General features: G+C 36.9%; 2 protein-coding genes across 6 annotated transcripts; both read left to right on the top strand.

Moving 5' to 3' along the window:
- Nucleotides 1-34,311: 34,311 nt before the first annotated feature.
- HBS1L (HBS1 like translational GTPase) lies at nt 34,312-115,342 on the top strand. 3 transcript variants are annotated; one of them, XM_059083804.2, is made up of 20 exons: nt 34,347-34,541; nt 37,129-37,194; nt 45,204-45,332; nt 48,236-48,430; nt 49,648-49,870; nt 75,655-75,770; nt 84,518-84,626; nt 89,003-89,265; nt 89,737-89,902; nt 92,618-92,735; nt 96,526-96,672; nt 98,144-98,218; nt 98,926-99,043; nt 99,447-99,515; nt 102,256-102,360; nt 105,211-105,301; nt 105,722-105,830; nt 109,933-110,033; nt 112,537-112,681; nt 114,672-115,339. In XM_059083804.2, exons 1-20 carry the CDS (start codon nt 34,499-34,501, stop codon nt 114,681-114,683), a joined length of 2,400 nt encoding a protein of 799 aa, XP_058939787.1. In that variant the 5' UTR covers nt 34,347-34,498; the 3' UTR covers nt 114,684-115,339. The 3 variants fall into 3 exon arrangements, with proteins under 3 accessions (XP_058939782.1, XP_058939783.1, XP_058939787.1); XM_059083799.2 differs by lacking the exons at nt 49,648-49,870; nt 75,655-75,770 and having other exon boundaries at nt 34,312-34,541; nt 114,672-115,342; XM_059083800.2 differs by lacking the exons at nt 49,648-49,870; nt 75,655-75,770 and having other exon boundaries at nt 34,321-34,541; nt 84,530-84,626; nt 114,672-115,342.
- A 6,807-nt stretch (nt 115,343-122,149) lies between these two features.
- ALDH8A1 (aldehyde dehydrogenase 8 family member A1) lies at nt 122,150-143,069 on the top strand. Of its 3 annotated transcripts, XM_059083808.2 has the most exons (7): nt 122,150-122,299; nt 125,455-125,602; nt 127,992-128,147; nt 129,759-129,908; nt 133,972-134,228; nt 136,062-136,223; nt 142,494-143,069. In XM_059083808.2, the coding sequence occupies exons 1-7, from the start codon at nt 122,150-122,152 to the stop codon at nt 142,944-142,946; spliced, it is 1,476 nt and encodes a 491-aa protein (XP_058939791.1). In that variant the 3' UTR covers nt 142,947-143,069. The 3 variants fall into 3 exon arrangements, with proteins under 3 accessions (XP_058939791.1, XP_058939792.1, XP_058939793.1); XM_059083809.2 differs by lacking the exon at nt 129,759-129,908 and having other exon boundaries at nt 122,162-122,299; XM_059083810.2 differs by lacking the exon at nt 136,062-136,223 and having other exon boundaries at nt 122,162-122,299.
- Nucleotides 143,070-144,179: the final 1,110 nt, after the last annotated feature.

The following is a 144,179-nucleotide window of genomic DNA, read 5'->3' as shown; positions in this document are numbered from 1 at the left end:
GACGTTTTTAGAGATTGAGTGACTTTCACAAGGCCACACGGTAAATACATGGCAGGGGTAGAATTTTAACATCCAGAAAGAGTGATAAAGGTTTCTGTCTTAGAGAGTTTGAAATTTGGTTGGAGGAAAAACCATGAGTTACACGCAGCAACTGAATAAGTAGAGATACAGCACAGAACAAACTCAGTTGTTCAAATAGTGCATATGGCATGAGCCAGAAGGATGAAGTTCTTAGGAGAAGTGGAAAACTTGAGTTGACCCTTGACAGGTGGGCAGGATTTAGTTACCTGTAAGGGAAAGGTGTTTCAGACAAAGTGAAATGCATCTAAATTGTCAATACAGGGATGAACATAACAGAGACAAGGGACAATAAAAAATCTGGGAGGAGTTTCGTGACCATTAACAGCTATCATCTTACATGATTTAGGGCATGATGCTGGATATGTCAGAAAATTCAGAGGCATCTGACATGTGATATGAGGCATCAGAGAGGGCAGTCAAGGCCTGGGTTAGTTGAGAAAGGCTCATGGCAGAGCTGGATCTTCAGCTCAGTTCTCGTAAAATCTTAGAATTTAGTTATGCATAGAGGAGGAAAGAGAGACCAGGAGAATGCTCTCAATAAAGACATGCTGGGTTTATGGTATGTTTTGGTGGCGAGCAACATTGCTATAGGCCTTGGAGTCCATGCTAAAGGGTTTGTGCTTTTTCAGTCACAATTTCAAACCATTGAAAGTTTACAATTGCCTGTCAAGAAAGACAGACAGAGATAAGCGTTTGTTTTTGTAAAACCGACTAAAGGAAAAAAGAAACAGCAGTTCGAGTTAGAACTATTAGGAGGCCATTAAAATAATTAAGCATTAACATGTGAAATGGGCAGTGGAAAAGGAAAAAAATAGATGGAAAGACCTCAGGACCTATTGGACATGAATTGAGGAGAGGGCAAAGAGAACAATGAAGGAGTCTGCTCTGGTGACAAGAAGACTGAGAGCATCTTGGTCATCTGCATGATATTCGGTAATATCCACCGTTCTCCACATTTATGATATTATTTCACCCTTAACCCTTATGATGAACCTATGGAGTGGATATCAGTTTTCCTGTCTACAAAAGAGGAAACTGAGAGGTTAAACCAGTGTCCCTAGGCCCCAGGCAAGTAATGCCTCTGAGCATAGGGGGTTGGCGGTGGGGAGCGGTGGGGATGTGAAGAACTCGAAAGCGTGATCTCTATCTTCCATACTGTAGCGATTCTATTTGTTTACCTTGCAACATTTTTGAAATTGGGATGCATCTTACAATGATGTAGTTTCTGTCAATGGGGTGGCAGTTGTATGTAATGTAGTTGTCCTTGCCTCAGCATGCATGAACTTGTCATAGCTGTTTACGTTCTGGTCGATTCGATTTAATTACATGCATGTTGATACTACATGTATTGAGTTTAATCGTCGTATAAGATGTCTTTTAAAAGTGTGTACTATTACTTGGCCTTGAAATTAAAAGTGACTGTTTACAAAAAAAGGCATTTAAACAAGGCAGTGGGGCCTACATTTGATATTTGCTGTATTAGTTTTCTACTACTTTCGTAACAAGTTTACACAAATTTAGTGGCCTAAAACAACAAATGTGTATTATCTTACGGTTCTGTAGATCATAAGTCTGACACAGGTTTCACCAGGCTGAAATTCAGATGTTGGTTGGGCTGCATTCCTTTCTGGAGACTCTAGGGGAGAAGCTGTTTCCAGGTTCTTGGGGCCGCTCCCATTCCTTGGTTCCTGGGCCTCTTCCTCCATCTTCAATGCCAGCAACAGCGGGTTGATTCCTCAAATCACATCTCTCTAACCTTCTATATTCACATCTCCCTCTGAGCCTGACCTTAGCTGGGAAATGTTCTCTGCTTTTAAAGACTCATGTGAGTAGGTTGGGTCTTCCTACATAGGCTGGGATAATCTCCTCATCTCAAGGTCCTTAACCTTAATCTTTTCACTTTTACTTCTTAATCTTTACATCTGTAAAGTCCCCTTTGTTTCCATGTAATCTAACATAGTCATAGCTTCCAGGAATTAGGATTTGGATGTCCATGAAAATTATTATTCTGCTTACCACACTGCGTAAAGCAAAAATTTGCCTTTTGAGAAATGACCACAGCTCCATATTTCTTGCAAAGCAACAACAAATACTTCATAGCACCCCCAAAAGGAAGTTGTCACAAAGCATGTGCAACTATATTACATTTTATTATTGAGATGTATGCAGGAGATTTTATCACAAGCCAAGCAATGCAACTAGGTGAAGGGGAACTTGTCCAGTCGGCCAGAATGGATATAAGATATTTCAATGCCGAGAGGCTTTCCTGATAGAGATTTGGAATATCAGAAGGATAATGATTTTCTAGACTGTAAAACCTGAGCCACGTGGGACTTCCCTGGTGGTCCAGTGGTAAAGAATTCATCTTACAATGCAGGGGACGTGATTCGATCCCTGGTCAGGGAACTAAGATCCCACATGCCGTGGGGCAATTAAGCCCAAGCACCACACCACTGAACTCGCGTGCCTCAACTAGAGAGCCTGAGGGCCACACACTACAGAGCCCATGTGCTCTGGAAGTCACGTGCCACAACTACAGAGCCCGCGCGCCCTGGAGCCTGAGCGCCACAACTAGAGAGAGAAAACCCGCACGCCACAATAAGAGAGAAGCCCACATACTGCAACGGAGAGCCCGTGTGCCACAATGAAAGATCTTGCATGCCTCAGCGAAGATCCGGGGTGCCACAACAAAGGCCTGATGCAGCCAAAAATAAATAAATAAATAAAAAATAAATCTTTAAAAAAATATTCAGCATTAAAAAAAAAAATCTGAGCCACATAACTTCCCACTTCTTTAGTGTCTAAATTAACTCAGCATTTTTTTTGCCCAGTTAAGTTCCAAATGTATATAAAACTGGCTTTGTTAGAACTATAAATTGTCCTCTCTTTGTTTCTTGACCTCTTTCTATATAAGAGTAAAAGATCAAGACTAGCTTTATAAGTCGGAGTATGTGTTATTCCTGGGCAAGAGTACGTTAGTGACAATTTCCAGTGTGGGTGGATTTGAGCTTCTGAAAGATGAATATTTTCCAGTTTGACTTTCTATCAACATCAAAGACTCTATTGTCATATCTGCCCCCATTTACGGCTTCAATCTTGTGCCTCTTATAAAATATGTTCTCAACCTTAAGATCTTCTACAGAGGTCTTGTTTCACATATTTGTTTATAGTTAATTAAATGGAGGCTTTCCGAGTACCTACCTGGGCCAAAACTGTGCTAGAGGCTTCAACATGTGTCAGCACATCACATTTAATCCTCAGAGTGGGTCCAGGAGGCATACAGCCCATTACTGGGAGCTGGGCCTTGTTTGTTCCCAAGAGTGTGCCGTATGTTACCACTCATCAACATATAACCTGGACTTGGCTCTACATGTTATTGACTATAGTAATCATTCCTCCTCCAATATCAAAGATTTGCTAAGGTGGAGGCTATTGAAAGCTCCAGAGGCTCTGGTAGATTTTAGAAATATTACAATACATAGGCGAGACAGCTGCTTTGAAGAAAATAATAGTTATTTAGATAATTGGTTTCTTTTACTTCTATTTAGCAAAAATCAGTGTTAATTTTCAGTCATATACGTGTGAGGGTTGCAGGTGGTTAAAACTAACAACGTTTTGGATCTAAAGCCCTAGCTCCTATAGATTTTCTCAACACATGTGATCGCTCAATAAATGCTAGCTTAAATATGTGACTTAAAAGTAAAATATTAAGCACTACCAAAAACCTAAAGAGAAGTAGCTGGCTAGATTGTGCATAAATAAATAAGAAATGTGAAACAGATAGCCTGTTTATGTAAATTTTCAATTCCCCTTTCAGTACTTCCAGCTATTGCTTCCATCTACTGAGGCCCACAGAGCCTGTTTATAGAGTAAACATTATTTCCCTAGTATCAAATGAGCAACATTCTAAAATGAGAATCCGTGTTCCCAAGTCACTGTTTCCCCAGAGTGCAAATGTGAATCTATGTTCCATCACACAGCATCCTAACTATATTTTCAATCCTACGCAGATTAAAAAATTAACATGCCATTCCTAATGGCGTTGGCTTTTCCTGATGAATCATTTGCATGTGACTGTATTTCATGAGCTCTCTAATTACATGCTACCAGAGGACAAAAGTTATTGTAGGTTGCTCTTTTGTCTATAGATATGATAAACCATAGCAACAATGCAATAGTTAAGAATATCAAGGGTATCCCTGGGTGTGAGGCAGCAGTAGGCTAGTGCTGGTTCAGACTGGCTCGTGAGAACTGATTGTGTACATTTCTTCCCAGCTTAGCTACAATGACTTCCTGATGGTAACCTGAAATTCGATATGGTAGGAGTCATTATACCATGCAAAATGGCAAACAATGCAAATCAGGTTCGTTTGTTTGTTTATTTATTTGTTTGTTTATTTATTGGGAGCTGACCTACCGGCTCACCACTGGTGTGGGTGATGTCTGTCTCCCAAAGAAAGAAATACACACTGTCTCTCAATATTTACTTACTTTATCCCAGCTGACCCCGCGCCAGGTCAGCTGAGCTATTACCTTAAGAGTATGTAAGACTGCAGGCAACAAAAAGATCCGCAATTGTTAACAAATTTATATCGAATGCCTGTTACACACTGGGGATATTCATGGAGGTGACCAAAGTCAGGGATGGTCCCTTGCTCCCAAGGTGCTTACAACTGGTGGAGGAGACTGATGTTAATCCAAGAAGAATATAAGTGTAAAACTCAGCTGTAGTAAGAGCTGTGAGGGAGAGATAAATAGTATTTCCAGCGTGTATAAAAGGAGGATTTGAACTCTTCAGGGAAGGAAGGAAAGTCCGTACTAAATGATGATTCCTTGAGATTTAAAGAAACAGCGGAATTTAAATAGTCGAAGATGGGGAGGTGCACAGTACAAAGAAGGTGCTCGACAAAGATAAATGGTAGGTAAATTGCCTGCTTGTGTACTGGAATCTCTGTTCAACCTTGATAGCAATTCCTCGGGAAACCTGGGTTTCTTTTGATTTCAAAAACGTATCACTCTGAGACAACAGCTGGAGGTATCTTTCTGACCCCTCTTTGGTCTCTTAAAAACTGGCTTTCAGGGACCGTTGGCACCTGCTGACTGGAAGCACTCCAGCTCTGTGTGAGATCAGATGATAGGAAAGCCATGGCCTTTAGGTACACACCAACCACACAGGTAGCTGTGGTTTGCCTAGTTAAAAAAAAAATTATTCTACTTTAGAAGCCCAGAAACTGCCAGCTTCTTGAGTTGTTGTGACGCCGTCTGTCTTCATGTCTGGCTGTTTGTTCCCATGTGCACTGTGACTCATGTTCTGTCTTGTCCCTTTGCCATATGGTTTATAGAGGTAAAATTCCCTCAAGGAAACACACACACACACACACACACACACACACACACACACTATCATGATTAAAGTAGCAGAACTTAGGTTTGGAATGCAATTGTATGTGGAATGTCAGAATATTTTGCTGAAAGAAAGAAAACATAATCATAATATATATTTTTTGGTGGTGAAAGGGCTAGGAGGTGTGGAAGGTAGGCAGGACACAAGTATTATTTGGTGAGAGTCATTGGTAGATATGCCAACTGGGAGCCTGTGGTGGGAGATCTTAGTTGCCTCATGTGGGAAGGTACAAAGCTCACACAGTAGTCTAAGATTTGTGGGCTGGGAAGGGGAAGAAGATAGGTGTGCTCAACCATCAGGCACTGCATTAATTTAACCATTGCTGTCCTGACACTTAGCCCTCAACACTCCTAGCTCTTTCTTTTTCATTGAGTCTCATAAATGGTTTAGAAAGTTCTGTCTTAGTTCCTATATCCATGACATCGCCACAGAACACGGTCTTCCCACATAATCATTATAAATACCCTGATCCAGCTTTTACCACTGTCTATACCATGAGCAGAAAGAACCCCTCCTAATACTAACAGCATCCATATATTGAGTGTATACTGAGAGCCAGTTATTAGAGTCACCTATCATGCTGTAATCCTCACAGCAATGCCATGGAGGAGGTATCATCTCCAGTCCATAGATAAGGAAACTGAAGCGTAATGATATTAAATAGCTTCACAAAAGGTACTTATGCAGGGATTTGTGTCTATATGTGGCTCTAAAGCCTACACTTTTCTACTATGTTAAAACAGTATTTTTGTTTCTCCCTTTTTTTTCCCCCATACTCTAGTCATTATGGGTAAGAATTTGGAATAAATCATTTAGTTGCTCTTTCTAAATCTCAGACTAATTTTTCCTAGTTTTAACAATGAAGTAACTATACTATTCAAGTGATGGGGTCTAGAGTAAATTTCCTTATCTTCTTTCAAATGCTGCTGAAGTTAAGTAAAAATAGGTGGTTTTTTTAAACACATCTTTTAAATATAAAGATCTTTAAGGGTTTCTGAGAGCCTGGGGTGTTCAAGGGAAGGTTATCTGTGCTGAATTCCTGCTGAAGGAATATTTTAAACAGAACCACTGATGTTGACTTACCGTGATTATCTCTGAGACTTTAAAGTCCAGAGTGTAGAACCACAACAATAGTAACAGACACAAGGTGTGTAATATAGAAACACAAAGTTCAGAAACTTTGCCAAAATCATAATAAATTTAGAACTCAGCCAACCCAGAGGAAATTATTACATAAACAAAAAGAGAAAATGCATTAAGAGAACTACCTCTGTGAAAGCAAAGTGAAAGCAGGTGAATCTGTCTCTCTACCGTATAACTGAATATGCAAAACACATTAAAACATCAGCCTGAATTAGGTGATCTTGATCAGGCCATTCTTAGAGTCAATCCGCAGCAGCATTTTTTGTCTGTCTGTAGACGTGGATGTGCCAGAGATGTCAAATCAGCATGCTGCACCCCAGACACCCCTCTGCTGAGGGGCTCCCCTACAGGCCCCAAGGTAGTGTAAAGCAAATCTTCTGAAATTAAGCCCCAGGCCTAAGCCGAGAGCTTAACTAGAGGTAATTTTACAGCCTACCTTATCTGTTTGCAGGGGAAGAGGAGTCCCAGGTTTGACTCAAAGATGTATACCAATGTCACTGTTTAAAAAAAATGGGTTGTGGGCTTCCCTGGTAGCGCAGTGGTTAATAATCCACCTGCCAATGCAGGGGACACGGGTTCGAGCCCTGGTCCAGGTACATCCCACATGCCACGGAGCAGCTAAGCCTGTGTGCCACAATTACTGAGCCTGCGCTCTAGAGCCCACGAGCCACAACTACTGAACCCGCGAGCCACAGCTACTGAAGCCTGCGCGCCTAGAGCCCGTGCTCCACAAGAGAAGCCACCGCAATGAGAAGCCCGCACACCGCAACGAAGAGTAGCCCCTGCTCGCCGCAACTAGAGAAAGGCCGCACAGCAACAAAGACCCAACACAGCCAAAAATAAATTTAATAAAATAAATAAATTTATTTAAAAAAATGGATTGTAATCATCCTCCTCCACCTCTTATTTATCATGGATAATTTTTTTTTTTTTTTTTTTTTTTTTTTTGTGATATGCGGGCCTCTCACTGTTGTGGCCTCTCCCGTTGCGAAGCACAGGCTCCGGACGCGCAGGCTCAGCGGCCATGGCTCACGGGCCCAGCCGCTCCGCGGCATGTGGGATCTTCCCAGACCGGGGCACGAACCCGTGTCCCCTGCATCGGCAGGCAGATTCTCAACCACTGCGCCACCAGGGAAGCCCTATCATGGATAATTTTTGCTTTGACAACCCAAAGTCTATCACATAGATTCTTTTTCTTTCTTAGTATTTTCTTGATGAAATATTTCCTACATATAATTTTTAGTAAAAGGCAAGTTTACAAGATTTTTCATTAATTTTGATTTTTTTTTGTCCATGCTTTAAATTTGCAGCATGAATTCAATTCTCAGCAGGTTGGTTAGAGTGAAGATTGAATTTCAGAAACTACTATCTGTCTATCTGTCTATCTATCTATCCATCCATTTATTTATCCATTCATTTATTTTTGCCACTCTTCATAAAATTATGGTTTCCTATATTTGACTAATACTATAAACACTACTTCTAATTAGGACATTTTCATGACTATTACATCACAATTAAAATGTGTTGATTTTCAGTAAATATTTATTTGGCATCTTCCCTCTGGATAGATGAAGGGTTGAGCAACTGTAAATAAAACCTGCAAAAGATTGAAGGAAATATTCATTCTAAGCCATTATACTTATTGAAATTAGCTGGCTATGCTAATCAAATGAATGAAAATACTCAATAAAATTATTACTGTATACTTCCTTCAGAGCAGGAACCAAGCTAGTATTTTTGTTGATTAGACCGGAGGGTTTCCTTAACTATTAGACCAATAGTTAGTTCCAAGAATTCTGAGCTCTTATAAGACTATGCTGTAGTCTGGGATTGCTGACGAGGTTATTTATCTCTAAAGAATGTACTTAGCATTAATTTTCAGTCTATTCTTATATGAACTCTTTGGTTCATGGCAAACGACGAGGAAATATAATATTTCTGAGAACTGAGTTTCACTGTAGAAATGCAGGGCACTACAGCAGAATAAGGACATTTTAGGCAGGGGGATGTTAGGTAAAGAAAAAGTAAAAGGAGATTTTTGTTGTAATTATTGTTCTTTAAGACACAGAAAAAGAAATAAATAATCAGCCTGTTTTCCCCAGTCCGTTCTGTGTGACCCTCTGTAAGCCCCCATTTGAAACATTTGTCACTGCTTCTGGCTTCCTCTCTTCATCAGATGTTTCAAATAATTTCTTCATAAGAGCACAAACCATATTCTCTGCAGTTAATGACTATGCAAAAGTGGCTTATTTTTGAGTTTCTTTATGTCTTTGTATTTCACTTTCTCTGCTATGTCGTCCAGATAGTAGTGGTTCCAAGAATCTGCTATAAATCAGTCCTCTCGTATGTCAAGCCTTGGGAAGATAACCATGGTCTGCTGTTGATGCTCTTGCATAAGATCTGACCATAACACCTCTTTACTTTACTTCTTTACTTTTACTTTTATTAGAAAAGTATTTGTGTTTTTCTTCAAAGAGCAATAAAATCTATAGAGCAATAAAAATCAGCACTTAATATGATACATGGTGATATAATGAATGATTTCAGATGGCATATGAGCACAAAGTGTGCATGAAGGAGGTATGTGGAAATTATGGTCATCTCATCATTTGTCAGAATAAAGTTTTCTTTGGTTTGTTTGTTTTTCTTTTTAAGTAATTAATGACGGAGGAGTGATAAATACCAGAGTTTAAAAAAGAATTAGTCGTAGAGTAAATAAACATATTTCTGTATTTGAGTAAGTTCTATTGAATAAGTTGTGAATATTCACTGCCAATTGAATAAAAAATTGCAAGTTCAGTATGCAAATTCAAAAGGAATAAACACTTGTGGGTACCTCTTCTCACAGCAAGGCAATGCTTTATAAAGAATAAAAAAGATTTCACTGAACAGTAATAGATCTTTAAAATAGTTTTCAGCAAATACATAATGGGATGTGGAAATGAAATATTATTGGTGTACTACTATACAGTCCTTTGCTGAAACAGGTTTTTCCCATTAGTCTGAGAAACCCATTTAAGCTAGCTTAAAAAAAAGGGTGGATATACCACTACATAACCACTCACCTATTGGTTACATCCACTTAATTTCCTGTCATTACAAATGAGAGCTGCAATCAACATTTTTGTACATATATCCTTATACACGTTATGAAAACGATTCCCGGCAGTGAGATTGCTGAGCTAAAAATATATGTATATTTTAATTTAAAATTTAATAGATGCTATCAAAATGCTTTCCAAAAAGCTGTTAATATCTGCTTTTTCAAATACCATTTTCCGGTATCCCTACCAGTAGCAAGCATTTATATCAATAATTTAAAATTTTAGCCTTATGACAGGGTAAAATGAATCTATAAAAAATTACTAGAACTAATAAGTGAATTTATCAAGGTTGCAGAATACAAGGTCAATATACAAAAATCAATTCTACAATAGCAATAAACAAGTTGAAAACATACAGATTACAATAGCATAAAAAGCACTAAATACTTAGGGGTAAGTTTAACAATATATATTGCAAGACCTGTACAATGAAAACTTACAAAACAATTTTCCTCAGATTGATCTATGGAACCAACACAATCCCAAGCAAAATATTTACTTGGTGGTAGCAGCATATTTAAATCATTAAAAGTAATTTTGCATAACCAGATTACCAGAATGTTAAAACATAGTGCCCAATTTGCCCTAGGAGTCAGTAGCCAAAACAATTTTTGATACAGTATAATTAAACTGATTGTTCAAAATACCTAAACATTTCTCTTACAAGTAGGGAAGTAGGGTGATCTTACATACTGGCTAACCAGAGACATTTCCTATTTATGCCTTTTGTCCTGACATAATTATTAATAATGTCCTGTGTTACTCTCAAAACCACTTTGATTTCCATGATAAATTTTATGGTCATCTTGACAAATAAGAACTCAGTGGTTTAATTTTACCACATTAAGCCAAAGAGTTGAATGAAATTTGACAATAATCACCTGCCTTTATGTTAAATTGGTATAGTCTTATGTTAAGCTTTTAATTCCCTTGTTGTGTATATATACATACGTATATATAAATATTTGTTATTTCTTTAGTGGTTTCCTTGGCGTTATTGTTAACATGTAAGTTTTAAGACCATCTATTTGTATTGAGTGACAATTTCAATAGTATGCAAACATTTTGCTCCAATATTGCTCTGCTTCCTCCCTCTCCATTGTGTTAGTGTTGTCATACTAATTACATCTTTATAGATTATAAGCCCATCGATACAGTCATATGATTGTTGTTTATACAATTGTCTTTTTTTTTTTTTTTTTTTTTTTTGCGGTATGCGGGCCTCTCACTGCTGTGGCCTCTCCCGTTGTGGAGCACAGGCTCCGGACGCGCAGGCTCAGTGACCATGGCTCACGGGCCAAGCCGCTCCGCGGCATGTGGGATCCTCCCAGACCGGGGCACAAACCCGCGTCCCCTGCATCGGCAGGCGGACTCTCAACCACTGCGCCACCAGGGAAGCCCTATACAATTGTCTTTTAAATCAAATAGGAGAAGAAAAGAATTACCAAAAAAATGCATGTATGTAGTCTTTTATATTGACCTGTATATTTTTCATTACTGGTGTTTTTACTGCTTCACGTGGATTCAGATTATTATCTAGTGTTCTTTCATTTCAGCTTGAAGGCCTACGTTTAATATTTTTTGTATTTTGTTTACTTTTTAATGTCTTAATTTCCTCTTCATTAAAAAATTTTTTTGTTTATTTATTTATTTATTTTGGCTGCGCTGGGTCTTAGTTGCAGCACATGGGATCTTTGTTGCGGCATGCAGGATCTTTTAGTTTTGGCATGCAGGATCTTTTAGTGGTGGCATGCAGGCTCTTATTTGTGGCATGTGAACTCTTAGTTGCCGCATGCATGCCAGATCTAGTTTCCTGACCAGGGATTGAACCAGGCCCCCTGTATTGGGATCATGGACTCATAACCACTGGACCACCCGGGAAGTTCCCCCTCTTCATTTCTGGCTGGACATAAAATTCTTGATTGACTGTCTTTTTCTTTCAGTGTTTGAATATGTTATCACACTGCCTTCTGGCCTTATTAGATTCTGATTAGAGGTCAGAATGTTATAGTTACTGAGGATCCTTTGTACATGTTGAGTCACATTTTTCTTGGTTTTCCAAGATTCTTTATCTTTGTTTTTCTACAGTTTGGCAATGATTTGTCTAGGTCTTGATCTCTTTGAGTTTATCACATTTGGGATCTACTGAGTTTTCAAATGTGCAGATTAATGTTTTTCATCAAATTTGGAAAGTTTTTAACAATTATTTGTTCAAATATTCCTCCTGCTCCTTTCTCTGTCCCCTTTCCTTCTGGGACTTCCACTATATTTATCTTGGTACAATTGATGTTGTCACACAGGTCTCTAAGTTTCTGTTTATTTTGTTTTCAACTTCTCTGCTCTTTAGTCTGGATAATCTCAATCTGTTTATCTTCAAGTTCATTGATTCTTTCTTCTGTCAGTTCTAATTTGATATTGAGCCCTTCTGGTGAAATTTTTATTTCAGTTATTGTAATTATCAACTCCAGAACTTTTATTTGGTTTATATTTTATAATTTCTACTTCTTTGTTGATATTCTTTATTTGATGAAACATTATTCTCATACTCTTCTGTAATTCTTTAGTATAGGTTCCTTTAGTTCTTTAAACATATATGTAATAGCTCATCTAAGTCTTTGTCTAGGCAATCCGAAGTCTGTGTTTCTTCAGGACAGTTTTTATGTACTACCTTTTTCCTGTAATAGCCATACTTTCCTGTTTCTTTGTGTGTATTGTAATTTTTATGTTGAAAATTGGACATTTAAAGTAATATAACAAGGCCACTCTGGAAATCTAGAAATACAAGGATTTGTTGTTTTTGCTATTGCTGTCTGTTTATTTAGTGACTTTCCAAACTAATTCTATAAGGTCTATATGTTTTGTTGGGTATGGCCACTAAAGTCTCTGCTCAGGTAGTTTAGTGATCAGTTAGGAATTAGTCAGAGATTTCCTTAAATGCCTTTAACTAGTAAATCTGTTGACCTTTGCTGAGGGGCTGTGTGTGTGTGTGTGTGTGTGTGTGTGTGTGTGTGCGTGCATGTGTGTATGCCTATGGGTTGAGGTACACTTTCAACCTCAGGCAGAAAGTTTTTATTATGTAAAAAATGAATTACTTTTTATGCTATACATCTTCTGTGTCTTAAGTAAAAAGCAATGTAAAAATTCCTAAAACATTTTTAAACAGCAAAAATCAACACTGCTTCCTTCTAGTCTATACATTGCCTTTGTTTTCTAATTTAAAAAAATGACTTTCTTCCTGTACTCAGACATCCCTAGAACCATGTGGCAATGCTTACAAACACCTTCTTTCTATAGCAAAATACTTGCTGTTCACAGAAATAAATGTGTCAGGCTTACATTAGACTTAGAGTGTAAATAATTGGGCAAGCAGAAGTCTTGAACAGATTGTCTGCTTAAATACCATTGTTAGTATTAAAAGTGTTACAGTGAAATCATGATCCCAGGAATTAACTGTAATTCTGCAATATTCCCTCCAGCATACGGAATGGTGATGTTTCAGGATGTTTTAAAATGTTCTCTTGCATTTGGTATCTTTTTGTGTATACCCCAAAGCATGATTAGACATTTAATGTTCTTTAAATTAATAAAAATTCTGAAGAAGACACTATGAAAATCATCTGTAAAGGCTTGCTTCATCTAACTTAAGATTAAAGGGTTCTAAAGGAAATTCATGGTTAGAATTTGGTGGCATAGCTGCCATGTTCCTTTTCAAACATTTTAGCACACTACTTTTCATAGTAAAACATATGCTTAATGCACAGAAGCTGCTGACTTGGGGTTCTTTATATGAGAAACTAAGTGAGAGAAAGGCCCCCCAAAATAAAGCATATCATAAATACATGCATGATATTAAATTAGCCTAAATATTTGTGATTTGTGTTTCCCATGTTTCCCATAATTAGTAATGTCTAATTTAATTGGCACATTTTAACTGCATCAAAATTTCACACCAGGGATATGTATTATCAATGGGAACCTACAAAGGTTTCTGAATCTCATACAGGAGTTTGTGCTTTAAACTGAAAATATCAATAGCTATTTAATGAATGCCTCGCTGAGATATCAAAATGTTACTTCAAAAGCTGTTTGTACAGTAGAGAATAATGAGGGAAGAATCTAAGATTTGTGGAAGAACTTCTCTTCTGAGTTACATCTTTAACTCTGTTCCCTATTAGACACAAGCATTTTCTGATTTTCAGCATTGCAGTGGTACCACTGTGTGCTGAACACCACCATATGTAATTTAGCTCTTATCACCCCAGTGTGTTTTTGCCAGAAACTGGGGTGCAGAGCACTCATTCCTTGCAGTTTGTGATACACTTTGTCATGTGGAAATCTAAGAGGTATCCCTAGTGCCTTGTGTTTTATGAAGACTTCATGGATATGATCTCTTAAGCCTGTTTACATTTTCTCTCTCTCTCCTTATAGGATTCCAAATTTGTCAAAGAGACCAAGCTGGGACTTGAGGGCCATGCATACTCTTTATTCTCCAATCTCTCTCCACAGGCACTTGGTCATTAAAATCTATTTCCTCCTCCTGAGCCAAAACAAAGAAATAGACAAATAAGCAAATTAACAAATATATCAACTGATATAAATTAACTTCTCTTAGGCAAATCTCAAAAGCTCAGTAAAGATACTTAGATATCCCTGAATCACAATAGTGGACATAGTCTAGGCTCAAACTGAATTTTTTTTTCTTCTACATGTTGTACCAGCCAGGCAGCACCTCCAACCTCTTCCTCTGAGTTCCTGGGGTTTCAGTACCAACAAGCCATGGCTCCTCCTCAGAGGCTCTGCTGAGTCCTTCCTCTAGGCTTCCAGGTTCTTTTTTTTTCTTTTAAATCTTTTGGCAGCGCCACATGACATGTGGGATCTTAGTTCCCAGAGCAGGGATTGAACCTGCGCCCCCTGCGTTGGAAGCACGGAGTCTTAACCACTGGACCGCCAGGGATGTCTGAGGCTTCCAGGTTCTGATAACTCCTCCTTCTTTCTTTTAGCCTTTGGGTAGCAGCTGCTCCCTGGGATTGCTTATCTGTTTTACCTCAGTGTCCCCCTTTCGCCTTTTCAGTTTTCTAATACGTATTTGATCTTTCATTTCATGAACTTGGTGTTGCTTTTGTTTTCCTGACTGGGCCCTGGTTGTACCAGTGTGGGACACCACGAGGTTGACAGGAGATGAATCATTGCCTCTGCCAGGATGAGAGACCTTTGCTGAGACAACACCAATGAAACAGGAAGCCAACAGGAAGAAGCAAGCCCGTTTCTCAGCCCCAGCCTTCCTGCCTTCCTGCCTTCCTCTGACATCTTCTGTTGGTTGAGCCCAGCAGGGAGCCAGATGGCAAAGGAGGAATGTGCTTTGCAGAGTCTCAGCCCCAGTAACACAAACCCAAGTATAAAGGGTGGGTTTGGGGCTGAAACCCTTTATAATCAGCACACACAGTTTTGATCATTGCTCTTGAATATTAGTGACCTCAGCTGGACTTCTGACAGCGTTAGAAGTCAATGTATTATGTTAGGCACCGGGAAAAGAGGCATTCCACAGCATTAAAAAAAACACTAATTTTTTTTTTGTCTTGAGTACAGAGATGTACATTTTTATTTCATTACTAAGAATTTTCATTTAGCAAAAAAAAAGTGAATATGTGCGCATACTTTCCAAGATAATTTGATGGTTCTATAGTCTAGAACTAGAAATCAGAAGGTAATAAAGATGGAGTTGTAGAGCTTAGTGTAACATTCTGTTGAAAGACTTGAAAGTGCATATGGACTCTGAACAGCAGAAAGTTATAGTGCTGAAGTCACAGTACTATCATGTTTTAATCTTCTTTTTTTTTTAAACAGAAGGATTTTTATTTCTTTTTTATTTTTGGCTGTCTTGGGTCTTTGTTGCTGTGTGCTGGCTTTCTCTAGTTGCGGCGAGTGGGAGCTACTCTTCGTTTTGGTGCGCAGGCTTCTCATTGTGGTGGCTTCTTCTGCTGAGGAGCATGGGCTCTAGGCATGTGGGCTTCTGTAGTTGTGGCACTCGGGCTCAGTAGTTGTGGTGCATGGGCTTAGTTGCTCCACGGCACGTGGGATCTTCGTGGACCAGGGCTTGAACCCGTGTCCCCTGCATTGGCAGCTGGATTCTTAAACACTGAGCCACAGCAGAAGCCCCTATCATGTTTTAATCTTTGCTTTAAACAATATTTTTTTATTTTACTCAACTTATTTGTTAAATTAATACTCTTTTTCTTTATAAATGTTGAACTGCATCTTTTTATTCATTTGTTCATTTAAAAGTATTTATTGAGCACTTACCATGAGCCTGGAAATGTGCAGGGTATTAAGGATATAGTAGCAAAAAAAAAAAAAATCAGGATGTTTCCTGCTTTAAATGTCCAAAGATAGACATTAAGCAGTGGTATAATAAAATTGTTGGGTTTTATTATAAGGAAAAATTGTTAGTTTATAACCCATGTATCTATGTCTATGGAGTTGGAGAAGGTCTTCCTTGGGTCCAAGGAGCAAGTTTTAAGTTGAAACCCTGAAGGAGGAATAGGAATTGAACAAGGGATGTAAAGTGGGATGGAATGAAGGAGGAATGTGGAGGAAGTGAGAAGGAGTCAAGAGAAAGGGGAATGGAGAAAGAGGATTCCAGGTCAAGAATAGTTCATATTCAATGACAATATTACTTTCTCTAGATTGGACTCTCCTACAGTTTTATATTATCTTTTCTTTTTCAGTTTGTATCTCTGGTTTCTAATGAAAGGCTTATCATATAGTGGGTGTTCACTAAATGCATGAAAAATGTCTGAGTGAATGTGTTTTCCCTCTTCCCAATATTGAACCTCACTGATTTTTCTGGTGACCAAGATTCCAACGACTAGGCACTTACAGTTTCAGGTTTAGGCATGCTGGTTTTAGGAAGCCCAGTTTAAAGTACAAAGTTCTCAACCCCTAAAAAGAAATAATACATAGACTCATATTCAGTCAATAGTGGAAAAATTTGAGACAATGCTAGCATTTGAGGGTTCACGAAAGCACTAGAGGTTCAGGACCTCAAAGAGGAAATCAGATGTTGTCATGCTTTGGCTTTACCTAAAACACTCAAATGTAAAATATCATCATTATTTGCTCAGTTCTCTAAAATGAAATTTAAAAATCCTTGCATCTAATTCACTTAATAATTTTTATGTTTGCACTTTAAATGGACAAAGGAATAGAAAGCTATTTGTATGTGAATTTTTCTAATAAAATTCTTAAAGATGTGAGAGGTGAGATGCTATTCTATAAAGATAAAAATAAAAATAACATGAGTTTTTCCACAGGTCTATATAATCAAATTTCTAATTAGACAAAAGAAATCAGGACTTCCCTGGTGGTCCAGTGGTAAAGAATCCACCTTCCAGTGCAGGGGATGTGGGCTTGATTCCTGGTTGGAGAACTAAGATCCCACATGCCACAACTGAGCCCGTGTGCCACAATTGCTGAGCTCGTGTGCTTCAACTAGAGAGCCTGTGTGCCACAAACTACAGAGCTCACGTGCTCTGGAGCCTGTGTGCCACAACTAGAGAAGAGCAAAACCCGCACGCCACAACTAGAGAGAAGCCTGTATGCTGCAACAAAAGATTCCACATGCTGCAACAAAGATCCTGTGTGCTGCAGCTAAGACCTGACACAGGCAAAAAAAAAAAAAAAAAAAAAAAAGACTCAGTCAAAAAAGAAAAAAAAAAGATAAAAGAAATAAGCGCAAACACATGCTAACCAACCAAACAAAAAATATTAAAAAGTAAAAAAAGTGCTTTAGTTAAATCCCTAAGTTCTTAACTAGAGGAAGGAAGAAATGAAGGAAGGAAGGAAAGAAGGAAGGGAGGGAGGGAGGAGGTAAGGAAGAGGGGCAAGGAAAGAAGGATAATTTTTATTCCTGCTACCTCATATCATAGTAAAATGGTAAAATGAAGTCAAGTAGATGTGAAAAAGTCAGGTGAAGAGCAATTAATTATCCATTCACGAAGTAAGTATAGAGATCCTAATTTACTATAATTAAAAAAAAAATTGTAGGGACTTCCCTAGCGGTCCAGTGGTTAAGATTCTGTGCTTCCAAAGCAGTGGGCACAGGTTCAATCCCTGGTAGGGCAGCTAAGATTCCACATGCCCTGTGGTGCAGCCAAAAAAAAAAGTTTTTTAAAAAAATCCCTGAGAATAGTACAGAAACCTGACCAAAATGTCAAATAATAATACTCTTGTTTGACTATGTATGCATAGCTCTTGTTTCTGAGGTAGGGAGGGGCTGGCTGAAATAATTAGGAAAATGTGACTTTTTAGGGCTGGACTTTGTGAACTTTAAAAAATCTTCCTATCTTAGATTTGTTTAATTAGATTTTAGAGGAGCAGTTTTGAGACCGTGTACCACAGATTGGGACTTGAACCCACGGTCTTTTAATTAGAATCACTCACCTGGTGACTACACGTACTGAGGCTCAGGTTCTTTGTGTCTCAGCGCAGAAGGAATTCATCGAGAGTCAAAGTGATAAGCGAGTAGATTTATTAATACAGGATGCTTGTGAGAGATGTAAGCGGGCAGGCGAGGAGGCTCTGCCCCGAGGATTAAGTGGGCTAAAATTTTATAATCAAAGGAAAGTGGGGGAGGGGAAAAGACCGCCTTCTCTGAGTAGACGTCAGGCTTACATCACTAGCTCCTCCTTCATGTTGGGCAGGAGAGTGTCTGACCCTATGAGGTCAGACTGTCATGGCGCTTATTCAAATCAGTAGAAGAGTGGTAACATTTTTCTTTCACCTCATGACCCGGAGCATATATCATGCTTTTATTTGTGTCTTCATAGTTAAGCAAGCCTGCTTTGTTCCACAACGCTCCGATAGCTTTCCTGAGCCATCATCATCTTACATTGGTCTCCCAAAGTTTTCTAGGTTTCCCTATCTATAATCACCTACTGGGATTTCTACAACTACCTGCATAACTATCCTATTCTATCCCTATCAGTTTCTCATTTGAAATTTGACATAGGTAAAGTGCCCTATTAAAGTATGAATGAATATATAGACAACAACCCTCATTTTCAGTTATTGGCTATTGGACTTGGCCAACGGTAGCTACAAATAAAATTAATTATAGTATATTTACAGCTAACTAAATAAAACTCTGGGGCAAGAAAATAGGGGAAACTGGGAAATGGAGGGGAGATAGAGCACATTTTCTACAAGAGAGCTCTCCCGGACTTCCCTGGCGGTGCTGTGGTTAAGAATATGCCTGCCAATGCAGGGGACACGCGTTCGAGCCCTGGTCCGGGAAGATCTCACATGCCGCGGAGCAGCTAAGCCCTGCGCCACAACTCCTGAGCCTATACTCTAAAGCCTGCGAGCCACAACTACTGAGCCTGTGTGCGTGCCTAGAGCCCATGCTCTGCAACAAGAGAAGCCACTGCAATGAGAAACCCGCGTACTGCAACGAAGAGCAGCCCCCGCTCGCCACAACTAGAGAAAGCCTGCGCACAGCAATGAAGACCCAACGCAGCCAAAATAATTAATTAATTTTTAAAAAAGAGAGCTCTCCCTCCTTACTAGTATGCAAAATGGACTATAATGTTTGAAGCAAAGAAGAATTATAGTCCCAATTTCAAGCATATCATTTGAGAATGAGTCAGGGCAATATGTTTAATCTCAAATTTAAAATAAAGATAATGGCCAAAGTAAATAAAACCTTTCTAAAGATTTTCTAATTTTTCAGGCAAAATGACAGTTTGTCTCTTTGTACTCATGTAATAAAGTCTGAAAAAACTTATTAGACAATTTTTTGCCTGGAACTTAAATAAATGTTTCTTCTTTTCATCTTGCGGCTAATGTTTTCCTATTATCAAGACTTTGCATGCTTCTAACACCCACCCAGCCCCATCACATAATTTTTTTTGGGGGGTGAGTTCTGAGTGACAAGTACATGGATACAACTGAATCATCCTTCTGCAGGCATGCTTTTGTTATCAGATTGGTTTTCAAGTAGATTTATACATTTTAAAAGTGCATCCGTTGAACAAGATTAGTCTTTGCAAGATATGACATTTATCCTAGCAATGGGTGATAGAATTTTACACTTTAGACATGTGAAGCAAACTAGATAGGAAGCTGACATATTGTTAAGTAGTTCCTTTATTTCTGGTTATCAGATTAATCTTTCATTAACCAAAATGAAGCTGAAAGAGTGTTACCATGAAAGTTTATTGGATTAGGGCCAAGTTTCCACCCTCCTATGATGCTAGGATTTTCCAATAACCAAGCCAAGTTAGGTCTTGCCTTAATGTAAAAGAGAATTCAGAAAGGCTAATAACTGAGAGGTGGAGTGAAGAAGCAAGCAGAAGTTGATATTTTCTTGGATTTCTATGGTGAGCCTTCCAAAGAGAAAAATGCAAAATGTAAGAAAAGTTGGAAGTTGCTTCCTATCATGCAATTTTAGGAAAGATGCCACCTTGCTATATAAAAATAATCATATTAAATTATATTCCTAACCATGATGTTCTGTAAACATATATTGCTAACATAATAAAGACATATATTACTAAATAAAGATCCAAAATGTTATTGTTGGGAAAAATATTAACAACCTAAATTTAAAGCATCTTTTTTGAAGGATATAAAGAATCTGTGAACTTTTAGAAATCTGAGAATCACATTCTACCACATAGTATAATGGTGTGAACAACTCCAGACATGTTTTATTAGCTTTTAAGGAAGTGAAGCAAGACTTCCCTCAAATAAGCAGCAGAGGGTTTAGGTAGAGAAAATGAAATTATTTGACTTGGAATTTGACCAGGATGTGGAGATATTAGCACACCTTCCTCTTGAAGTAGTGTGTAATCTTTAACAGATACAAGTGTGTAAATGGCTTAGATTTTACTTATTTTCCAGAAAATAATTCCCTTTGCTTGACGGATAAATAAAACCATTATGTGTAAGTTCTGCTGGCCTTTTGGAAAGTTCTCTCCCTCACCTTCACACAAATTCCTCACATCTCCTTTTCCATCGTTTCTCCCAACTTCTCACCTTCCTCCCTCCTTCCCCCCACGTAACCCTTTGGTATGTATTATGCAAAAATATATGGTCAAGGGTTTAGCCCACATCCTGGGCTTTTCCCACCTAAACTGCTATATTTTCAAAGTCACTGAGTGCCTGACCTATCTTTGGCACTGGGTCTTAACAGTCATCAACTCCTCTAAAGCATCACATTGACTTTCTGATTTGTTCCCATTCTATTCTGGTTAATCTGTCAACTTCTGGTTGCATTTTTGTTCAGGGTCCCAACCATCATCCTGAAGTTAAAAGGCTTTATTATGTCTATCTAAATTTCTTTACTGGTCTTGTCTTTTCCTATTCCATTCTCTTTTTTTCTGCTAATTCCCCATTTATACCTCTGTTACTTCCCCAATGCTTTTCTTTCAGTCTATTATTTGCTTAAAATAATTTCTTGCCTTAGCTTACTATTTGATCAAAAATTGAATCATAGACCAGAGTTGCATGAGCTTTTTTGAAAGGACAACTAGTGCAATCTCTAACCAAATGAAGAAATAATCCTAGAATTTTCTCAGTAGGATGTTCTCCATAATGGGAAATTAACTATCTCTTAAGACATTCCATTCCATTGCTGAAAAACTTTGTTTAAATTGTCCTCATAGTCAACTGAAATTTTGTCCTTGTAAAGCCCATGCTTCTAGGGCAACACAAAATCAATTGATTCCATTACCCATAGGGAAGTTCTCAATGTATTTCATAATAGCAGTTATAGCTTCCTTTGGTCTTCTCTTCTTTAGACTAATTAGTTCCAAGCTATTCAATCATTTTTTTTTTTCTAGAGTGTGGTATTCATTTTCTTACATCAGCCCTGAGTCCAGGGCTGAGAAGAAGAAGGAGGGGCCAATATAAAGGCCAGTCTGTTTGGCTCTTCCTGTTGGACTTGTTGGCCAAATTGTGATTTAAAAAAAAAAATCCTAATTTCCAATATCATTTTCCTCTTAAACTTTTTATTGTTTTCTCTTTTTTTTCTCATTGACTGTCAGTGGTTATGACTTACCTATACTTACCAGCACATTAAAACAAATGTATGTACATTAATATGTTCTGAGTGTGGGAAAAGCATTGTCTCACCTTTTGCCAGGTCTAAAATGTCTGACTGGACTTCCCTGGTGGCACAGTGGTTGGGAATCTGCCTGCCAATGCAGGGGACATGGGTTCAAGCCGTGGTCCAGGAGGATCCCACATGCCATGGAGCAACTAAGCCCATGTGCCACAACTACTGAGCCTGCACTCTGGAGCCCGCGAGCCACAACTGCTGAGCCCGTGTGCTACAACCACTGAAGCCCACGCGCCTAGAGCCCATGCTCTGCAACAAGAGAAGCCACTGCAGTGAGAAGCCTGTGCACCGCAACAAAGAGTAGCCTCTGCTCGCCGCAACTAGAGAAAGCCCACACAGCAACGAAGACTCAACACAGCCAAAAATAAATAAATAAATAAATAAATAAAATAAATTTAAAATAAAATAAAATGCCTACTAGGGAACAATTAACTCTTAAGCATTTTACTAAAGTTTTAAAAACATTCTTATAGAGAATATTGTGTACTTATTGAAATTGATTAAAACTATTTTAGGGCTTCCCTGGTGGCGCAGTGGTTGAGAGTCCGCCTGCTGATGCAGGGGACACGGGTTCGTGCCTCGGTTCGGGAGGATCCCACATGCCGTGGAGCGGCTGGGCCCGTGAGCCATGGCCTCTCGGCCTGCACGTCAGATAGTGGTAACTTGCTTAACTTCTTGCTCTCTTTCTCTTTCACTACTCAAAAAATGACTTAAGGAATAAAAAGTCCTTGAGATAAGTTTGAATCAATTATCAGCACAATTAAAATGTAATAACATTGTAATAGTTTTTTAAAAAATCATAAATGACCCATATTAAATTACTTGGGAAGGGGGCATTTTATCAAACGTTTCTTTGTTGAGTTGTGGTTTTTAAAAAAAGCATAAACCTTTGAATAAAATATTTGTTCCTTAATACTTTTCAGGAAATTAATGTGTTGGGTAACATGTTAAAGAGTAGAGACTACAGAATTTCATAACAAATTTTTAAATTAGAAAATCAAGTCCTTGTTACACTAGCCTTCCTGAGTTATTTTAGTATAAAATATCAATGGAATGGAATAAAAAGATCTTTTGTGATTATTCCTGGAATACCTAGGAGGCAGTTTTCAGAATTGTGGCTAGTAACCAAAAAAAAAAACCCACCACAATACCAAAGCCTCACTTAAAACAGACTGTTTAAACTTTTATTCTTTGTCATACAAATGATCATTAATCAATAGTGTTGAACATTAACTTTAACTATCGTTAATATTTTTATGAATTCTCAGTCTGTAGGTATGTGAAGTCTTTATTAAAACCTGGCAGTATTTATTGCTATCTCCCCTTGAAATATTTTTGGATTGATTAATTATTCTGGTTATCTGTTACTACATATCAAATTACCCCAAAACTTACTGGTTTAAAACAAAGACAACATTTATTTTTGCTCATATATCTGCAATATGTGTAGGATTGGTGAGGACAGGTTTTCTCTATTCCACTCAGCATCAGCTGAGGCTTCTGGAAGGCTGGGGACTGGGATCAAATGAAGCCTCATGGTTGTAGATGCTGGCTGTCATCTGGGACCTCAGCTAAGGCTGATGCTGAAACACTTGACACATGGTCTTCCCATAAGGCTATTTGGTGTCTTTACAATACTAAGTGGCTAAGTTCCAAGAATGAGCATCCCAAGAGGATTAGGTGGAAGCTGTATCATCTCTTATGGCAGCGTAGAAGATGCATAACGTTGCTTCCACTGTAGGTACTGGTCTACCAAGTTGTAAGTGGGGATATATAGCCCCCTATCTCTCAATGGAAGAGTGCCAGCATTACACGGTAAGGAAAATATGTTGGATGGAATATACTGGTGCAAACATTTTAGGAAAGTATAATCTACCACAATTGTGATGGGAAACCATTAGGAGTAATTGCTCAGTGCTCTACTTGAAAAGGATTAATGTCTATTCAATTATTTATCTAAATGCAAACATGGCTATAAACCTTCTAGTCATATCAATGTGATTATGTACATTTCAACCATAGTCAAAGAAACTCTTGCTTATTTAAATCATACCCCTAGAATCACAAATCAGTATAAGAAAACTAAGGAGAAAATGACTAATCACATTGAAAATTTTCCTGGTTCAAGTAGAAATTAGGAGCCAAGCTCCTAAATTAACTTTGGTCAAATTACATAAAAAGTTAATCAGTATCAAGTGGCCTCTTTTCAGTGTGGTTTTTTCAAAACTGCTAACAGATTTTATGCGATAGTGTGCAAAATCAGTGGTCTAATATATAGGCAACATTGTTGTGTGACTGTCCCATACCCCAATTTGCCAAGATGACCAACACCTCCAGACTTATACACATATTGAGATGAGAGAGAAAAAAAATGCTTCCCTTCTGCTTTTCCCATTTTCCAACTTGCCCCTCTTAAGAAATTCTAAGAACTATCCCAAGTGGCTTAAATGGTTTTGATTTAAATTATTTTACTCTTGTCTTCTTAGAGTTTTTCCAGATTTAGGTTCCTAGACAACCCATTGACACCATACCTCATCTTCTGCCTTTTCAAAGAAAACAGAGCATGACAAGGCCAGGAAGGGAAATTCCTTAAACAGATCACTGTTCTAAATGACTTCTAATGAGACCCTATTTTACCTTTGCAAACCCTACCTTTTATGTTTATGGTTTTTTTCTCCTTTACATTTAATTTACAAATTTTCTTTGCTTTGAATTTTCCCTTGGGATTTAAAAGTGCTTTGCCCTTTGATTTGTTATTAATATTCTGCTGGTGCCTTGCAGCATTTTGTACCGTGGATACACCTCTTTCCCACGGCTAAGGAGCCGTATACATCCCTAAACTAAACATAACACAGGTAGCATTCAAGAGGACACAAAGAAACGGACAGGCTGTAGATCCAAGAAGAAGTTATGTGTGCACTAACAACGTATTTCCAGCAAGCCTGAATTGAGACCAGAATGGACAAATAAGGATTTCATCTTCTCACTGAAGTATTTCCACCCAACTATCTTTCTTATCCAATGTTCTTCACATTTCCAGTCAGAACTAATACATTTCCCTTGCTCATGCTTTTTCAGACAATGCAACAATCAGACCACATGATCCTTCTTTTCTTATTTGGTATCTTCCCCACTGCTCTACATTATTCCTTGTCTAAGAAACTGTAGACTTTTAAGGTGCAACTGCTGATCGATGCTTGAAGGAGAGGAGTAAAATGGAGGAAGTTAGCCCGTTAATTCAGCTTATTTATCCTTGACTTTGCTTATCAAAGTAGATTCAGGTTTGGTGGGGTTTGTAGCTTATTCAGTTTTGGAGTTCTTCTTTAGGAAGAAAACTGTGAAATAATTATAAAATTATTTTGAAAAGTAGGTACGTTTTTAGATTGAAAAAAAGAATCTCAAAAGATTATAAATTTATTTAAAAAGCTGACAAATACCACCAACATCATAAAATCCTTAAAAATAACAATACATCTATGAATTGCCTATCACACTTCTATAATACTTTTTCCTACATCTTTGTTTGCATATAATTTGATTACCTCTTCCCATGACAATAATTTTGTAATATTTTCTGTAGAGAGAATAGAAAGATAATTCAATCTTTCTATTTGTATAAAATTTTCAATAAATATTTTAAAAAATCTATTGTGTGCTTGGCATCATGAAATACAACTATGAGTTTATAGTTTGGTGAGTTCAGATTTCTTGATGACTTAGTTTAAATTATGATTTGTTGGCATTTTCAACATTCTTTCAACATGCATCTTTCAAATGCATTTATGTTTCATGGTAGAATTCTACAGGTATAATTCAAAGCATCATTCTGTCATAAAGGCAACAAAGTACACATATTAACCATCAAATATAAGTACAAAATAATTTCATATAAATATGTTTTAGTACTAAGGGAATGATCATTGTGGAATAAACTTATATTTTATATTTTATTTTTTTTGTGATACGAGGGCCTCTCACTGTTTTGGCCTCTCCCGTTGTGGAGCACAGGCTCTGGATGCACAGACTCCATGGCCATGGCTCACGGGCCCAGCCGCTCCGTGGCACGTGGGATCTTCCCGTACCGGGGCACGAACGCGTGTGCCCTGCATCGGCAGGTGGATTCTCAACCACTGCGCCACCAGGGAAGCCCCTAAACTTATATTTTAAAAAAGTTTTGAAGTTGTGTTACTACAGCACAGAGCTGAGAAAACATTTGAGAATGATCAGCCCTGCCAAGGGGCAAGGAAGTACTAAACATTCGGATGGACCAAGAGGCCTGAAGTAAAGTTGTGAAGGCCTCATGGGGGCATTACCACTGGAGGTAGTGGTAAAGTTCAAGGGTGTCAGTGTGATGGATGTCAGCACCAAGGTACAAAACCAGACCAATCCCATCTCAGTGGGGACTGACATAACATTCAAAGACAAGATGGGCTTCGTCCACTGCAATGGAAGTCAATGGGGCCTAAGGAGAATTGTTGGAATGCTTTCTATATAACAGGAGATGTTTCAGGTACTTTCTTGGATTAGGACATTTAAATCCTCACTGTCCTTTAAGGCTGTTCAGTTTTTATCCACCGTCTTACAGCATGGTAAATAAGGCATCAGAGGACAAGCAATTGACCCAAGATTGCATAGTTGGTAAATGGAAGAACAAGGCTTTTCACTCAGGTAGCTCTTAACCACTGTAGTAAGTTGCCACTGTGCTAGATATTTCTCCTTCTGTGCTGAGAATTTGCAGAAGCTTCTCACTGCACCCATGTTTCTCAATTTCAAGGATGAAATTTTGATCTTCAAACTGACTAAATATTTACCTGAAAGAGATTGACTCTTCAAAAAAACCCAGCTTTATTGATATATAATAAACATATCATACATTTCACCCATTTAAAGTGTACAATTTTTAAAGTGTGTTTTATGTATATTTTCAGAGATGTGTAGCCATCACCACAATCAATTTTAGAACAAGTCCATTACTCCCAAAAGAAACACCCTGCCAATTAGCAGTCACTCCCCATTTGCCCCTAACTTCCCTAGTCCTATGTAGTCATTAACCTATTTTCTGTCTCTACAAATTTGCCTTTGCTGGACATTTCTTATAAATGGAATCATGCGATATATGTTTTCTTACTGACTTCTCTCACTTAATGTAATGTTTTCAAGATTCATCCATGTTGTAGCATATTATCAGTATTTCATTCCTTTTATTGTCAAATAATATTCTACTGTGTGGAATTACCACTTCAAAAAATAATCCATTCATCAGTTAATGGATATTTCAGTTGATCCTGCCTTTTGACTATCATGGATAATGTTGCAGTGAACATTTGTCTGCAACATTTTGTGTGAACATGTGTTTTGTTTCTTTTGGGTATATATAAAAGAGACTTGTAATCTAGAAATTTCTACTCAGCCTATATTTCCATATTGTCCACTCTTTCTATCTCATTCCTTGCAAAAAGTTTCTTTTTCCAGAATCCTATTGATATTGATGTCTCCAAAGTTATGAAATTCTTCTATCTTACAAATATATTTATTTTATAAGTTATAAATTTGCTCAACAATCCTTCAACAAAATGTATTTTATTTATTCCAGCTTTGTACTAGTCACTATATTGAATGCTGGAGATACAAAATGAGCTAAAGGATGTCCTGCTTTTAAGGGATTTATATCTAGCTGGGGAGATGGAGAAGGATAGATACAAACATAGACAATTAGAATATTATTAATATGTGTTATAAGAGAGACAACCAGCGGATACTTTGAGCATCCAGAGTAGGGGTGCTTATTCTGTGAGAGTCAAGGAAGGCATCACAGAATGTGTGATGCTACTGGGGTTCTCCTGAGTAATATAAGAGGGCACGAAGATTGAAGGGCATTCTAGGCAGAAAGGGTAGCATCTGCAAATGTCCTGGGGCAGGAAGAGCATGAAACACTAAAAGCAAGAACTGTGGTGTAGATTGACTCAGGTAGGGTGGAGGAGTGATGGCAGGTGATGTGCGAAACCAGTCAGCAGTGACATTACAAAGGATGCCAATGCCTTTCTAAGGATTTAAACTTATTTTGTAAGTAATGTGGCTCCATTGAAAGATTTTAAACTGGAGGAGTAGTTATTTTTAGAACACTTAGAACAACATGAACTTGAAAAAGTGAATCTTATAAAGAATTCCTGAACCATATTTACGATCATATTTTATGACAGAGTGCTTGACAGTTAGACAGCCCAGGATTTGTGGTTGAAAGAACTTACCTGCGTAGGAAGGTTTTGCCCAGGCATTATTGTTTTGCTGGTATTCCCCAATGAGTGTAGTTCACATCTAAATGTAGAACACTTTGACTTCTAGTTTGTTCTTGTAGGGAATCATTCTGCCTTATGAAGTTCAGGACCCCACCATTGCCTTTTCAAAGTTTTGATATGTTCTGCATTAGGCTCTATAATACCACACAGAAATTTAAAAATCACCCACTGAATTTCTTTGAAGATCTGTTTCAGCTTCCCTGAACACCTTCTTGTTTGTTTAGTTATGCTGTCAATGCTTCTGTCAAACAAGGAATCCCTGGATGGTCTCAAGCCCTTTGGGGGCAAAGCTTTATCTTGATGTAGCACCTATTCACTGGATCTTGCCAGTTTTCACTTATCCATGTGCATGTTTTAAAAAGAGAGAGAGGAAGAAAGTAAGAAAGAAAAAAAAGGAAAGAAAAAAGGAAAGAAAAGAAAAATGAATAATACACGAAGATAGGGGAAGTTCCATAGAGGAGGGTAAGAATATCATTAGTCAGACAGAGGGTTATGTAACTAATTTAGAAGGTCAGTAGGAAAATTAAGTCACCTGTTTATAGTTTTACAGATATTTGGTAATAATGAAGATGAATAGATGTACACTATTAATGTATAATCATAATCACAGAACTGCAAAGGACCCCCAAAGGATCCTCTACCTACATAGGTCATTTTACATTTTGGACTATAGGCCATACTTTCCTAGGCATTTAATTAGAAAACTCTAGACTTTTCCCATATGCTGTGCCTACTGTCACAATTACAATGACTCTCCCTCTCTTCCAGCTCTTCATTTCTTAATGAGTAAGAGCAATTCCTTTATTTCTTCTTAAGAAGTATGGAGTACAGAAGTCACCATAATGTATTTTCCAAAATTCCTATGAGTATTTAAGTAGCTGCCAAAGTAGTGTTGTTTCAGCAACAACAGAAAATTCTAAATTTCAGTCTAGATTGATTGGTTTAGAATAGAAAACAGAAAACAAACTGCACTCCGGAAAATATTGATATATTACCAAGTGAATTCTAACCCAGATATATCAAAGTTCTTAGTTTTTATATATATATATCTTTAAAATTGGACACTAAGAGGGTATAAAGGAAACATTTGAAAACTGTATGGTATATATAGTCCCTTATTCTATATCAAAGATAGGCTTGAAAATAACAAGGATTTTTTCCCCCATTTTTCTTTTTATTTAGTTTTTTATAGAGGTATAACTTATGTACTGTAAGGTGCAGATATCTTAAATATACAGCACAATAAAATGTTACATATATATAAAACCTCCCTTGCTGTTTTTCAATGCTGTGTATTTTCCTACTAAATGGATATGCCACATTTCATTAATCTAGTCTACTGTTGAAAAACATTTGGTTTGTTTACATTTTGGGGCTATTAGGAATAAAGTTGTTATAAACATTCTTGTACACAAGCACTGATTTTTGTTGAGTCTGTACTTAGATGTGGCATTTCTGGGTCACAAGGCATACAAATGTTTAGTATTTGGCAATGCTGCTGAAAGTTTTCAATGTGATTATACCAATTTGCACATGCACTAGCTACGAGACTTGCAACTGATCCACATCCTCGCCAATCCTTACTATTGTCAGTGCTTTTAATTGTAGTCATTCTGGTAGGGGTACACCCATTATGATTTTATTTGCATTTTTTGATGATGGATGACATTGAGGATGCTCAATGCCCATTACAGATATTATTTTTTTGTGAAGTGCCTCTTTGGGACTTCTACTCATTTTTAAATTGTTGGGGTTTTGGGGGGTGCATAGGCTTCTTTGTTTATTCTAGATATAAGTTCTTTGTGAGATATATTTGCTGCAAGTATTTTCTCCTAGGCTGCAACTTGCCTTTTTACTTTCTGAATGTTGTCTTTTGATGAACAGAAGTTCTTAATTTTAATAAAGTTCACTTTGTGAATCTTTTCTTTTATGGTTAGTGCTTTGTGCCCTGATTAAAAATCTTTGCCCCCCTTCATGCTCTAAAGATATTCTCTTATGTTTTTTTTTCCTACAGTTTTGATGAAACAACTTATTGACAAGACTATCCCCTTCCTTTCTAAACTGCAGTGGTATCTCAGTTGTAAATTGGGTGATCACATGTGACGATTTCTTTCTTCACAGTGTTTCAATAGTATATTTGTCTATCCTTTTGTCAGTATCACGCTGTTGTACTTACTATGGCATTAAAGCAAGTCTTAGTGATAGTGTAAGTCCTCCAACTTGATTCTTTTCTGAGATTGTCTTGGCTATTCTAGGATCTTTGCAGCTCCATTTTTATTACAGAATCTGTCAATTGCCACCAAAAAACTTGTAGGATTTGACTAGGATAATATCAAATATAGATTAACTTGGGAGGAATTGACATGTCTTCCATTTAACATAATAATAGTGACTCTTCCAATCCATGGACATTGTATATTTCTCCACTTAATGTTGTTTTCTTAATTTTTCTCAGCAATGTTTTCTAGTTTCAGTTTAGGGCTTACCCATTTTCCCTATATTCATCCTAGGTATTTGATATTTTTCATGCTAATATAGCTAATTAATTTTTAATTTTTATTTTCCTACTGTTTGTTCTTATTATATATAAGTGCAGTTTTGTGGGTATTGATGGTACTAAACAACTTATTAATTTAAATAGTTTAATTATATATATTTACCTTGATATTAAAAAATATATTATTCACAACAGAATAAAAATATTACAGAATAACTAGAATTAAATCCTCAAAAGTTGTGCAAACAAGTCATTGAAAACTAGAAAGCATTATTGAAAGAAATTAGACATATGATGTGCATGTGTTGAAAGACTGCATGTTTAAAATGTCAATTTCCCCCAAATTGATCTATAGATTCAACAAAATATTAGAGTCCCAGCCAGAATATTTGTAGTAATTGATAACCTCAGTTTAAAATTCATATGGAAATGCCAGGGACCTAAAATAGCTAAGAGAATTTTGAAAAAGAAGATGAAATTTGGAGAATTAACATTACCTGATTTTAAGAGTTTTGAAGCTACAACAATCAAGACAGCATGGTATTGGTGTCAAGCTAGATCAAAAGATCAGTAGATCAATGGAACATAATGGAGAGTCCAGAAATAGACCACACATATATGAACAACAGATTTTTGATAAATATGCAGATGTAATTCAGTGGAGAAAGGACCTTCTTCTCAACGATGGTGCTGGAACCATTGAAAATACATATAAGAAAACAATCTTTGATCCAAACTTTATATTATACACAAAAATCAACTGAAAACAGATCATAAATCTAAATGTAGAACCTAACACTATAACACTTGTTTAAAAATAGGAGAAATTGGGCTTCCCTGGTGGCGCAGTGGTTGAGAGTCCGCCTGCCGATGCAGGGGCTACGGGTTCGTGCCCCGGTCCGGGAAGGTCCCACATGCCGCGGAGCGGCTGGGCCCGTGGGCCATGGCCGCTGGGCCTGCGCGTCCGGAGCCTGTGCCCCGCAGCGGGAGAGGACACAGCAGTGAGAGGCCCGCATACCACAAAAAAAAAAAAAAAAGAAATTTTTTGTAACCTTGGGTTAAGCAAAGGTTTCTTATGTATGAAATCAATAGCGCAATCCATTATTTTAAAAAATTGATAAATTGAACTTCATCAAAACTAACTTCTCCTATTTGAAAGACACTATTAAGAGAATTAAAAGGCCAGTTACAAATTGAAAGAGGTATGTCCAAATTATATATCAGACAAAGAAACTGTATCCAGAATATAAAAAGAACTCTCCAAAGTAAAATTAAAATTGACATTTAAAATTGAAAAAAGATTCAAACAGACACTTTACCAAAGAGGATACAGAAATGTCAAACACACATAACATCTTTAGACCATACCAACTGCTGGCAAGGTTGTGAGGAAAATGGAACTATGTTGCTGGTAGGAATGTAAAATATTGCAACCACTTTGGAAAACAGTTTGGCAGTTTCTCAAAAAATTAAAGATAACATATTGATAATCCAACCATTCTGCTCCTAGGTATTGACCCAGGATAAATAAGTTTATGTCCATACAAAGAGTTGTACATGATTCAAGCACCTACATGGATGAATCTCAAAATTACTATGCTGAGTGAATGAAGCCAGAGAAGAAAATAATACATATTATATGACTTCCTCTATATAAAATTTTATAAAATACAAACTATATCTATAGCGACAGAAAGGTGATCAGTTTTTGCCTAAGGTCAGGATGAAGAGGCAGCGAGGTGCAGGAGGGAGAGATAATAAAGATACTTGAGGAAATTTTGCAAATCTGGATAAATTAATTATCTCGGTTGGGTTGATGGTTTCGCTGGTGAATATATATGTCAAAGCTCATCAAATTGTATACTTTAAATATGTGCAGTTTATTCCTTGTCAATGATTCTTCAATAAAGGTGTTAAAAACTTTATAAGGTAGTTATGCTACTTTCACTTATAATTTTTTAAAAAATTGATATTAAAACGAGTTAGTTGTAGAGTTGTTTGTGGTATTTGTTAAATATCTCATAGCAAGATATTATATCTATCTTTTCAAATTCATTAATTTATTTAGCAAACATTCAAAGTGCCAGACATTAGGGTGCTAGAGAAACAAACATAAAGCTTTCCAATTAGTGGGGTAGAGAACTAGAATTTACTGAGTACTGAAGGAGTTCAGAGCATGTCACCCTAAAATATGCTTTGGTATATTGATTATTTTGAAGTAACTAGAGAAACATCAAGAAGGGCTCTCAGGCCTTTTCCTTTCCACCTAAAAGCAGGTCATAAAATTTCCTATGAGAAAACTGTCCTTCCTATACCAGAAGACAGATAAGATACCATCCTTATCAACAGAAACTAGGAATTGATGCTGAAATGGGTTTGTACAAACTTACTGAAACATCCCTTATCTTCCACTAGTTTTGCTGCCCCTCTCTTGCCCCCAGAATACTTTTCCTAGTCACAATTTACAACCCATAGCCCAAACCTTTGTCTTGTCTGTGTGAAATCCTTCTACAAGGATAATTATTCACAACTCTGTACGTTAGATACTATTACTATCTCCATTTTACAGACGAAGAAACAGGCTACAACATAAAAATTACCTAAAAGTGTAAAATGAATACTTAAGCCATATAAAATTAGCCACTATCTTTGTGTAAAATTTTGTCTTGGAGTTACATTGAACAGCAATGATAGTTAAAAACAAACATTTGGTGGTTAGACACATTCAAACACGTGTAAGTTACCATTCAAGCCACTTACAAATATGAGTTGAATTTGTATCATTATTTCTTTCCATTATGGATAATAAAAAGCTAAGTAAGCTTTTATTTCTAGAATTTGATGTATCACCACTTCAAAAATATAAAACTAAAGTGTAGTTTCTTCAGTAAAATAAGGAGGTTGATTTTTTACATAGCATCATTCACTTTGTGACCTAAGAAATGACGCTTAATAATAGGTTATAGATTTATTCATTAACATTCATTACCATTTAAGGCCAGTATCTAAGAAGCTTTATTTAGTAAACTTAGCATGTTACTGTGTTGAGTGAATGTTCACTGAATCCTTTATGATCTGACGATAATCATTTACATGGCTAAGGGCAGACAGGTGTTTACTAGAGGTATTAATGAAGGATGGAGCACATACATGAAACCACGAATTTCATACACAAATGTATGGTGACCTATTGTAGCCAGGTTCTCAATGAAAATATACCCGTTTATGAAGTCTTTTTTTCGCCTTTAAAACTTGTACTAATTCTTTTTTTTTTTTTTTTTTTTTTTTTTTGTGGTACGCGGGCCTCTCACTGCTGTGGCCTCTCCCATTGCGGAGCGCAGGCCCTCCGGACGCGCAGGCTCAGCAGCCATGGCTCACGGGCCCAGCCGCTCCGCGGCATGTGGGATTTTCCCGGACCGGGGCACGAACCCGTGTCCCCTGCATCGGCAGGCGGATTCTCAACCACTGCGCCACCAGGGAAGCCCTGGACTAATTCTTATACCCAACGTATACAAGCTTGTCTCGACTCGAAATATTAAGTCCAAACTAACAAATTATAAGCGGTGCATTTTGTCTCCTTCGAAAGCCCCGTCAGTCAATTTATCTGTGGGCGCGGCCTCGCCGAAACGCACCCCTCCCTTGAGCATGAGTGCGCATGCGTCCTCAGAGAGGGGAATGACCCAGAGAGGCTTCCGTAGTCAGATAAGACGTCGTGCGTGCGCAGGCGCTTAGCGCTGAGGCCTGCTGGAAGCCAAGATGGCGTATCGGCGTTCGCCAGGCCACAGTTGGCGCCTTGTCAGTATCTGAGCTGGTAGTTTGTAAGCGGCTGTGGCGAACGCCCTCTCCGCCGTCATGGCCAGGCATCGGAATGTCCGAGGCTATAACTACGATGAAGGTAGGTGGCAGGGTTATGCCGGGACGTCATTTCCATCGTTCCAGCTGGGATTGTAGCCGGTTGGCACTCATTTCCATATGTTAGTTTCTCGTCAGTGGTGCCAGGCTGGCCTTCAGAGGAGGCTCATTTGGAGAAAATTACAGGACGCCTGAGCTCCACCGAATGGCGTTGTTTTAAGTCGTGAGTTTTTCCTTCTGGGATTGGTTTTATTTAGGGCAGGGGAGATGCTGTAGGGTCTCATGGGGAGGACTTTTGAAAAGGTTGGGATTCGGTGATAGTTACCCATGGGTATTGCCTGTGGACCACTGTTACCTGAGAAATGACTTTAGCCTGGGAGATATTTTGCAAATATGCTGTAAAAGACATGAATAAGTCTAATTACTACTTATGCATTTTTTAATAGATATTTATCATGTCCTCAATCAACATTGACTGCTTGGAGTACTGTTTGAGCTTTGGGGACCAACAGCAAGATGTTTGAGGGAGTTTAAAGAGGGAGATACCCAAGTAACAGATGATTATGAAGTGCTATGGGAGCTACTTAAGTGAGAACAGCTGTTCAGAATGAGTCGGAGGAGTTTAAGCAGAACTCGTATGTGAAGGAAGGCATCCTGAAGGAGAGGTGCTCGGCTTGAGGGAGTGAGTGCTAAGTATCTTCTCACCTTAGCCACCCCAGATCAGGTTTTCAGATTTCTTTGGAACAGTTGATGACATCATAACCAAGCTGTTCCTATAGCATTGGAGGTTCATCCCCTTTTCTTGCTTGTGAAAGTTCTACTTATTTTAAGTGTCCAGTTTTTTTTTGCTTCTCAGTTAAGCTTTCCCTTCTCTCAGATAATAATTTAAAAATTCTCAAAAGTAATATAACTTCATTACAGAGGTTTTTTTGTTTTTTTCATTACAGAGATTTTTGTGCTGCAAAATCTGTTGGTTCCTCGCCTTAACTCTCATTGTGTTCTTCTCTGTAATATGGGTAGTACTTTATAAGACTGCCTCACCTACTAATTAATAAAAGTCCCAGGAAGGCAAAGCCCATACTTTATTTTTATATTTACTCCATTAGCCAGTACAATGCTTTATGTGCAGTAAATACTCCAAAATATTGAGGAAAAGAACCACTTTACAAAAATCCCAGGAAAGAATTCTCTTTATCTTCTGATACTGTAACACTTTTCGGGTTCATTTCAGTACTGAAAAACTGACCCAGTATAAAAAGATTCTTGTTGTCTTTAATATCCAAATATACTTTTTTGTGAATGGCTTCTCATTTATTTGCTAATAATTTTTATTAAGTCGGGATTGTGATCTAATAATTTATTGAATGTGTAAAAATTTACACATTTTCATCCAATAGTAGCATTTATGTATTTTTTCTTTGCCATAAATATTTGGTCTCAGCCTTTGAACATGCTGTTCCTGATGCTGCTACATGAATACCCTCAGAAATTAGCTAACTATCCTTTAGAATTGGTTTAAAATATGATATTCCTGGGGATCTTTCCCTAGCCACCCCACTCCCAATTCTGTTTTTGTTGTTCCTATGTGTGTTCCCAGATCATTCTCTATTCTTATGTCTCAAACACTTGTAATATCGTTTTGTAATTGCTCGTTTTCTCGTCTGTCTTCCCTTGTTAGATTTTAGGTTTGTAGAGATCTGGGAATGTGCCTGCCACTCAGTCTTGTACCCCAAATGTCTCTGATAGCCCCTGGCATAGTGTTAGTATTTGTTGAATGAATAAATACACTTAATGTAAACATGTTTATGTTCTTTGTGGGTTTTTATAGATTGATTCATTAATTTATAATAAAACAAGTATTAGTTTATGCCAAGCATGTGTCAGGTAGTTGTCTAGACAGTCCATGGAGTGAACCAGGTATGGTGCTTTGAAGACATTCAGTTAGAGGAGTGTGCTAGAGAATAAAAGTGGCAGGCAGGGCTTGCTGCTTTACCCGGAGTGGTCGGGGAAGACTACTGAAATAGATGACATTTGAGCTGGAACCTTAACTAGGAGAAGGAAACAGCCGTAGGAAAATCTGGGCAAAGAGCATACTGTAGTCAGTTCGAAAAAAGGCCAATTAGCTAGAGCAGAGGGGAGTTTAGGATAAGCTGGGTTTTGTGCATTACCTAGCTTTACATGAAGAAAAACTGCCTTCATGGTCTGATTGTATACCCTGCGCTAGTCAGTTGTATGCAAAATAAATGTTTTGGTTAGAGCAGGCATCTGGTGAAAAAATGGATGGAAGGCTTATTTCAGATTTTTGTCAATACTGGAAGGACAATTCAAGTACCTGGTGTATGGGGTTATTCTTTGATCACACGAAGTGAAAACTTGGAAAAACTTCTTAAAACTCAATTAGCTTAAAAATCTAAAAACGTGTATGTCTTTATAAATATAGAAAGTCAGTAAATACCTACTTTGGGTAGAAGCTTTAGAATTTTTTTGAAAAGTGGACATTCTAAGTCCCTTTGATTTAGATGAACAATTTAATTTAATTTATTTTGGAGAGAATTCAGGTGTTTCCTCATTAATAACTGAGAATATAAAAAGAACTTGTAAGTGAATTAACTCTTGTATTTTTGTTTTAGATTTTGAAGATGATGATCTCTATGGCCAATCTGTAGAGGATGATTATTGTATTTCACCATCAACAGGTGAATTTTTAAGAATATTTGATTTTCATTATTTGGGTATTTAAAAATGTTAAATAAATGTTATTGTCATTCTAGGACAAGCATGTTCCAGGAGACTGTAATATTATGTACCATTTAGAAAGATAATTGTATGTGAACTTTAGAAGTATATAAAATAATTTCTTTACTTATAAATGGAATTTAAAATTTTGATTCCATCATTTGACTTTAAACAATTTGAAGAAAACTCTGAAAACTATGGTTTTCCAGTATTCTTTGCAGCATGAAGTTAATCTGAATTGACTAAAATGGTAATTTAGTCAATAATGAAAATCTAAAACTTCTGAAGGAAGACAGCAGTTAATTTTATATTCCCAGGAAAATCTTGAATATTAGAAACACTGAAGTGTTATGCATAGACTTCCCTTCATACAGTACTTTATCTACTGTAAATAAACCAAATACATGTAACTCAAACTTCTGGTGGAACTGCAAAGTGATTTAGAGTTTAAATTCCTGTAGGATTCCACATAAGAGCTGCATCTTCTGTCTCATTTGCTGAAAAATTTCTTCTTTGTGACCATATAACAAAAACATTTCCTATGTTCTTTACAGCAGAGACAGTGTCTTTATATATATCTATATATAAATTTTTTAAAGTCTTTATTGGAGTATAATTGCTTTACAGTGGTGTGTTAATTTCTGCTTTACAACATAGTGAATCAGCTATACATATACATATATCTCCATATTTCCTCCCTCTTGTGTGTCTCCCTCCCACCCTCCCTGTCCCATCCCTCTAGGTGGTCACAAAGCACTGAGCTGATCTCCCTGTGCTATGTGGCTGCTTCCCACTAGCTATCTATTTTACATTTGGTAGTGTATATATGTCCATGCCACTCTCTCACTTCGTCCCAGCTTACCCTTCTCCCTCACCGTGTCCTCAAGTCCATTCTCTACGTCTGCATCTTTATTCCTGTCCTGCCCCTAGGTTCTTCAGAACCATTTTTTTTAAGATGCCATATATATGTGTTAGCATACGGTATTTGTTTTTCTCTTTCTGACTTACTTCACTCTGTATGACAGACTCTAGGTCCATCCACCTCACTACAAATAACTCAATTTCGTTTCTTTTTATGGCTGAGTAATATTCCATTGTATATATGTGCCACATCTTCTTTATCCATTCGTCTGTTGATGGACAGTTAGGTTTCTTCCATGTCCTGACGATTGTAAATAGTGCCGCAATGAACATTGTGGTACATGAGAGACAGTATCTTTGATCCAGACCTTTTTCTCACTAATTTCCCTAACAATGCGTTTGTCTTCAAATTTTAGCCTACTCTGTAAACAGTTGGTTAAAATGCCTTGATAAATTTAACTATGCCATAAAAGCGGGTACAATTACATATAGTTATGTACAGCATAAATATAATTCATAAATCTCATTTTCCACAAGTTGAAAGGTTTATAATATAGTAATTAAAATTTCTATCAGTGTGCCTTGTCTTTAATAACTTATAGTCTCCTGAGGTGTTTTGTAAACCTGCTTTATGCCTCCTCTTAGTCTCTGAAGACCAAATATGTCCCTTCTGACTTTTTAGAATTTCTTTTTCTGTATAAAGGCATAGGTGCTCTAGAAGTTGTCATAGCACCTCTACTCTTCCTGTCATCTTTTTTCCTGTTACTTATTACTCTGTAATGCATCTAGCTCTTTATGTGTACTTTAATCATTTAGCCTAACTAATCAGAGCCTTTCTTCTCTTCCTTTAATGTTACACTGTTATCAGTCACTATTTTATTAGGAGATAGAAATTGCACCAGTTGTTTTGCCAGAGAGATTTTAATGTAAAAAGTTGTTAACTAGGTATTAGAGACAAAAAATGCAAACCAAAATATCAAGGAGGTAGTAACTTTAGGAAGCATTTATCATCTCTAGTTCCTAGGGGAACCAATGGACAAGGTTGAAGCCAACCTTTAGAACCTGGTGGGGGGCTCCTTTGAGCTGGGACCTAGATGCGTAACAAGAGGGTTCTGCTTTGTTGCTTTGCCATTGAAGTTCAGAGGAGGGACTGTAGAGCTGGGACTGAGACCTGAGGAGGGGATGCTCTGTGGCTGGTGTCTCTGAAGGGACACCTGAAGGCTGAAGCTGGGCTTCAGCCTTTTGAAGAGGGAATTCTAGTGGGCTGTCTGGTCATGGTTGAAGCTGGTTCTGGGAGTTTTGGAAAAACTGCAAAATGATATAAATTGCAGTTACTGGAACAAATGATTTCTGTAAGATGAAGTGTTGCTGGGGTGATGGTGACCAGATAAGAAACAAAAAGGAAAGGAGCATGTGTGTTCCTCTTCCAACCTTCCAGTCTCCCTTTAGCATCTCCCTGTTGGCTGATCCTAAAAGGGAGCCAGCTGTCATAGAAGAAATGTGCTTTGCAGACTTCAACCCCAGCGTCACAGAGCAGAGTAAAGAGACTGGGTTAGAAGCTGAGAGGAGGCTTAATCAGCATTCCTTTAAAGCTTCTTATTCAGTGATTCAAAAAGACCATATTTTGTAGGGATTAGGGATAAAAGAAATTTCAAATTTCAGTTTTTCCAAGGAACCTCCCAGGCACTTGTCATTTGCAGTGTGTTAAAAAAAACTCTATGGGTTAACCTTTTGGGGTGTCTACAGTTCATTATCATCAGTTGACTAGGTGACAAAGTAATGTCTGGTAGCACTAACTAGTATAGTATTACAAGTGAAGTAAAGATCATGGCATGTTCATGAAACTGAGAAGGTGATGTGGGTGTGATAATTAGATTTGAGTTTTTTTTAAAAAAAATCTCATATAATAGAGACTGGATTGAAGGTGGTACATAAATGGATGTAGATAGAGTAGTTAGGAGACTATTATACTAATCTAGAGGAGATGAGGATATTTCAGGACTATGTTCTCAAAATGTGGTCCATGTATCATTTGTATTACTTGAGGATTTGTTCGAAAAGTAATTCTGGGCCCCAACCCATAGTCAGAAACTCTGAGGGTGGGACACAGCTACTGCTTTGAGAACCATTTGTTTAGGACAGGGGTGATAGCAGGGGATTTGCAGATAGATTCAAGAGATAATTACAGGAGCTAAGGTTTACTTGGAAGTTGGTTGACTATGGCTTGCACAAGGAAACCTTCATAGGGAGAGGGACTACTGAAAGACATCTTAATACTGCAGATTAATGCATTCATTTATCTAGGCTTGTCTAAATAAATCATGCTTAATTTTGAGTAATGAGCTAACACTACACAAGGTCAGGCATTCTGAAGGTGTTTTTCTGAGATTTGCTTTTATGGCCTACCTTTCTTGAGGTCATAGTTTATCCCTTGTCTCTCACAGCCCTTGATATGTGTCTTGTCTCTGGTTCATATTCAGGACAGTCTGACTCATTGAGAGTTACCTTTGTGAACTCCAGGAAGTTAACCGACTTTATCAAAGCAGGAGATAGTTAAATGGTTTTGACTTTCTTCTGTGACAAACTGGTATTTTTAACAAAAACATGTAGTTTTGGATTTTAAATTTTTCCAAAACATGTATAAAGTAGTAGTAATATCAGATCAGACACTTTTCCTCTTTAGTGGTATATTTTTCCAAGCAATTTTCAATTAAAAAATGAATAGTTTTAGAAGGATACTTTCTGTTCTTAAAGAAGCAGCTAATGTCATCGAAGAGATGATTGAATTCATGGTCTGATGAATTCTGGTAATTGAATGACTTTATCAATTAATCAGATTTTCTCTAAATTTTATTATGTATTTTTTAAACTCTACTAAGCACAGTTTTCTTGATGGAAAGGTGATTTCTAAATGTTATAGCTTTTTTTTTCTTTAGAAAGATTGATGCTGAATATTGAACATACATTAGGGAGCTGGTGATAGCAAAAAGAGCCTATAAATAAAACTTTGAACAGTTATAAGTCTTGTTTCAACGAAGTGGTAAAAGATAAACTGAAGCATATTAACAGTTTTAAGAGTTTATTTGAGCAGATATCAGTTTGAATCAGGTAGTTCCAAACTGGAAGTGGTGAGGAGCACTCCACCAACAGGAGCTGGGGCAAGGTTTTTATAGAGAAGACATGAAGCAAAGCAAGGAAATTATTTGGTTGGTTACAACTTAACCCATTATATTATTTGGGGGAGAGTTGGCTTTCTGTGATTGGTTGTTCTTAATCCTGAGGCGTTTGTAGGAATTGACTGTGGATTGATTTTCCCTTTGCAACCAAGGCATTAGAGCCACTTCAGTCTCATGGCCTCCTTGTATGATTAATTTAACAGTAGTTAACCTTATTCAGTCCATCCCATGTTAATTTATTGAGCATCAGTTAACACGTAAGGAAGCTTGTTAAAAGTTCCCTTCAAATGACAGTATGGTGGGTAAAGAAGTAGTCCTGCCTGAAGGAGTCTGGAAAGGCTTCTGGAAGGAGGTGGGATTGGGACTGGTAAATTTGGGAGTAAGAATGGCATCCTAGAGAGGAAACAACAGTGCTTGTGCAGTGGCCTCTAAGTAAGGCATGTTTGGGAAGACTCACATGATTAATGCAGTTGCAGCACAAAGAGGGCTCAGAAAGGAAATAGCCAAATTGTGGAAGACGGTTTTTAATTTTTGGTGTGTAGTTTTAGCTTATTGAAGGTTTTTGAGTTAAGGGGGTCATGTTTTAGGAAAGTAACTGATGCCAGTATACAAAGTGGACTATATCTGGGACAGATGAAAGGGGAGACTTATAGGCTTTTTTCTACCTTCCCTGATGTTACCAATCAGCTGGGAGTAATTGTAAAAATAGAGATTCCCTGCCCCATTCCAACACCACTTAACCAGAATCTCCAGGGGAAGAAGCCTAGAAAGCTGTATTTTTAATGAGTGCCTCACATGATTTTTATTTTAAGATGTTTAGGAAGCAATATTATGCAATTTCAGGAGTCAGGTTTTGAATTCTCTGAATCTTTATGTTTATCAAAATGCTTTAAATTGTAAAAGTCACTATGGGTGTCCAATTTTCAGAAAGCATTTCTGTCAAAGTTTGTGATTAAATTTTTAGAAAAGAAGAGCATTTTATATTTATCCTTTTCTCTCCATTGCTTTTCTCTCACTCTTTTTTATGATATTTGTTGCCTTTTGGCTCTCATTTCAACTTCAGAGATCTGGATGCTTCTTTTTTCCCCAGCAGCTATTTTCCCTGGGGAATTTTCCTACCCACCGTCCCTCTGCACTCCCGGGCAAATCCAACCATCATTTACTTCTAAAACAATGGCCACAGTTTCTGAGTTGGATTTGTGTGTGGGAGGCAGTAGGAAAAGCCCCCAGGAAGAATAGCTCCTTGGGGGTAGAGCAGAAGCCTGAATTTTGATAACTTCCTTTTTCCCTGTCAATATTTCCTAAGTGAAAATTGTTCATGGACATATCTGATTTCTTCTCTCACTTAATTTTTGATTTGTCTTAGGTTTTTCCTCACAGTTCAGAGCTATGAGAGAAAGTTGAGGAAAGTATATTTGTTACTTTTAGGTTAAACTGAATAGTTAATTACAGCCAGGAAAGTAGTTTGAAAATCATCAGGCACAAAATGGCCTGGTTTACATTTTTTAATGCTACCACATTTTATTGTATCTAAAATGCCATGGATTGTAAGACATAGTTATTTTACGTACCACTTAAAATAAATCAGCTGTCAGTCTAAGTATTACATAATACTAAGATGCCATTTGATTGTAAGACATCCCTCATTCTGAGATTTTTAACGTATGAAAAAAGTGGTCATCTTAGAAAATCTGTAAAACAGGATATTTTTCCTGCTGTGTTGACTTTATAATGGCAGTATTGTATTTTACTTGCACAAGAGGGAGGGAAAATAGTGATTATATATATATATAGCATAATATGTACATTTTTGAAAAACCTTGTGGTCTTTAAAATTGTATGCTAAAAAATAACAAAACCTCTGGGAAAAAATAGGATCATGACAGACCACTTAGCCCATAAAGTATCAATACTAATAAAACCAATAATCATCTAATAAAAATGCTTGCACATTTGGAAAGTTACATTAACTTCCTAATAAAGATATATTCCAATATATATGGGACTTTACATTTAACAAAAAGGTGAAAGCTTGATAGAGGTGTAAGGAAGAGTTGAAACTAATGAGTAACGTTGCAAAGGCAAAATACTCACAGGTCTTAGAGAGCCAAGCGGTAAGCATGCACAAAACAGGGCACATGGCCAAATGGAGCCAAGAGGAAGAATGTGGGGCTATCTGGCATTAAGGTACAATTCCAATTACGGTATAATGTTCTATGGTTGGTGTTACTGAACTTTGTATTTGCATTACAAAGTGTTGGGGGGAAAATCTCATAAACCAAAACAACTTGAATGTTACCGTCATCATTCCCCTGTTGACCACTTGGTATAAACTAGTTTGTGTTAAGGAAACATGCATTATAGCAGAGTAGATTGAATTCTCTCAACTGCTCTTTATTTTTCTTATTCTGTTCTCCTTGTTCAGGATGTCTTCCACCTCTTCCTCAGTTTTTCTGATGTTCTTGCCTTCTTTATTATAACTGCTGTAGTTTTCAATGTTTACTTAATCTTCCGTGCTTCTGTAGCACTTGTCATCTGTACTGCTCATTAGGCTTTTAAAATATGTCATTACCTTTTCTTATTTTGCCTTTCCTGCTAATCTGTAAGACCATCATTGATTTATACTGTAAATAAATAGCACTTACACCATGACCTTCGGAGTATAGGTGTTACCCTTGAGTCATAGTATTTTCTATTGTCTATATATGTGTTATCTATACATTTTGAATGCAGTTAGAGATTCCCTTTCATGGATAGTGCCTTCCTGAAAACATGCACAAAAGTCAAATGTGGGAACTCTGAGCAATAGACATACATGTTATGTGCTCTTCCAGAAAGCTAAATAATATAAAATCCTTGATAACACCTTGCCTTTAGGATACTGTATTGATGTTTTTATCCTTCTTAAACTTATTCTTTAATTTTATTCCTTCGCAATTGAACACATTCTCCAGGACTTGAGTTCAGTGGGCATCCAGTTGACGTGGAAGAGTGAACACTTTGGGCATTCATGATGATTCTCTCCTTTGCTCACACGTATTTCGTGTATGATACTCAGGCATATGTTGGCACTTTGATACTTCGTCTTTCTACCTATCAATGAAAAATATAATGCCCAGTTATATATTGAGTAATGACACTGCCAGTACTGCAGAGTAGCACAGACTTCTGTCTGAAAGTCAAAGTTAGGTATATGACACTAATATACAGTCTCAGTGTATGATTGAAGTATAAACTGTTTAAAAGTTAAGGCTTATGGGGACTTCCTGGGCGGCCCAGTGGTTAAGACTTCGCCTTCCAATGCGGGGGGATGTGGGTTCGATTCCTGGTTGGGGAGCTAAGATCCCACATGCCCTGTGGCCAAAAAACCAAAACATAAAACAGAAGCAGTGTTGTAACAGATTCACTAAAGACTTTAAAAATGGTCCACATCAAAAAAAAATCTTAAAAAAAAAAAGTTAAGGCCTGTGATTTTGGTCAGCTCTTGGGTTCAGGCAAAATTAGTAATTCTTGGAAAGTGAAAATCTAGTCTGTTTTTGGTATTTTCTTAATTATGCAAATGAACAAATTTGATACGAAGTTTAAAGTATTTGTATCAAAGAAAAAATTTCAGGGAAGATGGAGTAGTAGGCAAGGATGAGATATTAGGAAAGATAATTTTTGAAAACTGTGGAGAAAGTAAGCTCAGTGTTTATGAGATAGAAGGAAAGAAGGGAGACAATTTTAAGAGGCTAGTGAATGGTTAGTAAGGACATTTGAGCAGAATTTGGGTATGATATGTTTTGTCTTTGTTTTCATCCATTATTATAAATGTAGGCAAATGACTGTAGGTGGTAGGTCAGAATCTTTGATTTTTATTTTAACTGTTGTTAAAGAAAAAGTTAATGGGAAATGGCTATAGTACAGCATTCTTTAATCATTGTATATTCTAGCTGCTCAGTTTATTTACTCACGACGTGACAAACCTTCAGTTGTTGAACCTGTAGAAGAATATGATTATGAAGATTTGAAAGAATCCTCCAATTCTCTTTTGAACCATCAGCTAAGCGGAATTGATCAAGGTATAGTAAAAAGAAGTCTATCTGTGTTTCTTATCTGAAAATGATTAATAATCAGTGTACCAGAAATTATCAATTTTATTGTTCATAATAATGATCGTGGGTAGTAATGGTATGAACTACCATTATATCTTATATCTTCAAGAAAAATTTACATTTTATTATATTTTGTGAGGACTAGATGATTAACTGTATGGTTGAAAAATTGTGTGGCTGTTATTTAATAACTGGAATTTTTGATTGAAATCTCCTTAGGAGAGAAACTTCAATGATTTGTTTTCTTTTAGCAATATTTATTGTTTCATAAGCTCTATGTAGAGCTTATGGTTAGATTACAGAAGCTCATTTCCTTGCAAAATGTTAGGTTCCAAAAGTCTGGTTTTTATAAAAGAAAAAAATTTTTAAGTCTTAAGTAATACTGTACAGTGTCCTGATTGGTCACAGTCATGTAAATTAAGTTTCAAGGTACAACTTGTAAATGGTAATGGCATTGGTTCTGAGTTTGCTTCTTTTTAGTTCTCTTAAACATTTTAACAAAGATATTTTATATTTTGGTTTTTGCCTTTTATAAATAAATTTCAAATATGACATTGTTTCAAACATACTACTCAAGCTATAGATTGATGAACAATGTAGTAGACCTAAAATCACCAGGAATAACGGTAATGCCATCTGTTGGTAGTGAGCAGGGCTGAGCTGATTTGCTCTTTCTGTGGAGTGTGGCTTTGTTTTATAAATGTTTTTAAATTGAAAATTTATAACAATTTAAAAACAGGAAGGGGGGAGTATATGAATCTGAGAGCTGATCTTTGAATAAATTGGTAAAATATATGTCAGCTGCTACCCAAATCAAGAAAAATGGAGAAAGCACAAATATACAAAATTAGAAAGTAGAAAGGGAAACAACAGAGAATAAAAAAATTCAACAACTTGGCAAATACAATCTGGATAAAAGCTTGTAGAGGAGCTGCTGAATAAATTCCTTGATAGTTTTGATTATATTTTTTAAAGAATGTGTTATAGTTGTCATTGTGGGGGAAGAGGGTAGGAATAAAGTAGAAGTCTTATACTTTCTCTGCTGTGCCTCAGAATGATTAAGGAGGTATGAAATTCAGAGTTATGTTTGAGAATGAAAGTTAATCATTCCCACCTGACATATGTGAGTAATTGCATGATAACGATAATAATGATTGTAGCTAACCTCTACTAACTGCTTTCCGGGTATTGTTCTAAGTGCTGTTCAAGTAATTACATAGTTAGTCTTCATAACAACCTTATGAGGTAGGCCAGGTATTGTCTTCGTTTTACAAGGGAAGAAAATGAGACACAAAGTTACTTGGCTGAAGTTGTACCAACTAGTGGCATTAGGATATGCCACTTAGGATATCCTAAGTGGCATTAGGATATGAACCAAGACAGCCTGACTCTGTATGTCTACTCTTTGTGTATGTGTAGACAACAGTTGCTATAATTAATTAGAAGAGGCCCTGATGCTAGCTATACACTAAGTATTCTGTTCCAGTTTTAGTAATCCATGTATTTATGAAATAAGTATAATTTTTCAAGTTTAGCTTATTAGCCTATAATTAATTTTGGACTCAAGCAAAGCAGAATTACCCAAATATTTGAGAATTTATTTTTAATAATTAAAAAAGGGAGCAATGGAAGAACTATTAAATACTTTTTTTTAAAAGAAAGGATATTGCGAGTAGATTCCTTGTTCAGTATGTAAGCATGTAAAAATGTAATGTACACTGCATTCTGTGAACTGGTTTCACTGGATTAGGGAGTCTGAAAACTTGAGTTATATTTTGATTACTGCTAAACTTAGTAGTGCCATGATTTTCAGTCCAAGATGACTTAGAATTTGATATATCTAAGTCATAGAGTTACTTACTGTGAGGATTACAAAGGGTATATATACATATGTGTATATGTATAATGAATATATATATTAATATTTTGAAAATTGTAAACTGCTATACAAATATAAATTAATATATTCATGCATTTTTATTTGGTGGCCCCTAGGTACCAGGTACTATTTTAGGATCTAGGGATATAAAGCCTTTGCTCTCATGGAATTTATGTTGTTATTGAATGTTACTAGTAATTACTTTTATAATAACGTAGTCATCAGAAAATAAAAATCCTTAAAGATTTTAGACATCCAGATTTAAATTTTTGTGTTTAAAATGAATGTCCAGGGACTTCCCTGGCAGTCCAGTGGCTGGAAATCCATGCTTCCACTGTAGGGGGCATGGGTTTGATAACCTGTTTGAGGAACTAAGATCCCACATGCTGTGTGGTGTGGCCAAAAAAAGAAATGTCCATTCTTTCCTTAATCTATTGGATTTCCTAATATTTATGGCATTTTTATGCCAAGTTATCTTGCTCATTTTTAAAGCATTGTTAAGGATGATTTTAGTTGGCTGAGTAGAACTGAAGTTAGCCTAAAATAGAACGTACTTAATAGTTAAGGTAGTAATGCAAGAAATTTAAGAAATATACTTAGTGATTAACTGGGTTCACTAACTAGTTAGAAATATTTTCACAATTAACCCTCCCTTTCTACACATGTAAAAAATCATCAGTATAGACCTCATCATCCTCATTGACTGAAATAGATTTTAGTGTATACAATTTATGCTTTTTTCAAGGATTAGTCAATATTACTTTGGAGACATTTATTGTAGTGATTTCTTAATTATTGAAATTGTTCCTGTGATAAGGGAAGCTAGGTATATTGTGGATAAAAATATAATCACTGTAATTTTTGCCAAGGGAAAATGAGTTGAACATCCTACTATAGTTTCAAATCCTTTTTTCAGTTTTGAAGATTGAAGGTTCTTTCATGAATTAGTATAGCACTTAGTATAGCTTTTAATTATTGTTGTCTGTTCTAGCTCGTCTTTTTTCATGCCTTGATCACATGAGAGAGGTACTTGGAGATGCTGTGCCAGATGACATATTAATTGAAGCAGTTCTGAAGAACAAGTTTGATGTGCAAAAGGCTTTGTCAGTGGTTCTGGAGCAAGATAAAATGCAGAATTTGAAGGTCAAGAGTGAGGGAGCAATATCTACAGGAAAGATAGCAAAAGGTATGCTTTTACTTGTTCTCTTTTAGTTTTACAGTTAATGCTTTGAAAGAGGCTTCGATTTGATTGAGCTGTTAAGAAAAATGGGCAGAAAATTTTGCATGCTATAATAATTCTTAATTATTATCAATTGACTTTCCAGTTTGTGAATTTTTAAGCTCAGTGGCTGTGTTCCCTTCACTCTGTTAAAGTCTGTTTTTTTATTTCCCTGCTTGTTCTTGTAACTAACAATATAAGGGAAATAAAATTAGATAACAGCAAGACAGAACACTTTTTGCTTTTAATTATTGGGTTTTTTTTTAACTTTAATGGGTCAGGAGATAGAAATTAATAGCCAATGTCAAAAAAATCCCTTTATGGTTTTAACATTTTATGAACATAATTTAGTTTTATTTAAATATCCTAAATATTATAATTCTACCACTCTTTCATTTCATAACCAGATCTTTAATTTTAAATTTTAGTATTTGGGGTTAAATTTAGAACTTAGTCCACAAGAGAAGGGAACCAATTATATTAATTGGTATGATGCCTGTCAGTAGGAGCATGGTGATTTGTTAACTGGGTTGTTATTTCTCATAACCTAAAGACTAGATTTTTGCCATAGCGAAATTGTATACAGTCTGTTACTATGAAATAAAGGTCATTTAAATGTAAATTAGAAATGTTTTTATTTTGGTGGGGGGTGGGATGCACTTTTAACTGATCAGTAATATGAGAATGGGTCTGTAATGTCACCTATATTAATAGTTTATCCCAGATCACAGTAGAAATTATATAGGGTATTATTTGTTTGCATGTTTTTAATACATTAAAAATACAGAAGATGTATTTTTACATCTAGTTCTTTCCGTTGGTTTTTTAAACATTTTGAATTTGAGACAATCCTGACTATAATTTAAGTATCTTAAAACCTCACATTTATAAAATTTGTGAAAATTAGAACATTGACTAACTTGGTAATTACCTTTGTATATATCAGTGAACAAAGTGTGAAGGTCACTTAAGATGGTTAAAGGAAGGTAAAATCCTTTTTTTTTTTTTTTTTAGAATGTTTGCTTTTTATTAAATAATGATCAAGTGTCACTTTATTCATGCCATAATCAAAAGAAACATTTAGTAATTAAATGCCTCATTTCATGTTTCCTTTTGGTTGCTGTGACTGTCTTCTGCATATGTGAACCTATTCATCTGAAAATTAATGGCTCTTGTAAGGTAAGGAGTCTTATTATCTTCCTCTGAAGTTTCAGCTGACAATGTTCAAAGCTCTTGTCCTCAATCTGCAAACCATTTGGATTGCAGTAGCAAACCCTTTGATTTTTCTGGCCCAATAGCAAAATATGGATTATATCATAATTCTTCAGTTGTACCAAGTCACTATTTACTCCATAAAAAAAAGAAACTTGACAGACCTAAAAGTGAAAAGAAACTAGAATCATGTAAGTTAACAAAAGAGCTGTCACTAGCTGACCTAATTGATGATATGCCAAGAGATTCTTATAAAAGTCAGCCATCAGTCAGATTATCATCCACAGATAGTCTGGAGAGTCTACTTTCAAAGAGTCTAGATTCTGGTTTGTTAAGATCTCATGCATCTGAATGTATTTCCAAAGATGATTCTGCGTTCAAAGGAATACCAGATTTAAAATCCTTGATGATAAAGAGCACAACACCTAATAACTCTTTATTTATTCGGAATAATGCAGTACCTGATTTGCAAAACATTCCAGTACAAAACAGTTTAGGAAGTTTAAATAATCCTTTGCTCTTAACTAGCTCATTGGAAAATATGGCTGTTGGTAATTTAAATGCTAGTAAAATGACTGAAGTTGGAAGTGTTTCTTCAGTTGAACAAAGCACCAAGAATTGCATGTTAAAAAATGACAACTTGCAGTTTTCCCAATGTGAAAGTCCATCCTTAGCTGAACTGTTTCAGGAGCACAAAGAGAACAATCGGAGCCAGTGCTTTACTTTATCTGATCTTTGTAACCAACCATCTGCTAGTTTCACAGATCTAAGTTTGGGATCCTTTCCCTTGTCACAACTAGCAAATCGGTATCAGTCTTCGACTGGAATATCAGAATTAACAGGATCTCTGTCATCTTTGGCGTTTTGTAAAGCTTCTCCAACAAGAGACCTTGAGAATTTGTCACTTTCTGATTTGATTGCAGAAACAATTGATATAGACAACTCTCAGATTAAGAAAGATTCCTGTATGCTCAGTTTATGTGAAATGAGGTCACCTGGAATAGATTCTAATATCGATCTTAGTGTCCTCATAAAAGCCCCAGATTTTGTTCCAAAACCTGTAGTAGACCAATCAGTTGCTCCAATACCAGGAACTAAAGTTCTGAGTTCAAAATTAGGGAAAAGTTCCAATTCTTCTGAGGATAATAAGAAAAACAGTAAAGGCTCTCTGACTAGGAAACCACCTTTTTCTGTCTCTTGGACCAAGGCCCTTGCTGCCAGACCTTCAGCTTTTGCTGCGACACTGTGTCTTCGTTACCCATTGAAAAGCTGCAAGCGACGCACCCTTAACCTCTATAAGACTTTTCTTTATAGTAGACAAGTTCAAGACGTAAAGGACAAAGAAATAAGTCCTCTTATAGCAATAACACCATTTGACTTCAAATCAGCATCTCCTGATGACACTGTGAAAGCTAATCAAAAGAAAGCTTTTACTAGAGAATAGTAACAAAAGGAAAACGTAATAACTATTGTAGAGCTTTTTCTTTTAAATTAAAGTCTTTATAGGATTACTTTATATTATGGGGTTTAAGTTGTGATTTTTGTTTTAAAATTGTCTTAAGTCAGTTGAAAACTTCAGTTGATATGTACTTTTGCACTGAAATTTTTTTTTTTACTCTCTCTTCTTTTAGTGATAATTGACTTTAAGTTGATAGCCTACAATGGGTGTATGTTTACAGAGTGCTTATGGAAACTTGATATTGTGAAATCAAACCGCAGCTATTTTTGTTTAAAGCATTCATCTTTATAAATTTTTACAATGAGACATTTTCTTTTATAAAATAATTTTGTGCTTTGTTCTTAAATGAAAATGCCAGCACTTGGGATTATTACGGTTTAGTGATGAAGATTTTTCTTATGATATGTGGCATAGCATAGCTGAGACCGTATTATATTTAAAAATATTAGTGAAATCATTCCGTTTCATTATTTTTCTGTAGGTGAGTACTAAAACTTTTCTATTAGAAAATCCTAAAATTTCTGACTTTTAATAATACTGTGGAGGTTGTTGAAATACATTTTTCATGATAATGAAATGAAAATCCTTTTAAGGGACCATGTACATATTAAAGATGGATTAATACGTAAATTATTTTTATACATTTTCAAAACCATTTGTCCTAAATGAACACTTTAAAATAAATATATATAAAGTCTTTTCAAGTATGGTTGCATGTTCTTTGAATAGATAATCTTATCAGATTTCTTTCACTTTTTTTTACTATAAGTAATGAAATGTGGAGTTTTCCTCTTTGCTACTGACAGCTTTATGTGCTATAATGACAAAGTTTCAGCAATGGCAGGCCAAATAAGAGCTCTTCTAGTCAGTAGAACAAGTACGTAATTCATCCCTTAAAGCAGTCATCCTCAACTAGCAGTCATGATCACTGGGGGAGTTTTTTTCAAAACACAGGTACTGTGGTTTCACTCCAGATATGGTGAAATCAGTCTCTGAGGGATGGCACTTGGGAATGTGTATTTTCAAAATGGTCCCCAGTTGATTCTGATGGGTTACTTCTACTTGAGAACAGCTGCCTTAAAGAAATCAGTAGAATGAAAGAAATTACTAATGCTAAGGATAACATTGGCCAACTTGAATTTTTAATTTGTATTTTCCAGTGATTAGGAATACCAAGGAATATTGCTAATTAGGAATTTAGGATCTTTTGCCTAAGAAGATGCTGTTTTTATATTATTAGTTATTTCTTGCAGGAAAAAATATATAAAATGTTATTTCTTAATGAGAATAAAATAGCTATATTTTCCCAGTAAAGAAATATTTTTCTCTCACAGCTACTTTACTATACATTTGATAAGTTTTTTTGTTTCTCGTTTATTTTCAGAATGACATTCCAATCTTTTTAGTTGTATATGATGTTTTTATATCCAGTGTTTTGGTGGGAAAGCTTAAGCCAGCCTATGTCTTCATTGTTCTTGGCCAAACACTTTCTTGTGATGTCTTCAGTTTTTGTTTTTAATTGCAGATTTCAGTGCATATCATACTGATGCTTAGATAATATAAATCACAAGTTATATTTTATGCTTGGTTTTAAAGTTTGAATTACTCCAATTGCTGATTTTGTTTTTCTAGTCTTGAACCTTAATCAAACATTTTAGTTATTTTGCACTATTAGTCTGTGGCTCATCAACTAGGTTTATATAGTATAGGCAGTCTCCAGTTTAGAAGTGAATTGTATTCTAAGTGTTTGTTTGGAACTGACAATAATTTCTGATAGATTAAATGCTACACAAGTGGTCCCTTGGCTCATGAATCCACAAATACTTGTTTAATCCATATTGAAGTTGAACAGTGTTACTGTTATATTACCTTCTTTTATAACAAACTAATTTTCAAGTGGAAATACACTTTTTAAGCTATATAGCAGACCTTGTAGAGTGAACTAGATCTCCCTTTGTTGGCTGATCAGGATTGTAACTACTATTTATGAGATTTTTTTTTTTTTTTTTAGGGGAAAAAGTTTCTGTATTACAGGGTGATAGGGAAGGTAACAATTTTTAAATGTCTCCCTATTTCCGTTTTCACGGCTACTGGTCTGTCAGGCATGTATCTGACATGCGCTTGCGCTGTTGACTGAGATCTCTGAGATTCAGAGACTGGAACCAAGAAGACCCACTGTCCCTTATACCCTTGGCCATTGGCCCTTGGTAGACAAGTGCCTGCTTGTTCACGGATACATTCCTAGTAACAGCAATTGTTCGCACTAAGTGCTTATTCTGCACCAGTTGCTGTTTATTGACTGACTGCTGTCTTGGTAGCTCAGGTATGCTAAGTTTTTTTGGTTTATTTTCCAGTTCAAATACCAGTTTTGAAGTGCAAAGCCATTTTTATTTGCATTATGATCAAGTGCATTGATAGTTTAGGAATAGAAATAATGTAATTATCTTCTAAATGATATAAAATACAAAAGACATTTAAAACGACCATTTTCCTCTTCACTTTTTTTGGTTTTTAAAAGAGCTGGTGTTCATAGATGTTTTTCCCTCTTGCATTGTAAAGTCTTTAGTTGACTTTTTTGGTTATGGTTCTTCTTACCATTAATTGCCAAGAACCAGGGTTTCACTTCTGTACAGAATATTTTGCTTAACTTTTCTTTCTTAATTGTTATATCTTTTTCCTATTTCCTAGTTACTGAACTGGTATTCTAGCCTCTTTTCCTCCCTTTAGCTTTGAATCTTTCTTTCTTAAACTTTTCTTTCACCTTTTTTTTTCCTCATGTAAATAGTAATAACCATTTCCAGTGTGTTATATTTAATTTTTAGTAGTCAGTGGGAGGTCATAGAACTAATTGTCATACCAAGGATAAAACTAGTCCAGTGCTTTTCTATATGTGGACCATTGCAAATAAACAAGTACACAGTTTATATATTGAGGAAGAACTATGTATCAAGTTTCTGTTTTGTGTTCACACAAGTGTATATTTACTTGTAAAATCAGTTTTGTAGTAACCTAGAAATTGTTTTCTATTACTTTTATACACAAAGGTAATACTGACTAGATGGGGGGGATTCATATGAATTTCTTTAGTAGTTTTCTTTTATAATTATATAAGGCTCAGTGTATGCAGTTGTATGTTGTAATTTTAATTTCTAGGGTGTAAAAGACTTGTTACATTTTGAGAGTATATATACATTTTTGTAAAAGCTACATTGAAATAAATTATAATTCAGAGGTTTTCTAAAATCAGGTGTGAAAACATCACAATTTATCCATTAGGATTTTTTATATAGGCTTGATACTTCAGAGTGGTATTTTAATAATTTATGATGAAGGTGTCTGTAAACAAATTGAAAAACAAGCTACGTGGTTGTGAAGACTTTCTTTGAAGATATTTGTCATTTAGAATTCTTGTTTTCCCAAAGGTAGAATTTTATGTTTTTACTTTTTAGGACTTATATAGAAACATTATTAAAGTATAGAATATGGTGACATGGGTAATATTGCAAAGATGGCAGTGGAAAGTAAAAGAATCGATAAAACTACACATTTCTGATGTTGACATGCCTGGTTTATATGACTTAAAGGAAAGTGTCATTTTAGTTATAGGTCATGTCCTGAGATGAACAAAGATCTGATTCTCAAATGGGAGGGGAAAATGGGCACTTAAACACATAATTTTATTGTTACAGTGTGTGTAGCATGCATGACATTACACTCTCCAAAGCTGACATCTTTATCTTCCTGATCCAAGCTGCCACCTCCTCCTCTGTTTCCTGTCTTTATAAGCAATATCACCATCTTTCAGTTGCTTAAGCCAGAAACCTAGTTAGCATCATTCTTGATTTCTCTCCTCATTTACTCCTTATAGCTGATTACCAGTCCTATTATTTCTGCTTTATGAATAAGTAAATATATGTGTGTAGATATGTAGTTGATTGTTGTTATTTGTGGTAGTTATGTTTTATAAAGTCATAAATTAGTGAATGAAATATGGGAACATTGACTTGGTGAATACTGAACCATTGCTCCTACAAGAAACACAGGGTTAGGTTCCTGTGATCCTCTGGTCACAACATTTTTGTCAGCCAATCAGTACATAACCTTGTTTTATGTATGTTTAAAGACACTTTATTTAATATATATTATTTATATATTATTGATTGACATTGAACTCACAGCCAGTAGCACTATAACTTAATGCCTAAACAAAGTGTTATCTAACATGCATCTTTTATTTGTAAGGCATATTGCAGCTCCTTGTGCTTAGGAACACTAAACAGTGCTTCAGACTACTCTTGGGGACCATTTTAAACAGCAAAATTACCAACTAACAGCTCAATGTGAAAAATGTGGCAATAAAGAGGTCATGAAAAGGACACTTGCTTATAGTATGAGAGCTGAAACAAGAAGGCAGAATGTCACCTTGTTTGACCTCAGCTGGGAACGTGCCTGTTGGACTACTCAAATTTTGTCCTGCTCTGCACTTGTCCACAAGAGACTGCAAAATTGTCGAACATAATGATTTTTTAGTGAGTAGTTGAATTCATGAATATGGAATCCTAAAATGAGGATTGATTGTACATTTTTTGACCCACTACTCTTTGGTCTTATTGCTACTTTTTCTCTTAAAGTCTATTAGCTTTGGGCAGAATTACTAAAATATTTAACTGGCTTCTTTACTTCTCAGTTAATTTTCTCCAAAACAATTTCTGCAATACAACCAGAGTAACTTTTTTAAAATGTAGCTCTAATTTTCTGTTCCCCTATATAAACCCTTTATTTTATAAGACCTTTTATCAACTGGTTTCGCTTTGTGTAATCCACTACCCAAATCCACCTAAGAACACCTACCTGAGTTTCCTCTGCTTCTATAGTACTTTGCCCTTCCCCCTCCACTTCCCCTCCTGGCAATTAGCTCTTGAGGTTGTAGCTTATATTCACTTTACTCTCCTGAGATAGGGTAACCTTCATATGTACCCATAATTCACTGTATTCCTTTTTATTACCACCGCATATAAAATCATAACCCCCCCATACATATAGTTCCTTTCCTTAGTAACCCTGCTTTATTGTTCCTCACAACCCTTACATCATCTGACATTGCGTGTGTGCAGTTTTTATCTGTCTCCCTACTGCTCCCCAGTCTCCCCCCACCCTCCCATGCAATTTCTACGAATGTAGGGTTTTTATGTGTTTATTGCTATATTCCCAGCTTAGAATACGTCTGGCACATAAATGTAGGAAAGGATTTAAAGTAAAAAGTAAGTCCCACTCTTAAATACTGTCCCACATCTTGTTCCCTAGAGGAAGCTGTAAAACAAATCTGAAAAAAAAATTCTTTTATATTCTTCTAGAAACTATTTGCATGTTATACATATCAAATGTATATATATCATCACACAAATGGGAAGATACTAAACACTTCAGTGTCTATATCACTTAGCAAAGTATATTGCAGACCTTTCCTTACCAATGTATAGAGATCAATCTCTTTTTAAAAGCTGTGTAGAATTCCATAATATGTTTGTACGTTAAACAGCCCCTGTTGATAAACATTTTAACTTGCTATCACTAATGATCCCAAAATGAACATCCTTTGTTTCTAGAAATTGAATTTCTATGCCAATAAGTATATACTTTAAAATTTTTGGTAAATACTGCCTAATTGTCCTTAATAGCGGCTATGCTAATTTCCTTCCCACAAGTTTATGAGTGTTTTTGTTCAGATTCTCACAGATAAGATTATTACTCTTTTTGGTGTTATTTTCCTGATAATTGTAAAATATTTTTTTCATTTATTTATGTCTTTAATGAGTGAGGCTGGCTGCTTTCTCACATATTTAAATCTATTTGTATTTCTCTTCCTTAGAACTACCTATTCCTAATCTTCACCCATTTTTCTGCTAGCTATCTTTCATAATGACTTATAGGAATATATATGTGTGTGTGTGTATTTAATATATTCAACTTTTATATTTAAATTCTAAGAAAATCCTTTTGTTATGTGCATGGTATATACTTTTTCTTACTTTCAGTTTGTCATCTTTTAGATCACTGTAAGACAAATTGTTGATTTTATTATATTCAAATGTACTAATCTTTTATGGGCTTTTGTTTGAAAGTTCTACTTTACTACAAGATAATTAAAAAAAATTATTTGTTTCTTATATGTTTGACAGTTTCTCTTTTTTTAAATTTATTTTTTTAAACATTTGAGTGTTTAGCTGCTATTAGGGGATAAGGTAGAAATAGAGTTTTTCTGCCAACGTCTTTTCTTTTTTGATGGCTGGGTTTGTCACAGTTACCTTTTGTTGTATTACACATCCTTTTTCTTTTTTAACCTGCTTAGAATGCCATCTTTGACATGTGCTAAATTCTTCTTTCTCCATCTGTCTTGTCTGTTTTGGGACTCTGTACTATTCCATTTCTTTGTCTTGTTCTATGCCAGTATCAAATTTTTAATTACTGTAGCTTTTTATTACTGTTAGGTTTTAAATATTTTATAGGCTGTCTTATTTTTTTTTTCCTTTTTCATAGTTTTCCTGAATTACCTCACGTGGCTCTTTTTCCCACATGAGCTTTAGAAACAACTTATCAAATTACTGAAAAAAATCTAGTTCTAATTTTTATTGGGCTGTTTAATGTTATCAGAAGATTTTTGGAGAAAAAAATAAACCGTTTTCATAGATGGAAAAGGCTTTAGCATTACACTATTAGACAGTAAACATTACATTATTTAAATAGGTTTTCTAGTATTGGTCTACACTGGAACATTCCTAATTGGTCATGGTGGATTATTCTTTTAATGGGATGGATTTTATTTGAAAATATTTTATTTAAAATTGTTCTATCCATAAAATTAATTTACAGTTGTGTGTGTGTGTGTGTGTGTGTGTGTGTATGTGTGTGTGTGTGTGTGTTGTCAGGTTTTGGTTTCTCGTGGTTTTATAGAGAGCTTAGAAAGTTTTCCTGCATCCTTAAATAGTTTGAAGAGCATTGAAATTATTTGTTTTATGATAGGCGTTATCTTTCTCAATATTCTAAGGTCTGTTTTGGAAGCTTTAATTTTCTGAGAAAACTATCCATTTCATCCAGGTTGACAAATGTATTTGTTTAGCATTGTAACAAACATTGTCTTACTATTATTTTAGATTCTTCTATACTGTGGTTAAATCTCCATTCTTATTTTAAATGTTGTTTTCTTTCATCTTCTTTCCCCCTCTGCCTGCTTTTTTTCCTCTTGAGTTTTACCTTGTAATTTAATTTTCTTCCCCAAAGATGGGCTCCTAAATTGATCATTAGTTCTACTGGTTTTAATTCATTAGTTTGTGAGTTTATGACCTAATCTCTTCTATTTTTAATTTTCTACCTTTCTGAGTAGAACATTTAATTTAAATACATAAAAATTTTTTACCTTAAAAATTAATATTTTTGAAATGTCAAACACAGATAATAATATAGCAAACACTCATGAACCCACCATTTAGTTTCAACAGAAGGTAACATTTGCCACACATACTTCTGATCTCTCTCTCTCTCTCTGTTCTAAGAAATAAATTTAGATTAGAATCCAAGTTCTACCCTTTCCTTGTTCCTCCCCACTCCCTTGAAGTTGATATGTGTTGTTCCTATTTTCTCTTGCTTAACTTTTGTCTCTGTAGTTATTGTTTTTCTTATGAATACTGTGTTTGCTGTAGCATATGGGTTCTTTTAGAGTTACTGTTATTTTCTGGATAATCCACAATTTAATTTTGATTTCCTTTTTAAGCCAAGAACTAATTATTCTTTTATTTTAAAATTTTTTATTGGGGTATCATTGTTTGGAATGTTGTGTTTCTACTGTACAGCGAAGCAGAGTTCCCTGTGCTATACAGCAGGTTCTCATTAGTTATCTATTTTATACATATTAGTGTATATATGTCAATCCCAATCTCCCAAGTCATCCCACCACCCCCTCCCCTGCTCCTGCTTTCCCCTTGGCGTCCATACATTTGTTCTCTACATCCATGTCTCTGTTTCTGCCTTGCAAACTGGTTCATCTGTACCGTTTTTCTAGATTCCACATATATGTGTTAATATATACAACATTTGTTTTTCTCTTTCTGACTTACTTCACTCTGTGTGACAGTCTCTAGGTCCATCCACGTCTCTACAAATGACCCAATTTTGTTCCTTTTTATGGCTGAGTAATATTCCATTGTATATATGTACCACATCTTTATCCATTTGTCTGTTGATGGACATTTAGGTTACTTATTGTACTTGCTGTAGCATATGGGTTCTTTAGAGTTAACTATTATTTTCTGGATAATCCACAATTTAATTCTGATTTCCTTTTTAAGCCAAGAATCTTTTTTTTTTTTAAATCCCAGGTTATGGTGGGATTTTTGTTTGCTATTTTTGTTATGATTACTGATTTCATTTTACTGTTATCAGAGAATGTGGTCTGTACCTTTTACTCTTTGAAGTTTATTGAGTTTTTCTTTGTGGTCCAATGTAGTTTTATAATGATTTCATAGGCCTCTGTTAAGTATATGAATTCTGTCTTAAGAAACCAAGATATGATATATTTCTGTTACTTTTCAGATTTTTGTAGAGTTCAGTATTCTTACTTAAATTCTGTTTCCTTGATTGGCTATAGGCAGAGAGGTAAGTTAAAATATATTTTATTGCATAAACATTTCACCCTGTACATTTTGATATAAGATACCTGATCTTTTTGTGGATTTGAAATTTTCATTAATATAAAGTTCCTGGTTTGCTTGTTTTATGCCTTTTGCCTTAAATTCAGTTTGTTTAACATTAATATCATGTTTGCTGCTTTCTCTAAGTTTTATTTGTCCATTCTTTTGCTTTCAGTGTTTCGAGTCACTTTGGTTTAGTTGCGTTTTCTATATTTGTCTGTAATTTGGTTTGTCAGAGACAGATAGTTTTTTCCCATTTATGGCATTGATAGGATAGATGTAATACCTTCTGTCACTTAAAAAATATGTTGTCTTTTATATTTACGTATTTTAATATATGGTCTATGTTTGTTTTGACTTTGTATGTACCCTTTGATAACCTGGAAATATTGTAGTTTATCTTTTTGTTTGTTTGTTTTTTAATTTATTTTTTTTTGGCTGCGTTGGGTCTTCGTTGCTGCACACAGCGTTTCTCTAGTTGTGGCGAGCGGGGGCTACTCTTCGTTGCGGTGTGCGGGCTTAGTTGCTCCACGGCATGTGGGATCTTCCTGGGCCAGGACTTGAACCAGTGTCCCCTGCATTGGCAGGCAGATTCTTAACCACTGCGCCACCAGGGATGTCCCTATCTTTATAATGTAATAACATGTTACCATTTAAAAATTTGCCAACTTTAAACAGTATGTATGTGTTAATCTCTCATGAAAGATGAAGAAATTAACACACTTACACTTCACCTCCTCTTTATTTCTCATAATTTTTGTTAATATTTTAAGTTCGTAGGGAAAGTATTTACCTTTACACCTTTTATAATACATTTAAACTCTTATTAACTGAATTAACTTTAAACAGTTTTTTAATGAGTTCTGGCTTTAAAAGTTGAGCTCATCAGAGCTATACTTTTTCTCAAGTTATACTTGACCTCTTCTCTCCCTTTATCTCCTAATAGTTTTAGTCATTATATACGTAGTGCGAAGATTTATAGCATTTTCTTAGATTCTGTACTTAAAATTTCCTTAGTTTTAAACCAACCATAGTTATCTTAAAGTTGATTGGTTTCTCATGATTAGGCCTCTGTTTATCTCTTGTTCTACTTTGACATCTTTTCCACCTCCCACCTTCCCCTATCCCCAAAATATACATGTTTGAAATATTTCCCAAACCATTGAATGTATGAAAATGATTCTGTGTCCTGTATCTGCATTATAAATAATAGTTCTTGGTTCCTCTTTCTTTCCTGGAAGGCTTTGCAGACATTGCTGTATCATTTTCTATTATTATATGTTGCTATCTAGCCCATTCCACTGCTTCTAGTGTGGCTTTTTTTTATTTCTGTAAGTAGTTTTTTTTTTTTTTAATCTGTATTTCTTGTGAGCTCTGCTGGCTTACTTTTCAACTTTTTCTTCTGTTGTTTTTATCATCTTTTCTTTTATCGTGTGTGTGTGTGTGTGTGTGTGTGTGTGTGTGTGTGGTATGTTTTTTGGGAAAAGTGAGATAGAAACGTCTTTACTTTGTCTCTTTAACTGGATATATCTTTCTGGCAGCACTTGATTAGATTAAATGCCCCTGTCAACTGTGAAACTAGATTAATTTGAGAGGCTTGTGAATAATTTCTTTCTTGGTGTGTGATATGACAGACCTTGTTCCAAAGGTTTAGATGATTAGGTATAATAATTCTACTGTCCATATCAACATGACTTTAAAATGACATACCACTGAACAGTCTAGGAGAAAATTTCTTTTATTATACTTACTTGGAAAATTTTTCAATATTTTTAGAATTTTGAATGAGAACTTAATATCTGTATGAAAATTAACCTTTTATCTTATAATAAGTTGGAACTCTTTAATTTCTAAAATGATGTATTAAATGTTTATGTGTCTCCTTAAGTTAGATAACGTTTTAGTTCATTTTATTAACATATATAATATTGAAAGTAACCATTATAGCAAATACAAATAACCTTAGAATGGGTTATCATATAATTTTGTTATACATTCATATGGGTGACCTGCTAAAAGAGTGTATATTTAGGGGGTAGAATCATGGGACAATCTGTTTTCTGTTGGTATTTTCCTTGCCACCTTAAACCTACCAAGGGCAGGGGGATTCATTGCCAAAACTGTAAAACTAAGTAACATAGTCTCGGGTTTATTTCCCACAAAAAAATCTAGCAATTGAGATACACATAGTATTGTCTGAAAGGAAAATTCTGGGCAGAAAAATCGTACTATTTATGGTTTAAAATTTTATGATTAGAAGAGAAACTTGGAAGAGAAATAGTTTTCGACAAAATGGATATCACTATGTGAAATGAGGTTTAACTCTTTTGATTGCTAGAGTCTTTTTCTAATGTGGGGTTTATTTTGATTCTTTTAGAAAAATAGATGATCTAAATAAAAGTAAACATTAAAGAAAACATAGTTGGTCCACAAATATGGAAAAGGAATCATGCGTAATTTAACATTTTCGGGACTTCTGTGGGTGTCCAGTGGTTAAGACTCTGCGCTTCCACTGCAGGGGGCATGGGTTTGATTCCTGGGGGTTTGATGCCTGGTCACGGAACTAATATCTCACATGCTGTGCAGAGTGACCAAAAAAAAAAAATTAACATTTTATATGGTTTTTAAAGTTGATATTTCCATTTGCCTCACAAATAAAGTAGCCAATAAATGTTTATATTAATCATATCATTAAGAAAATTCATTGTTTAAAAGCGTTGGAGGCTCTGGAGAAATATACTTTAATACTGGACAATTCAGGTACTATTTTTTTAAAAAATTAATTTATTTATTTATTTTTGGCTGCATTGAGTCTTCATTGCTGCGTGCTAGCTTTCTCTAGTTGTGGCGGGCGGGGACTACTCTCAGATGCAGTGCACGGGCTTCTCATTGTGGTGGCTTCTCTTGTTGTGGAGCATGGGCTCTAGGCACGCGGGCTTCAGTAGTTGTGACATGCGGGCTCAGTAGTTGTGGCGCGGGGGCTCCAGAGTGCAGGCTCAGTAGAAAAGGAATAGCAGAAAAGCCTGCGGTGCGCGGGCTTCTCATTGTGGTGGCTTCTCTTGTTGTGGAGCACGGGCTTAGTTGCTCCGTGGCATGGGGGACCTTCCCGGACCAGGGCTCGAACCCATGTTCCTTGCATTGGCAGGTGGATTCTTAACCACTGCGCCTCCAGGGAAGTCCTCAGGTACTATTTTTGATAAGATTTGTCTGGAGTACTATTGGTTTGCTCATACTGTTTAGAAACCTATTATGCATCATTTTCCTTTCCCTTTGAATTTCATCATTTTTCCTTCAAATGAAGTTTTTTCATTTACAAAAAATAAAACCTAATTTACATAATGAGGATATAGTTATTTGCTAGCATTGTTTTTCTAGTTTTGTAGTATTAATAGTCTATTAAACAAACGTCTTACAGTTTATCTTCATTTGAATATCTGTAAAGTATTATTTGTAACTATACTCAGATGATGATTATCATATTCTTGCATCTCAATGGCAGATTGTTCCCTAGAGAAGGTACAAGAAATTAAAGATAAAGCAGAGCTGTAAACACTTGGAACAAGGTCCTTTTTTTTAAAATTGGTTATTGTGCTGTATTTGTCTCTTTCTTCAGCATTACCTGAGTAACTAAATAGGAGTGATAGTGATGTTAGATTTTTAAGAAGAGATGTAACCTCTTTTTTCTCCCTTCTCCGGTCAAATATATTATGAGATTTTTATCCTTATCCTGGAAATAAAGACTATGATTAATTTGAAAAGTCTGTGTTACAAAGAAAAATTATTACTATAGGATGTTATGAACACTTCTGAATCTATTATGTATGAACTTTTCAGTAATGTACTTAAAATATATTATTTTGATTTAATCCTTTTTTATATAGAGTTTTAAATAGCTATATTTAGCTACAGTTTTTCCGATGTCCCCTTTAAATATATTTTTTCTTGAAAAATATTTTCATTAATTTTTCTGTCACTGAGTAATTTTATTCAAGCAGTTAGAAGAATTTTATACTTGTACAGAAAACTTTAGAATTAATCGGCTTTCTGCTTTAAAATTCTGTGGGCTTTTGAAAGGAAGTGGTTTTTTACAGTGAAAAAAAGTAGTTCAGAATGTTCTCAGATATGTCTTAAGATTCTCTTTGTGTATACACCTACACTGGAAAAACTGAAGCATTAATTGCTTAATTTAAAAATAATTTGCTTTAGACTCTCAAAACAGCTTATCTTCTTCGAATAGCTAGTACCATATAAGAATTGCATGAATGTTAAATGCAGTTTTCTTTTAATCCTAATTACCTTGCTTTTTTTAAAACCATAGAAATTATAATCAGATTACATATATTTGTATATACTTTCTTGTTTCTTTCCCAGGCAATTATATGTACTTTTTAATATTTTTTGAGTGCTTGGCATGTTCTAAAGAGTTGTTAAGTATTCAGCAAGGGATTAGGATTAGAATGGGAGCCGATAAATACAGTTCAGTTTAGCCAACATTTACTGCATGTTCGCTTTTTATCAGAAAAATGTGGTAGCCATTGAGGACATAGATTTAAGCCCCAGATTCTTCCTTAGAACTTTATAGTAGCCCCTCAGGGGCTAAGTCTGGTTTCATAGAAGCACCAAATATAGCCAGGATGTTTTCCCTCTGAACAAGTTGCCTGTTTCTTTTTATTGGCTATGTGTAAAAGTATTCTGTTCTGGGAGCTGCTACTTCTCAAGGGAAGATAGGGAAGTGAATTAATAAATTGAATGTAAACTTTGTGTCAGGCTTTGTGTATATTTTATTTGATTATTATGAGAATCTGTGAGGTAGGTGGAAGAAACTGAGGCTCATATGAAATAAATAATTTGTTATTTTGCACAGCTATTAGAGGCACATTATAACTCAAACTGAGTTCTTTTGAACTTAAACATCCCTTTAAAAAAATTTTTTTAATTTTAATTTTTTTAATTGAAGTATAGTTTTTTTACAACATTGTGTTAGTTCATCACCCTTTTCATTGTTATATATTACTTGCAACAAGTTTTTATACTATAATAACTCAATCTTATTTTGTATTTGTTGGGGTATCTTACGGATAAAATTAAATCCCTTGTTAGGGAAACCAGCTTTATCATTAGTGAGGTACTTAAAAATTACTTTCAACTATTTTTTCTGCTGGTATTACTTACAGACTTTGGCATTCCTATACAGAGAAATGATGTCAATTTCTAAATCTTTGCAGATTAGTGGTCCTAAGAAATGAAGTCCTTTTCTAGTTCATTTAATCTTAAATCACTATGTTGTCTTCTGTTCCTTACTTAAGCAACAATTCTGTTTGATTTAAAATTCTGAAGAATTTAATTTTTTAATAATTGCTAGCTTGGTACCGTCTTTAAACACATGCTTAAGTAATAAATAACAGTGTTTATTGAGTAAAGCTAGAAAGTCCAAATGAGCTGATGGATACCTAATCCCATTATTCAGAATTCAGAACTGTTAGCATTTTGATGCATTTAAGCAATAATAGTAGGCAATATTAATGAACATTTACTACACACCAAATATTGTACTAAACTCTTTATATCTGCTATCTTATTTAATATTAAAAATAATCACGTAGGGATTTTTATTTTTTATTCTAATGTCATCATTAGAGGCTGAAAAATGGCTAAAAATGGCTAAACACCTTGCCCAAGGCCACAAAACTAGTAGATGGTGGAGCCAACATTCAGAATAAGATGCTTCTAAAGTTCTTTCTTTTATAATTTGTGTTATGTGTTTCTACATATAGGGAATATTAGTTTTTTTTTTTTTTTTTAATGGAGCCAGTCCACTTTTTCACCCAGTTAACTTAATCATATGCTGCAGACTTAAAAAATTTTAACTTTGTTAAATTTTATTTTTAATTGTGGTAAAATACAGATAGCATAAAATTTACCGGGTTAACCATTTTTAAGCATATAGTTCAGTAGTGTTAAGTGTATTCACATTGTTATGCAACCAATCTCCAGAACTTTTTCATCTTGTAAAACTGAAACTCAATACTCATTCAACAGCTATCTATTTTCCCCTTTCTTAGTCCCTGGCAACCACTCATAGACTTTTTTGGTATGCCAATAATTTAGGCTTCATAGTATTGTTATTTTATCTAACCAGATACCTATTATAGGAACTTAAGTTTTTCAATGTATTTTTACCAAAAATGCTTCAGTAAACATTTTTGTACTTTTTGTGCATTTTTTTCAATTATTTTATAAATGGTTTTTCTGGAGTAGTATTGCTGGATAAAAAGGTACAGGCATTTTTAATGCTTTAGTACACATTGTGAAGTTACCTTTGGGAAGACTGTACTAATTTACTTCTTGTATTTAACTGTGAATCGTAATAGCATTGATAGCATTAGTTTATAAAGAATAATTATATTCCATGAAAGGATTTTATATTCATATTGATGTTTTCATTCATTAACAGAGTAGGTAAGAGTCAGAGATTGATTATGCCTTTTGGGTGGGGGAGCTTGCTGTGATGACAGTCACCTTTGTGTCCCTGAAAATTGTATCCATGGTGCATTGTGCATGCTGTTATAGGTTGGCAGTGTTAAAATACCATTTATTCATGAGACAGCAGTACCTAACTTATAAGTTTCTGTAAGTAAAATAACCCATGTAATGCAGTTGGCACAGTGTCTGGCACATAGAGAATGCTCAACAAGTGATAACTGAGCTTAGTTCAAAGAAATAAAGTGTTCTTTTACGACCATCTAAGGAACAAGTGCTATAAAAAGTGATTATATTAAAGTCTAATGCATTGAGGGGCTTATATTACTTCCACTCACTTTTTTTTTTTTAAGTCATTCATGACGTTTTTATGTAAGCCCTTTTGAGGGGATTACCTCTCTTCTCAGCCATTTTTAACAGCCTGATATAGATTCTTCCATGTATTTCTTTATTTCCACATAATATATAAAAATAGACACATATACGTAGAGGGATTTTTCATTACTATTGTAAAAAAAAGGATGTACTATAATTTTCATTTTCCTTATAATACACTGTCAACTGGAGTATTTTCCAATGTATTCTTTTTGGTAATTACATAATATTCCGTGGTATGGCTGTGCTACAATTTATTCAAGATTTCCCATATTGAAGAATATTCATTTTATTTCCAATTTTTGCTTCTATGAACTATTCTGTTTTCAGAACATCTGTGTACATATCCTTAAAAACTAGGGCTTTTGATTCTATCAGATAGATCCCCTGTGGTGGGATTGCTATTTTAAAGGTATACTGTTTGCTTTAAATAGATATGGCCTTTGCTTTATGAGAGGTGTTATATTTCACTTTGGACAATCTGACAGGTAAGAAATTAATGTCTCATTGCCACTTTAATTTTCATTTCCCTGACCATTAACAAAGTTGAGTATGTTTTCATATATTCACTTGTCATTTGAATTTGTTTTGTGAATTGCTAATTATATCCTTTGCCCATTTTTTAATTGGGCTCTTTTTCTTATTAATTGAAGTCTTGGTATTATAGATATTAATCTTTTATTAGTATATGCATTGTAAATAATTTTCCCAATCTTTTCATTTTCTTTATGGTATCTTTCCAGAAAAATTTAAAAATTTGATGCCATTATATCTATCTTTTTTAACTTAACAGGTTGCTGTCTTGGATTAAAAAAAAAAAACAAAAGAACCTTAACCTCTAGGTTATAAATATTCTCAGTTTTCTTTTGAGAGAACTATTATATGAGTTTTTAACATTTAAGACTTTTAATTCCTCTAAAATTTATTTCTGTGTAAAGTGTAAAAAGTGGTCGAACTTTATTTTCTTTCAGAGTTTCATTAGAATTTAAAAGATGCATCAACTTTCTGTTTTGACCAGTGGCATGTAGTATAGTAGAAGGTGATAGCTCTCAGATTATTGTTTTGTAATCTAGCTCTTTCATTTGCTATCTGTAAACTTACTGGATTTCTCTGAGATTTGGTTTTTTCTTTAAAATGGCAAAAGTATTATCTATCTCAAAGTATTATGATTTATCCTTAACCCAGCTTGTACCATATAGTAGTCTCTTAGAACAATATTAGTTTCCCTTTCCTTCCCTTTACTAATTGCTTTAAAGTTCATTACATTTGTTATTATGGAGTTATTTCTGGATATTGGATAATATTAGACATTACCAAGTTTTCTTAAGTTATTTAGGAATGACTCTTTGCCCCAATTATGAATTCAAGATGAAGTGTGGAGATGGTTGTGACCTACTGTATATCTTTTTTTAAATTCTTTTTTTTTTTAAAATTGAAGTATAGTTGATTTACAATGTGTTGGTTTCAGGTGTATGGCAAAGAGATTCAGTTATATGTATTTATTCCTTTTCAGATTCTTTTCCCTTATAGATTATTATAAGATATTGAGTATAGTTCCCTGTGCTATACAGTAGGTCCTTGTTGGTTATCTATTTTATATATAGTAGTGTGTATATGTTAATCCCAGACTCCTAATTTATCCCTCCCCCTTCCCCCTTTGTGTTTATCTTTTTAAAACTTAAATTTGTTCAGGATTATTCAAATACAGCAGCCTCTCCCTGTCTTTACAATCATGTTCTTGAAAATCTTAAAGATAGAATTTAGGAAAGAAATTGAAGACTAAGTTGAAATAAGGATTAAGTTGAATCTGTATAGGCCCATGTATGTGTGCACATGTGTGTATTTTACAGTCACTAAAATAAAATGATGTAAATGACACCTAAATAATGAGAATATTAATGAAATTTCTTGTCTTTAATTTGATTATTAATGCCCGTTTAATTATCATCATCTCTTGTTAGTTGGACTCCTTTCTTGAAATTTTCAGCAAGGTTCTTATTAACTCTTTTCCTTATTTCAGCTCATATGCATACTATGAGCCTTTTATTTCTACTGTACCTTTTCCTCTACCTAAATGTTTAGTGTTTTTCTGATTTTATGACTAGAAGTTGTCGATTCTCACTGCTAGTTTCCACTATAATTTGGAAGAACACAGCTGCTTGTGTAGACTGTTTGGATTTACATTCTAGTGGAACCACCTATCTGTTAGCTGTGTGCCCTTAGTAAATTACTTAACACCCTGTGTCACAGTTTTCTCATTTGCAAAATTAGGATAAAAATAGTTCTTATTTTTTAGGGTAGTTTTGATGTTAATTGAAGTCTTAAATGAAGCCAGTATAGCATTTCTTGGCAGACAGTAGGAGCTGATTATATTTAGATTATTCTGTGTTGTTGAGGAGGCATTTCTCAAATATACATTCTTAGCTTTGCCCGTAATAACATCATGCCGAAGCTTAAGACATGAAGGATTAACAGGATTTGTTAGGGAGATGCTTAAGGGTAGATAATTCCAGCGATGGTGATATAGATGTGATCTCTCAGGAAGAGTTTAGAATAAGTTAAAACAGAAGGCCTAGGGAGAATGGTGAGGAACACTGCTACATTTGTCTAGTTTTTTAAAAAAGGGTTTTGGTATATACAGTTTCATTCTGTAAAATAAAAAGGCTTTGTTTTATAGGCTGTCCTGTTTCTGGTCTAACAAAATTTTTATTACAACAGTATTTAAAAATGAAAAATAAATGGCTTTTTTAAAGGAAAATTATTAGTAACATAGTATTGCCTTTATTTCTTAATTCTTGAAGTAGCAAGAACTCTTATTGGTCCTAATATAATTTAAATTAATTACATAGATTATAAAATTTTGTGGATACTACTTCAAGGCATATAATCCAGCCCAATATAAGGTTGAAATCTATTCATCAAAAGTTTTTAATTTTTAAGATTGCCGGCTCAATGATATTTATAGAAAATTGAAATCTGATCCCAGTGAATATTTTTTTAGGATAAAACATTTTAGTCTTCTGTGTGATAGGAGATGGATACTGCATAATGGATTTGATGAGGCAGTTTATGCTATATGAAGGATGTTTTAAAATGAAAACATAATTCATACTAAAGAAATCACAGTGTGGTTGTAATATTGAAGGAAGTGGTTTATTCTCTGTAGCCTAGTTGGTGTACTTTCTGAATGTACATCTGGTAATTAGAATTTAAACGTGTAGTCAGATTCAGTGAAATGATTTTCTGTTTGAAATAGTTTTTCATTGAAAATTTAACACTCGTTTCTTTGAAATTTTGAAAATCTTTTTTTGTGTGTGTATGCCCATGTTGAAACATTTATAGGAACTATAATGATTGATGGCAAAAAGTGTATTTACCTGGAAAACCTCAGTTTAAAAAAAAATAACCTTAAATGTTTTTTAAACTCAAGGTGTTTTGATCTGAATGATTTTAAGTTGTAAACTTGTCTTCTGTCTTAACCATATAAATACAAAAAAAATTTCTTCCTTTTGAAGTCTTAATTTACTGTTTTCCTAAATTTCAAAGTAATATATTTTTAATGTAGAAAAAGGGGAAAAAATCACTCATGATTTTCTTTTTTTGTCATTTATTTATTAATTTATCGGCTGCGTTGGGTCTTAAATGCTGCGTGCGGGCTTTCTCTAGTTGCGATGATGCGGGGCTACTCTTCATCGTGGTGCACGGGCTTCTCACTGCTGTGGCTTCTCTTGTTGTAGAGCACAGGCTCTAGGCGCACGGGCTTAGTTGCTTCGCGGCATGTGAGATCTTCCCAGACGAGGGCTTGAACCCGTGTTCCCTGCGTTGGCAGGTGGATTCTTAACCACTGCACCACCAGGGAAGTCCCACTCATGATTTTCTTACCCAAAGACAAAATTCTTGTGTTTTGCCACATTTCCTTTCAGTTTTTTTTCCTATGCATTTTTATTCTTTATGTTATTCAGGATTGTACATACAGTTATACATACAATTTTGTATCCTGTGTTTTCCCTTTTTTCATTTTCTAACTGCAGCACACATTTTTAAACGTGGAGTCAATTTTTACATCCCAGTTTGATCCACAGACTACTTTAAAAATATTGATTAAAAAATTATGAAAGGCATTTTAAATTTAAAACAAAAACTACTGTTCTGAACTAGTGTTTTCACATCTTTATAGGTCCTATTCAAATTTGAAATGACTTAATGCCGTCAGGTAAACAAGCTTATTTTTTTAAATGTCCCTTGTAATCCTCTCATGTTTAGTTATGGATTTTATATGAAACAAACCAAAAAACAAACCTTGGTTGTTTTTAATTGGATTTAAGAATGTTATTTTCTAGAGAACAGTTTTCATTAACTAATACCCTATTTGATGTGGCTAATAGTATTAAAATGTTCAAACATTTTACAGTTGTTGTCATTTAGAGATTTAATGATATATATGTGGGGGAGAGATTCTCAGTGAATAGGCAAGTAGTTATTTTTAAAAAATAGGAGTATGAGGGCAGGAACCTTAAAAGGTCATCTGAACTAATTTCCTGACTTGAGACAGATCTTCAAATATCTTTTTAGTTATGAACCTCAAATCAGGCAACAAGATATAATTTGCAAAGAATGTTAAACTGGACAAATTGTTTAACTTACATGAACCTCACTTCTTCATCTATAAAATTAGTTTTATACCAGGTAAGTCATTCTCAATATTTTTTTCTGTCCCAGGACACCTGAGATATACCACGTTCTTGTCAGCATCAGATCTATCAGTGACAATGATTTTCAGAGGGGGTGGGGGCAAGGATGTGCTTGTTTTCTTGATCTAGGTTCTCCTCCCAAGCTGAGAATCCCTGGCTCAGAGAATATATTACTTTTTTCCATATATAAGATTTATGTAATCGTAGTAAATATTTGAGTGTCTAGTATGTACTAGGCCACTGGACCGGATCTTGTGGAAAAAATTTTAGAAATACACTTGGAGCTCAGAGGTTAGTTGGAGAGGTAAGGCACATACTTATATTGATATTTTACAATACAGATGAAAACAATATATGCACCATGAAAATATACAATAAAGGTTTTTTATTTCAAGTCACATCATTTTGGTCTGGAATTATCATTTTCAAGAATTTCGGATTATCATCTGTGATCTAAAATTGATAGTATTATGCTATAACGTATGCTTTAGACCCTAAATGTCACGTTCCCCACCTAAAATGAGCATAAGCAAAAGGTTAAGAAGATAGTATCTAGATGTTTATTAAAGGAAGACGAGCCTATCCTTGTAATTTCCCATTGGAAATTAAAATTGTACGAAATAGAAACTTCTTTGTTAAGCTGAGAATGATTTAACTGCTAGGCTCTAACTATATTCTTAGGAGATTTTGAAATGCAAATGTTAAATGAAGTCAGCATTACTGATTTTAACATTATCAGAAGTATCTGAGTAGATACTAAAAATCAGAAAATCATGATTTGGACAAAGCATTAACATTTTATAGAGGCACTTGATTGAGCAAGTTTCATATACTTTTAACTTCAAAATAAACCTGGTTCGGTTATCTTGGGAAATCCACTTCCATGAGGTCCTGAGGAGGTGCAACCAGAAACACGGTAGAAAGGAGAGGGTGCCTTGGAAACAGTCTGGAGCAAAAGACTCCATTTATCAGGCTTGTGATCTTTAGAAATCTACTTAAATTTTCGGCTATAAAGTGGTGGACTGCACCAAATGACATTTAATAATACAACCTGAAAATTTGCCTGATTGCATGAACCTCAGTTCCATGTAAGGACTGTACAAGGAATGTGAACGCTTATTTTCTGCCTGCCTCTGTTAGTCAACATTCCTTCTTTGGACATTTGCTACCTTCTCACCTTTCATTTTCTGTAAGTTATTTCATCCATTTCCAGGTCTCAAGTTACTTCTTGTGTTTTAATGGTGCTCTCATTTCTTCTGTTCTGCAGACTCAATTATCCAGGTTTCTATCCAATTTCTGTTTGTCTTGAAAGAATCTCAGATCCAGTGTGTTCTATATTCATATCTAATTTAGAGTCCTAGGGATTTAGATCTCTCTTTTTTTGCCTCCCTAACATTTAATTCATCACCATATTCTGTTACTATATTGTCTCTCATGCTTGTCCCCTCTTATTTATTTCTTATGCTCTGGTACTCGCTCAGCTGTAGTCATAGCACTTGTGGTCTCATGCAAAATTCTTTTAATTTCTTTGTTTATATTTTCTTTCAGTCTTGTCATTCTACATGTCCATCACATCTAGAATGAAAGCTACCTGATAACAGAGAGTATTAGTCATCTTGTGTCCCTCGTGCCAAATACGTTATAATTTAACTTGAAAATTAAAGTTATCTCTAAAGACCTGAGAGTGTCTAAGCAGTGTTTAAAAAAAACACAAAATATTTGGTGGCAGTCTCCATCTATTTAGGAGGAAACAGTTCCTCTATGGACTGCTCTTATTTTGCACTTGAATAAAAGACTATCCAAGAGAAGCAATATCCTGACCAGCAGACTTCTCTTAGTTCTCTGGAATGTCTTCTCTATTGGGTAATGACATAGGCATCCACTTTTCCTTGCTAGAAAATTTGGGAACTATTCTTTCTCTCACTTTCCTACATACAGTCAGGCAGCAAACGTTCCTAATTTTACCTTGTAGTATCTTTTAAATAACCCTTTCTCCATCTCCATCGTTCTTATCTTAGGTCAGTTCATAGAATTTCTTACGCATATCAGTACAACAATATTCTATGTGCTTTCTCTCAGTCTTGTCTCCACAATTCATTTTAAAGCACAATATGGTATGTCATACCAATGCTTAAATTCTTTTAGTGGCTCTTATGTTTCAAAATCAAGTTAAGTACCTAAATATTATATGTGGCCCTAAATGAGTTGCCAGTTTTTCTGTCCCTAAGTCTCACACAATTAATCTCTTTCCCTATATCCCAGCCATGCCGATCTACTGTCAGTTGTATGCATTGTGTCACGTTCCCTGAGGCCCTGTTCCTTATTTTTCCCTCCAAGATTCATTAGGAATCTTTTGAAGGAAATCTTGCCTAATTCTTCCAGTATGGTGGGTTAGTACCTTTCCTATGCACTGTCACTGTACCTGCATTATAGCAGCTCACACTGTAATAATGTTTGTGTGATATCTCTATTAGACTTAAGGTTTCTTGAGGATAGGATTCATGTCGTATTCTTTGATCTGTCTATTCCAATACTTAGCACAGTGTCATACAGCTGGCATTTCCCTCCTCCCCATCATGAATTAATATGTGATTGTCAGAGAGTAATTTGTGTCTATAGATTCAATGTGGTGTGAATCATTCAGTACTTACTATATGCCAGGCATTACTCTAAACACTTTACATGTGTTAACTCATTAAATTCTCTTAACATACCTATTAGGTAGGTTCTAATATTGTTATCATTTTACAGATGAGGAAACTAGGCACTGAGGGAAGTGAAGTGACTTACTTGAAGTCACATAACTCAAGTGGCAGGGCCTGGATTCAACCCAGGCTATCTGGCAGTAGAGTCTATGTCTTACCTACTTTACCAGACTCTCAAGTGAGAGTTGAATTGGAGGATTTTGACATGGAGTGGTTATTGGGTGTACAATATGTATTTATTTCTTTTGTTAATAACTATTTAGAGCAGTATTCAACTGGAGGTGATTTTGCCCCACAAAGGACATTTAGCTCTGTCTGTAGACATTTTGGGGATGCTGTTAAGCATCCTGCAATACATGGGACACCCTTTGCCTTCATCAGAGAAATATCTTGCCCAAAATGTCAGTAGTCCTGAGGTTGAGAAATCCTGCTTTAGAAAATCTGAGAAGTGCAGGATAGATTTTACCATGGTTTTTTTTCCCCGTAAGATGACATGTTCAAAGACGTCACATTTATAATTCCCTTTAGTTTTCACCTTCATTCCTTTAGGAATTTATTAGAGCATTGAAAGAGCTATTAGGAAATGATTTTGTTTATTCAGTTCAGCATTCAGCTAACGTATAAATGATGTGCCATGTATCACATACTTTGGTTGCGGAAATAGAAAAATCCAAAAGATTCAGTTCTTGCTGTCAAGAAGCCTCAGAGCCTAACAAGGGGTTACTTAACACAAAAGGCAAAACTGTTTAGAGCATTACTTTCAGCCTTACTAGAGCATTCTGAATATAAAGTTGTCATTGGATGATTGATTGGATGAACTTTGTACCTTTGTTTCAAAACATGAAATAAGAAAAAATCAAGAGCATCTCTGAAGAATAGTATAGAAGTAAGTTTTTAGTGTTTTGAAGTGTTTTAATATATATGCTTCTCACTTAAAGGTTTTTAATTATAAAAATTATACATAGTCATTGTAACATAGAATTATGTAAATTTTGATATGAAAAGTCACTTCCTCTCTCTCCTAGTATCACTCTCTAGAAGTAATAACTTTTAAAAAAAACTTTTTATTTTATATTGGAGTAAAGCTGATTAACAACGTTGTGATAGTTTCAGGTGCACAGCAGAGACTCAGCGACATATACATGTATCCATTCTCCCCCAAACTTCATTCCCATCCAGGCTGCCACATAACATTCAGCAGAGTTCCCTGTGCTGTACAGTAGGTCCTTGTTGGTTATCCATTTAAAATATAGCAGTGTGTACGTGTCAGTCCCAAACTCCCTAACTAACCCTTCTCGCCACCCTTCCCCGCTGGTAAGCATAAGTTTGTTCTCTAAGTCTGTGGGTCTCTGTTTCTGTTTTGTAAATAAGTTCATTTGTATCATTTCTTTTTAGATTCCGCATATAAGGGATGTCATATGATATTTCTCTTTCTCTGTCTGTAGAAGTAATCTCTTTTAAAAGTTCACTTACATTCTTATAGACTTTTTAATGCCAATAACATAATAATATAGCATCTTTGCTGTATAATATTTCAATTGCTTTTCCCATTTAATGTGTTATTGTTTTCTTTTCACGCATGTAGGTTTACTGTTTTATCTGAAGCAAATTATTTCATTGTTTGGATACATCATAATTTGTTTAACCATTCCCTTATTGAGGTACATCTACAGTTTTTTCACCATTACAGACAGCATCACGGTAAACGATGTGTTGTTCATATATTGTTGCACAGTAGCATTAGTATTTCTGTAGAACGCATTCCCAGAAATATAGTGTATATAGTAAAGTTTTTTATTTTATAAAATTTCTCCCTGCCAAAGGTTGTACCAGGCTGTACTCTTGCCAACGGTGTCAGATAGTGCTCTTTTCCCCATTTTCCTTTGCAACACTGGATGCTAATAAAAAAAAGTAGAAATCCTTCTACTTATTCCTCTGCGCCGTTTATCTGTTTGTCCCCCCTCTTCCACCATCTCCTCTTTTCAGTCCTTCCCTCGCTCCTCCTGCTTATCCCTCCCCACCCCCCCCACCCCCGTTTCCTCTGCCACACCTTTCTTTGACTTGTGTATTTTGAACTGGTCTATTTATTGGTTTGTAGGAGCTCTTTATATATATATATATATATATATATATATATATATATATATATACACACACACACACACACACACACACACACATACATATATTAACCCCTTGTATGTATTTCCTCACATACTTTTATGTTTGCTTGTGCTATCTTTAATCAGGGAAAAATTTTTTAAGTTTTATGTAAAATTTGTCAGTCTTCCTTACCTGAAAATAAAATATATTTTTATATTATTCTTCATATCTTTAATCAACAAGGAATTTATATATGAAACACCATAAACGTATGATGGAGTCTTTTTCTCAAATGGATAGCCAGTATTCCCAATACAATGTTGAATATAACCTTCTCTTCACACTGACTTGAAACATCTCTTTGCATATGTTGAATTCCTACTTAAAACTGTGTAACCTATATATTCCTATAAGAACATTCAGCTCTTATTTTTATGTATAGCAAACATAAATATATTACTATTAATTTGTTCATTTACAGATGCTCTATTCTAATTCATCAAGCTATTTTTGTGTCATTACCACATTTTAACTTACTTCAGCTTTATGATATTTGATATCTTGGTAGTTCTAGTCCCCTATGATTATCCTTAACTTAAAAATTTTATTGGTCATTCTCTCACATTTACTTTTCCAGATGAACATCAGCTTAGCATGTTCTTCTCTTTTTTTGTATGTACTCTTGAAACTAAACTTGTATGACACTTAAGTGAATTAAAAAGACACTGGGTTCAAGCCAAGGTGAGGTATATTTTTTGTGTTACTGTTTATCTGTGACTAGGTACATGTTTATTCTAGCACTTTTTGATCCTATAAATGCCTAAAATCATTTAAAAAATAAAGGTGGTTAATGGGTGCAACAACATCCAGTCAAACTAAAGATACTTACAGTAAATATGTATTGACCACAAACTTAAGTAATTATTTTTGGTTTATGAGTTTTCTGGCAAGGATATTCTATGAACAATGATGAGATAATCCCATAGAATAAGGTCTTTTTTGTTGTTGTTGAGAATATTTTAAAATAGTTGGTGTGCTTTTACAAATATAATATTTATTACAAAATCTTTGTCACGTAGATGGTATTGGTGGTGATTTCCTTATTTTGCACATGGGATAAACTCTGTCTCTGGAGTATTTGATGACTAGGTCAAGGCTCAAGTTCGTGAATGTTTTGGTGGCAGAGCCTTAGGTTTCTAGCCATGCTGATTAGAACTGATTACTGCGGGGTGGAAGATACCTGCAGAGTGTAAAGCACCCTAGGACTGAAGAGTGGGGGATGCCTCATTAATGGCTAGGGAGAAGTTAGGGAATTATAGACTGATGAGACATGGCAGCATATTTATGGAGAAATCATTATTACATATAAGTTTCTATGGTTTTTCTCTTACCTCTTCTTAATTTAGCCTTTCCCATTTCTAAATAGTCTGTTATTGTCTTCCCTAATTTAGAATATTTAATATTGTTTTACTTTCTACTTATTGAATGAGAAAATAGTCCTTGAAAATAAATCTATAAAAGATCTTTTTTGTTTTAAAGAGTTCTTTCCTTCAAAGCTTCAGTTATATAGTCTTTAAAAATTTATTGATCACTGCCCAATCTTTTTCAGAATAAGTGCCCCATTAACCCTTACAAATCACTTTTCCATGTTATTTTCTCCTCCTTTTTGTTTATTTTTCAGGGTCAGATCAAATCTCATTTCATTTGTTAAGTTGTTCCTAATTACTCAGGTGCATACTTAGAATACTCTTGCTTATTCTTTCTACAACTTAATCTCCACAGTGTCTATAACTGTCTCAGAATAGTGTATAAACTCTTTGAGGGACTTCCCTGGCGGTCCAGTGGTTAAGACTTCACCTTCCAATGCAGGGGGTGCCGGTTCGATCCCTGGTCAGGGAGCTAAGATCCCACATGCATCGGGGCCAAAAAAACAAAACATAAAACAGAAGCAATATTGTAACAAATTGAATAAAGACTTAAAAAAAATGGTCCACATCAAAGAAAAAAATGTGATTCACATCTTTTTTTAAATCTAGCTCTGTCACTGCCCAAGACTGCATAATCTATGGCAAATCAACTGTTTTGAACTTTAGTTTCTCTAAAGTAAAGTAAGAATAATTATACCTGTCTGCATGGCTGCTGTGAAGGTAAAAAAAAGAGCATATAAAAACCTCCTGGCAGGAAAGCATACAAGAGTGCCCATAGGAAGTGCCAGGTGGGCTTTCTAGAACCCAGTGCTCTAAACACTAGGAGGTGGCTGGTATCTTATTTATTTATTTATTCATTCATTCATTCATTCACTTATTTATTTATTTATGGCTGCGTTGGGGCTTCGTTGCTGCACGCGGGCTTTCTCTAGTTGCCGCACGCGGGCTTTCTCTAGTTGCCGCGAGCGGGGGCTGCTCTTTGTTGCGGTGCGTGGGCTTCTTATTGCAGTGGTTTCTCTTGTTGTGGAGCACGGGCTCCAGGGGCGCAGGCTTCAGTAGTTGCGGCACCCGGGCTCAGTAGTTGTGGCTCACGGGCTCTAGAGCGCAGGCTCAGTAGTTGTGGTGCACAGGCTTAGCTGCTCCGTGGCATGTGGGATCTTCCTGGACCAGAGATAGAACCTGTGTCCCCTGAATTGACAGGTGGATTCTTAACCACTGCACCACCAGGGAAGTCCAAGGTGGCTGGTAATAAGTGCAGGAAGTAGGTAGAGAGTAAATTGAGGTTATTGCCTTAAGAAGAGAACTAAGATAACTTGCAAAAACAATAGAGATCAACTCATGGTTTTAAAACTTAAACCTTTAGGGGTTGATCATTAAACTCTGTTTCTTGAATGCTTGTTGTGAGCAGAGCGCTGTGTTGTGTGCTTTGTACTATGTGGACAGATGTATGACGCACTTCTTACCCTCAAAGAACTAGTAGTCTAATATTGATTGTGTTGTGAAGACCAAAGGAATTAGTCAGAAGAGGGTAAATCGTGGTTATGTAAGGAGGAAGTTTCATTAAATTCAGCAAGTCTATGACAATCGTGTGGTGCTAGGGAAATTTGGCTTTGAATCCTTTACAAAGGAATATACATTGAAAAATGTCTTCAGGAAAGGGACCTAGATAATTTCATGTTCAAGAGACAGAGCCAAGTAGATTTTGCTGCTTAGATCTTAGCCCCAGGAAGGAAACAGTAGAATTCTGGAGGACGTAGCCCAGCAAGGGGTAACCACTAGGGATAGAAGAAGGCATTGCTTTAGAGACAACTGGAGTATGAGAAAGGAGAAGTGGACAGGTAGGTGAGCTGATTAAATAAGTACATGCCCTGCTGCTAAGGTGAAGTCACTTCTTTGTTCCTTGGTTTTGTTGTTGTTTTTTTTGTCTACAAAACAAGTAGGTTGGACTTGATTAACTGGCTAGCTGTTATTTTCATCCAAATGAAAAGTCTAAAAGATGATCAATTCTTCATCCTACTAGAGACTGAACACTAATCACTAATATATTAATCACTAATATATGAATCTTCAGAACATGTTTCTTTCTGGTGACCATGATTTGGTGGGTGGGTTTTACATGACGTGGGGGAGGACATTGGTAGTTTTCTTTGGAATGGCACATTTTAACCTCCTAGTAGGCTGTTTGATTTAAAGGACATCTTAATAGTTTGGGAGTCACAGGCACATATATCCACAGAACTAGAAACCATTTAATTTACTTCCTTATGTAGATGAGAAAACTGAAGCTAGTGAAATTAAATGAACTGTTTAAGCTGTAAGGTAGGCAACAGTTAATTAGTGGCAGAACAGGAATCAGAATCTAAGCTCCTTATTTCCATCCAGTACTCATTCCATGCTGCCATTATTTTGGGACTTTCAGTGCTCAATTTCTTGAGGTTGTTATACAGAAAATGAATTTGTTATTTGGTTGGGGAAGATGAGGGAATACAGTAAACATTTTACACTTTTATGTGATGGATATATGTATCTCTTACTGATCCATGACTGATTATTTTATTTATTAGTTTATTTCTGACCTCTGTCAGTAGATTTTGCCTGTCATCCGCATGATGCTAGTTACGGGGGGGACTGTGTAATGCGGTTGGATAAGTCAAAGTATGTCACATTGCCGTTAATAACAGCTTAATGGAAACTTTACTAAATGTATGTTTTCATTGACTATGGAGAACATCAAACTGAATTAACATATTTCCAGAATAGCCTGAATCAAAGTTCTCTCTCAAGGGGAGGGTTCTAGGATTGGAATTATTGAACCCCTTGAAATAGCATGCAAAATTGTGTGTGTGGTGTATTTTTCTGCCAAGAGTGTCCCATTGTTTTCATAAGCTATTTCAAAGGGGTATCTGACCTAAATAAAAAGGTTTATGAACCATTGCTTTAATGGGTGAAACTCAGATCTGTAGTACTTTTTCCTCTAAAAAAGACTTTCATTTACATAACCAAATTTTTGAAATACTACATCTTAGGTTTGAGGTTTGATATCCTCTAGATAGGATCGCCAGAAATGAAAAATAATATATTTACTGCATCCCCAGAAATATTACAGGTTCATATTGTGACTTTTCTCTGCTTAAAGACCCACCTACTTTTTTTTTTTAAAAAAAGTCAACATTAACAGTATTTCAATGTACTAAATGTATAAGTGAGTAAAGGGATTTTTTACACACAGAATAGAAGGTATTAAAATTAATCTTAATAGGAAGTGGGGATTAGCCCTGTATAGCCTGGACTGAGACGTTTTTATGCTTTATGGTTCTTTTTCCCTGTTTTGACAGAGGCCAAAGTCTGCCATGCCTCTGTCAGTGAGGGTGTTCTCCCCACCTACACACACCCCTCCCCTGCCCTCCTCCCCCCCAACATCATCACCAGCATGCTCTCAGTTTCCTCCTTCCTTATCACTCACTCACCTCTCACTCTTTTTTACCTTTGCTAGAACTTTGGAACTGCTTTTATCATGGAAATCAAACCCCTCCACAATTCTCAATCTGTTTTCCTAGTGTTTTTTTCTACTTCCTTGCCTTAATTTAAGGTATATCCTCTCAAACCCCAGGGTCTGGAAGATCAACTTTATTTTCTTTTCTGCCTTTTCCAACAATTATTCCTTCACCCCCCTCCTTCCTTTTTTCCCCTTCAATCTCTGCTCCTTTGAAGTTTCTGTCTTTTGCCCGAACCAGCCTTTTATTACTCTTCACTGCTCTCATCTCCTGAACAATCTCGTGGTTACTTTTCCTTATTCATTAAGACTTTGGCAGCTGGCTGACAGTGTTCTTCTACACCCTAAGCTCTTCATAATCATAGCTTGTGCATCAATGTAGAGAAACAAGTCCAGCGGCATGGACTTGCTGTTCCTTGAGCACCTCATTTCCAGTGACCTTCCCCTCTCATCAGCAATTCACTGTAACTCTGCCTCTTCCGAAATCATGAAACCAACCTCTTGTCCCATTCTGACAACAGCCACCTAGTTGTACTTCTTACGTCGTTAACTTTTCTTGACCTTTGGACCCCTCAACTTTCTTTCAGTACATGAGTACTCTTCCTTTGTCATTTTATTTGTTTAATTCAGCTTAGAGCTCATTATTTGTATGATTTCAATAACTTTTCCCTCTTTTGTTGCTAGTACCTTCAACCACCTTGTTTCTCTGCCCTGTTTTTGTACCTGTTGGGTAGAAACTTCACTCTGAATGAAGCAGTCAGCGTCTTCTCTCTGCCTGTTCCTGGATGGCTGAACCTTGCTGGAAAAAGCCGCATGGGTAGGCAGATGGATTCCACTGCAGATTCGTTATTGCAGATCTTAAATGGGCCCTCAATACTATCCCACGGTTGCGGTGGTTTTGTGTGTATTCAGCTCATTCTTGGTGCAAAGATTATTGAAAACTTTATTTTCTTCACCAGTCTTTTTACTTTTCTTATTCACCCTCAGTCTCACCAGGTAACTTGTTGCTATGTTACAGAGAAAATAGAAGCTAACTGTTAGGGGTTTTCATCTTCTAGCTTCTCAACATTGTATAAGAATGTTGAGATCTGGCTTCTATTACAGTAAAAGTGCCTTTCTCCTATTTTAGTTCAGTTTCTACCTGTGCTTTATGTCCCATCCCTCTCCACATTCTCAGAAATTCTAAAATATCTGACATGATCTTTTTTCTTCCTGATATTTTCAGCCAGCCCTTTCGGTTTTATGTTCTCCATCAGATGATCCCATGTTTCCCTTTTGCTACCATTCTACCACATTCCTCCCTTTCCAACCAGATTTTTTTGAGAGGGTCATTAGTCCATATCTACAATTGCTTATCTAAAGCCTTTGGGACCAGATTTGACTTGGAAATCAGAATTTTTTGGGTTGAGAAAAGCATTAACATCTGTGGTATGATAACCCCAGTGGAATTTGGGGCAGCACCCTTTAATCATCACATTGTTATTTCTGCACTGAAATGTATGGCTTTCCACTTTAAGTGGGATAAATAAGGGCTACAAAAAGCTTCACTTTAATCCAGGTCAGGTTTTGCTTCCGAATGAGTTAAAACAAAAAAACCTTAATTTTTCAGAGCTTTTGGATTTTGGAATTACGCGTAAGAGGTAGTGGACATGTACTTGCTGCCTGTTTTCTCACCTTCATTTTTTTAACCCATTCTGGCTTTTCCTTCCCTCACTTCTCTCAGATGGTTCTTGCTAACTCTACCAATGACCTTTATCTAAAGGACTCGTGTCACTAGTGAATGTTTTCAGTCGTCTCATTTGACTGAACAGCAACTTCAGACTCTGGTGATGCCACTTCCCTTAGCTTCCTGGCACCATCCTCCCCGGCCCTCCTGTCACCTTTTTGCAGGCTCATTGTCCTCTTTGTTGCTCTCCTCTGTCTTGTGATTAAAGGTTGAATTTCTTGCAAGCCTTTGTCCTGAGACCACTCCTTTTCTTACTCAGTATTCTCTCCCTTGGTGATCTTACTTATGTCAGTGCCTTCAACAACTAATGATGTGCTGATGAATCATAAATATATGCTCCAGCCCAGACTTCTCCTTTGAGTGTGACCCTTTGTTTTATCTTCTCCTCTTTCCCTTCCCCCCACTTTCTCACATCATTTTGTTGGCTTCCAGTTGTGTTAGAAAGAACATTAGGATCTTTGCTGTGACTTAAAGGTCCTGCATTGCCTGGCCATTACCCACCTCTTCAGCTCCATTTAACTACGTTCCGTCTCCCCTCTGCTTTTACTCCCTCTGAAGACCATGCTGCCTCCTACAGCAGGGCCCTCATACAGCTACTCTCTGTTTGGAATGCTTGTCCTTTCTGGGTAGTTTATTCCTACTCATTTTTTGTGTCTTCACTTAACTCTTATTTTCCTGTGGAAGCACTGTAATTCATGTGCCCTGTCACCAAATCTGATAGTACCATATACAGATGATAACACTAATAACAGTTTTAATTTTACTTTTATTTTTTGTGATCAGTTTTCTCCACCAGACTGTAAGCTCTCTCAGTACAAGGATTATGTCTGCTTTTGTTCACCACTATGTTTCCAGCATAGTGCTTGGCATATACTAAGCAAATAGCAAACATTTTCAATGAATTATGTACATTAATTTATCTTCTCTAATTTTAAAAGTAATTTTTGTATATATATTTACCAGTGTAGCAATGCAGTTTCCATAGTTTTATGTGGACCCAATCCTGATGGTACTCTTACTGAAAATAATAAAGATACATTCTGAAGAATTTCATGAATTACATATGTATTTTTTAAAGGATCAAATGCATAAAAGTCTTACTTTGATCTAGCTCGTAATATATTCTCTGTCATGTTCTTAATTTACTTTTTCTATATTGACTTCTTCCCCCATATTCTATGGAGATATCAAATATCTTACTAAGTCTAGTATTGTGAACAAGTAAAGTATATGCGGTATCTAGCACAATTCAGCAGACTCTCAACTTGCTCATTAGTTTATAGGTATCACGATTAAAAATAGTTTAGCCATCTGCTAACTGACCAGACAGTTTTAGTATTGTGAAAGGGTGTGGTAGGAGAGGGAGATACAGGGTCTAGGTATAATGTCAGAATGAAGCTCAATGCAGAAACCACCTTGTGACCTCTTAATACTGAAACTTAAGAGTCAGTTCAAAATTAGGAAGAGATTTGGTGGAGGTTAAGCACAGCAGAATCCTGACAATGGGGGATTTCCCAGAATAGGGTGACAGAAGAATTTCTTTCAGCATTTTAAAATTTCGCTGAATATTTTTTAGAGAAAAAATATGTATAAAGATGTGATTCTGTGAAAATTACCATAATATGTATTTAATATGTAATAAATGTTTCTAGGAATCAATTTGAATTAACTAGCGTTTTATATTTTACTCTTTCATTAGGAAAATCAATAGATTCCCAGTCATCTCGGAGTGAATCTGAAATTGTGCCAAAAGTTGCTAAAATGACTGTATCTGGAAAGAAGCAAACTATGGGATTTGAAGTGCCTGGGTAAGATTTTTAACCCCTCCCCCCTTTTTTGAAATTATATTGTCTCCTTGTTAGACTGTAAGAAAGAGAATCTCTTTCAATTTTGCATAATATAATCATTGAAGTATAATGGGTCCTCAGTATGGCATAGTACAAAGAAAAGGGGATGAGAATTTAAGCTTGATTCTAGACTTATCTATGTATATTAACCTACCTCACTGTCAGTTTCCTTATACAAATTAAATATAGCTACTTTAACGTTAAAAACCTATGATTTTGTGAAATCTAGCACTGTGAGGTAGGGAATCCTTTGCCACTAGATGGCGAAAGTAAGCAGTGTTTGGGAATTAAATGTAGTTGGTGAATCAAGGAATCATTAATTAAATTTTTTTACTATTTAAACTCTTACAGATTTTCATAGTGAATAAAATGGATCAGTATAACAAAGACAAAATATAAAATAAAACTTAACTAAAATTGCAAATATCTAGTGAGAAACGATAAGTCATACTGTAGTAGCACTCATTTATTCTTTCTTTTCACAGTCTTTAGGATTCTCTCAGGAGTTTTTATAGACAAGGGAAGTGGGTTGCTTGAGACATAACAGCACAGTTTAAAGACATTAACTTTAATTTTTTTTTTTTGGCCGCACGGTACAGCATGTGGGATCTTAGTTCCCCTAAAGACGTTAACTTTAAACTTCTTTAAAAGTTTTCACGTTTTTCAATCATTTCCTAAATCTATTATTTATAAACTATATATATTTTTTCTATCAGACAAGAAACACTATTATCAAATATAAACAATAGAGGATTTTGTTTTCTTCCAATTTCAGGACATACAAACTCGGCAGCCATTTTTTCTCCCTTACAACATTCTTTTATGTAAATTAATACAAGTATCCATGAGTCTTGGTTGGGAAGAATGTTAATGATTACCTAGTTCATTTTTTTTTTTAATAGAAGCAAGACTTTATTCATTAGATTTCAAATTTAGTGAGGGAAAGAACTCCATGTCTAGCACATAGTAGGCATTCAGTATATGTTAGTTAAATGGATGAATGAAAAAGTTAATTTTTAATTTGAGTAACTTTAGCCCGTTAAAATAATTCTGAATCCTGATTCAGTAACAGAAAGCTCAGTGTATGTCTTTTCTCTCTGAATGAAGGTTGGGTTGTAAGAATCATAAGTACTTTTTTTATTCTCAAGTCTTGAGTGCAATTTAATCCTATTATGGAATTATTTTCATTGAGAGAGGAAAAAATAAATAGAATACACAATTCCTTGTTCTAAGGATTTTATAATCTTATGCAGAAGGTTTCAGAGGCTTAGAAAGCAACATGCAGATGAGCATAGTACAATGAAAAGGGAATGAGAAAATAGGCTTGATTCTAGACTTGTCTATGTATATTAATCTATCTGTATATTAGAAGTAAATGCATAGTTATCTATGTGAATATTTATAAAAATAATGGGCAATAAATGATCAAGAAAAAAATAAATATAAGTAATTCTTAGAAACCCACCTCTATGCTTTACAAGGATAATGCAAGCCTTTCAAAATCTTACAAGACTATATGCTTCATGAGGACAGGGACCATTAATGTTCATCATCGTATTCCTTTCATAGAATAGTTGTTTAAATATTTATTGATCAGAGTCCTTGGAGAAATACATTTTATTTTAAAAATAAACCTGGAAATAGTATAAAGGTAAAAAGCAGCCTGTGAGCCAATATTTTGATGTGGCCCTGTGGGAGAAGTCATCAGAATGTGAAAGGTTTGCAAGTACAAATGGAGATACTCAGAATGCATATTGTTGCTCAAGGACCAATCTATGTTTATTTCAAATACTTTTATAGGATTTTGGGGGGAAATTTATAGGAGGGATAATACTTAGGCTGTTGTTTTGATTTGGTCTCAAGAAAGCACAGAGAAACATAATTAAACACTTTTGAGTCAAGATTTCAGCATCATAGATTTCTACGTACTGTGATTCCCAGTGGCAGCTTATAAAAAACGGATAATGCATTTCTTAGAAGAAACTGAAACAGCAAACTTTTTCTTCACTAATAGTAAAGATAGTAAATATCTCTCTAGAAAGTGCAGTAAGTAAAAATCGTTAGAACCTTGCATAGAGAACAAATAACTCTGTGGTTAACCTCTTTAATCTAAATTATTAGCTTTCCAGTATCATTTAAATAACTCACAAAGAAAGATTAAGCCTCTAGATTCATGTAGAAATATTCCTACTCTTGGAAAGATGGTTTTAAAAAGAAAAACAGACCAGTCACTTTAAAATAGTAGATAAGGTTACAAAATTATATCATAAAGCACCTGAAAAAATATTCAACCAACCTATTTTTTCTTCTGTACCAGTCAGTAATTATAATCCTGAACCCAGAATGGTCATTTTTAGACCTCATCTTTGAGATTTTTCACAATCTTAAAACATTAACTTTTACTTCATATTACGCAGAAGTTTTTGCTAAGTACAGACTTTCATCGATGCTTTTCTAATTACTTTGACCCTTTTCTCTAACATTGTACAGTTTAGTGAACTAATTTGCAGTTTGCCTAAAGTTTACTTGAAGGGAATGTTATTATGAAAGTGAAAGAAAAGCAAACCTTTCATGTTACTGAATTGTAAATGAAATAATCGAGTCAGGCCATGTTTTGTGACACTCTTCCTATCCTGAGCAGGGCTGCCTGGATTGGTGGGTGAGCTGAGTTTCAGGCCTCAATCCACTGTGTCAGCCATAGCTGTTCTGCTTTTATCTGTTTTCCATGTTGGAGTTAGTGTGAGCTTTCCTTTGAAGAAAAGCCTCTGTCACTGAAAACAGAAAGATTTGCAGCCAGAGATTGTGATTTCTCTCAGGTCTGATCAGAACCAGATTCTGTGATGTGACTAGTCATTCTGGTTGAATACTTTCATTGTAATTTGTAGGGTTTTTTTTTACTCCCCTAAATGCAGAGTTGTCATGTTTTTGTTTTAGAGAACTAGCTGTGGTCATTCAAATAAATGTTTGCAAATTATAGTTTAAATTTGATTTACTTAACTTAGTCTGTTGGACTCTTTTAAAAAAAGGAATGGGAACATTTTCCACATACTTGTATTTTTTCCCTGTAGTTTGAGATGAAGCTAATCTGTCTAAGCAGTGTTAAAAAGTGAACACCAAAGTTGGTTAGTGGAGATTTGCAAAACCAAAATAAAATGGGAATGAATATGAGGCTTTTAATGAACTTGCAAGTATAACGAATGTGATTCTTTCCTGAGGCATAGGAGGAAGGGTCAGTGTTGAGCGTGTAAAAACACCCTGAGGGGGAACAGTGAATCTGTTTTTGTTATTGTGGGCAAGAAGAAAATATTGACAGATGTACTGTTAATACACATTTCCATTACTCTGCAATCCTTAAGTTATTTTTGTAAACTGCTTTCTGTATGTAATTCTTCTCTGCCAGATCCACATTGAGTCCCATGTAATTGGTTTCATTCTTAATAACTTGCAATTTAACCTGTTCTTTGTCCTAATTCTGTGTCATTGAAGAAAAGGTAAGACACATAGTAGTCTAGTTGATTAGATTACATCCTTTATAGCTATCCATGGCATAGCACTGGTATAGTTTCTATGGAGGATAGTCCAAGAACTATTGAAGAACTAAGATCAGTGTTTACTTTTGGAGGCATTGTCATTGTCAAGGAGGAAATAAGTTAAGCTAGATGGTATTGTTTCTACTTTACATATCTGAGTTCCTCAATAGATTGTAAGCTTTGGGGATCAGTTGATAACTTTTTCATTTCTTTATCTTTTCTTCTCAACATCAGTGCTAGTATATGTTAATATAGTTTTTAGTGAATCAAGTGTTTGTTGAATTAATGAATGAAAACTCTTTTGCCAAAAGTAATAAGAAAATGTACACATTTAGCGATATTTCCCTTAAGGATAGTGTTTGAGCAAAAAAAATTGTAAGTCTGTCCGGTTGGAGGAATGAGTTAGGGATAAAACTGATAAAGCTATTTTTTTAGTACTGATTTATCTCCAGGAACACAGTGCCAATTTTTACAGAATATCTCCTTTATGCCATCTGTTTTGATAGGATTGTATGGCTAAGCTATGGGCTTACACATTGAATTTCAGTTATTTTATGGGATATTTTCTTCTTATCTTAGTTTTTGGTTGTCTGTTTTTCTCTTGGGATCTTCCATGTATGTATTTGTGTGGTTTGGGTCTAGCTACTTATCATTTCCACCTTAACAGACACTAGCCACTGAGTGAAGATCATTTTTTGGTCTGCAAGTAATAAGGAATATGAAGAGACAACTTCTCTGCCCTTCTGACATTATAGGATGTCAGTCGAAGTGTTTTAAGCACTTTATTCCTATCTATGCTTTCTGTAGAGTAACTGCTGAAGAAAATGGTCACATTTTCCACACACCTCAAAAAGGACATTCTAGTGAAGATACCAGCCTTGTTGCTTCGGATGTACTTGAGACCGCTTCTAAATCAGCTCTTCCATCCCACACCATTCAAGCATCAGAAGAGCAGAGTTCAACACCAATACCAGTGAAGAAGTCTAGCAAGCTGAGGCAACAAATAGATATCAAAGCGGAGCTGGAAAAGCGGCAAGGAGGGAAGCAACTCCTCAACCTAGTGGTCATTGGTAATGGCCTTTGTTCCTCTGGATTGTCAGTCAACTGCTCAAGCCCAATAACTTTCTAGTGGCAGCATAGATACTCGTTCCACTCTGCATTTCTGTGTGGGTGTAAATAGACATGAAGCAAGGAGGCATTGCGTCATAATGTCAAATTTCCAAGGTCATTCTGGGTGAAATAATGCCAAGTCACTAAAGAGGTCATTAGACTTGGTTGTAACATTTTCATTTTGTGAGCATTAGAAAATTGCCTGTCTTGTTGACAGTCTTAATTTCCAGAAATCAAGGAAAATTTCCCCCCTTTAAAGACACTTGCTTTTTTCCCTCCATTTAGACATCTTAACTGTTCTTTGATAAAAATTGGTATTTATTACTCTAAACACTGACATGAACTATTGAATTACATATTCATGCAGTGCCTCAATATGAACAACATCTAGAAAATGTACCTAGTATTAATCCTCAATCAATTTTCTTTAGGTCATGTTGATGCTGGGAAAAGTACTCTGATGGGCCATTTGCTATATCTTCTGGGTAATGTAAACAAAAGAACTATGCATAAGTATGAACAAGAGTCTAAAAAGGCTGGCAAAGCTTCGTTTGCATATGCATGGGTCTTGGATGAGACTGGCGAAGAAAGGGAAAGGTAGTCACTATATTTCAAAATTTTCATTCTGAAATGGTATATAGTCTTTTAAATAAGTATGTATTATGTGTTGAATATGCATGAAACAAAGCATGAAATATTTTAGAGACTATTTTTAGAAAACAGTTTTCAATTATCAGGGAAATGATTTTATTGTAGTTTTCATTGTAGTCGACATACATTTTTTACTCTTCCAAATTCTATAAAAATAGTTTAAAAAATGTTTATTAAAAAATTTTAAAAATGCAGAGAAAAAGGCAGTAAAAACCCTTAGCTAATTATTCTGTGGGAGAAGTTTCGGTTGTCACTTTCCTGAGTATATGTCAAATTGTCTTGATTTTAAATTAAAATTATGAGTAAGACTCTTAATTTAAAATTAATATATATAATGTTAATATACATAAGATTAATAATCAGGTTATAAAGGAAAGGTAACTTTTTGTAGTAAACTGTCTTCTGTCTAGAATCAAAATGACCAGTAAATTCAAATTACAAGGCTTAATTCATCTTTATACTTTCTGTACTAAGCTTTTATGAGACAGAGTAACAAACAAGTAATTAAACCTGTCTCCTACCAGGTAGATCTAATCCATTTGATTACTCCTGTACGTGTTACTGTGTTCAATGCTAACTTTGGTGAGATTTTAGGAGAATATAGATATTCATATACCTCTGGCCAAAGTATTTCTCTTGAAGTCTTTTTAGATATTTCATGTTAGAACTGGTAGGGATGGGGAAGCCAGTGACACCTTTGTCAGAAAAGAAAGAGGACACTTATAATTAAGTGAAATGGCAAATATACCTACTGTCTCAAAATAATAGAGTGAAGTCCTCTGAAAGTCCTGAATCAACAAAGAAGTTACTCTGTTCTCTGATGTCTTCATTCTGAATATGATTAGAGAACATATTTGGATTTTCATACTTTTTTAAAGTGTATATGTTTATTTTTTTGGAGTATTGATATAAGATAATTCTCAATAAAGCAGGTCACAATATTCCTTAGCTCTTCTGATAAGTAGAATTTTATATCATAATGGTTTGAGTTTTGTTTTGTTTTTTTCTTGTAGGTGTCTTTCTTATTCTTCATAGTATCACAAGTTTGTTTTACAACCTCGTAAGAAAAAATAGTTGGACAGTTACACATTTTTGGAAATCGAATATTGGAAAACAAAATTTTGTATGCTATCAGTATTAGAAGACTAAATTTCCACCTATCAGCTTATTAAGCAGATTATTGATACATGGCTTTTTAGTTTTCTTTGTACCATCTATTAAGTAGGTAAAGAGATTGAGGACAGTATAATTAAGTTAGAATGGCTTTGTTTGCATTTACTTCATGTGTGAGTTGAGCAGGCAAGTAAGCTAATAATCTATCTCTTTCCTAGAATAATTAATAATTTTAGTGTTTTTTTAATAATAAATCTGCTAGTTGGCTGTCATATTTTTGCTGCTGGTAGTTTTCTTGCTCAGCATGCTACAATTTTTAGAATATTCCTTTATTCTGTAGGTAGCAGAAGCTTCCATATACATAATGGGAGTTTTAATTCACCACTATATATTCCTTAGTAGCATTTCAAAAATACAGTGAATGCTTATCCCACCATGTTAAATATTTATAAGTCCTCTGTTCTGCTCATGTGTTGGACAGAAATTAGTAGCCTGAGTGACATTTTCATATCCTCTCAGTTACAAATGCAGAGCAGAGCTGGGTCAAAAGAGTATGGTCAAAGCAGTCCAGGGAGGAGTTCGGACTCAGTCTTGGTTCATCACTATTCTCAGGCAATTATTTGGGGATAATTAAAGAGAATTAAGTATCATTTTTGCAAACTCAAATGGCCCATGGTTTCAGATTAAACTAGAATAACTTGACTAAGGAGACCCACAGTTACCTGACTGCTAGGGTGAACACATAATTTACCATTATAATTGTTGGGACACTTTGGTAGTAGAAGGGAGTGCTCATTCCTTACTATGGACTATCCTGGGCAAACCAGGATGAATAATTACCTAGTTTATTGCCCACGTGATTTCCCTTTTTAAATTCCTAAAGTCTAGAAAGACTTGCTACTTTTGTAGACCCTCCTGGACTTTCTTATATCTGAATCTATGTTTTTGTGGCTAAGAAGAGGCACTGTGTTGGACTCCAAGAGGATGACATGGGATGCAAAACCACTACTGTTCCTCTCTCTCAGTTGTTAAAAAATTGTGCATCTCCTTTGATATTTCCTGTTTGCTAAATGTGTAACATACTGACCAGCCTTACAAATGAAAGTTTTATAAGTTTATTTCTATAATTAGTGAAGCATAAATGTAAGAAAATGAGGAAAGGTACATCTTGATAGTGGTCATTCTTCATTTTTATCTTTTCTCATGTGCAATATTTATTGTTTCCCACTCCAGATATGTCCCTATATATCTTTCTTTGTTTACAATCTGTACTGCTTCTTACTGAAAAAAAAAAAGGAAATGGGAAGCATCAGTCATTTTGATTAAGCTTTTGTTGTATCCAAACCTTGTTTTAAAGCCATACCAGTGTAATTCTGTTACAGCAGAAATTCCAGATAGCCTAATTATTCAAAATAATAGACTATATAATAGAATTCCCATTATTACTTAAGAATTTAGACTGTCATTTCACCTATATTATTAAATAGTTTAATCCATAACACTGATTATTTCTATAGTGCATTCTAACCATTTTATGTTTTCTTTAAGGGGAGTAACAATGGATGTTGGTATGACAAAGTTTGAGACCAAAACCAAAGTTATTATATTAATGGATGCTCCAGGCCATAAGGATTTCATTCCAAATATGATTACAGGAGCAGCCCAGGTACCAGATATTTTCTTAACCAAAGTACACTGATTGTACATAAAATTTCCTGATGCTGAGGTTATAATGCTAGGATTATAACTTTTAAAATATTAAAATTTTAAATTTTTTAAAAAGTTTGAAAAAAAATAGAGAAAATGTATTTTTCATGATCTTTATTGGTACTTTATAAAACCTTTTCTAATTTATTACAAAGAAGCAAATGTATAAAAGGTACGAATTTCTTTGTAGTAAAAATAATGGTAAGGGCTCAATGAGGCATAGCTTTATAATTCATTTATTACTAAGTTGGAGTGAATATTTCAATATCTGCCTTTTCACTATATTTATATTCAAGTCGTATATCTTTTTAAAGAGCTAATTTATGCAGAAATATTGAAGCTTGGTAGTCTTCCCCCTGTGATTTATTTGCTTTCTTAAGATTAAAAAACCATTGCAATTTGTAAGCTTACATGATTCTTAATGAGGATACTGAAAAAGCCAAAGATAATAACTTTAAATAATTAAAACAATGCAAATAGCACTACACATATAGGACACTGATTTCTTCTATAATAGATGACTATTGGAAAATATGGAGAGTTCAGAAATTTGTGTCACTTGGCAAAAGTGTTCAGCGATTTACCATTTTCTGAGTTATTCCACCCATTTAAAGGGAATATTTATCAACAAATGTTATGAGCATGTCAACCTAAATAGGATGTTATATGAATAAATTAGAATATATTTGAAGATAAATAAGGAAGTATTTGATTCTAGTTAAGGAAGTTGACATAATTTCAGAATATTAATTTACAGTCCATGGACTGAATGAGATAATGAAGATTGAAAAGTAATAATTATCACGTTGATTGAGTACTGAATACAGGCCAGACTCTGTACTAGGTATTTTGCATGCACTTAGTTTAATCTAATCCTTGTAACAATTCTGTGAAATACATATTAGCCCCATTTTAAATTGATATACTTCTCATTGCATTTACCAAAGGATATATTTTTCTCTGTTTCCTTATGTGTATGTGTGTGTATGTATGTATGTGTGTGTATGTGTGTGCATGTATGTATGTTTTCATTCAGTGAAAACTAACTGAATGCCTGCTATGTGCCAAGCACAGTGGTAGGCAGTGTGGAGATATGATGGACTACAAAGTACATTTTGATAGTTTAATGGGAGAGGCAAACACCAGAACACACAATGACACTGAAATGTTTTTGAATCCTAGACTCTTAGAGTCCGGAGTAATCATAAAGAACCTTTATTCCAAACTCCTGGTGGAATTAGGGTAGGAAAGGATTTTAGAGATTATTTAATTGAATTCCATTGTAAGACAAATGAAGAAATAGGCTCAAAGATATTAAGTAGCGTACCCAGTGTATGAGGTACTGTGGTAGGCTTTTCTGGATACAGAGATGCATATAGCACATGTTGCCTCTCCTCAAGGAAATCACAGTGTAGAAAGGTAAGACATGTAACAATGAAAGGCTAACACAGATGGACTACAAGAAGAATATACACAGTATACATTATGGATGAGGAGAGATCGCTTTTTACCACTTAAAAGGCTTCCTTGAAAATGTATAGGCATTTGAGCTCCCAAAGACAAGCTGTTGCTTAGAAAGAATAGAGAAATTGCCCAGTAATTTTTTGTTAATAGGAAAGAGGATCAGGAAGAATACTTACTGACTTAGGTATCTTAATACCAATTCAATGACTTTCAATTTTTAATCTAAAAAAGTAAATATAATTTGACAGTTATTAGCAAAACCTGATGAGAAGGAGATTTACAGTCATTGAGCCTAGGATTTGGAAGGTCAGGGCTTTAAGTAAACTACATTTATCCCCCAGTGTTTCTGTGAGGTGAGATAGCTGTCTATTTGCCTGAGGTGTGAGACCTGCTAGTGACAACACATGAGTGAAAGAGCCAATTTTCAAATTGATTGCTTTAGTTTGTGCTCTTAACTAAGAATCCTTGATCAAAAGAACTGGATCTCATTGAAGAAATTAGGAGTTTAACATTAGAAGTCATGAAGGATTGGGTATGAATGATGCACTTAAGAGTAGATATAAAGCAGAAGGAATATTTGGGTAAGAATTAAAGGAAAAAGAATAGAAATAATAGTGTAAATTGCCCCCACCAAAGTATGTACATGATACTTCTGATTTAAATTATAAAGTTCTGTTGTATTCCGAACAAAGTATCTGATAAATTCTTTACTTACTTTATGACCATTTCATTTCCCATTATGGTATGGATTATATGATGACATATGTGAAAATCTTTAAAAACTGCTAGCAGAAACATGAAGCGTCATTGAGGAAACAACAAAGAGAAAAGCTGTTCTGGACTCTGTTCTGACCAAAAGGCCAGAGCACTTGATGTGAATTGAATGAATATAAGAGGACCCTTGAGAAAAAGTGATTGTCTTGTAACAGTCTAAGATAGCTGAAGAGGGGAGTGCCAAATTTAGACATTATATCCTGAATTACAGAAAAGCAGATTTCTATAAGAACGGGTATGCATACAAGGCAAAAACTGTAAAAGGGGTAAATGAAAGAAGGAGTGTTCATTTAAGAAATGTCCTGACAATGCACTGACAGAAATCATTGATGAGGAGGAGAATGGAGGAACATCTATGGTTGCACAAACTGTTTTCTGCAAATTTTCAAATGCTTCATTCATATAGTGCAAGTGGAGTCGCGTAAAGAAGCATCAACAACACAAATAGTGGGAACCTGTAAAACTAGGTTCAGTAAGGCTAAAGAAGAAAATGACCTAAGCTAAGGTTAGCACTTTTCCTTCTTTGTGTGTGTGTGTGTGTGTGTGTGTGTGAGTGTGTGTGTGTGTGTGTGTGTGTGTGTAAATTGAGTATAAGAGAAGAAATGTCTTTCATCTGATTCTCAAAATGGTCCACAAAGGTTAGGAAACTTTGTTATTCAGTTTCTTTTTTGGTGGCTGTAGGGGGTGAATATGCTATATTTTTGAAAATTCATTTATTGACAACTTTTCATCATTATAAACAGTACTCTGACAAATCCTTTGTAGATCCATAATTACTTCTCTAGGATAAATTCCTAGATACAGAGTTGATGGGAAACAAAATAAACATAATTTTAAGGCTCTTGATACTTACTGTGAAAATGCCCTCCAGAAGGTGGTGGACTTACTGTCCCCCAGGCAATGTATATGAATGCCCGTCTCCCTGCACCCTTGCGTGTGTAAATAATTTTGTCTTTTAAATCTTTGACATTGCGATTGGTAAAATTGGAGAAGGGAGGAATATGTTGATGTGTTTTTAATGTCCTGGTTTTTTTTGGTTTCTAATAAATTTGAATTTTCTTAATGTTTATTGACCATTTATATTTCTTCCTTAGCAAGTTGCTTGTATCCTTTAACTAGTTTTATATGGAGCTGTACTTTTTTTTCTTCTTTGGTAAAGACTTGATATTAAGATTACAACTTTTACCTTAAATGTTATAAATATTTGTCACTGTTTAAGTATGTTTTAATTTTATGTTTTTTCTCCTTTACCTGATTATCATAATTATTATGTAATCAAATATGGGAATTTTTAATTCTTTATGTCATTTTTTTGGCACATGCTAGTAGTACTTTCTTCTATTTAAAATTTTAATCCATCTGTGTAATTCCTTTGATTTGCTTTGTGTTTGGTGTCAAGTTAGAGTCTGCCTTTAAAATCTCACCAACACAATTAATTTAATAATCTGTCCTTTGAATTAAAATGCTGTGACATTATTTCTAGTTTTGATTGTTATTTTTTTCTTTTTTAGGCAGATGTAGCTGTTTTAGTTGTAGATGCCAGCAGGGGAGAGTTTGAAGCTGGATTTGAGACGGGGGGACAAACACGAGAACATGGCCTCTTGGTTCGTTCTCTGGGAGTGACCCAGCTCGCAGTTGCAGTCAATAAAATGGATCAGGTATTTAAAGGCTTCTTGAGAATTTGTTTTCGATGGTAGTTAAGATGATGGTCTGCTGTATTGATGACCTCAGGTGTGACTAGTATACATTTTCTTAGTCCAGTTGTCATATTTTAAAAAATAAATTCATGATGCTAATATTAAATAAATGAGGTATTAGTAATTTTTAAGCAAGAAGATAAATTCTCACTTTCAGAATTAATTTATAAATCTTGAAGTCATTTTAAGTTATAAAAATGCATATTTTAGTATAAAGAAAACCTGAAATAACCTATATTTCTAACTCCCCCGGCCAATTTTTAACTTCATTTTTTACTTCCATCCAATTTATTTTTACACGTAAAAATCTTTTTTTAATAATATTGGGTTCTAGTCTGTTTCATTATCTACTTTTTCAAAAAATTGACAATATTCTTGTTCATGTTTCCAAGTAATTAATAATTTTTATGCAAAGAGGCAAAGAGGTAGTTTTTATAGCTTTATTCTAGTGTATTTTAAAGATACACTAACATTTATTCAGACAGTCCCCTACTTTTGAATATTTCCAGTTTTGTGTATGTGTGTGTGTATTTAGAAATAGTCTATTCTATGGAAATTTCTGGGCCTAAGGATATATATATATATTTTAAGACTTGCTGTACATGATGAAAATACCTTTGAGGAGGTATTTAATTTATTAAATAAATTATTAAATAATGTATTTTTATTTAAATTATTAAATTTCCTTTTGGTTTCTTTCATTATGCTTAGGTATTTTCTTACCCTGGGATCAAATTCATATTCACCTAAGTTTTTCCACATAGCTCTTTTATAGTATCATTATTACATATACCTTTTATTTTTTTCCCAATATTTTAGTACGTAAATTTTCAGACATAAAGAAAAGTTCAAAGAATTTTACAGTAACACCCATATTATACCTGCTACATAATATTCTACCACTTGCTTGATCTCATTTTTGTCTATCTACCCCTGTACATTAATCTATCTTATTTTGACATGAATTTCCATGTAAGTTACAAGTTACAGACATTGTTACATTTACTCCTAAATACTATAGCATGGGAATGGTTATCTAGAGTTCATATTACATATACATATACTAAGATGTCCATTTGACTTGTGGGGGGGTGTCAGTAATTTTATTTTATTTCTGCAGTTGGTCCAGGCACAATTTAATAAGTTATTCACTTTTTCTCCCCACATTTGAAGTCACTTTTAGCATAACCAAAAAATTCTATTAACAATGGAGTTTGTTTCCAGCCTTTCTGTTGTAAGAAAAGTTATTTTTAGATCATATTAATAGTAAGATCTGACATGTGTGCTTTAATTTTAATAGATTTCATATTTATTAGATTTTATAATTATATTTTATAGTCTTGACTGTTTATATTTTATTGCAAAAATTTAAATTTTTTATATATAGCATGGTCTGAAGCATAGTTTTAAAAATAAATTGGATCTTTATCAGGTTAATTGGCAGCAAGAAAGGTTTCAAGAGATTACTGGAAAACTTGGGCACTTTCTTAAGCAAGCAGGTTTTAAGGTAAGATAATTTTAAATTTATTTGGGTACTTTTCCTTAAGTCTCATCTTACTGATATGAGAGAAAAAACTACTTTGGTATTCTTATTCAGTATTTTAATTCTTTTTGTTTTTATTTCTCCCTGGTATTATGTATATCTTACATTCTTTGGATTATTTTATTTGTTTGTTTGATTGACCGTTTATTGCCATGCCACGCGTGGCATTCAGGATCTTAGTTCCCCAACCAGGGATCCCTGCAGTGGGAGTGCAGAGCCCTAATCGCTGGACTGCCTGGGAATTCCCTGGATTACTTCATTTTAGAAAATTGCATACATTTTATAAATTGGCTTGGATCTAGTATAAGTAGAAGACTTTTTCTCCACCTATTAAATTAGATGTATAGGTTTAGGGGGGTCACAGAGGAATGTGGAAGCTAGTAGAAATTTCTCCAGCAAAAATGTGAAATATGCCTGTGTTACTAGGTAAAAATGCTTGAGTGTTTTGGAAACACTCAATGCTTAATGCTTGTAAGTTTCCCTCCCACAAAATCAAAAAAGTTGAAAACTGTTGTATCAGATAACTTCAGTGCAGTAGTTCTCTGATTTCTAGTACTTTTAAAAAAGTACAGTGTTGCTTTTGCAGGCTTGGTACAGTTATGCTAATAGTGAACATTTTAACTTTTTAAAAACAATGTTGTATTGAGTTTATATTTCAATCTTTTTTATAGGAAAGTGATGTAGCTTTTATCCCTACAAGTGGTCTCAGTGGTGAAAATCTAATCATAAGATCTCAGTCAAATGAACTTACAAAATGGTATAAAGGACTGTGTTTATTAGAACAAATTGGTAAGAATACTGCCATATTAATTTTAATGCATTATGAACTTGATATTAATTTTATTTAGATTTCTTTATGGGGGACAGTGATATGTGTGGAAAAGCATAGGATTTGTAGTCAGAGGAGCTAGGTCACCAATTTTGAAATTATATGCAATATTTAAACTGATGCTAAATTTTTCTTGTTTAATTAATGCCTGCTCTATCTACCTCACAGACTGTTGTGACATTAATGAGAAAACACATGTAAAAACATTTTATAAACTAGAGTATTATATGAATCAGTCAATTTGCTGTTAGTATTTATTAAAAAATTATTTTTTCTGAGAGACATGGGAGTATAGTGGACTCATTGGACATTAGTCAAAAATTACTTTAAAATTAAACCTTGCCATTTTACCATTTTTTCCAGATTCCTTCAAGCCTCCTCGAAGATCTGTTGACAAGCCATTTAGATTATGTGTATCTGATGTTTTCAAAGGTAAGTGCTACCTTTTCTATTGGCCTTCTCCAGTATGGTCCCTGCCTTTCCATTCTCTCCTGACCTCTTTTGTTGGACAAAATTATTATGTTGTCTTCAGATTCTTCCTTCTTTATGCCAGTGATATACAATTCTAGTTACTTAATACCCCTGCCCAGAAGAATCTTCAATTTACTTACCGTTTCCCCATCTCATAACTCACCTTCCAAGTATAAAAAAACCCTGATCTTTTATCTGTCTAGCCTCATAGTTTTTTTCTCCCATTAGGTTCCTTAAGTTTCTGTATCCTTCAGCTGAACTGGATCAGTCATTATTTCCTAATCACATAGGGTTTTTATTGCCACTGTGTCTACCCATGTTGTGCTCTTCACTCTCTTTACTTGTCCATTTCCTACCCATGTATAGCAGTCTGGGTCAGGAAATAGATACCACACATATGTAAAATGGGAAGTTTAATATAAAGGATTATTAATATATTAAAAAGAGTGACTATAAGATACAAGGGCACTATGTAGTACCCTAGGGCTGAGGAAGAGAACCCAAGGAAGTTCAAACTCAGAAGAGATGTTGGAGGAGGTGTTGTATTAAATACCTAAGAATACATCCAGTTTAATGTGTACAAGGCCCTACACAGAAAAATATAAAATAGAATTGGAATAAAAGTTCTTAATAAATAAAAGGATATAACTTATTATTCCAGTATATAACATATATTGGAATAATCAGTATGGCAAAGATGTCAGCTGCTCCCCAAATCTCCATTATCACAGAGCAGGAAGTAAAGAGTAGATTTGGAACTGAGCAGCAATAAATTGATAATTCTGGGGTGATAATTGAGGTCACCCACACACATACCCTAAGGTGTCGCTCTGTGTTCTCTGTATCCTCTGTCACTGCATTTTTCATGCAGTTTTATAATTGTTCCTGTGCTGTTTATTTCACTTAGATTGTGAACTCCTTGAGGGCAAATACTGTCACTTCTATATCCATATTTGCAAGACCTAGCTCAGTGCCTGGCACATAACACATACTTAATAAATGTTGTTTAATAAATGAATAAATGAAGGTGCTTCGCAAAAATCATTCAACGAAATTGAAATTTATTATTATCATTTTCCAGCATTCTAGTAGAAGAGGAAGTACGGTAATTCTTTTCAAAATGCCTATTATCTATTTAAAATATAAAAGGTGCTTAATTTTCTTTTTGATTAATAGGGTTTGCTGACTCTACTTGTTTACCTCTTCTTTCTTCAGGCAGCTTCCTGGCTTCTGCCTGCATTGCTTGACTCAATCTCAGTTCCCACTGAGATTATCAAATGACCTCTTGGTTGCCAATGTCAGTACACATTTTTCAGTTCTTACTTCCATCTTACTTGAATTTGGCATTACTTCTGAGGCTTGTAGCCACATCCACTTTTCCCCCTTGGTTTCTGTGACCGACTTTCTCCTGCTCTTCTGTTCCTCTCACCTCTCTGTCTTCTCTGTGGGCTCCTCTTTCTCTGTCCGTTGACTCGTGTTCTATCACTTCAGTCCTCTTCTTATTCTACATGCTCCCTTTGGACCGACATCCATGATTTCATCTATCTCCTACATCTTGATGCTTCCCAACTCTCCAACCCAGACCTGTTCTCACTCTGCAGATACATCTTCTAACTGCTGCTGGCCATCTCCACAGGGAGTGTGCTCCCAGGGTACCATTCTCATGGGTTTGGTGTGATTGGTGCCCCCTTGAATGCATCTTCTCCATATGTATGTCTTGCAGATACTTCAAATTCACCAAGGCTAAAATGGATCTTGTTCTTTAACTTCCTATCTCACCGTTAATGCACATCTCAGATTTTTCTGTTTTTGCCATTATTCCCCATTTACCTTATCACCCTAAATCTGTCATACTTTATTCTCCAATTCTTGAGTTTCTTCCCTTTCTGTAGTCCATGTATGCATTTCAGTCAACCTCCCCATCTCTATGACACAGAAACACCATCATGTCACTTTTCCTTTTACAATTCTTTTCTGGTTTCCCATTACTTAACTGAGGATGAAATTCAAGCCCTAAGTGTGATTTATGAGGCCCCGTTATTAGTTGTCCCATGTCTACCTCTTTTGCCTCCTGTCTTGCCCTTTCCCTCATTATTCCAAATGGTCCCCATATAAATTCCATATAAATGACACATGGGTCTTAGCACGTCCCACATTTGGTTATGACTGTGCCTTTGCACATGCACACAAACTATCTGGTAAACTCCTGTTCCTTCTTCTAAGTGCCTCGCTAAAGTGTAGTCATTCCCCATCATCATGGATTCTTTGATGAACCTTGTTTTGTTTCCATTGTGCATTATAAATAACATTTGTCTCAGGACAATGTAATTGTTTTTGCCTTTCTCTTCACTAGTGTAAACTCCTTATAAGTAGGGGCTTATATTTTCATCTCTTTATTCCCAGAGTTTAGCACTGTGCCTGGTACTTAGTAAGTATTCAGTAAATTTCATTTCAATAAAATTGAAAAAGGAATGAATTCCCACTTTTTCTAATATAAATATTTTTATTTATAAGAAAATAAAGAGTAGAATGTGGTGTGTCATATTTAGTAGATATATAAAAAATACTGAAATGATCATTGCTTAATGTTCATTGAACTACTAGTTTTATATAATTACTAGGGAACTAAGTATAGCTAGCAGTATTAAACATAGATGATATTGTTATGTGAACCATTATAAAATTTTGGCATGTTTTGCAGATCAAGGATCTGGATTTTGTGTAACTGGTAAAATTGAAGCTGGTTATATCCAAACTGGTGACCGACTACTAGCAATGCCTCCTAATGAAACTTGTACTGCAAAAGGTATTCCTCTGCAAGATTCTTTTGTTAAATAACCCTTAGGTTGAGACAGCAGATTTTTAAAAGTAGTTAGTTATTAACTCCAGAGTAAATAACCTCTTACTGAAATTGTAACTGACTGTCAAAGTGATACTAACTGTTGAAGATAAAAATGTGAAAACATTAAACGATTTTTTTCTGTTGTGACTATGTGTGTATAAATGTACATATAACATTCTAACTGTGGTAGCTTTTTTTTTTTTTTTTTGACATTGATTCGAGAAGCCTGGCTAGGATTGAACCAGATGTATAGACACCTGTCAGATACATTTAAAATAGTATTCAGTAGTAGAAATTAAGACTGACCCCATCCTGACACTAAATAGTCAATGGCAAAGCAGAGTGCTACAGTCTGTTGTTTTGAAATGTGTATTTCAGAATTACTATAAGTTAACAACCTAGATCATGTTTATACCAAAAGAAATTTTTTACAGGAAGACTTAAGAAAATAAGATGCAAATGGAGAGAATCCTAAGTTGAAAAGAAATTGAGCTAGTTTTAAGTGCCACAATTACTGCTTTTGCATGTGTATGACCTTTCATAATAGCTTATAACTGTTTCTATCTTCTGATCATTTGACCTTACATGTATACATGTTCTTCTTTTTTGAATTCTGCTTCAAAGTTTATAATTCTGTACTTACCTTATTCTAGCTTCCAACTAAACTTCTGACCTCAACATAAAACTGAAGATCTGTTTTATACTATAAAGTAAACTTGCAAACAAAAGGTCTGTGGAAAATGATTCTTTTTTAAAAAGTATATATTATTTTTATCTAACAAAATTTTCTTGATCTCTAAGCAAGTAAAAAGAAAAAGTTTAAATGGAAATAACTTTGGCTTTCATTCACTTATTCATCTTTAAATTTAGGTTAAATTATCTCTGCTGTTGTTTCTTAAAGTGATCAAGAGCTGCAATACTATTGAAATACTAATTTCTTTATATGTTAAAGACCTTTTTGAGAATAGGAATTTTTTTAAAAATATAATCAGACATGAATTAAAGCCATGATCCTAAACCATGGTCATAAACCTTACAGATTGGCTCCTTTGTGAGCTCCAAAATCATAATTTGGTCACCTCTGAAAGTTCCACGTTCTTTCCCTCTTTCTTTCCTGTCCCTACCCTACCAGAAAAACTCCAACACTTATCTTTAACCCAGTGGTTCTTAAAGTGAAGCCATATGAGAACCACTGCTTCACTCCTTGAGAGCCACCCTTCTAACCCAACTTGGAGATTCTCAGTCCTCAATTTCTCACCCTACTGCTTTTGCTTGATTTACTTGATTGTTTAATACACGCTTCTATCTGAACACTTTAGGTGCTACTGTGGCTCACTAACCAGTAGTGTCCTAAAAAAGAGAACTGACTAAATCTGCTACCAACAAATGGAAATTCTAAATTACATTTTCACTTTATTAACATATAAGTTCATAGAGTGTTAAAAAAGAACTTTTCTCCAACGAAGAAAGTCCTTAAGAAGATAAATATCACATGTAGGACAGTGTAACATGTTTGGGGGAAGGAAGTCAGATTATATATTATCTTCAGAAAATTTTATATTGTTAATTGAACTTCTAGTATGAAAGCTCTTATATCCTAAGCTAAAGACAATCTCTAGTCTATGTAAGTAGCTAGCTCCTGACTTCAATTCCACATTTCATACCAAAACTCAGATATGGTCATTTTAAATTTACGTGTAAAAACTAAATTTAATTAGTTGGAAATTTGACAAACATTTTAAAATATCATAATTGTTAACATTTTTAGAGTCAGGAACTTCTTTGATACCTTGATGAAAGTTATGGCCCCTCTTCTCAGATTAATGCAGATGTGCACCTACATGAAACTTTGAATAAAACTTTAGGTTGTTTCAGAGCCCTTAAAGTTCTCCTTGAACTCCCAAAGAGTCTCAGAGAAACTCACTTGATTATGCTACATGGAAAAAATAAGTATTTTCAGGAAGAGATGGGTGAATTGTAATTTACTAAAACATGTCAATCAAGAACTGTTCCCCAGTGTTTGGTCTACATACTGTCTTCATCATAAGACTCAAGTTCCTATAGAAAGGAGCTTACCCCACAGAGTCAGAAAATATGAGAAACTTTATAAAAGCCTTTATTCAAATACCTGAGTTTTATTGCTCTTTGCAATTATACTGTAGGATTTTCCCTAGGTAATAAAGGTAGCAATAGCTGGGATCATTTTTAAATTAAATTTTCTTACACTATTAATCTCCTTGTCATAAAACTATTTATCATTGTGCATCTGTCTCTCTGGGAAGCAGTTCTTTTGAGCCAGGAATAATGAAGGGGCCTGCCGAGGGTACCATCTGACTGAGTACTGATGCCCTGTGGGTTACTCAGAGATTGTTTACGTGGTTGTCTAATTAGAGCAAAGCTTAAATACTACTAGATATCTTCCCCAGTCTCATCTATTATGTTTTGAAAATAACTGGGACTGAACTATTATGCCTGTATCCATTAATATAAGAGAAGTATTAGAATGGGGCCTATTTAATGAATATATACCAGTCATGTAAATGAGTTTAAAAAATCTTGATTAAATAAGTAGAAATCAGCCTTTTATGGACAAATACAGGTCACTTTATGTTTAGGGTGGTGGTCCAGAAGAGTCAAGTCTTGAGGAAGTGTGTTTTCCTCAATGCTTACAGTTAACACTTCTCAATCTCAATCCATTCATATTGAAAATGATGAGTAGTGACTGATGAGGCACAAATCAGCCAAACTCCCTTGGTTGTTATGGTTTGATATTGAGGTGTTTCACTGTATGCTTTGGTTCTTACTCATTTCCAGGAATCACGCTGCATGATGAACCTGTCGACTGGGCGGCAGCAGGCGATCATGTTAGTCTTACGTTGGTTGGGATGGACGTCATCAAAATCAAGTGAGTGAGAAAATGAGTTTAAGCGACCATTGTTTTGGATATAGGACCTCAAAACGCGTAACATTTGCAATTCACCAGCTCAAATGAAAGAATGAGTGTTAATTCTGAATCTCATTTGGCCAAAAATAGGCACTTGTGGAAGAATGATAAGCAGAACCTACTAAAATTTAAATTAATACACGTCAACGTGTGTACCTGACATGTTCTTTGAGGGAAAACTGTAATGTATGAAAATGACATAAGGTTAATAATGGTATAAAGCCATGCTTTAACCCAAAAGGGACTATTTAGAAAAAGTCCCTAATTTACTGGATTGTTTTACCTTGTTAATGGTTTTAAAGGTTTCCTATTGGATGGGTATTTAATTATCCCCCCAACTACCTGTTCTCCTTTTTTGTTTTTGTTTTGTTGTTGTTACAGTGTTGGCTGCATATTTTGTGGACCCAAAGAACCCATTAAGATTTGCACTCGTTTCAGAGCCCGAATCCTCATCTTTAATATTGAAATTCCTATCACTAAAGGATTTCCTGTAAGTTTCAAAATGTTTGTTACTGTTTTCATAAATTCAGTATAACTTTATCCTAAAAAGTAGTAACTCTCTTTATAAGTGATGATGCTATTGTTATTTTCAACTAACATTTGTATTACTCTCATCCAGAAAAACATGAAATTGGAATTTGAAAATCATCTTTATTTTGTTGTTTTTAATTTTGATCCTTAAGTCTGGGGATGTTTTTTTCAAAAAGGCATTGAGAGGAAATTTCATAATCAATAGGATACAAACTGATGATAATAAAAAAATCGTTTAGGGAAAATGGTAGGTACTTTTTTGCTGAGTTCCAAATGTTACTATGTTACTTCTTAGACTGGGTCTTTCTGTTTGTTTGTTTGTTAGGTTTTTTTTAAAATAAGCTTATTTGTAGTTTTTCTGATTATAAAAGTAATACATTGTTTATGGAAAATTTTGGAAAACACACAAAAAATAAAAATGATAAGAAAATTCTGGGACTTCCCTGGGACGCAGCAGTTAATAATCCGCCTGCCAATGCAGGGACACGGGTTTGAGCCCTGGTCCGGGAAGATCCCACATGCCACGGAGCAACTAAGTCCGTGCGCCACAACTACTGAGCCTGCGCTCTAGAGCCCTCGAGCCACAACTGCTGAAGCCCGTGCACCCTAGACCCCGTGCTCTGCAACAAGAGAAGCCACCGCAATGAGAATCCCATGCACCGCAATGAAGAGTAGCCCCCATTCTCCACAAGTAGAGAAAGCCCACGCACAGCAAAAGACCTAACACAGCCAAAAATAAATAAATAAATAAATTTTAAAGATCATATTTAACATCTTATTAAAAAAAAGAATCTTCTATAATTGTGTAACCTATAATTATCTGTTCTTTACATTTCAGAGTATTTTTTTGTGTACATTGGTATCTATGGGTATATTTTGGGGATGCTTGACCTAGGTAAACTTTAATTACGCTGAAGCTGTGAGGTTGGTTTGCAGATTATCATTGACTAGCACCATTTGAACATACACATTTATGGGAAGAGGGGGATTTTATACTATGTTACTTATCCAGAAAAGATACTACTTGTGAATAGCATGAATTCTTTGTTTTATGTGTAAATTTTTTTTCAGCTATTTGGGGCCATACTCTGTTTATAGGTTGGTACCTTGCTTTTGCCATTTAACTAATGGACATTTTCCCCATTAGACTTATTTTTCTTTTCTTGATCAGCTTATTATATAGTACAAGCTCTGCATGAGAATCAAAAATGTTTCTTGGTGGAATTAAATGGCTTGCCTTTAAATATATAAACAGATCATTTTCTCCATTTGATGCATCTTTGAAATAAAAGTAAGACAGTAATTGACCTTTAAACTTTATTTAAATTAGTGATAGTATTTTAAAGATTGGGAATAAATTTATTTAGCTCATTTAAATTTATTTTATACCTCTGCACCTTTATTTGCGATAACCATGTGCTTTGCTTATAATTCTTTGTAATTATTTCTATGTAAACTTGATCCTATAAAATTATATTTATAAAATAGTGTTTAAGTATTTTAGTTTTATAATTATATTCCATTTCTCCCATATGCTAAAAAGGGGGAGGGGCAAAAGCTTCTGTCCAGAAAAACAGTTATTGTTGCAAATACTTCTTTTAAATATTTAAAAATCATGTGTTGATAAGCAAGAAATTGCTATGAATGAATGGCACGCATTCTTAGAAAGCAGTATTTCCAATGGAGAGAAGCTGAAGAGGTTGGTTACTGTGTTTTTACTCATGCGGCAATAATTTTTGCCAATGGAGAGGTAGAGAGGTCAGGAGGTTGGTAGTTACTTTGAATAGTAATACTGTCTTCCTGTGTACTGTAGTTTCTTTTATGAATTAAAAGTTTTTCAGTGCTGCTTTATAAGATTTTACTTGCTTATGTTGATTCACGAATACCAGGATGAAATTTGTTTCAGAAAAATATGATCACGTTTTGTCATTTAATCCACTCTCTGTGAGAAGAAACTTTCACAATTTTAAAAAATTTAACCAAGAAGAGGCTTCCTAAGCAATTAAATTTCACTATTTAGGGACTAGTTCTTTAATACATAAATATTTTTGTTTCCCTTAGTTTATAAGGTAAACTGTCTGTATATTTAAGAAGAAAAAAAAAGAAGAATGCGTTAGACTTCAACTAAATTCATGTTGATTATGATTTATTGTGATAAAATATTTATAACAGAAAATTTACCATTTTAAACATTTTAAAGTGTACCGTTCAGTGGCCTTAAGTACATTCACCTTGTGCAACCATCACCACCTCCCACCTCCAGAACTTTTTCCTTATCCCAAACTCTGTACCCATTAAACAATAACTCTCTCAATCACGCTTTCCCCCATCCTCTGGTAACCACAGTTCTACTTTGTTTCTCTATGAATTTGCCTATTCTACATCCCTCATATAAGTGAATCATACAATATTTGTCCTTTTGTGTCTGACTTATTTCACTTAACATAATGTTTTTGAGGTTCATCCATGTTATAACATGTATCAGAATTTCATTTCTTTTTAAAACTGAATAATATTCCATTGTAAATATTTACCACATTTTATTTATCCATTCATCCATTGATGGATGTTTGGGTTGTTTCTGTCTTTCGGCAGATGTAAATGATGCTTCTGTGAACACTGGCATACAAGTAGCTGTTTGAACCCCTGCTTTCAAAATTCTTCCGGGTATATATCTCGGAGTAGAATTGCTTGATTGTATGGTAATTCTGTGTTTAACTTTTGAGGAACCACTAAACTGTTTTCCACAGCAGCTGCACCATTTTTACATTCTCACCAGCAGTACACAAGTGTTCTAATTTCTCCTCTTCCTTGTTATTTTCCTTTCTTGTGTGTGGGGGTGTTGGAGGGGGTGATTTTTTGTTTGTTTGTTTATAATAGGCATACTGATGAGTGTGAGGGATGTATCATTGTGGTTTTGATTTGCATTTCCCTAGTGGCTAGTGATGTTGAGCATCTTTTCATTTCTTTATGTATTTTGGGTTTTAATTCCTTATCAGTGTATGATTTGCAAATATCTTCTTCCATGCTGTGGGTTTGTCTTTTTACTCTTAAGTATCCTTTGATGTACAAAAGTTTTACATTTTGATGAAGTCCAGCTTATCTACATTTTCTTTTGTTGCCTTTACTTTTGGTGTCATATCCAAGAAGTCATTGCCAGATTCAACATTAAGAAGATTTCCCACTCTGTTTTCTTCTAAGAGTTTCATAGTTTTAGTCCTTTTGTTTAGGTCTTTGATCCATTTTGAGTTAATTTTTGTATATGGTGTAAGATTCTTTTGCATGTAGATATCTAATTTTCCCAGCACCATTTGTTGAAAAGACTGTTCTCTCCCTATTGAGTGGTCTTGGCACCCTTGTTGCTGCTTAACCTATTTGATATTAATATCCTTACATATAAAACATGAACAGTAATAGCTAATATATAAGGCCATCAGTTAACTTCAGGTTTACCATGTGTTAGGCACCACTTTAAAATAACATTATCTGGTTTTCCTCATTTAGTGACGAGAGACCTGATGCTGGGGATATTGGGGGGGAAATGGTTATTACAGGATTTGTCCCAGATCACACAGCTAGAATATGTAAAGTTAGGATTTGAACTCAGGTCTGCCTGACTTCAAAGCCTGTCTAAACTCCCATATAATATTTTACTCTCATTATCCAGCAATTAATACAATTCGTTACTGCTGAATATCATGCGATTCCCCTTCTCTCATTTTTATGGTGAAACAATTCACATTTGTTGAACATTTCCTGTACCAGACACTGTCTCTGCTGTTACTTAGTTCTCATCATAATCCTGTAAGGAAGGTTATGTAATTTACTCAAGTTTACACAGTAGGTGGTGGAGGAGAAATTAGAACTGCTTCCTATGACCTTTTCCCCTAGTGAGTTAAGGGACAACCTGATTGGAGTGGTGGGACTTAGGGGAAGCAGCTGGAGATCCTGCAACTCCAGGCGGTAGTGCTGAGGCTAACGTGATTCGGTGTGAGTGCCAGAGTAAAAGGCCAGAGATGCTACAGCGAACAGCTTTGTAGTGTTACAATTTTTTGTTTTAGGTGCTGTTACACTACCAAACTGTCAGTGAACCTGCCGTTGTTAAACGATTGATTAGCGTCTTAAACAAAAGCACTGGTGAAGTCACGAAGAAAAAGCCTAAGTAAGTGTTTTAATGCATAAATAATAAACATAATTTAAGCACATTCCTTATAGATTAATTCATTTGTATAATATTTCTCTTTGCGATAAGTGAAGTCTGTTTTTACTTGTTCTATAAATCATTTTTTTAAAGGACTAGATGAAAACACAAAAACAAATATTTAAGCTCCTGTTTACGTAGGAGTGCTAGATATAATTTCAGTTATATATGATGGTGATGGGTGTGAATTGTAAATAAAAATGTAAATATAAGTTTATACGTAAGTATCAAGCCCTAGATACTGATGATGTAAAAATGAAGGCATTTAAAAAATCAGTCCTACATTTTTGAAGATGAATTTGATTTATGCCTAGCCACTTGTCCCAAATTCCAGTTGATTGTTCTTCTTAACTTTCTTGTCACCCCATCATGGGAATCATGCACTATGCTAAGAATACCTCAGGAAGAGAGTGAACTGAACACTGGTTTTTCCCACCTGGAAAGTACGTTTGTTTTCTGCTTGAAATTCACCTGGTGCCTAGGCTGAGGTGGTCACCACACGTTGGTCCCCTCTGCTTACCATTAATATCTAGGTCTACGTGTGGACAGTTCCCCCTTGGCTGGGATAGGCACGGGATTTTTCAGAGGAGGTGCTTCCTGAGAATCTTGAGTTTCTTACTCTAATTCAACTAAATGTTGACCACAGTTTGGTTTGGCTGCTTCAGCTTTGGGGTTTTCCTCACTTCAGCCCTATGGGGAATCCCACCCAAAATCCCCTTTTTTTTCAGTCCTGGGGTGTTCCTCCTCATTTGCACCTGTGTAAGAGGCCAAGGTGGTTAGAGGGTTAATTTAGGATTGGCTGCACAAAGAAGAAAGAATCTTCACACTGTTCTAAACCCATGCCTGTTTCTCCGTTAGTTAGAAAAAAGAGGCTACTTCATCTCTCTTTTAAAGATAGTTCTTTATTTTTAACCTGAGTCTTTAGCTTCTAGCATGAGTGTCTGCCATAATGTATTGAGAAATGTGATAGAACTTATGGCTGATGTTTCTTGAGGACCACTGTTTTCTGGGCTCTGTCATAAGTGCTTTCACATGGTTTACATTCTCAGCAACCATATGAAGCAGGTACTATTATGTTTCCCATGTTTCATATGAGGAAGCTGAGGCTTAGAGAGATTGTACAACATGTTTGAGATCACAAAGCTAGCAAGTGGCAGGCCCAGGATTCTAATCTAGTTAGTTGGGTCACATAAATTGTTTTGGCAGGAGCCGGGCAGTTTAACTTGGAAAATTCTCAATCTGACATTGTCTCATCAGATGTAATCCTGAGTTTTACCATCCCTGCTCCTGCTGCAGAGTCTAGCTCAATGATGTTAATTCTAGGTTTTAATATATTTCTCATGCTAGTTTTTCCTGTCACCGTATTTGTAGCTTTGTCCTTTTATTTTGCACCAACACCATCTGGCCTTTCCCCTTTGTTTCCATTCCTGGCACATTGTAGACTCATTTGCTTTATATGGGATGGAATCAAACTTTCTAGAACGAAACTTAATGCAATTATGAATATATTAGATGTTCTCCTTCCTAAGGAATGGGACCTTAAGCTGAAATTGCCCAAAACCAATATTTAGAATTTTGGGAATACTTTTTTAAGAAACCTTGGCTTATTCTATCTGTCTGTCCCTGGATTAATCTTTCAGAAGGGGAGTTTATGAATGCTGTTCTCTATCCTTCTAGAACACATCAAAATTGAATTAGAGAACATTTCAGAATGTCCCCTTTGGGTTCTCCCTCTCTCAGTAAGTCTGGTGGTGCCCATGCACAAGGATTCTTGGTTGTTTTGCTTGTTTGTGTGAAGCTGTTTGCAATCAGGCCCATGCCTCATCTCCCTTCCTTTCCTACAAACATCATACTGTGGAAGAATCTTACATGATTTTATCCTGAACGTCTGTTAAAGAACCACTCTTCCTATGTGAGAAAAGAGAGAGGAGGGAGGGAGAGAGAGATCTAGGGTAGTGTGTTGGCACTAGGAGATTATCCTCTTTAAAGATAACTTTTTAACACATAATCTACCAATTAGGATTTTACTAGGGAAGACATAGGACATTGCATTCCTTTCTTAAAATGCAACTGCATCACTTTCTTTAATTTCATGAGGGAATGAAAGGGAAGACTTTGGTGAGGGGTCTTGAGTATTTTAGATTATAGTGTCCTTCAAAGGATAGAGTTCTATTTGGAGGATTGTTTACAAAATACACACACACACACACACACACACACACACACACACACTCATACACACACGAACTAGCTAATATTTCTTAAATCTAGAATTACTCCTCTCATTTCTTTCAACTAACCCCCCCAAATTCAAAGGCATATATTTTCATTTTAAGAAAATCCCTTTTTACTTTTTAAGTTTTTGAAAAACTAAGTTGATGTGTAGATGGAATGTGAAATATTTTTCAGGTTTTAATTACATTTCTTTACCTTTATTAGATTTCCATTTTATTTTTCGTGATAGATTGTTGACCAAAGGCCAGAATGCATTGGTGGAGCTACAGACACAAAGACCGGTGGCTCTTGAGCTGTACAAAGACTTTAAAGAGCTGGGGAGATTCATGCTGCGCTACAGTGGTTCTACCATAGCTGCTGGTGTAGTCACTGAGGTATTTTAAAGTGACTGATTATGTATCCATGGTTATTATGTCTTTTTCTACTTTCTTGTTAAAATTTTACTTATTTATTTTATTTTTTGGCCACGTTGGGTCTTCGTTGCTGCTCACAGGCTTTCTCTAGTTGTGGCGAGCTGGGGCTACTCTTTGTTGTGGTGCGCGGGCTTCTCATCGCAGTGGCTTCTCTTGTTGCGGAGCACAGGCTGTATGTGCATGGGCTTCAGTAGTTGTGGCATGTGGGCTCAGTAATTGTGGCTCGCGGACTCTAGAGTGCAGGCTCAGTAGTTGTGGCTCACAGGCTTAGTTGCTCCACGGCATGTGCGATCTTCCTGGACCAGGGATCGAACCCGTGTCCTCTGCCTTGGTAGGAGGATTCTTAACCACTGTGCCACCAGGGAAGCCCTCTTTTTCTACTTTTTAAGAATGATTACTGAGATTTTATGGCTTAAGGGGTGTGTAGTTATATTAGAACATTTTAAAATTTTATTAAAGATTAAAAGAATGATGGGAAGAAAATGTTTCATCTTAGATCTTCTCATAACGAGACTTCCAAACTGTCTTCTCCACCAGTATATTGCTCAAAATTAAAGTAAATCCATTGAAAAATACATCTGTATGCAGTCCAAATCATGAGAATAGACTTTAATAAGAGTCAAATGAATTGAGGGTAGTGGTTTTGTTTAACAAAGTGCCCTCATTACATTTTTTTTTAAATAACTGGTTCTCAGTTCATTCATTCAGAAAGTTCAGTTAATATATCAGTAATGTTTCTGAAACATTAATATATAATGTAAGGTACAGTTGAGTTTTGGAGAAAATAGCCAGAAATGAACCAGAATTTCAGTGATTTAAATTTTCTTCCACACTATCATGGTTAATATAGATCTTATGAATACATGCATGCCTTATTTTATTGCACTTCACAGATACTGCATTCTATAGAATGAAGGTTTGTGGCAACCTTGCATTGAGCAAGTCTCTAGGCACCATTTTCCCAACAGCATTTGCTCACTTCATGGCTCTGTTTCACACTTTGGTAATTCTTGGAGTATTTCAGACTTTTACATTATTATTGTATTTGTTATGGCGATCTGTGATCAGTAATCTTTGATGTTACTCCTACAAAAAGGTTATGACTCACTGAAGGCTTAGATGATGGTTAGCCTTTTTTAGCAATAAAGTATTTTTAAGTTAAGGTATGTACATTGTTTTCTTAGACATAATGTTATTGCACTCTTAATAGACTATAGTATAGTGTAAACATAACTTTTCTATGCACTGGGAAACCAAAAAATTCCTATGACTTGCTTTATTGCGATTCTCACTTTATCGAGGTGGCCTGGAATGGAACCCACAATATCTCTGAGGTATGCATGTATTTTTAAAAGGGGCTTCATTACTTCATATGCTTGTTTTCTGCATAAAAATTACTCAGTTAATTTAACTGGATAGATACTTTGGACATAGGGCTTTAGGTTGCATCAAAATTCAGTTATATGTGTACCATGTAAAAGGCTCTGGAGTTAAACTTAAGTCTAAGTTTGAGTTACTGCTCCACTAATTCCTAGTTGCAGAAAAACAACATTTGTCCTGTAATTTATCCATCTATGAAAATGGGGTAATAGGATCTACCTTCTGGAGTTGTGAAATGAAATTATGTGCATAAAGCACTTGGCACAGTGATTGCATTTAGAAAGCATTCAGTAAATGTTACCTAATATCAGCAGCAGCAGCATCACATTTAACTGTCAAAACATTCTTTATAAAAGAGCATTCTAAAAACAAGATGCAGTCTCTTGTGGAAAATAATGGAGAGATTATAGAAAATCTCAAATAACAAGACTAGGGAAGGAAAAAAGTTGCAGGAAAAACAAAGAAGTTTCACCTGATGTAATGATAACTCCACTGCCGTTTTTTCCTTTTGTTGTTGTTCATATAATGTGATTGGTTAAGTTATAGCAAATGCTTTTTTTTTCTTTTACAGATAAAAGGCTGATGGGTCAGAATTTCTACCATGTTTCTAAACACAATGAGATAGTTAACCTCTGTGTTTTGAAAGAATCCAGTTATTCAGTTAAAGCAACAATGTGCAATTGATATTTTTTTTTAATGAGAGAGAAAATTCAAGCTATAATCAGCTGTAAAGAAGTATCATTCATCACTCCTACAAAAATTTTAAGTTGCCAATTGGCAAAGAAAGGCTAATATTGCACTTTCATTTGAAAAACTAGCTTTTCCTTTGAAATGTTAGTAATGGATTTACCTTGCTGTGACTTACGGAAGTTACCAGAAATGTGTTAGAAGACATTGAATCATCATGACGTGAACTCTACTTCCAGCCAAACCACAAAATGTTTACAGTTTTCTCTTTTGATTTCAACTTACAACACACATTTTTAAGGAAGAATAACTAAAATGGGTTATTGAGGTAGTTAATATTTGACCTGAGCAGTTTTTTAGTTAACTGTAAGAAAAGATTTGTTGAAGGTTAATAGAGGTATTTTGTGTTGAGCAGTGAGTGTTCTTCCTTCAACGAACAACCATTTGGAACTGCTTAGTTTGCAGTTATTGGAAATTGTTCCTTTGGTAACCAAGATATTATTTAAGGTGAAAAGCCAGCTAATAAAATGCCTTAGTTTGAGCATAACAACAAAATGTGTTGTGTTTCTTCGATGTTTATGAGATTCTAAGTAGGACTTGGGTTTTATGGGATCTTTTTCACCTGAGGGTTTCCCCACTCTTTCACGTGAATTCTTGCTTTTTGTCCTAATAGCAGATCAAATTTAATCTCATCCATTTCTAACCATAACTTAATTTTATTTTTCCCATTCTCACTTTTATAATTACATGTATGATGACTTTATCTCGTATTCCTTGTAGACTGTAAGTCCCCTATGAGTAAGAGTCATGTTTTTCTTTAAAGTTTCAACAAACTCCAAGGTGTATTTAGTTAACCGGTATTTGTTGAGCTCCCTCCTGGGTACCATTGCTTTCGAGTGGATTTTGTCCTCAGCTGAGGCTGGGACTGTGTTCTGATGGACCATATGATACAATTTTTTAAAAATTAATTAATTTATTTATTTTTGGCTGTGTTGGGTCTTCGTTTCTGTGCGAGGGCTTTCTCTAGTTGCAACAAGCGGGGGCCACTCTTCATCGCGGTGTGCGGGCCTCTCACTGTCGCGGCCTCTCGTTGCGGAGCACAGGCTCCAGATGCGCAGGCTCAGTAGTTGTGGCTCACCGGCCCAGTTGCTCCGCGGCATGTGGGATCTTCCCAGACCAGGGCTCGAACCCGTGTCCCCTGCAATGGCAGGCAGATTCTCAACCACTGCGCCACCAGGGAAGCCCCGATACAATTTTCTTATATTGGGAAATGGTGTGATTTATATATTGATGGCTTACCATATTCAACAGCATTTCTTCTTAATTGAAGAATAACATCCATATGGTAAAGTGTACAGAACATGAATGTGCTGCTTGGTGGACAATCACAAGGTGAACACATTTCTTTACTAAAAAGTATATGTGTAGCTGTCACTTGAGAGTACTTGCTAAGGCAAAAAAGTGTTTTATTTATATTAGTCAGAAATTTAACAGATACAACTGACAGAAACCTAATTTAAAGTGACTTAAGCAAAAAAGGAAGACCTGCGGTAGCCCTGACTTCCAGCTGGTCTTGCTTGAGTCACAGTGTCAGGCAAGGACTAATCTGTACTCTGCCTTCTCCAGTGTTGGTTTTGCACTTAGACTCCATACGGAACCCCCTGCGATTCCACACTTAGATCCTCAGATTCTCCATCAAGGGCAAGGACAGGCTAAAAGAACATGTCTTTTCCAGAAGTCCTAGAAACATCTCACCATGGACTATAACTGAGTTTAATTTCTTTCCTTGGGGCATCCTTTAGATGGGATGTGAATATCGCCCAAAGTGCATAGCTGAGAATTAAGGAAGGGTTGGAAGGAAATTCAGGATGCTATGAAGAAGGGGAAATGGATTGGGAGTGGGGGGAGGGGGTGGGATGCAAAAACAAGAAACATCCACTCTGTATAGCATACAAGGTCATGATAGCTTTAAGAATTTTAAATATAAATTTAGCGTAAAACAAATAGCAGCAATAGTAAAAATGAGTTTATTTCTTCCTTCCTAAATTGTGATACAGTGATCTTTTTATTTACATTATGTTTACAATTGATTGTTGTTGAGGGCTGGTAATATTAAGAGAACCCACTGTGGGAGGTTGGGGTTAAGTGACAAGATGTACGGCGAGCGCGCCCAAGCTTGGCTTTGGTCTGAAATCCTCCCCCTGACACTTACCATACTACATAGTACATCCATTTTGGGTCACTGTGCTTCAGGTACTTCTTGTCTCTGCCTCTTCCTGTTTATGGTCACGCTGTTTCTTTACACGAGTGGCTTTGTCCTCTTACTGTGACTCTTCATGGGTCTCCACTGGATCAGTTGCCTCTGTGGTAACCTGGCTTAAAAAAATTTCAGATCCATGTTTGGACTTGTTAGTGTTTTTCCACGTTCGTTATTTATGACAATATTTGAATTTTAGAAACTCAAATATTGGTTTAAAAAATTTCTGGGCATAGTTTTTTTTCTCCCATAAATATGAAGATCAGTAATAATTTTAACTATTGTTAAAATATAATCATTCCCTCTAGAAAATTTGGAAAATCCAGAAAAGTAAAGAATAAAACTCACCCATAGTAATATTGCCTAAATATCAATATTACTGCTGCTAACATGTTGATGTATTTCTTTTCTGTCTCTAGGGCATATTTTTTTCTTGGAGTTGTGATCATTAGTCAAGCTCTTTTCATTTTATAATGTAATCAAGATTTTTTGATAGAAATATTAGTAGCTTTTTAAAAATGATGTAAAAATATAAAATTAGAAACCTAGATATATTGGAATTAGGATTATACAGCTAATTTTTTTTTTTTTTTTTCCCGGTACACGGGCCTCTCACTGTTGTGGCCTCTCCCGTTGCGGAGCACAGGCTCCGGACGCGCAGGCCCAGCGGCCACGGCTCACGGGCCCAGCCGCTCCGCGGCACGTGGGATCTTCCCGGACCGGGGCACGAACCCGTGTCCCCTGCATCGCCAGGCCGACTCTCAACCACTGCGCCACCAGGGAAGCCCTATACAGCTAATTTTTTTAAAAGCTTCTAGATAAGAAGGCTCAATAAAAACTCCTGGGTCTTTATTTTTCAACTTCCCTCTAAAATAGTCACAGAAATATGTAAATAGGAAAACATTCCTTCCTTCATCCCTAATGCGAGTCTGCCATATCCATGCACAGAGGGAGCTCAGGAACGCAGGTCGTCATGGAGCTGATAGTTCAGCCAGGGGCCGTTCTCAGCACTACAAACTACAAATGAGAATTAACAGTGTGAAAGCATTTAGGAGGAATGCACCCTAAAGACAACATTAGAAGGGGGGGGCTAGGTGAGGAGGGGGGACCATTAATACTGAAATAAAAATGTAATGCTTCTATAAAAGAGTCTCTTGAGTTAAACTAATTCAACCCGTAAGCCACAATCTCCTACCAATTCAGAATTAGTGGAGGGAGGGGGGGCAGGTTTTGCATTGGCAAAATCATCCAACAGGGCAGCTTTTAGCCTTCAAGGTAGCAACATCAAGATCCCACCAACAGTAAAAACCATTCTTTAGAACCCACCCACCTCCAGTAAGAGGAACCACATCAGTGAGAATCTTAACAGTGGGGCACAAGGCAGCAGAACCACACATTGACATGAGGTATGGGTACAAGTGGCAAGATGAGGAGAGCCCAGCAATAACCCTAACTGAAGACACCTAAAGTCCTTCTTAGCTTTAGAATCTTGCCAGCAGAGCAAAAGTAGAACGGATCAAGTAATTGACAACCTGGTTCTTTGAAAATGCCAAAGATATTCAAGATTTTTAAAAGGAAAAAAATGAACACATTAGGGGTGAGATGAATCATGTAACTATATGTGATAATGATTAATTAGAACACTGTGGAACACTGGGTTCTGCTCCTGTGTACCAGCTCATTGCTGTTTTCTCAGGGAGCCCCTGGCCTCTGACTAGTGTGCAGGAAAATGGGTTACTATGTGCTTCAGTGGGACCTTGTCTCTCTCCTTGGAATATTTTCGTGGGTGCAATTTTATATTGGCTTGTATGTTTAATTAATGTTTTCTCCTTCCGCTGAAATGTAAGTCCCAAGAGGAAAGAGACCTTTTCTGTTTTGCTTCTGACTCTTTTTCAGCAATTGGTGTAGTCCGTCACACCTGCAGTTGTTAAATGAGTGAAAGAATTAACACTGGTGGTGACATTATGGAGGATTTTCATTTCTTTACATCTGTATTGTCAGAAAATTACAAGCTTTTATTTCTATTATAATGCTGTGTGTGAAGGGGCTGTTTTTTAAAGTGAAGGAAAGAGAAAACTTGTTAGAAGCAAACTTTAAAACTGCTTCTGTCTGTCCTCTTGTCTGGTGGACCTCAGCTCTAATTTGGAGTCTTTCTTGAGCTGAGGTGACCCTCTTGATCCTGGAAGATTCAAATGTGCCTGCATTTCAGAAAGGGAGCCAGCAATCAACTGGCTGCTAAGGCTTCCAGCTCTCAGGTGGGCTATGAGATGGTGGGAGTAATTGACACATTGGTACTTTCCAATACTGGGCTTGGGTATATTTCTTTTTATTTAAAGATGGTTAAGAAGTAAGAGGCTTGTGGCAAAATCGGTAGTACCTGAGCACATGCAAGCTTTCTTTCAGGTGTATTGCAGGAAACAAAAGTTTTCTTTCAATAACTGTTGCATGGTGTCTGTGAGATGTAAGGGGATATTGCTGAGCTGAGAAAAGAATCGGAACAGGTGAGAAGAGACTTACATGGAAGCCTAAATCATAATAGCAAAATTTAAACATTCACTGAAGCCTGTAAAATAGATAACAATTGCAGAAGAGTTGATGATATAGAGGTTGTCCTTGAAAACCACCCCTAGAATGCAGATAGGTGAAAATGATGAACAGGAAGACCCCAAGATTGCACTATATCTTATGTAAAACATCACAAGGGAATTTCAACGAGATTAAGCCAATCTTGGAAACAAACTCCCCCAAAAATCATCTTCAAAGAAACAAAAAATTAGCTTTAGTCTTTTCTGCAGCGCTAAATTCCAAAAGACAAAGGGACACAGGAGCTAAACATGTAAAACTCAAAGTTAGAGGGACTGTAACTCACAAGTTCATCACTCATATGACGTTATTTATAGGTGGGGTAAGAGTCTCAAAAGATGTCCTTCTGGGAGAGGGTGAAGGGATTGGGGAGGCAGGATTTTAAATATCCAGATCATGAAGAGGTAGTTGAACACTTTAAGATTGGGGACATCATGGTAGAAAATTCTTTAGCAAGCATATGTTGATGCCCGTCATTTGTTGATGTCATCAGTCAAAGACCACCAGGACAAACCTGTAGTCCAAATTATTGTTTTTGATGCTTGTTGCAGCCGGAGAGACCGCTGTGGAGTCTAGGTGCTTCTCATAAGAAGGTGTGAAGAATTGAGCACATGTAGGTAATGAGGAGGGAGGGCTCAGGGGAGCAGGGGGTATCTTCTGGACTGGGCTCTGTCAGAAAGTGGGAATAATTCTGCAGTTGGGTATCAATTTTCATCTAGGAGGTAGGAGAAATGGAACGCAGTAAAGCAGCAGCAGTCATGCATATTGACCACAAGAGGGCGATGTTAAGTCATTTTCATGGTTTGCACGGTGTCTTTTGGTCTGTGCTCAGGTGTGACGACAGTATCTCACTTCATCAGGAGCACAGAATAACCTTGTCTGATGTCAGAGATTTAGGAATTGTCAGTGATCAGTAGGAGAACACCATGGCCTAGCTGTGAGTGCCAGGCCAGCTTTTAGCTTTCAGAAGATCCCTTTTCTCTCTCACATTGAAACCACTTAAATATGTATTAGTAAATTAATGGTGAAATAAATGTGGCAGCACTATTTACAATAGCCAAGACATGGAAACAACCTAAATGTCCATTGACAGGTGAATGGATAAAGAAGATGTGATACGTATACACAATGAAATATTACTTAGCCACAAAAAGAATGAAATAATGCCATTTGCAGCAACAGGGATGGACCTAGAGATTATCATACTGAGTGAAGTAAGTCAGACAAAGACAAGTATCATACGATATCGCTTATATGTGGAATCTAAAAAAAATGATACAAGTGAACTTATTTACAAAACAGAAACAGACTCACAAAGGAAACAAACTTAGGGTAACCAAAGGGGAAGGGGAGAGGGATAAATTGGGAATTTGGATTAACAGATACACGCTACTATATATAAAATAGATAAGCAACAAGGTCCTACTGTATAGCACAGGGAACCCTACTCAATATCTTATAATAACCTATAAGGGAAGAGAATCTGAAAAAGAGTGTGTGTGTGTGTGTGTGTGTGTGTGTGTGTGTGTGTATAATTTTGCTGTACACCTGAAACTAACACAACATTGTAAATCGACTATACCTCAATTTTAAAAAAAAACAAAACACCTTTTCCAGTCTTCTTTGTCTCTCACATTCCCTGATGCACTGTGACGCGGAGCATCCTTTCACACACTCATGAGCCCACTGTGCTCCCTTTGCTATGAGTTGCTTTTTCATATCCTTTGCTTACCTTTCTCTGGTTCTTCATTTCTCTTACCAATTTGTAGAACTTCTTATATACATCATGGACATGAGTCCTGGGTGTGTTACATACATTGTATATAGTTTGGGCTGATACCGTCATCTTCATGGCGCATCTGGGAAGATGTGGGCTGCGGTGGTGACAGCCCTGGTTTTAGGATGGACAGTTCAGCGACAAGGCAGCCAAGGCAGAGAGAAATTGGTGCGTGTTGGAAAGAGAAAGTCTGCCTTCAGCCACCTCTGAGGGTGAGGGCAGTGATGCACTGAGGAAAAAGCACATGAGTTGGAGACAAAAGGACCCTTACCAACTACGCAGTTTTGGACAAACTCACCTCTCCGAGGACAAAAGAGGGGAAGTAATGACCTTGACTTTCTATAGGATTGTTGTGTGGAATAAATGAGTAAATTCATGTAAAGACCTGCCTCAGGGCCTGGCACTTAGTCAATGTTCGAGCAGTGAATAGTTTATAGTGGGAATCCAATAAAATGATACAGATGCCTTCTGACCATTTGAAAGGGCCATGAACACATACGCTGATGTTACTTTAACATATTATTATCCATTTCTCACAACGTACTGGACGGCTGTGAAATATTTGGGAACTCTCTTCATTCGGAGTTCAGAGACTGAAATACTCTCGGAGAATGTCAGGTCACCTCCCACTTTCAGTAATTGGCAGATGAGGTCACTGGGGCTGGAAGTGAGGAGGAGGTTTTAAGTCAGGAGTCGGGAGAAGGGGGGATAACGTCCCTGAGCAACGCCGAGGGGAAGGGCAGGCATGTCCTTTGCTATGGCTGGAACAGGGGCCCTTTTGATGCTGGAAAATTTCATAGATGGGAAATTTTTACCTTGTAGCTCATACCTAGATTCCTACGATCCCTCTACAGGGGAAGTGTACTGCCAGGTGCCAAACAGTGGAGAAGAAGAGGTGAGTATATTCACTCCGAGAAGACTGAAATCTACTTTGCCTGTTGGTGATTTATGGTAACTTAATTTTCTAGGAGCAAAGGGGATTGAGAAAAGGTGTAGGATTGTTAAACATTAGCAGAAGGAAGATTTTTAGTTCTAGGAAGGTTTATTTTGTAATTGGGTATATATGATACACGGCACCAATCTCAGGTTACCATATGCAGACACAGATAATAATCCAGGTTGCCTAACACAAAGCCACAACTCACAGACAGTCCTTGATGGGTGCCTAGTAAAAAGCATTATTTGTAAGAATGATCAGTATTACCAAGTGATCCTTTTTGCCAACCAAGTGTTGCCTAAATTTGCCATTATATTCATGGATTTCCAAAAAATACATTACTTCACAAAAATTGACAAAATCTTAAAACCCAGGGATTTATTTTATATTATCCTGTAATAATTCTTCATGTCTTCAAAATATCTAGTAAGGTAAAACCAATCATTTGATGAAATGCAGAATCAAATTCCAGCATATTTTTGAAGTTAAATTTAACACTACTTTTTCTCACTCAAAGTACTTAGTGGCGCACACATTAAAACTTTTTTTCAGTGATGTAGAATTAATATTATTGAGGAGTTTTGTAAAATATTTGCGATATATTTGATTAGTTATTGCACTGAGAGTATAAATATATTTGGGGTGATAAATGTGGCTGATGAATGTATACTCATCTAAGTGGATTTATGCTCAAATCAAATGGATTTTAATTTATTTTTTTAAGGCACAAAGAACTAGATTATTTAAAAGATAATTGTAGCATTCGTATGTAAATGAGTATTATATGCAAGGTTTTTTTAAAAAAAGAACTAAGCTATTCTTTCTCTACTGTTAATAATATTCTAAATCTGTCTTGCATTTAAAAAAAACCTTTAGACTTTTGGATTAAAGTTTGCAAATACTGGCTAATTTGTTGGTTAAACTGTAACCTGCAATTTTGTTTGCTTCAAATGACCTGAGATAGACGTGGGAAATCCAGCTTTTCGAGCCCTCCTTGTCTCAGAGTCCTTTCCAAAGTAAAGTTAAAATTGACAAGTATGCCAAATTCAGGTGAAATATTTTCTGCAGCTAATGGCTCAGCCCTTGCAGAAGAGAGAATGAGGGATGGATACACCTGCTCGCAGAGGAATAGATATTTTGGATTTCCCAGCAATCCAGCTTGCAAACATTCCATCTGATACCGTAAATCCCAGGTTTTTCTGGCTTGAAAAATATGGTTACCGTGCAAGCCACGTGCCCAATTTCCCCAAAAGTCACTCACAGAAAGTGCTGCCAGTCTGTCAACAGGACTCCCATTCATTCAGCGTTTGCTTTGTGCTGTGCATTCACTAAGCCATTGAACACAAATTGTCCCAAATCTGAGTCATAACCTATAAATAAGACTGTCATCATCCTTATTTTACAGATCACAGCATGCTTAGATTAGTGGTCACACACACACTCGCAGTAGCATTTGCACTGTAGCATTGGGGTCCGACTGCCTGGCTTCAGAGATCAGCTGCACCGCTTAATACCTATGTTCTTGACCTACAGCTGAACCTCCCTGCGCCTCAGTCTCCTCATCTATAAAATGGGGATAATAATAATACCTACTTCAGAGTGCTGTTCTGAAGATTAAACAACAGACTGACATATGTAGAGCCCTTTGCATCTGGCATATAGTAAATGCTTTATAAGTATTTTGCTAATATTATAGTATGTAGTACATTATATGTGTTCTACATTAAATGGATGTAGGACATGTGACATAGGACAACTTAGAAAATATGACTGGACTTGAGTTTTCTGCTTTTCTAAAAGATCAGAGTTTTGCATTGACAACTGTAGCAAGATTAGATTTGACGTTGACTGCTGTAGGTAGGAACCCTCTTCTTGTAAGCTGGCAGCAGGGCATCAACCACCAACTTTCCAGACATTTGTAATTAAGACAAGAATCCTTTTGTACCTATTTTAGCTCAGCTGAAAGTGACTTTGTTCACATAAAGAAAACGAGAAGGCGTGTAGATCTGATTTGGGGTGATAGGGCAGCTGAATTGTCAGATCATGTAATACAAGAAAGATGCCAGAAGCGTGCGGAAAAAGATTCTGAGACTGAGCCTGGGTCCAGTGGTGGAAGAAAGCTGTGACTGATTATATATGTCATGCATGTGAGAGAGAAGGGAGAGACATAGGCTCTGGATTTGCCATCTCTGGAAAAGGCATTGCTTAGACGTTTGCCTAAGAGAGGAGAAAGACAGCAGAAGCCCTGATAATGCATTCTGCCTCCATGAACTGGCTTTGCTGATACCTTCCTATACATTGTTTCCTTTTGGATTTAGCTCTAAAACCAGGTCCCCAAGCTATCTGTTCAACCACAGATGCCCTCTCCTCCAACAGAGGACCTTTCCATTGGGCGGAGCCAGGCAGGGGACTGTGACTGTGGTTATGCCATAGCAGGCCAGCTGTGGTCTTGGGAGCCACAGAGATCTGGGTTTGCATCCTGATTCTGCCACTTATTAGCTGTGTGACCTCTGGCAAATCACTTGAGCTCTCTGTGTTTCAGTTTCCTTATCTGTAAAACTGGCTTAGCGATACTCATGTTACAGAATTTTAAAAGGGATTTAATGAAATAATTTGTGTAAAGCATTTAGCACATTCCGTTATATATAAAAATTAGTCAATAAATAACTAATATGATTAGTCATTCCAAGTGAAAATGGCAGTCTGGGATGTGATTTCAAAGAAACTCCTAGACCATATCAAGTATGTCAAAACTGCATTAAGAGTTTAGAGATTCCATACATCTTAATTAAGTTTCCTCTCTCATATGATATTCAGAAATTTTCTATATTTTGAAATTATTGAAAACGTATACCTGCCACTCTTATAGATTCTATTATCGCCACATTCTGGATACCTTGGTCAAAATGGAGCATTTTTTCTTTTTTTTGTGGTGCTCCGGCTTTGCTGGTTCGTATAAACACCACTTTGTGGGCGACTCAGTACTGGGAGTGTCGAATACTTGAAATTAGGCAGAAAAAAACGTTAGGCATGTACAGACCTGTGGATGCTGGATTCATCCAGCCCTCGGGAGCAGCAGTCTAAGGCGACCCTCTTCCGTTTGCTCCTCCGAGATCGAAGCCGCGGTGGAGGCCGCCAGAGCAGCTTTTCCGGGCTGGTCCTCCCGGAGCCCCCAGGAGCGCTCGCAGGTGCTGCAGCGGCTGGCGGATTTGCTGGAACAGTCCCTGGAGGAGCTGGCCCAGGCTGAATCCAGGGACCAAGGTGAGAGGCATCGGTGCCGGCCTCTTCCCCACGCTCGCTCTCTCTAGCGGAGCTGGGGTTTAGCGCCGCTCTCCCTTCTTTATGGGAAGTGCACGCACTATCTTCCTGGCGGTTCACACGCTCCTTCCAGGTTGTCAGTTGATCTCTTGCCTCTTAACCGTGTGGATGGAACTCAGGACACTTTCTTCATGTTACCCCCACCCTCTTGGACGCATCAGCTAGCCCACCCACGTGCTTCTCACGGCAGTGGTAGAGGATGGAAAGCCAAACCAGCCAAGGCCTCTGAAGGCTGAGGCTTGCAGCTGGCCCACTTCTGCTTCGTTCTGATAGCCAAAGCAAGTCAAGGCCCAACGCAAGTTCAAGAGGCGCGGAAATAAATACACTGTATATTTGGAGGAAGGAACTGCAAAGATGTATGGCAGAGGGCATGGATATGGGGAGAGAGGAAGAACGAGGGCTGAGGGTGCAACCCTCCACTAGTTCTAAGTAGAGAGTTTCAAAGCAAATTTGTTTTTTTGTTTCTTTTCTTTTCACTACGCGATTCATTTATTATTTTTAAAATTTTACTTAATTAATTAATAATTTTTGGCTGTGTTGGGTCTTCCTTGCTGCGTGCGGGCTTTCTCTAGTTGCGGCGAGTGGGGGCTATTCTTCATTGTGGCGCGCAGGCTTCTCATTGCGGTGGCTTCTCTTGTTGCAGAGCACAGGCTCTAGGTGCACGGGCTTCAGTAGTTGTGGCATGATATTTATTTTTTAATTGAAGTATAGTTGATTTACAATGTGTTCGTTTCATGTGTACAGCACAGTGATTCAGATATATAGATATAGATACATACATATACATGTGACAGCTCTTCAAATTATCTTACATATGTATATATGTATGTATATATACATATATATGTTCTTTTTCAGATTCTTATTCCTTATAGGTTATTACAAGATATTGAATATAGTTCCTGTACTCTACAGTAAGTCCTTGTTGGTTATTTATTTTATATATAGTCGTGTGTATATGTTAATCCCAACCTCCTAATTTATCCCTCCCCTTCCTTTCCACTTTGGTAAACATAAATTTGTTTGCTAAAAGCAAAGATAACTTGAAGAGCATTCACACAGTTTTTTAGAAAGATTTCCGATATGTTGGTCACTGTTCCACTCTCAACACAATTTCCCAGTTTTTTTAACTGCTTCCCAGAAGTCAGGGTAATGGAGTAAATGTCTGTAAATCTTTGTAATGATATCTGTTAGGAAAGACCAAGATCTCTTTAATTTATATGCGTGCTGTAAAGCAGCCTAAAGTTGAGAAGCAGCCTGACTCCAGACCCTTAAGAAGAAAATGCTTCGGGCTTCCCTGGTGGCGCAGTGGTTGAGAGTCCGCCTGCCGATGCAGGGGACACGGGTTCGTGCCCCGGTCTGGGAGGATCCCATATGCCACGGAGCGGCTGGGCCTGTGAGCCATGGCCGCTGAGCCTGCGCGTCCGGAGCCTGTGCTCCGCAACGGGAGAGGCCACGACAGTGAGAGGCCTGCATACCGCAAAAGGAAAAAAAAAAAGAAGAAGAAAATGCTTCCTGACACTGCAGAGTCTCCCTGTATCACTAAAGATAACTAAGGAACAATCCAGGTTAGCATGTATCTGGGATGTGCATGGGGCACATGATGGGTGAGCAAGGGCCACGCAGCATCCTGTGCCAGGTTCCCATCAGTGGTTCTGCCATGTGTCCATCTTAGTGACTCCACTGTGTGTTGAGGAGACAGTTAATATCATCACGTGCTTTTTTGGTGATGTGCAAATACAGCTGTCTTAACACCCATTATTACAGCCCCTCTGTAGCATGTCCAAAGCTTGGTGATTTTGAATTGAAAGAGCTGGTGTGGGTGAAGTGATAGCATCTGGCGAATTCCTGATGATAGCTATGAATTGTTCAGTCCACAAAACAAAGATTATTTGACTCAACTATAACCCCCTCTACTTCATCTAATAACCTCACATCTAATTGTTTCATAGTTTTTTGTTTTGTTTTGTTTTTGCGGTTCGCGGGCCTCTCACCGTGGTGGCCTCTCCCGTTGCGGAGCACAGGCTCCGGACACGCAGGCTCCGCGGCCATGGCTCACGGGCCCAGCCGCTCCGCGGCATGTGGGATCTTCCCGGACCGGGGCACGAACCCGTGTCTCCTGCATCGTCAGGTGGACTCTCAACCACTGTGCCTCCAGGGAAGCCCTGTTTCATAGTTTTATCAAACTATGATCAACGCTCTCTGTAACCAAGGAATGCCCCTCCCAGGCTGGGAGAAACAGAGGCTACTTCAGGATACGTATGTGGTATTGCCTCCTCCCAGTATGAGCTGAAGAACACTGACAGTACCTTCTGTTGTTGACTTCTTACAGGGAAAACCCTAACCCTGGCGAGAACCATGGATATTCCCCGGTCTGTACAGAACTTCCGGTTCTTCGCTTCCTCCATCCTGCACCACACGTCTGAGTGCACACAGATGGACCACCTGGGCTGTCTCCACTACACGGTGCGGAGCCCCGTGGGCATCGGTAGGTGCTGCAATGAAAGCCTGGACCACAGTTGCACGTAGAAATGCTCAGTCAGCCCTGTAGAATTGACCTAAAGGAACAGACTTAAAAAAAAAAAAAAAAAAAAAGGAAAGTAGAAATTTCTTCTACTTTATCTGAAATTTAATTGGCCTTAAACATCCAATTCTAGTTTATTTTCTTTGTGTCAAATTCCCTAGCTATTCCTGGAACACTGTTCTGGAGGAATCACAGAAAAAAAGAATGATACTGATTGTAAATTCACAATCCAGGGCTTTTTGTCCCTTGTAATTAAAAAAAAAAATTATTTCCAGAGAGCGTTGTGGTTAAGATCATAGATTTTAGGTTATGTGTGGGGTAAGTGATTTAACTTTTGTGTGCTTCAGTATCCTGATCTGGAAACGGGGAGGATGGTTTAATTTTATCTTTATATATCTTTGTGTGAATTATGTAAATTAGTAAGTGTAGAGCACTTAGAACAGTGCCAGGTACATGGTAAATAAGCCTTGACTGGATTATCTACTTCCCTCTTTCATTTCTCTGCTTCTTGCCCTTTAGAGGACCTAGAAATATCTGCAATAACTAAAAATGTCCACTAGATGGCACTGTTTCCTCTGAGAAAAAAAAAACAACCACCGTCCATATTTTACTAGTTATATTTTATGATAGAATAAAAGAAGATAAGTTAAAGGGGAAGAAAATGGAACATTTTACCTGAGCCCTTCGGAAATGGTATTTCCAAGGCATTAGAAGAGCTCAAACCTCCTCCTAAGAAGTATGCTAGTACATTATGCTGCAAAAATATTGTTATCCCCTAAAGAGCAGATTTTTCAGTGGGAAATTTAATAATGTAAACTATGTTCACTTTCATAGCTCAGGCTTGAGGGCAGAATATAAAATAAGGTGAATCCATTTACTTATTCATAATGTAGGCTTTATTTTTACACGTTTTATGGTCAGAAGCCTATGTGGTTTCAGAATGTTACACGGAGACCCATTGTAGATGTTGGTTCTGTTACTTACCCAGCAAACCTATCTGGTCAGGATACAGGTGAGAACCTAGAAAGATTTTTTTTTTAATTAAAAAATACTCTGGGTTAGCTAAAATGGATTTCACAGTCTCAGAACCGACTGCTCTTATTTTACAAATAATTCTGAACAGCTTGAGATTTTATGTCTCAATCCACAAGAGATTAGAAACAGAGATGGAGAAATTTAGAAGAAATAGTAGCTGGCCTGTTTGATACTGAGGAGGGAGAAGTTTAAATAGTGCAGAGATCAGTCTACAAATCTCAAACCTGATCACATGCTGAGAATGTTTAGGGACAGGTGACCGTCTTTTAGCCCCAGAACTTATATTGCTGTTGTTCATAAATATAATTGTAAGTCATCAAGAAAAGAGTAAACTGTACTGATTATAGTTTTTAAAGGTACAGCTGCTTGTTATACAGTTTAGAATTAGTTCCCCGAAGTTGGCTACAAAAGTTTGGGATTTTGGAAGAGTAAGCTGAAGTTTGGTGTAGCATGAAGGAGTTTTCATTCATAAAGCCTGTCTGGCCCGTCTGCTTTGAGGGGCATGTCATTGATGGCAATGCTTCTGTTATCCTCTGTCAGCTGGTCTGATCAGCCCATGGAATCTGCCCCTCTACTTGCTGACCTGGAAGATGGCTCCAGCGATCGCCGCTGGCAACACTGTGATAGCCAAGCCCAGCGAGATGACTTCTGTGACCGCGTGGATGCTGTGCCAACTCCTGGGGAAAGCAGGTAACTGGGAGATGGGGGTGTAAGGAGCGGGGGGGGCACGCGATTGGCTTCGGAGATGTACACTTTGTAGGCTTCGGCTTCTGTAGGGTCACTGACATTTGAAAAGTTATTTAGGTAGAAATCTGCTCAGCACCGAAACAGATCCCAGGGACATCTCTGATTTTTCGTTTCCCTGATCCTCTTCTGAGAAATCCCCCTTCATCCACGGGGCTCAGGCCCACTGCTTCCTTTATTCATCCCCAGAACGTGCTACTGCAGGACAGCTCCTCCCTGCACGGCCTCCACGGGCAGTGCCCTGAGCACAGGATAGCAGTACAGCAAACGGCTTAAAGAGCTTGATGAACTCCGACACCAGCCTGCCCCAGACCGTGTCTCCAATAGTCAGTTTAAATACTACATTCGAAACACAAGTGGATTTTGATGAAAAGAAGAATATTGCTAGGTACCTCTCTGGTTTGCACAGCTGTAGAATGCCTAAGAGAAACAGCCCATTTTCGGGAGAATTGAATATCCACCCCTCAGTTTTCCCTGCATTTGGAACAACTGCTGTGATGATGATATACTGTGGTTCCGTGTCCTCCTGCTGGTGGTTTAAAGCGTGGAGGGTGTGTTCCTGGTGTCGCCTGGAGTGTTCAGCCGACACTGCACCAGACTTGGAAGGTCGCACGCAGGCAGGAGGCTGTAGCTTGTAACCCACGGGAAGCCCCTCAGTGTAAGGCCCTCAGCTCATGGCAGGTGGTGGGGAACAGGCTCTGTCAGTCTCTGCTGTGCTCGTTTCCTTCAAACCCACAGAGGAGGTGCTGCTGGGCTCACTTAGATCCATAGAAGGGGTGGTTGGTAAGAGCCCATCTCTCTCCTGGATGCCTTTTCTCTCAAAGCAAAAACATACACATTGGCTTCCAGGAAAGTTGAGCCACTTCCTACTCCAGGGTTTAGATGACAGGTTAAATTGTGCCTGTTTAGGGAAGAGCACTGGGCCTCATGACCCTAGTTTAGCTGCCCATTTCCCTTGTATCCTATGGAGGAATGAGGCCCCCCAGCCTAGGTCTTTGGGATGATGTCGATGGCTGCCCTAGACCTCTGGAAGGTGCATGATATGAACATCCCTACCTCCCTCCTGTCCCAGAACATGCCGTCCCTCCCTTATAAAAGAGACTGCATTCTATCCCTTTCTTTGCAAAATTGAATCTCTAGTATCTGCAGAGGTCCAAGGTGTTTCTTCCCTGCCTCTTGACGGCCAGTTCCCTGGTGTGAGATAGAAGTGGGGCCTCTGCTCTGCTTTGATCCTGTGTTGGATACACAGGGAGCTGGGGACGCTGCCACAGAGCCGTGTTCCAGAGACCACTCACTCCTAAAATCAGCTACATCTTGATCTATGATGATTTCTCTTCTCTAATCACCCTCCTCTTTCATATAACCCAGAACCTGGTCTGCATGAGAGTTTTATGTTTCCATGTATTTACCCAGCATTGCTCTTATTCTTGTGAATGAATAAACCTATTGTACCGAGACAGTCCTTCCCTCCCTCCCATCCTCCCTCCCTCCCTGGGCTGGCTTTGCCAAACCTTCCTCCTCCAACAAACACTGAGACTATGATGGTCCAGTTGCACCTGACATGAGCCCTCAGTTTCTCCACTGGGATTGGGAGGGGGTGTGAATGACATCACTTAATTCTGCTTTACAGTACTCTAAGAGAAACTTGCAATAGTGTAAGAAAGGAAAGCTAAAACAACCTGCTAAGGCATTCTGGATATTTCAACAGCTAGCTCCTCTAGTCCGGGGCATTCAAACAGACTTGGTAAATGAACTTCCTTTGAAATAAAATCATCGAATATTTATATAGGTACACCATGAATACCTCTTTGGGAGCCCTAGAATATTTGGTTTTTTCCCTTGGGGGCACCAAACGTTTGCTCTCATTCCTGAAGTGTCCACTGACGGCAGATTTCTGGCCCTTCCTATTAATTTTGGTTCTGCTCTATTTAAGCTTAAAATTTTCCTTGTCGTGACCCAGGCACATCCTGGCACTGGGGGGACTTCCTTCCCTTTGCTGTCCCTTAGCCACCTACTCTGAGTTTTACTGAATTGTTATTTGCCAATTAAACTGCCTTCTTTCTCTTATAACCAGAGTCTTCTAAGGGTAGAAGGCAGATTTATCTAGAAAAATTTCATTAGTGTCTGGATCAAATGGCAAAATGGTTCTGAGAAGTACTGTCCAGTAGATAGGTCTTAACTTATTAACATCGGAGCTCAAGGAAACGTAATCAATCAATGTATTAATACGACGTACCTCACAGAGCTGTTGCGAGAGCTATAGGGTATAGCCCACTTACAACAATGACCAACCTACAGGAAGTACCCAATAAATGTGAGCGTTTACTGGTACTCTTTAAATTTTTTATTCTCATTAAAATTATTTTAATAGCATACATATGTAGCATTATATCTTCTTTTTCATTAGTTTATTTATTTATTAATAGATCTTTATTGGAGTATAATTGCTTCACAATACTGCATAGCTTCTGTTGTACACCAGAGTGAATCAACCATATGCATACGTATGTCCCCATATGCCCTCCCTCTTGAGGCTCCCTCCCACCCTCCCTATCCCACCCCTCTAGGTGGTCACAAAGCACTGAGCCGATCTCCCTGTGCTATGCGGCTGCTTCCCACTAGCTATCTATTTTACCTTTGGTAGTGTACGTATGTCAATGCTACTCTCACTTCGCCCCAGCTTTCCCCTCCCACCCTGTGTCCTCAAGTCCATTCTCTATGTCTACATCTTTATTCCTGCCCTGCAACTAGGTTCATCAGTACCTTTTTTTTTTTTTTAGATTCCATATATATGTGTTAGCATACACTTTTTGTTTTTCTCTTTCTGACTTACTTCAGTCTGTATGACAGACTCTAGGTCCATCCACCTCACTACAAGTAACTCAGTTTCGTTTCTTTTTATGGCTGAGTAATATTCCATTGTATATATGTGCCACATCTTCTTTATCCATTCATCTGTTGATGGACACTTAGGTTGCTTCCATGTCCGGGCTATTGTAAATAGTGCTGCAATGAACATTGTGGTACATGACTCTTTTTGAATTATGGTTTTCTCAGGGTATATGCCCAGTAGTGGGATTGCTGGGTCATATATTAGTTCTATTTGTAGTTTTTTAAGGAACCTCCATACTGTTCTCCATAGTGGCTGCATCAATTTACATTTCCACCAACAGTGCAGGAGGATTCCCTTTTCACCACACCCTTTCTAGCATTTATTGTTTCCAGATTTTTTGATAATGGCTATCATTAATTTATTTTAAATGTGATGCGTTAAAAAAATTTTTTTAATGGGTATTCAGTCTATATGGCAAAGTAGGCCATGGCACAATGGATACAATGAAAGGCAAAACGCATACCCCATGTCTGCCCTTAACTGGAGTACCTTCTAGTGGTCGATATGTAATGAACAGGAAAATCCATAAAACACATAAATGAATACATCCAGATACAGAGCAGTAGAGTTTCGTGATAGAAAAGATTGGGGCACCTACTTGGGGCTGTTCTTGATTAGTCAGTCTTAGAGGGTGATGGTGCATCCATATCATGGGGAGCCGAACGTTCAACTCAAGACTCACCTTCCTGGGGGAGCCCTCCCTCACTCCCCTGGTCTCTTCTCTGGCTTCTTTAGTGCATGAATGCCCCCCTCTACTTCACATTTGCCCACTGAACTGTGCTCAGGAGGGATCTCCTCCCTCCTGAGGCCCGACCTACCTGGGGATGTATTTGTATCTTCAGCCCCTGAGGCCCAGTCAATACTATGGAATGAATTATATAGAATGTTCAACCCTGCATTTTTCTAGAACAAAGCCCCCAGAGAAATCCCACCTGGGGTATAGCATAGGCAGAGGTGATGCTGTAGTCTTTGTTTTGCTATTGAACCAGAGACAGCCGTTAACATTCCCTCCCAACCCTATTCACACCGTTGAACTTTGAAGGAGAATCTCCATGTAACCTGAAGTCCTCGACCTACTGAGAAGAATCACTGAAACCGATACTGCTTCCCATCCAGGTGTTCCACCAGGTGTGGTAAATATTGTGTTTGGAATGGGACCCAGGGTAGGCGAGGCACTGGTGTCCCACCCAGAGGTGTCCCTCATCTCCTTCACTGGGAGCCAGCCCACGGCTGAGCGGATCACACAGCTGAGTGCTCCCCACTGCAAGAAGCTCTCGCTGGAGCTGGGGGGCAAGAATCCTGCCATCATCTTTGAAGATGCCAACCTGGAAGAGTGTGTTCCGACAACGGTCAGGTCCAGCTTTGCCAACCAGGTACATCCTCTGGGTTTTCTCTTCCCCTTTGTTTATTTGCTTGTTTTTAACTCAGTAGCCCTGTCAAGCTGGATCTGTTGCATCACAGTGCAAAACTGGGGTGAGTAAGTCAATCCAGGACTATTTCAGTGAAAGTAGAATGGTTACATTGTGTTACTCCATTGGCTATCTGTTCAATCATAATGTCACTCAGAAGCCTTGTGGCGTCTCCTGTGCAGCAAACTCTTCTTGAGTTACATGGCTTTTATTGGGTGATGACTTCTTTTTTGCTTCTCCAAGCTTCCCCATTCCTTTATTTACAGTTTTCCCAGCCTTTTCTTGCTGTCCAGGTGTCCTAGCTCCCGGAAACCTTATTATCCCTCCCCAAAGCATCCCAAATGCATTCACACACTTAGAAACAAATACCTGAACAAGTCTCAAGCAAGTTTCTTAACTTAACGTCATGGAGGAGCCTTGGGCAGCTTTGTTTCTCCGGATTGTTGGTTGGGTTGTTGTGAAGATGAAATATCAATGTGATGAAAATATTTATTTATGCATATATGTACAATCATACATACACAATACTGACAAGTCCAGAATGTGGTTTGTAAACTATTACATGTTATGTTCAAATGATGATAAGGATGATTTTTCACTCAGAAATCTGTTAGCGCCTCTCCCTGGAACACTCAGTGCCTCTATTTGGATGTCCAGTAGCATCTGAAACTTAAACTGTGCAGAGCAGAACTCTTGATTCCCCTCCCTCTCCTTTCCCTGCGGTACCTCTGCTCTCCCCTCCTTGTGTTTGCCTCTCCAGGGAAGAGACTACTATCCACTCTGAGACTCAGGCCCCAAATCTGGGACTCATCCTTATTCTTACTTTCTCTTTTCCTTATACCTCACTAATCCACCAACAGGTCCTGTTAGTTCTATCTTTAAAAATCTATCCTGAGTCCTATCACTTCTCCAGAGCATCTATGCCAGTTTCCTTACACTTTTGGGGTCCCATGCCCCTTTAAGAATTTGTTAACCTCAGTGGACTCCTATCACTTTTCTCATCTCCATTGGTCCTGCCTGGTCCAAGCTACCTCCACTTATCTGAATGTCTGAAAAGCTCTCTTAACTCTCCCCTGTCCCCACTCTCATTCTCTCCAATTCTATTCTCCACACAGCTGCCAGAATGATCATTTTAAGGTGTAAATCCAATCCCATCATCTGCTGCTTAAAGCCTTCCATGGTCCTTTCATGATACTGCGGATAAAATGCAAGCTCTCTGTGAGTCTATGAGCCTTTGAGACCCTGTGTGATGTTGCCTCGCTCCTCACCCCCTGCTTTCATCTTCTAGATCCCTGTGGCCCCTGTCCCTGCCTCCATCTCCCCCCCCCTCTCAGCCCCACTCACCTTCCTGCCTTTCCTCACACACTCCAAGCTCATGCCTGTGGCAGGTCCTTTACATTTACTGCTGAGAATTCTCTTCCTTCAGATCTTCATCCATCAAGGGTCAGTTCAAATATCCCCTGTTCACCAGTGCCTTCCAGGACTCCCTTTAATAAAAGGGAGTAAAAGCTGCCCTCCACCCATTATTTTCTATTCTCATTCTCTGCTTAGTTTTCTTGTATTGTTTTGGGCACAACCTGAAGTTATATTGTTCATTGAGCTTTACTTGTGCTATTGCCTGTCTTCCCTATAAGACAGTGCATTCCACATGGTGAAACTTCATCTTGTTTACCACCATCTCCCATTGTCCAGACCAGTGCCTGATACATGACAGGCGCTCAGAAGTGCAGGGTGATCTATCCGTGAAGGAGTGGGCCCTCCTGTTTTGTCATTGTCCTCATGTGTCATTCTTGGCAGGGTGAAATTTGCCTCTGCACCAGCAGGATCTTTGTCCAGAAGAGCATCTATAGTGAATTTTTAAAGAGGTTTGTAGAGGCTACCAGAATGTGGAAAGTAGGCATTCCCTCTGACCCGTCAGCCGACATGGGAGCTCTAATCAGTAAAGCTCATCTGGAGAAAGTAAGTAAATCCCTGTGTGTAAGTTACAGAAAGAGTTCTTATTTTGAGAGGAGCTCAACGCGAGGTGTAACACCGTCTGTGCTTTGAAATACTGTTGATTACTACCCTATTTTTAAATAATTATGATGTGTGGGAAATTGTCTCTGGATACAGAGTCTGAAAATGTTAGAGAGGAATACACAAATGTAGTCCAGGTTCAAGCAGCATCTACATGAAATAAATGAACTTGAGGAGTCAGTACAGAGATGCCACCAGTAGAGTGAAGAAGGCAAATTGCAGAGCATAAAGGTCAGGTGATGAGAATGATGTGGGCTGAGAGTGTCAGGGATTTCCACCAGTAAATGTTCCCAGTCAGTCCCCAGGCAGTAAGGTTCTGCCTCTGGCTTACAGCAAACAGGAGTCCAGAAGTGCGAATCCAGTCCAAATGCTGCGGTCCTTAGTTGGTGGGGTGACTTGTGGGAGCCTCCGTGGGAGAAGCCATTGATGTTCTCTGGGTGGCTTATGGAATTGGGGTCTTCAAGGTCATTTTAATTCATTACCTGATGGGACTCGCAAAATAAGTCATAGAATTTCAGAGCTTAAAAAGACCTCATTTTCAGCTGTAGTAACTCAGGCCAACCAAGGGTAATGGTAATACACCCCTATCAGTTAACCAGTGAGGGACAGAACCTTTACTTAAGTTTGAAGAACTCTCTGACACTGCACAGATTTGGTAGACTTACTACATTTTAACTTTTACCTTCACTGTAGTGTGGAGCACAGATGCCCACAGGTGGGAAGGTGTAGTCTCAGTCTTGCTGGTCTCTTCTTATTTGTTTTCTCAGTAAAATGGGAAGCAGGGAGAGGAGGGGAGATGGTGTTGAAGGTTTCAAGAAGGAGGAAAAGGTGTGAGATAGTCTTGCAGGAGATCAGGAGAGAGAATGGGCTTCGAAGTGACCGTCTTGTCGCCGGGGCAGCTCCAAGCACTCACCTGGAGCTGTGATCATTTATGATCGCATTAAATAAATATGCGGTCATTTATTTAAAGTGAGACCGGCCAGCATGACTGTGTTTTCCTCCAGTCAAATTCACCTACAAGATTGCAGGCACGTGGGCAGCTGTCCCCAGAGTGCCTGCGGTGGACCCACAGTTGTGGATGTTCCCACCCTGGTGGAGTGAGGCATCACCAGGTGCAAGAGGCTCCCTTGTCCTCCCTTATCTGGCTGTTCTAGACACAGGGATCCATGCTACCTGCCCACACGTGCAAACAAGTGGTGAAAAATAACCTCCTGGATGTTTCTGAATGCTTTCTGTGGTACAGAACTAACTTCCCAGAAGCATCTTCCAGTAGACTCAGGCCATGGTGTCATCTAAGGTCCCCTTTGCAATTCACCATTCACCTGAGACTCAAAGTTCTCTTTATCAACTCGGCAGAGAAACTGTTCTTCCATCGTAGGCACTGTTATAATAACTATTTAAGTTCCCCAATGAGGGGAGGTGAATCAGTGAAACGAATCAAAGTATTTGACTTTCCTGTAGCAGTTGAAAGACTTGTAGCCCCCTGTCTTTTGTGTGTGAGAGAAATTGATGCTATCCATTGACTCCTATTGGTAATTACGGCTTTTCTCTGTTGTACTCTGAGTATTTGTCTCTTTTTCCCCACATAGTGAACTTGGGTCAAATACAGGCTCACCAAGTTTCAATGTATTGTAATGCCTGTGGGTTTTTTTTTTTTTTTTTTTTTTTTTTTTTGTGATACGCGGGCCTCTCACTGTTGTGGCCTCTCCCGTTGCGGAGCACAGGCTCCAGACGCGCAGGCTCAGCAGCCAAGGCTCACGGGCCCAGCCGCTCCGCGGCATGTGGGATCTTCCCGGACCGGGACACGAACCCGTGTGCCCTGCATTGGCAGGCGGATTCTCAACCACTGGGCCACCAGGGAAGCCCTGCCCATGGGTTTTAATACAATATTTGTGATGCTCAGTGTATCCCTGCTGGCCCAAAGCGGCCCTCTCTTTAGCCTGCCCCCCCCACCAGTGCCCTCCTGAGCTCCACTGCGGGCCCTCCCCGAAGCGTTTCTGCTCTCTGACAGCAAGCAGCCTCAGGCCATGTGAGTTGTTCTCCCCACACGGGCAACAGGACCTCTGTCTGCTGAGCCCTGGTTCCTTTCAGTGGAGAATGGTAATCAAGGTCCTATGGGTGCCCCTTAGATGATGCCCCATGATAACGAGATAGCCAAGAGGATGTGACTTAAAGCCTGGCTGTGCCGAGCTCATACGCTGCCCTTTTAGGAAGTCCAGCTCGGAAAGATGGTAGCTCATCTCAGAAAGCTCCACGGTTCTATTGCTTCTAAGGGGGAAGATTTTGCACAGTGTTAAAAATAGTTTTTCATAGTTAAAAACTTAAAAATAGTGTTTATCATAAGCCATTTATTTTTATTTTTAAAGGAAGAACAATAAAGGTGGTATTTCCATCATCCCACCACACATACAACTTCGGGTAGCTCTGGGGTCCCCTTGTTTTGTGGCCCTCTAGGTAGATCCCCCGTCTCAGCTGTGCTCACAGCCCCCTCCGCTCCCCAGTATAAAGTCTCACAACCATCCTGCTGTGGCTCAGAGGGCCCCTGGGCACCTTCCATCCTTACTACTCCGCCCAGAACACGTGTGCCTGGATGCAAGGAGTCACAGCTTTACCCTCTGGGTCTCTCACCAGGTGGGCCCCTGATGGGGGGCTTTCGGCTCAGGTCTTGTGAGGAAGCCCTAGGTGTCTGTGCCCTCTGAGAGGGAGCCAATGGAAGCAGCTTGGGAAGTGTATGTGTGTCTTTTTCAGGCTGTGACTCTTTTCGGTTCAGTGTGCCAAACCTTGATCTGGGATCAAGGCGGCAGCAGACACACTCCCCTGGCAGTCGTCTTTCCTCGCCTTTTGCCAGGGAGTTTGGGGTCTGCGAGCCAAGGAAGGACCGGCTGCCATCTTTGCATTCCACCCCTCCTCTTCTGCAGTACGTCTCTGTCTTCTCCAAATCAAATTATGGGACTTCCCTGGCGGTCCAGTGGTTAAGACTCCGTGCTTCCACCGCAGGGGCCACGAGTTTGATCCCTGGTCTCCTGGTCAGGAACTAAGATCCTGCCGTGCATGGCCAAAAATAAATGAATGAATAAATAAATCAAATTAGCCACGAGATCTTTGTTTCCATCCTGTGGGATTGTCCCAGGTGATGCAGTGACAGAAGAATCCAGCTAGAGGCTGTGACAGTTGTTTTGTAATGGCTAAGGGCTCCTAAGTGCAAGTGTGACTTCGTAGGTTCCCAGGACGGCAGCGTGGACCCACAGGAAATGGCAGGTGATTCTACCCTCAGGGAATGCAGAAAAGTCTCCCTTGCCTATTTCACAGGGTTGCTTTTTGTTTTCATTTTTGTTTTTCTTTTGACTCTCCAGAATCCTTCCCTGCTTGACTGTCTGGAGAATCTGGCTCTAGGCCAGCCTTCCAAAGATGCAAATAACCAGAGAGAGAGAATCCTTGAGTGTTGACAGTGAGGTGGCGGGAAGCAAGGAGGAAGTTCACGGGGATATCCCCCAATAAGGCCAGGCTTCAGGTCTAACCAAGGTCCACTTCTGCGGTTTCCTGTCCTCCCCTGTCAGTTAACCCCGCACCCCGACGTACACAGTGGGGAGCATCCCTGAAGTCTCTTAGCTCGTGAGTGTCAGATCGTACGTTATATCATCATCACCATCACCAGCAACATCAACGCAAACGACAGCAGCTGACTTTCAAAAGACTTACTGTGTGTCAGGTATCACACTAAGTATTTTACGTATATTATTTTCTTTAGTCCTCTCAAGAACCCTATGAATAGGTGGCACAGTCAATCCCATTTTTCCAGTGAGGAAACTGAGGCGTAGAGCTTTTTTTTTTTTTTTTTAATTTATTTTTGGCTGCATTGGGTCTTCGTTGCTGCGTGCGGGCTTTTCTCTAGTTGCGGTGAGTGGGAGCTACTCTTCATTGCAGTGCGTGGGCTTCTCATTGCGGTGGCTTCTCTTTGTTGTGGAGCACGGGCTCTAGGCGTGCGGGCTTCAGTAGTTGTGGCGCATGGGCTCAGTAGTTGTGCCACGTGGGCTCAGTAGCTGTGGCTCGCGGGATCTAGAGCTCAGGCTCAGTAGTTGTGGCGCGTGGGCTTAGTTGCTCTGCGGCATGTGGGATCTTCCCAGACCAGGACTCGAAGCTGTGTCCCCTGCACTGGCAGACGGATTCTTAACCACTGCGCCACCAGGGAAGTCCAGGTGTAGAGCATTTAAAATCCCTCAGCTGATAAGTGGAGGAACTGGGATTTGAGCACTGCTGTGCTCCCGAGCCCACTCTTCTAAGTTGATTTTATGGCCAAAACTATTCAATATTAAGTGCTAACTACTCTCTGCTCTCTCCTCTCAAGAAAACGTTGTTTTTGTTTGTTTGTTTGTTTTTGCGGTACGCGGTCCTCTCACTGCTGTGGCCTCTCCCGTTGCGGAGCACAGGCTCCGGACGCGCAGGCTCAGCGGCCATGGCTCACGGGCCCAGCCGCTCCGCGGCATGTGGGATCTTCCCGGACCGGGGCATGAACCCGTGTCCCCTGCATCGGCAGGCGGACTCTCAACCACTGCGCCACCAGGGAAGCCCAAGAAAAGGTTTTATAAGAATATTTCATTGCATTTTATAGCACATTAACAGTTACAAAGTAGTTTTCCTGAGCTGCAAGTGTAGATATCATTGTGTCATCCAGTGATACTTTCTCTAGAAAAGAAATTCAGTTTAGTGTGAAACTTATATGTTAAATAATTTGATAAGTTCACAATTTGAAAACTGACACTTCTCTTGGTATTTTATTATCCCAAGAGCTTCAAAGAGAGAATCATGTAATTTTGTTTAGACATAATCAACTAAAACCAGAGCGCTCCTTGCACTGTTTGAATCACTGATAAAAGTTCTGGCTCTGCATCCAGCAGGGGCCTCTGGGGACTCACCTGCACTCGCCTTGTTCACACAGGATGCTGCCTCTGGCATCTTTTAATTAATGTGACCGGGTTGCTTCAAAAGAGCAAGAGAGTCGGGGAAGGAAAAGTCCAGATCTATTGTGGACTCTACCAACAAACTCAACGAGAGCTTTTCTGGGAAAGCTTTCAGATCATTGTTCACGTAGGGGAGGAGGAATAGTGGAGAATATAAAGCTCTACCGAATGCTCTATTTTTCAAACGTCTTTGACTTCATGGCTTATTAAGTGTTCTAGAAACTGAAGCAAAATTAATAATGAGACAACACTATCTTTTTATTTTTACATGGCAAACATATAGCTCTACAATGAATATAGTTCTACAATGGAGTGCTAATCTAATATTGGGGCAGAATGCTCAGATAGATAAATGATAATCCGTAGGATTCCAAAATATCATTCCAAACTTTACCCTGCCTTTGATGTACTATTTGACTGTTGTTTTAGACTTTTAATTTTTGGGATTACTCTTCTACTTCTTCTATGCTTATAATGCCCCTCAAGGGTAGAAGAGTATATCATTGTGACTTCAACAACATTTTCAAATATAAATAGATATACCATTATTATAACGAGTCATTTCTATAACCAATATTAAAAAACATCTGTCATTATCTCCGAGTCACTGGGTCAACTTATTACATAATTTATTTCCCATTATTGTGAGCTTTACTCTATTACCTAGATATATTTTCACAATATAATCAGTACTGAGATGAGACATTAGAAATTATTTGTTCTGGAAGCTCAGCTATTGAAGGGCACCCTGGCTTTTAATTAAGTCTTATACACCAATCAACTTCTCATCTTCTGCAGTGGACGTAGTCTCCCCCAAAGTGAGAAAATATTAGTCTGTGTATTTAACTACTGAATATACCTGAGTGTAGGTTCTAGCTTTACTGTTTATTATCCATTTGAACCCTCTACCCTTTCTGAGGCTCAATTATATAATCAGCAAATAGGAGATAATAATACATAGTTAATAGTTTTGAGAGAATTACCTGAGAATGTGAGAAAAGCATTTATATGTATGCCTAGCACTTAGACATTAAATAAAAAACTCTCCTCCTCTTACCTATGAGGGCTGAATGTCCAGATAATAGTTACAGCACTTCTGCACTCAGGCTTACTTAGCAGCTGAGTGAAAATGTAATCAACCTTAGATTTTGGGGGGGAATGACCTTATACATCTTAATGCTTCAAAAATATTAAATTTTCTCTGCTTTGTGTGAAGGCAAAAGATAAGTTGTTACTATGTTTTTTACCGCTCCAGGTCAGAAGTTACATCAAGAAAGCTCACATGGAAGGGGCCCAAATTCTGTGTGGTGAGGGAGTGGATAAGTTAAACCTTCCCCCCAGGAATCAAGCAGGGTACTTCATGCTTCCCACGGTGATAACAGACATTAAGGACGAGTCCTGCTGCATGAAGGAAGAGATATTTGGTCCAGTGACGTGTGTCGTCCCCTTTGATAGTGAAGAGGAAGTGATTCAAAGAGCCAACAGCGTTAAATATGGACTGGCTGCCACGGTGTGGTCAGGCAACGTGGGGCGTGTCCACCGGGTGGCCAAGAAGTTACAGTCAGGCTTGGTCTGGACCAACTGCTGGCTCATCAGAGAGCTGAACCTGCCTTTCGGGGGGATGAAGAGTTCTGGTGTGGGTAGAGAAGGAGCCAAGGACTCTTATGAATTCTTCACTGAAATCAAAACCATCACCATTAAACACTGACCTTGGCCATTGGAGAAGCTGTTACAGTTGATGCCTGGCTGCAGAGAGAATCAGTCGTCCAGTGTGGTGAATGGAATTCCTGGCATAAATTTCAGCCACATCTTGACTCAGCAGAAGGTTATCTCTATAGCTTATCTATCCTCTGTACTTAGTATTTTTACCCTCTGGTGAAGAGATGCTATCTCTTTTCAATGAAGAGTTGAAGAATAGGAAGGCACAAAAAGGAAGCCAGGCAATGATCAAGCTCCTCTTAACTTGTGTCTTCATTGTATTTTTTCATCATTTTGATAAAATTCTTGGAAATTCACAGATAACCAGATTTTTTTTTTTTCATTTGCAAGTATATGGTAAAAAAGAAAATCTACAAAGCCAAGAGAAAAAAATCACCATAATTTCTACCTTTGGGGAGATTGTAGAGATTGTCTCCCCATCCATCAGACACGGGCATGGCTCACTGGTAATTGACTGTACCTCATTATGCAAGGGGGCCGTGAATGTTGATGATGTGGGGTTTGCCAGAGCAGGCATATATGGTAGGTCTCACTCAATATATCTGTATGAGGACAAAGAAGAATAAAATCACTACTACTTTTGGAGGAAGCTTAGAACAAGGAGAGTTTGATCCATTCCCACTGTGGAGTCTAATCAATTCCAATTCTTAGTGTATGTATCTCAGGAGACTTAAAATTTACTAATGCTAAAGGAAGCAATAAATGTTAAGCAATTTTAGTAAGCAGTATGGCATACACCTTGTTTATGAATTGTGTTTTATTCATCCTTAGCCTCATCCTGTTAGGAACATGGACTTTTTACTAAGTAATAGTGGTATATGTAGCACTTGTTTCCTGAATCCCCCAATAATCAGAGGAGAAATCTGAGGTTTACAGAGATTAAGTAGCATGTTCAAGGTCACACAAATGGTGTGGGACAGAGGAAGGCTTTCAACCCGGGCCTCCATACCCTGTGATCTCTGGCCATTTTGCGCTTACCTTGGGTTGGGCTTCAGAAGCAGCGAAGTCCTTATGGTTCATGGAACATTTCGTGTTGGGTGTCCCCTCTGTGTCTCCCTCCTGCTTTGCCTCTTCCCACCCCCACCCCGTTTCTCCTACCTCATTCCACTCAGCCATGCAACCCAATCCATGAAGCCAGGAATTCCTCCAGTACAGCCCTTTCTACGCTGACTGAAACGATCTGTTTGCATGTCTCATTTCCTGATGGGACAGGAGTTGCTGA

The sequence above is a fragment of the Kogia breviceps genome, chromosome 13 (assembly GCF_026419965.1).
Source record: "Kogia breviceps isolate mKogBre1 chromosome 13, mKogBre1 haplotype 1, whole genome shotgun sequence".
In the NCBI taxonomy this organism is placed as follows: domain Eukaryota; kingdom Metazoa; phylum Chordata; class Mammalia; order Artiodactyla; family Physeteridae; genus Kogia; species Kogia breviceps.
This window is presented reverse-complemented; position numbering and strand designations above follow the sequence as displayed.

Excerpts from the sequence above, each read along its gene's own strand:
- HBS1L (XM_059083804.2), top strand. The coding sequence starts at position 34,499 with ATGGCCAGGCATCGGAATGTCCGAGGCTATAACTACGATGAAG. Across the intron at positions 99,044-99,446 it reads GTGTTTATTAGAACAAATTG|ATTCCTTCAAGCCTCCTCGA; the intron begins GTAAGAATACTG and ends CATTTTTTCCAG. Across the intron at positions 105,831-109,932 it reads CTATCACTAAAGGATTTCCT|GTGCTGTTACACTACCAAAC; the intron begins GTAAGTTTCAAA and ends TTTTTGTTTTAG.
- ALDH8A1 (XM_059083808.2), top strand. The coding sequence starts at position 122,150 with ATGTCCTTTGCTATGGCTGGAACAGGGGCCCTTTTGATGCTGGAAAAT. Across the intron at positions 134,229-136,061 it reads GGTCCAGCTTTGCCAACCAG|GGTGAAATTTGCCTCTGCAC; the intron begins GTACATCCTCTG and ends CATTCTTGGCAG. Across the intron at positions 136,224-142,493 it reads GTAAAGCTCATCTGGAGAAA|GTCAGAAGTTACATCAAGAA; the intron begins GTAAGTAAATCC and ends TTACCGCTCCAG.